The sequence below is a fragment of the Chaetodon auriga genome, chromosome 1, assembly GCF_051107435.1.
Source record: "Chaetodon auriga isolate fChaAug3 chromosome 1, fChaAug3.hap1, whole genome shotgun sequence".
Lineage (NCBI taxonomy): Eukaryota > Metazoa > Chordata > Actinopteri > Chaetodontiformes > Chaetodontidae > Chaetodon > Chaetodon auriga.
Window position 1 is genome coordinate 21325441 of NC_135074.1, and position 143692 is coordinate 21469132.

Sequence of the window (143692 nt, forward strand, 5' to 3'; positions counted from 1 at the left end):
GGGCACAAACATGCCCTTTCAGATTAATAAAGTTCTGTCTATTCTTAGTAGGCCTTTTTCACAGAAAATATTTTAACATGTCACAACACTGTAGGAAAAGCACAGATTGAAGTTAATGATCCCATTTAGCTTCTCCTGTTTCAAGGTCCTGGTATTGTGGATGCTGGATCACTGTCACACTGTCATGGCTTTTCTGGGACAGTTGAGTAAACTGAGCCACTGTTTGTGTTATTATTAACAACTGTTTTCCGACTATGACAAAAAAAAAAAAAAAAAAAAAATGTCTGTGTCTATAAAAAGGCCTATTTCATATTTGGAGTAGCTCCAGGATTGGATATCATCACTACAGTTCATCTCTGTTAAATCCACAGTGTTAGATAAGACGTATGATGCTGTAAATGTAATATAAGTAGGTCTACTATTTTCCCTGGAAGTCTTACACATATCAAAACACAGAGTACACCATTTGAGCAGCTTGGGTTACTGCCACCCTGCAGGAGCACAGAGGTCAAATGACAGAGGATCCGACCTATTCAGTACACCAACAGCCAAAGTGGGTCAGTGCCAAACGTAGGATTATATACAGTATCACTGACCCCTAAGAAATCGATGTGTGTTTGACTGCATTACAGAGATATTTAACTTGATATATGTGTCATCTGTCAGACTACACAACAAAAACTGCTCCAAGTAATCTGTGAATAATCTGTGCAATAATCTGTGCAATCCAACCTGTACATAACAGTCTGTAAATATTATTTATAATTTCTTAAGATGACATTTTTTTTTTTATTCCACTCTTTTGTACATACTTATTGTTTTTAATTTGCATGCACTTGTTACACTAGTCTATCTGCTTCATTGGTGCTGCTGTAAACTGGAATTTCCCCTTGCGGGACTAATAAAGGAATATTGAATTGAATTGAATTGAATTACTGTCTCCTCATGTAATTTTCTTTGGCCACGGAGCAACACTGACCTGACGCTACTACAAAACACCATTGTTAAAGCTGCATGAGTCACAAGAATGATCTACCATCAGATAAAACCTAAATATTCCCAATTCATGAATAGAAATTGTCAAGAAATAGAGAGGCCATCACTGTTGTCCTGAAGGGCCCCACTAGAGTACACTGCAGTTTTTATATATGACTTCATTATTGTAGGCTGTGTTAGCGAACATAAAGATGATGGAGACTGAAACATACAGGCAATTTACTCATCCTTATGCATCCTGTCAATTTACCAACTTACAGAAAATAAGCCAGTCCCACGTTGGTTAGGATACAGTGCCTGGTGCATCAGCGCAAGTCAGCAGAGATAAGATGGTATGTTTTGACTGAATATTGTGGAAGTCAGGGGAGGAAGCTAAGAGAGACAGATTTTTGCATTGTCTGCTTCAGAACATCAGCTAAAAAAAAACTATAATAACCTCGAACTGAACCCTAAAAACTCAACAGTGCATCTTTAAATAAATAGAGACTTTGTTACAGTGGTGAATTGTAATACTGTTACTTGCTTGGTACCAGAAACCCAGATAGTTTTGAAACAAACAATACCAGGACAAACTATCTATCTATCTATCTATCTATCTATCTATCTATCTATCTATCTATCTATCAATATACAGTAGATATAGATATGTGGAGGTATAAGATGTAGGTGGTGTAAGCCACACCATCCTCATAGTAATTTTCTCTGTGGTATAAATAGAAACCATAGATCAGTTGAAATGGAGAAAATGGGGTTTATTATTAAACACAACAAGCCACAGGATGTATCTGGAGTTGATAGAAATCAGGCAGTGGTGTGGACAATAAATTACAGACCTTACAACAGCAGTGGGCTGTAGAGCCCCCCCGTGTTTTCCAGCTGTCCCCACACATCCACAACTCAATTATCGATCATAATCTCCACACACTGAGTTACAGGGATCAATGAACACACATGCTACTGATTGAAAGCAGAGGCTACAGTCTCTGTCAGGGGAGGATGGTTTTGTTGTAGCCATCACAGGGAAATTCGAGATTAGAAATTGGAGATTTTATCAGTGTTGTAAAGTAACTAAGTACATTTACTCAAGTACTGTACTATACTTATGTACAATTTTGAGGTATGTGCATTTTACATGAATATTCCGTCTTTAAACAGGAACTCAGTAACACTTCACACAACTGTTGTCCATAAACACAGTTAGTTTGAATGATGGTTGCATTCTGTTTTTATTTATGTTTCAGTCAGCTTCCCAACTTTTTTGGACTTTTACTTCTAGTGGAGTATTTTTGCCATTCACATTAGCGCCTTTATTTAAGTAAAGCATCAGAATACGTTTCTTAAACATCTCTCAAACAAAAGCAGCTCTCAGATGAGTCAGTCAATAAAATATTTTAATCTATTCTTCCAAATATACAAGTCCACAACAAGCATTTTAGGATCCACTTTAGGAGGATTGCTCCCATTGTTTGGTCCCCAGGTGGTCAACACCCCATATCCCCACCTCACCCCTAGTGGAGCACCCAAGGTCCACTTGTACAGTAAGTTCCCTTAATTAACTGCCCAACCACCAGGTGGTGCATCTGACAGGAGTTCACAGCAGCCAAGAAGAAAAAACTCATTATATCATCACAGCAATTACATTTTATCTTCTGCCTCAGAATTATCTGCTTTTTTAAGCTGTTTTGCACTTGCAGCTATAAGCACAGACTAAAGGGGCCTCAGCAGTCCCTCTTGACTTGAAGACAGGTGCCATGTCTACCTGTAGTCCCCCCTTTTTCATTCAAACAGTGAAACCTGTTTACTTACCTTTTCATTTACTTTCCCACAGCCTGAAATGTTTAAAGCGAGTTTGAAGGAGCTGGAGAATGAATAATATTGGTCACCACTTTCAGGTACACCGTCACCATAATGATGAATAACGTAAAATGGCTTAAATGTACAAACATGTGATGATCAACAGTCTTAACCCATGATATGGTCTTCAGGGACCTTGTGTGGACTCGTGTTTTTAACATTTAAGAAGTCTAAGCAATCTTAAAGTTCTCATATTTTCAAAAATAGACCGGCTAACTGCGGCTGTAACAGGCGGACACAGCAGACTGAGATGTGAAGATAACAAAAAAACCATGATTAATATCCGCACTGAGTCATCCTTGTCTGACTTGAGCAATACATAAAGAAAGAGGAACTTGTTTGGTGGGATAGGGTCTTGAAGCCTTATATGGACGAATGTGCGTGTTTGAGTGTGTATGGTTTGGGAATAAAGATGAACTCAAATATTATTCAACAGATTGAGACAACAGATTAGGTCTCCTATTGAAGAGCTGTACTCTAATGTGTCACATAAAATGAACAGACAAAAGTACCTTTCCACCGTGAATGGCTTTGTGTGTGTGTGCTTGTGTGTCTCTGTGTGTGCGTGCGCATGTGCCTTGTGATTCACCCTTGTCTAATAATACCCACAGCCTGGTCTGATAGTTGAATCTTGTGGAGTCCAGAGAAAATGAGGAATCAGGAATAAGAAGTGAGAGGGCTGGATGTCCCCTCGCATGCATGTCAAGCGACCGTTCCATGTCATTGTGAAACACACGATGGCCACTGAAACCTCTGCTGACTATCAGCCAGGAAACATGGGCCTTCTCTGTGGACTGTCCACCCACAGAACTGAAATTTTCGGTGTAATATTCTGTTGTTTTTGCAGATTTCAGAGGCACCATGTGTGAAACAGAAGGCATTTTGTTACTAAGCCACTTGCGGATCCAGTTCGTAAGCTGGGCCCCACGTTTGGAGGCTGATACAACCCGGTAGATGTCTACTGGAATACTTGTCAGGCTCAGTGATGATGTTACGGCTGTTGAAACCTCACAACCGGGCAGTGCACAATTGTATTGCACATCAAAGTGGCAATGTTATCAATCTGCTGGTAATCTGTGGCTCATGATGGCATGAACCCTGCCACAGTGTCAGTAATAAGTCATCTGACACAAATAAATTACATTTGCATTAATTTCTGCACTGCAGTTTTACTGTTTTAATCGTTATCTGGCCAAGATGAATGTGCATGTGCAGACCTTTAAACATAGGTAAGGTATATGTATAGTTGTGAGCTATGTTGCCTTTAAAAACTCTTTGTATTGTGTATTATGTATGAACAAATACTTCAGCAGCTTCAGAAACAGAAATTTAGCTTAAAAACTGTATTTGCAGGTTGTAACTCTGTACCTTCTGCAGATGGGAGGTGGTTTTCGTTTAATGTGAGCCGGTCTGGATCCTCTTCAATGTGGTAGCAGCTGCTTTGTTTTTCAAATTAGTTCCTCTCACTCATTCAATGGGGATGAATAAAAATGAATGAATGAATTATGCTAGCATTGTATTTCAAACACTCCTGCTCACAAAAAAAAAAAAAAAAACAACCCACAGGCAAATCCATGCCCCGTTTCATGAAAGTAGGCCTGCAAACACGTGCTGAAATATTGTTTTATGGTCTGACCCTGTGCTTTTTCGAAACGTAGTCGCTAAATTACAGCAAGCCGTCTGTGCCTTCTTTTGAAATGAATGAGGTAAAGGGGAAGCATCTATTTCTTTGTAGCTGATAGAGATAAACAAGTGCATGTTGAATTTAAAGTGTAGCCAAACTTCTAACATCTCTTACATGTTGACATGCGACCTGGATCGCTGTAAACTGTGAATATATTTATATATAATGTTTTATATGAATTTAAACTCCTTCCAGAAAACTTGAAAACAAAAGAAACGGGTCAAAAATAGATTCTTAGCGGACATGCAGCGTTAGCACAAACTGGCCACTTTCATTGTGTCATTGCGTCTTGGTAATTAATGTACAGCAAATTTGAAACTGAAAACAAGGTCAGTCGGTGTAATGGAGGCCACAGGCTTTACACTCAACATGTCAAGAAGTGACCAAGTGAACTCATCAGCATCAGGAGTTTATGCTGGACACACACACTCTTAAAAACTTGTTCGGTAGGAAGAGTTTGTCACCTTCTTGTTTTCATAAGGAAGAAGAAGAAGGAGAAGAAGAAGAAGGAGAAGAAGAACAAGCCTTATGGTACCAACCTAAATTGGCAGAATTAAGGAAGTTTTTAGTTCCCCTGCTAATTCAGAGATATATAGAAAGCCTGCATTTTTCAACCACCTTTGGCAATTTGCTTCCAGTAGTTCAACAACTCCCCTGTGGACACCTTCACAGCTGGCTGATGGATGTTGTGCAGAGGCCGACGGTAAGACGTCTGTGGGAGACTGTGGGCGTATCCTGACTTTTCCTTACACGAGCACGCTGATACGATGGTGATTTACTGTTACTTTGTATACTGTAGGTCACAATGTTGAGTTTATGAGTTGATAACTTTGTTAAACAGCATTTTACCGGAAGTATTTACTTATAATTTTCGAAGTGTTTTTAACTTAATTATGTTTTTTTTTAAGAATTAATACGAGATCTAAGTGATTTCAGCTTCTTACTACACGCCTGCTTTAGTCAAACATAAATATAAATGCATTCAGTCACTTAATTTTATGTTATATTATCTTCAGTGACAGATGGGATTTTAAACACTTGACATTTTGTCATGTGGAGGGCTGGAGCATCTTGTATTAACTCACAATGCACAAATCACCAAGAGATGTATGGAGCTTGTTTCAGTTATTTAAGAGTTGCTATTCATGTATTCATTTTGATAAAAACCTATGAATTATTATGCTGTCTTGCATGATTTACTGTTTTTTGTTGTACACAATTACCAAAGTAAGTTATAGAATTTTAAGAATAGTATAGGCTGTGAGGGGGACTTTTTTTTCTTTTTTGGGTAAAACTTTTTTTTGTTTCAACTGAATTACTCAACTAGCTGAGACGAAATGGTGAGCGAAGACGATTATGAAATCTTCATACTGCCACAGGAGTTACAGAGTGTGGACATCAAGCTGCAGTCATTCTGGTCAAACTGATGTTCTGCAGAGGAGGAGTGCAACACTTCCTGTTGCGACGCACCCTGTATCCTGTTTTCCACAGTCAGTGGTCATGCGTGTCATTCCCCCTCTGTGAGGCTGTGTGGGCACAATCTTGTGACCCTGTGCTGTGAATCTTCTGAGGGTGAGTAGAGGGAGAGTCTGAAAAACTCTGAATGTCAGCAAAAAAAAAAAAAAAAAAAAAAAAAAAAAAAGTGTAACAGTACACTAAATGTATCCAGGTCTGTTGGGAAATGAACAGGGCTCTAGTTTAGCTCGCTAAAGGTTGTTAATGAGTCAGGTTACAGTACATGAAAGATGTATTTCCTGATATAATCCCTCTGATCTGAAGTGTTAAACTGTAGCAGCACCAGCAACATTACCATTTGATAACTAGCAGACCGTGCTTCCTTCAGAATATTTGGAGCCTCTTAAAATAAGCGCATACAAAGATAGTAATGAGAACACTGACACCCCAACACAACAGCCTGCAGGCGCCAAACTGTGTGGCCGAGTATTAAGAGGTGCTAAAGTAACCATTTGTGTGCTCGTGTGAGCTGTGCCCATCACAGATCTGTATCTCGTGACTGCAGTCAGACTGAAAACTGTGAAGTGCTCAGTTACACCCTGTGACGGGACAAAGCACTCGAAAACAAATATAGGAATGCTCACAACTTTATTTTACGCACTATATCTCATTGTCTTTATAGAGTGAGAATGAACACCTGTGTGTTGGTTTGTTATTAGTTTGTGCTGGTTAGCTTATCTTAGCACAAGGACTGGAAACAGCCTGGTTCTGTTCAAATGTCACCAAAATTTGCATACCAGAACCTCCAAAGTCATATCTTGTCTTGCACCTTCTTCTCTGCTTGTGCTATTGTTACACTGCATTATGCAGTAACTGACACTTGTTATCGCAGTTGCCGCTGTTCAACAAAACTTACATGCCTACTGAGAGTAAATGTAAAGTATTATTGGCAAAATGTAGTTAACTTAACAAGAGCACTCAATGCAGAAAAATGGCCATTGCTGATTACTGATGCTTTAATGTGTAATGGGCATTGCGCTATTGTAGTCAATTGAAGCAGAGCTAATTTAAAGTATTTCATATATTTGTTTAGGTAGTTTAATTTATAACAATGCACCATTTTATTACAAGCGCATCATATGTGTTGCATGTAAGAATCTTAATTTGCAAACAAATCTGTAACTACAGCTGAACACTAAATGTGGTGGATTAAAAGGACCAGTCTGTCCTCCCTCTGAATTGTTGTGGAGAAGTGTACAAAGGCATCAAAGGAAATTCCAAAGTCAAGTACAAGTACCCCAACATTGTAGTAAATGAGTAATTGTACTTCATGTTAAAATTACATCCGTCAGCTGTGAACTGCTGAGGGTGAATAAACAACAGAGCTGATGTGAATCAACACATCTCTGACTCAGACTAAACTAAAGCTGGACTTTGTGTGAGTGTCACATGCTCTGCAGGACTATTGCATTGGAGTAAACTATATTTTACAAGTGCTCATGTTATTGTGCCCAGCCCTATATTATGAATACATGTGGGTAATTTAGCTGGATATTTGCATGGTTGTAGGAAAAAATTAAATCTGAAAATCCATCACTGGTGCTTATAAACTCCCAGGCCACTTTACTGGATACAACTATGAAATTTAATGCAATCCAACAGATCTAACACAACATAAGAACTGCATTATGATGATGTGTCATTAGAAATACATCTCATTATAAAGCAAAGCAGTCAAGTTCAACACTACTGCAATCTGCAACTGCAATATTAAACATATAGTCAAATTAAGACTTTTCCGACACTGTCAATTAAAACTGATCATTATCATCATTGTAAAGGTAAACTTCATGTCCGAGCTGTTTTATTGGATTGCATAAGGTTTTACACGTGAACCTAATCAAGTGGTCACTGTGCATTTCCGTTGCTCCAAAGTCACTGTGAGCCATAACAGGGATATAGTCACTGTAAAATCACACGCACATGACATATGGAAACACTCTGGAAAAACAATGCAGGCCATGTGATCTGTCAGGGTGTTTACGGCCTTTTTATGATGTTGCAATGTGCCTGCCAAACGTGAAAAAGAAGGGCCAGAGGCTTAAATAAACACACCCTGGCTTTAAGAAGAATTAAAAAACCAGACTTGTAGTTGATTTATATTCCAACATTTCATTTCTGAGGTTTGAGGAAATGAGTTTGGTGTAATAAAGCCAAAAGTGTTATCTGCTTTCCTGTGTTTACTCTAATTCCAAAATCTCTGTCTTCAACAACAATGTCAGTTTTGTTTTTTAACTGCCATTTATGTTAAGTGTATACACAGCTATGCTTTGCATTGTGCACGAACATTAACGCTCTTCAATGACGTCTCTTTATCTTCTTTTTGTAAGATCCAGCACAAAATTCAAACATTTGGCTGCTTCTTCCTCCAGAGGATGGCACACAGAGTTTTAGCTACAGCGCCTGGACCCGGAATGGAGACGGGATCTTGTTAAAGGACATTTCAGCAGGCCACACTGCATACTGTAGGAGAAAGGGCTGCACAGAGACTAAGCACTATGATTGAAGAACAGTGGTCTAAACCACTGTCTCGTAATGTTGCACACAAGTCAAAGTAAAAAATGCACCAGCAAGACAACCAGCCCCTACAGGCTTCTGGATCATCCTGGTCATATGACACGCAAATGGATTCATCTAAAGGCAGCCTTCAAGGAACTGAATCTGAAAGACAAGCTCCCAGTTCCTCATTTGATAATATGTCACTTCTGGTGTGCAGGCATTGTCTGCTGCATGTACTTCATCTGCCAGGCCACAAGGAAGACAAACCGACTGAGACGAGAACAGTTCTGCGTGTAAAAAGAGACTTCATGGCACCACAAAAGTCCTCAAAAGGCATCACAGAAACAAAGCAGAGGACCAAACGTTTTTTAAAAGCGTTAATGTACAGCGCGGAGTTGATATGGTACCTATCACAACACAATATTTGCAGATGTTCAAACATCATAAATAAAGAAGAAAACAAGTGAGCAACAGCGTGTGGGATTTTTTTTGTGTCTTTCAGTTGAACATTTACTCAAATACTGTTCTTCAGTACAGTTTTGAGGTGTTCGTACTTAACATGAATGTTTCCATTTTATGTCTCTTTATACTTGTTGTTCTACAAAATATCATCCACAAATAAATTGTAATGCATTTATGAAGATATCCAGAAGTTTATGACGTAATTAAAATGAGCTCCACCTTCAGAAGGTGCAACATGTCAGTGATCAAAACATCAATGCCTCAATAATTATAATCCAATAAAATAATGAATAATATTCTGAAGTGAGTACCTTTACTTTTAGTACTTGAAGTATGTTTTGATGCTAATACTTCTGAATGCAGGACGAAGTTTAGAGTGTTTTCACAGTATGGTATTACTTCTTTTCCTTAGGTATTCTCTGAAAATGATGACTTTTATTACCAATTGATGATCAGTTGATGTTAGCAAAACTTTGTTTACTTGTAAATACTCTACATCAACTAACACCTTGTTATTAAATTATCAGCCTTGACTTTGTGTTATACTGTGAGTTGAATTTTACTCAGTCGAACATCAGCAGAGACACCAAACGCATCTTAAACAGGTGCTTTTTGGTCATTTCATTGCTCAAAATTAACAAAATATCACCACAAAAAACTGAAAAAAAAACACACATTATCTTTTGGCTTTGCTGAAAATAGTTGTGATGGAAATAGTGCCTGGCTCGCTGCAGCGCACTCTGTGTATTAATACCTTTGGAAAATGCTACTGTATATGTCATCAGTTTTGCTCAGCCAGCTGTGATTAAGACGGGGCTGGTCGTGGCTGGCCACAGTCTGCGTGGTTTTAACAGCTCCCCAAACTGAGGCTCAAACGCACACAACCCTCCATCAGTTAACAATGAAAACAGGGTGTCAGACTGACCCCTGAAATGACAACAGACATGCAGATAGATTGGTCTAAACATCCCATTTTACAGTTTAGTGAAAGCATGTAGAACAAATGCTGGTAAATCTACTCACAGCACAGCTATTGCATGTCTGTGAATCACTATCTGCTGCAGCTTTATCACAAGTCTTCCTGTGGGATTAAAGTGCCTGGCACTTTTGCATCGAGTATGAAAGCAGCATTTTAAAGAGGATTTGACCATGTTTTTAGTGCTTAGCTGAGATCTCAGCACCCAGAGGAATAAACACAGTGATCATGGTTAGAAACATAACCTCAGTATTTTGATATTACAGAAAGTCATATTTTCAGCCCATTGTCTTATCACAAGGCTGCAGTCTTCCTCTGAAACAGGCAGTGCTAACAATATACACTCAGATTTGAGCTACGCTGTTTTTACAGAGGAGATAGCAACTAACTATTCAAGCGTTATCTTATCTCGCATCTGGGAAATATGCTGCATCTTCAGTTGTTACAGTTGCCATATGTTCAGAAACTGGCAACCAACATATTTAGCATGCTCGACTTTTATTTTGCCCTGGTGCCTTGTGAACATACAGTACACCAAATAATGGACCACAGTGCCTTGCATAACAAAACATTAGTGAAGCAAACAAACAGACTTATTTCACAGCAGGTGGATTCACCCCCCCACCCCCACCCCCACCCCCTACCCCCCCACCCCCCCAGGAGTTGCTCTAACAGTATCTCCTCTGTGATAATCAGAATCTCCATTTGCACAAGTGTGGTCACAAATACACAGATACTATATCTTCATCTTATCTCCCAGCTGTCTGTGTGTGTGTGTGTGTGTGTGTGTGTGTGTGTGTGTGTGTGTGTGTGTGTGTGCATGTTTGTGTGTTGACATTTTCCCTCAACAAACTTCTGTTTACATCACCAAACAACATGTTTTAGTCATTTTCTCACAGTGTACACTTTCAGTCCGTCAGTTTCAGATCTGCAGAACCGGACGCTCAGTTGTTTACAAAGTGGCACTTACACTTCACAAACAGTGTCCTTTACAGCTAAAAATAAACAACCACTGTCACAGTGAGACCTGTCTTTATTGCACATCTTTCAGATGAATGTGAAAGCATGTTGAAAGTTAGTGCAAAGTCTTTGTGTGCTTAAACATGCATGGTAAAAAAAAAAAAAAAAAAAAAAAAAAGCTTACTATTAAAGCTATTTTGATTTTCATTTTCTGATTACTGGTTGTGAAGCACAACATATTATACATTAAATCAACATAGTGTGTTATAAGAATAGTAGCGAATTTGACACCACTTAATATGAAACCACCTAATTTATCCTTTGTAAGTCTTACACAAACATTAAATAAATGGTTGATAAGACACTGTAATGAAGACGTACATGCATATGTGTTTATTATAATATACAGAATGTATTGACAATTATAACTTCCTTTAATGAAGACATGCATATTGTCATTCATTATCCTAATAAACCAGCTCTGCAAAAGTACATTAATACATACTACTGTACCACTACATTGTGTAATAAACTGTTCATTATATGTTCATAATGCTCCCATTATGACCTGTGTGGCAACAAACACATTTTCCACTTGATGACTCTACTGCTAATGAGCCCAAAGCTGATCACAGTTTAAAAGAAAAAATATTTTAAAGTCACAGGAAATGAATAAAACCCACTTGTTGTTCAGCAGTTCATTGCACCCTGTGTTTATCACATTATCTGGGGTGAGAAACTGACAGTGAGGAAAACCCTTCATGATGATTGGCTGCTAAGAGGAGGGGACAGTATATAGACCCTGACAAAATGTGGAGTTTCATGGTCTCCCCTGACAAATCATCAATGGCCAGGAACCTGTAGCAGACACACTCTATTGCTCCCACCCACAGACATTTTACAGAAGTCAAAAGTTCCTTTTTCATTTTACAGCCAAACAGCGGGCCTTCTTTATTCCATTTTATTTGACACAGCTGGAGGCCTCCAGGAGTAGCTAACTTCATAAGAGTGTGCTATAGAATAAGAGAGAGGGAGACATTTTTTGGTTTTCGTTGAGTGAGAGGAAATTTTGAAACATTGTGCAATGGTGCCGCAAAAGTTTTGAAAGGTTGTGAGAGGGTTTTGCCAGCAAAGCATCTGAGAGCCGCTCCGTTGGAGAAGAGGTCTCCATGTTGCATCCATACAGAATGGAGAGCTACCTCATCCCGCCTGTAAGTACCATTTATTTTATCATCATTTTGTCTCTCAGGAGGCTCTCCGGCACCTGAAGCCTGAAAAAAGCGCCTTGAGCAGTTTGTCCCTAGTGCAGCATTGAACAGGAAGACATTTAATAGTGAAGAGGATGGACGACATGTATTATTTCAATTTAGACGACTTAATGTGAGTTCGACTTCACTTTGAATGCAGGACACAAACTGTAAGAGTCTTTTATACTACGGGAAACATGAAAATGAAACTCAAGAGTTCTTGGGAGTTTCAGAACAGCAGTGGCAAGAAAAAAAAGTCATTATTATAACACAAATATGACTAATGCCTCGCCTGTTTTCTAAACTTAAATCTAATTAAAGACAATGTGAGCATTTTATTAGAGACGGGTGACTTTAATCACTTCCTTTCAAGGATTAGATACGCTATGATATAAAGTATGTTGCCTGCATCATATTCACCATCCAGTCCATCTCATGACATTTTGTGGCTGAAACTGTTTTTATTTCCTCTCGCAGCACTCAGAAGAAATGTACGATCCTGAGATCTACAGACATCAAATTACAGAATATTATAATCCGTATGTCTTAGACACAGATATCCAGACAGGTGAGTTTTACTTCAGCATCGTTATTTGTCTTACGTGTCACCACTTCTTCTATCAAACTACAGCTTACATTTTCAAATGTTTAAATTAAAAAAACATTTTAAAATGCATTTAAAAAAATATGGCTAAATGTTAAAGACATGAGCTAAATCCCCTGACATGAATCATCTTTGCTTCTCGATTAAATTCTCAATTAAAAGCAAATAGTGCCCTTTTTAACAGTCATTTTATTCTTCAGATTAATCACCATGACCTGATGTGGTGACACTGACTTTTCTGGTGTGTTGTACATAAAAAACCTGCAGTGTGTGCAGCTGGAGCGCACCACATTAGGGTGTATGGAACACAGGAAACAGATGCCATTTCTTTCGGCTGCTACAACTACAGACATAGAACAACTTTCGCCCCATGGGGCTTTGTTGATACATGAGAGGTGCTTTACTTTCTCTTGTAATCAACTGTTTTGAATATTGCACCAAAACAATCTAAATAGGGGGGGAAATACTTGACCTTATAACTCCCTGAGAAAGCTTCAGCTGCCGTTGTGATAAAAATATCCAAGGTCTAACTGTCTAACTAATGTCTGTGTCTGACATCCTTAAAAGATAAAAAAAAAATAAACCAGCATATTTATTGATATATGAAAGTTTAACAGTGAATGTGTGACTTTATTATCCAGTTTGATTTAGAGTACAGTCTGCATGTGAAATCACTCCTACGCCTCTCCTCTGTTTGCATGGTTACACTTCTAATAATGTAAAACTTGAACTTGAGAGAGGATTTCTTAAATTATTTTGTACATGCTGAAAAAAGAAATAGTCAAGGACAGCGTGAGAGAAAGCACGAATTCAAAGTCAACGGCTGTGGCGACACTGCAGAGTGTGGCAACAAACAGGAAAGAGCTTCATGCTGAATTCTCTATTATTCTCCTCATTTCACCCGGTTTATGCAAACTCAAGCACTATGAGTAAGCAGCTCGCTGTCAAGTCCGGTGCGTTTGACTTCGTAGTTTTGGGCGAATTTTCATAGACGCACAGGCTTTTTTGCACGAGTCATCGCTCGCCGTTTAAACGTGTGTTCCTACTGTTTGAAATCACATGAAAGGCTTTTGTATGAAGCCGTGTGTTCCAGTTAACGTTCATTTGTTTTTGTGACCATAAGACACAACTGAAAGCTGTGGCCATTGTGCTGTTTCTCACCTGCTCTATTTAGATCACTGGGACTACCACCCTCATCCTCACGTACACCCCGTAGAGTTCGAAAACCTCCAAGAGGTCAACTTCACGGAGCTGCAGAGTGTGCAGGCTCTGCACCCGCCGGGCCTCATACGACACGAGGCCATTCGATATGACGCAGAAAACCTGATCGATCCAAATCTCGGGGCACATCCACATGTGTTACAGCAGCCAGTAAGTCCTTCTGCCCGCCAATAGAAAATGAACAGGCATACGGTACATCAGCACACGCGCACATGAGTGCATGCACACAGCAAACATATGTATTCAAATATAAATGTAAAGCTAATTAAAACTCAGACAAAATTGAGAAAAGTCTGTTATGTGTTAAGTTACTGGTGATGGTGTCATGTACTGTATTATTAGTCAGGGGCTTCAGTGTAATGACTGTGATCACTCATTGTTGAAGCGATGACAGTAATGATGACTGAAGTGAAGCTTTCCTGAGCATTGTACTAATTCTACTAATGCTGCCAGACTCTCAGTGTTGTTGGTGCTAATGTAGTAGGAATATAATTCCAGGGAACAGACAGCTGTGGGTCGATGGAGACACAGACGCTTTATGACCTACACCCGCTGATCTTGGTCCAGTCTCCAATAACGCCTCGAAATCCCCAAATATCCCTCTAGCTCACTCCTGACGTCTCCAAACTCAACATAATTCACAGTTTGGTTGAGAATCAGAGAGGACATTAAGGGAGTTGGAGGCCTTTTATGGTCCTGTGACAAAAATCAGGAAGTGATTCTTTGAGCTATAAGAAAAGCTTTAATTTTAGATCTTTTCTCTTTTTTTTTTTAAATTTCAGTAACATTTTCTTTGAACAGCGGCTCTGAAGGGTCTGACACTTCAGGGTCTGCTTCACCCCTCCAGTTGTGAACCAGTGAACTAGAACAGAGATATCTGGTTTTGGACGACATTGAAGTAGAGTGTGTCAAACCAAGTCCCTTCACTTCCAGTTACTTTAAGCAGATACAGCATATGTGGTCAAATATCAGACATAAAGTATTATGCTTGATATTAACAAACATAATACTTTATTTGTTCCCATTGAATAACTTTAAATCTTTGGCGATACTAGCAAACCTTTGTGGTCATTCCAAAATAAGTGTTGCTCTTTCCAGGGGATAGATCTTAGTTTATTGTTTTTCACCTGGAAATAAAAAATGAAATTGTCAACCAAAGTTGCATTTAATTTCATGTTCTGCTCAGTATCCAGCACAACTAACAGAACCTCAATTGTAGTGGGAATGTTGTTGTGAAAGATGCATCAGATTAAAATACATGAAATGCACTCATAGATGAATGGGATACCGACAAAACTGCAACTTCATATGGGAGAGATCAGTTCACAGATATACACACTAACACACATACTCAACCACCAACTGACTGAAACACCATAAAACATTTCATTTCAGCTACACAACTACTTGTATCCCTGACAAAGAACCAAAGAAAAACCATGCATGCTTTTAGGTCACATGATGGTTTTCACTAACTCACAAGTGATATTTCCCCTCTGAAAAAAGGCCTGCCACTCTTATAATGGCAGAATGTATTTGTATGCGAAAAGAAAAGGTGTTGATGCATCGACTGAAACGTGGTATGAGAATACTATGTGAAAAACCACTGTTCACACATGGAATTCACAAGACGGTTTCCATCACTGGCTGTTTTTTGTAAAGGATGTAAAGCGTTGCCCACCGAGGCATACAGTAATAGCAGCATCCACACATCACAGCTCATGCAGAGAGAGATGTGACCTTACTCTTTCACTTACAGTCAGAAGAATTCAGTCAGTAGTATGTGTCTGATTTCTCGTGCAGTTTAATACACCAGTGGCATCACAATCCCTCTGCAGTTTGAAATACTCCTAAAATACTTAACGTGTGTGTGTGTGTGTGTGTGTGTGTGTGTGTGTGTGTGTGTGATCAAATAATCAAATTGATCTGATCAAATTTGCTGTATGTAAAATATTAAACTAAAAAATAGCAAATACAGCTGATAAATAAATGTAGTGAAGTAATGAAGGACAAGTATGAAACAGCTTAAAATCAAATTACTCAGGTACTTCAAAATTGTACTTGAGTACAGTATTTGTACAGTATTTACCTTCCATCACAATATCATTGCCTCTGAAGCTCAATTGAAGCATCCACCATGACAGGTGCATGTGTTACAGCCAAACAGTTTGCTTCATTTTCCCAAAAGATCACCAAATATCCAAACATCCTGATGGATTCCATAAAATAATGCTTTATTTTATTTTATTTTAGTGTTAAAAAAAAGTGAAAAAACACCTAAGAGCTCACAAACAAACACAAATGACATATGCAACTTTCTCACACAGGATGGAAACGTCTTTTTGCTAAAACCTTGGAGTAACACGTCACCTTTAATGTGAGCAGCAAGTTAAATTGCTGCAAATGTTCTGACTGAAGACTAATTAACTTTGCCTCCTGCGTTGTAGGTAGCCTTCTTCCCTCGGCCCACATATCCAACGCACATGTCCCAGCGCAGCTCTGATGATGAGGAGCATGGAGGACGAAGTCCCCCGCTGGAGGTGTCTGATGAGGAGTGTCTGAGAGATCGAATTCCTTATGTCACACCTGGAGATCTGGGTAAGGATTCAGGCTATGTGTGCGCTGCAGTTCTCTACAGTGAGCAGTTAACACGGATACTTTAAGACACACCAACTGTGCTGGCCACGTGAAGACTGTCAGTCATCCAGGCCATGGTATATCTAGAAGTGTTAAGTCACTGGACTAGTTTTAGATTCTTGAAGCTCAAGATGTGGGCAGTTGCTTTGGCAGTGAATTGTCTGTGAAGCAGTACAGTGAGTTGCCGTAAGTGGTTTCCACTCAGCATGGAAGAATGAGAGCTGCTTTAAATGTCCATTTCTGGAAAACGTGCCAGTGTTTTCTTCCTCACCGGGATGGTTGAGGCTTGACATTGAGTCATGTCAGCTTTGTGTTCTGCTGACAATTTAAGATACACTTTTAGGATGGGTTAGTTGCACAACTACACTGCTAGTCATGCATCTTCAGCGGAAGTGTCACAAAAAGCCAAAGTGGTTGTCTGTTATAAACTACAGTCCTCGTTCTCCAGGCTGCATTTTTGGATTGTGGAAATAATCCAGCAGGTGTACGAGGAGAGTGGCAGACTATCCCCGGCGGCTCCCTTCTGAGCCTTCTGATGAGGTGCTCCCTTATCAGAGATCTGTGGACTGATCTTTTGGTCTGCCCTGTCTGCTTTCATTAACTTAATTTCTTCTGCATAATTGTCGCACTCAGCACGTTGTTTGTGGAACAGCTGTTCTGTCCAACACAGCAGGCCTGTGTCAGTGGACTTGCAGATAACTGCAGTGTGCTGGCTTAACAAACACCCTCTCCACCAAATCTTCAGTGAGATATTTAGGTTATTTAAGGTTAACGAACAGCCATCAGCACGTTAAAATAAAACACTAGTAGCTAATGATCATCTCGGAGTCCGTGCCTGTACCAGCTCCCATTTCGATCCAAACACACACACACCTCACACACAGTACATGAGCATGTTTGACAATGAAACTAAGTATTTCTTTGTGTTTTCAGTATTAACGCTTTCACCAGCAGCTACATGTTGAATATTGAGTAAAACACAGGTCACACAAGGTCGGGTGGCCTGCAGCTTAGACAGAGTGTTTTACCTGAGTTGTCAACCTTTGACTGATCAATTCACAGCTGAGTTGACATGAAAACTATCATGAAGTTCAGTGACCATCCAGTGAGTTCTGGAGTTGGTTTAAAAATATCTGGGACACATTGTCTTTATAATATCCTGTAACTCTGTAAATAACTCCATGTGTATGCAACGCCCATCTAAAACAATCAGGCTAATGAGGAGAAGATTGTGTGTTGTCTGTGCGGTGCCATTCATTTCATTTTTGATGCTCAGCCACTGAGTCTGATCAGTTCTGCTGTATTGAGCCATTTGTAAAGTGATGTGAGAAACACATAGACCACAAACATATCTAAATCTCAAAGTCTTACTATTTCGCAAACAATTAATCTTTCATGTACTTGGTTTATCACTTAGCACCATGACAATGTAGAAAACACAAAAAAAACATGACTCATGGATTGTTACATCTGCCAGTATTTCTAAGAATTGCAGTGAGGTTTTTTCTTGTAGTCATTGCGCTGTCCTGTGAAGTTACTTCCTGCTTTTTTGTTACTAATTTGCCTGAACTCTCTTATATAGAGAGCTGATATGGGTGAAACTAGCAAAAAAAAAAAATGCTTTAACCCACCTCATTTAGCGTAAATAAATGAAATAAATTTGGCTTTAAGCTGGTTTGAATTTGATGGTATCATGAGGTGCATATCAATTTAAAATTAGTAATGCTGTCTTTTCCAAATCTTTCCAAAAGGCAATAAAAAGAAGATTCGTTTGTACCAGTTCCTGTTGGACCTTTTAAGAAACGGCGACATGAAGGACAGTATCTGGTGGGTGGACAGAGACAAAGGAACATTCCAGTTTTCTTCCAAACACAAGGAGGCTCTCGCACATCGCTGGGGGATCCAGAAGGGAAACCGCAAAAAAATGACCTATCAGAAGATGGCACGTGCGTTGCGCAACTATGGCAAAACTGGAGAGGTGAAAAAGATAAAGAAGAAGCTGACATACCAGTTCAGTGATGAGGTGCTGGGGAAGAGTCATCTGGAGAGAAAATCATATGTGTAGGCAGGAGGGATGAAATGTCAAGATTTACTCATGACAGGTGTTAATAGTGGAGGTGTAGTTTCTGGTGTTAGATGCTTAATCAACCTTGCTCATCTGGTAAATAGCATTTTGTGAATAGTCCCATTTCTGTTGTACAGTGGGATCAATCCTTTGATGATACTAGCTAATGCAGCATAAAGGCACGAAACAAGAGACAACATCCCTGAAGACTCTTTCTGTATAGCACGACATGTTGGGGACCACTTAGTGGCATCCAAAGTAAGGAAGAAACAGCAAAGAAAGCTCAGTTAGGCTTGTCTGTCTGGATGTCCGGAGAGTAAAGTACTTCAAAGTAGCAGAAGCAGTTATGAAAATGTGTAACCTGTTGTTTGTGAATGGATACTCAGGTTTGGAAAAGCACCAGAGGTGTCTCCTGATTGTGAATTTTGTCCCTTGTAGTGGCCTCATTTGCCCTGAAAGATGTAAACCTGCCCTCTCAACCCTGCCAACAACCAGGCGGGGGCAGCAAGCTGCCTTGTATGCAGCAATTCCAGCACAGTGGCCAAAGTTGGAACTGCAAGTCATGTGATGGCAGTGTTCAGAGTGTTAACAATCATACCGAACAGAAAATACCAACAGCATTAAAACTGAGGCAACTTCTCTGAGCATCACACAACTATTATCACACTTTAAACCACTGGGTCAAACATACTTCAGCCAAGACAGCCTGATATATATAATCTATTTCCCTATAACGCAATACAATTCAACAGTATCACAAACTGCACGAACACGTCAAAACCAACAACTTCATGAACGTGTGATTTATTGCAGGACTGTTGTATTAGACTGCATTCGTTTTAGCTGGCTGTATCCACTAAATTGGCCGCTGGCCACACAAATGCCTGAACATTATAGGTTAGTAAATAGGAAGCATAAGAAGCTTCTTAGCAGACAGGCTGTGCTGGGTGAGCGACTTTCATTGAATTGAATGCGACATCCTTTTGATTATCTCATCCAAAGTTTGATGTACACGACAAGCTCAGCATTTTACAAATTAAATCAGGACACTGGCTTTCAAATCTGGATATACATTCACAAATCTTTGTTCACATTTCCTGATCTTGGTAGATTATGCATTTTATGTTTTTATTTGATGTTAAAAAATCATTTTGGGAAGGAAACATTTTGACATTACTGGGATGAGAAGGCTGATACCACTTGAACTATGGCCAACAGGGCGTTAGCTTAGCTTAGCATTAAGAGTGGAAGCCGGGGGAAACAGCAAACCTGGCTCTTTCCAAATGTAGCAGAAATTATTAAAGTATTCCAGCACCTCTGAAGCTCATTGATAAACATATTAAATCTCTTTTGTTCAATCTGTACAAAAACCTAAACAGCAGTTTTCTGGGGAGTTATTTTCTGGACTATTTCTGGTCAAGGAGCAGTGATTTCCTGGAGTTGTGTCATCACTGTGAGGTTTCCAGTATACCAGCAGACACTGATTGAAACTCCTTCACTTTATAGACACGAGAGTGGCAGCAGTCTTCTCATCTCACTCCTGGTATGAGAGTAAATAACCACAACATGTCAAACTATTCCTTTAATGACTAATTGATAGTGTACAGTCACAAGGTGAAAGTGGAAAGAGAGAAGGGGATGTTGCAGCTACATGGCATGCATCTTAGACTCTGGGTCACTCAGACATCCAGTATGCATTTTTAAACCTGGCTGCACACACATATCAGTGCATATTTTATCTGGAAATGTCTGTTTACACATTTTCAATGTTAAAGTTCTTACTTCACGACATGTAACCACTATTTGTTCATGGAGAGTTTATGGTTTGAGACTTCACAGTCGGCCCAGGCCTTCACCATCCTACTGTGTTTGACTCTCTCTTTCTCTCTCTGGACATGCTTTAGTTCTCTTTTAACTATGTGTAATGGTACTATACTGTATGTACATATCAACATTGCAATTTAATATTTAAAATGACATGACAAGAAGTGTTTTGTACGAATACACGAAAGTCTGCATGTTATGATTAAGAATTGCTTGTAAAAAAATAAATTGTCCTTGAATGTATGTGATCAGATCAGAGGTAAAACATGAAGAAGAAGAAGAAATTAACACTGTATAAAGCTGTACAGTATTTTAGGCTTTTTAGTTCTCTCACCTTTTATTGCAGCTATAAAGATAACTGGTGACTATGAGGAACTATGAAATATCACCCACTTCTTACATATATCTGCCTTTGTATCCTGACACGCTGCAGGCGCCTGCTCTCGACTCATAGAGGGTGTAAGCAAAGCCCAAAATGACACATCTGGAATTTTCAAGTTAACAGTCTGTACAAGTATGCAGTACAGTTGAGTATCCAGCTGTTTTCTCTGCATTGAACATTGTAGTTTCTTCAATGGTTTTATTACAAATTATCCCAAATTTTGTGTAATGATCAGCTTTTTAACAAACTGTGTAAGTTTTCAGACACATGCATATGAAATTCTCATCAACTTCACTACTAAAACACCTGTTTTTTAAAAGAAAAGTGCAAAGTAAATGACTTGACTATGTTTATTAGGGCTACAACATTTCAAAAGCACCTTCACAGATGGGATTCAGTTCAATAAAATAACACTAAAATTTAAAATAAAATAAAATAATGATAAATGACATAATACAAAACAAAACAAAAAAAACTGTAATACAAATAAGTAGTAACTTGCTAAAATGTAATGTGCAGTGTGTAAATATATAAATACTACAGCACCTGGTGTCCCAAGAGCCAACAGCTCCCCTCAATGGTCAAGCTGTAATTGATACCCATAACTAACAGGTGAGAATGTATAAAGAAATAACCTTGAATAGAATCTAAAGCTGTACAATAAAATGCAATACAACACAACAGACTTATCCAGAGCCAGATATTAAGTCTCACACTGGGCACAAAACTATCACAGCATGTACATAAAAGCATTACATGGTGTGTACAAGCACACTTTGTCATCAGATTGTGGTAGTTAGTGTTGATGTTATTCACTTAAATCCATCAAAAGGCAGAAACAGAGGAGTTCTGAAAATGTAGAAAACTGCTATGTCAGAAACACACATGCAGTTTCAGAGGTACACATCAGTAAAGATATCACATCTATGCATAAGGCTGCAGGTTTGGAGAGATTGGACATGACACGCTGTAGAAACAACACACAAACTGTCCAATGACACTGTTTTCTGAACCTGAGCTGAATCATGCTTCTTTCTTTTCACTGGTCATTGCTGTGGTCAACGAAAACCACTTCTCACAACCTGATGACTGGTCCAGATGGTGACTGCAGGGTCAACTGGTACAGAGCGTACGTTGTCCATATTAGGATCTTAAAGAAAAAATGGTCAAAGACATAAAGGCTGAGGCTGGATTCTGCAAAAAGTACAGAAAACAGTAGAGAAAAATATAATGTAGTATAGTATAGTACAGCTGTATATTATTGTAATGTATAGACAGCATAAAACAGTGAGTGCAGTGTAATATAGTATAGTAGATAATGTAGATTAGTACAGCAAAATGTAGTATAGTACAGTATAGTATAATATATTATAATGTATAGCATAAAACAGTGAAGTACAGTATAGTTTAATATAGTGTAGTATAGATCAGTATGGCAAAACATAGTATAGCATGGTACAGTATAAAATAGAGCAGTAAAACAGTATAGTATAGAATAATATAGTGAGCATAGTACAATATAGCATAGTGTAGTACAGAAAAATACAGAAGAAGAAGAAGAGTGCCTGGAGCTTTTATGGTAGGTGCCTTGCTCACGGGCACTTGAGCACTTCCACTAAAGTGAGCTGGCACCTCTCCAGCTACCCGTCAACCTCCATAAAAACTTGTCCATGCTGGACTCAAACCGGGCCACACTCCAGACCCCAGCCTAAGTCCTTATGGAGGGAACTGCTGCCAAATAGTATAGTAATAGTATAGTAGATTGTATTGCAAGTACCACCTTTAAATAGTTACCATGCATACCAATCCAGACATGGGTCATGGGGTATCAAGCACATACATATACATTCAGACAGCAGTTACTGACATACTTTAGTATTGTAGTGTAGCACAGTATAGCACAACACAATAAAATAAAGTACGGAATAGTACAGCTAAATATAACAAAATTTAGTATTGCACAGTAACAGTACAGTACAGCAAAACAGAATATAATATAGTGTAATATAGGGTAGAGTGGGTACAGTCAACTATGTTAGGGATTTTGCCTGACTAGAAAAAAGAAAAGGACAAAGGGATTCCATAAAACAAAAACAAAGACACAAGTCAAGGCATAGGCAGAAACATTCACCATAATTAACCTGGACTCCAGGGGGTCTGCGGCTGTGGTGGGATTCCTTTAAGAGCTTGTCCATGAAGGGAAGAGGCACTCATCCCTGACAACAGATAAAACAAAACTGCGGATCTCTTACTCTCAACCATCCTCTTGTCTGCAGCCTTAGATTTACAGGGTGACAGGGTGCAGCACAGATGTGGGAGAGCAAACAGACTTTTTTTTTGGATTCAAAGTTCTAAATTTAACCCGACATCCTTTCCCCTCCCTCTCAAAGCCTGTCAGTCAGCTGAGGTGCTGGAGGCAAGGATGGTTGAAATATAGCCCGAGGACAGACGTGACCGGGGGTGGGCAGGGGGCCGGGTTGCTGCTGGGATGAGATGAGCTTTGAGGAGGAGTGAGAGGGGGTGGGTGTTTTTTGGACATTGTGTCAGGCCTGGAAAAAAATGGCAGGAGAGGTGGGATGGTTCATGGGGGGGGGGGGGGGGGGGGGCACCACTATTAAAGACATGGGGGCTGAGATAGACAGCAGACTGTTTAGGAAGAGTGACTCACGTTGTGGAGGAGAGGAGATCATTCAGGATGCCAGAACCAGTCAAAAAAGCAGGTAAGTGCTCATTCAGCTGCTTTTGAAAATACACATGAAGCTGCACGTTGTCTAAAAAACTCTACTTTTCGATGTTAGCATAATCCTGCTGTCAGACCACGTCTGTGAAAAAGCCCCCAGTACATAGGTCCTGTTACTTTAACTGCACTCATTACTGTGCTGTCAACATGCTGCGACTGATATCTGATGAAGTGCGTTTTACTTCCTTTGCCCAATCTTTCTTGAACAGAAACTGTGATATTACAATATATGTGAGAAAATATTCAACTGTGTTGGGTCACACCACTCTTAAGCAACTACGAACCACAACCAAACCACCCACTTGAGAGCTGTTTTTCATGATACGTAGTGATATACCGTCTTAACTGTTTGCAGAATAATGTCAGAATAATTACATCTGACATCAAAAAATGTAAGTTTTTATAATTTTATCATGATTTCTTTCTTTATTTATTTATTTATTTTGGTTTAATTGTGTTACTACATCAAGTTCTTTAAGTCACAATTTTGAACAAAATTAAAAAAAAAAAAAAAAAAACTTGCTATATACATGATGAAAAAGTACTTCATACAAACCAGGCATGAAAACCTACAACAGAATATATATACACCAACTGAATTGGAAGAAAAATAAAATAGAAATGTATGGAAATCTAAAATGTCCCATATCTGCACATGGTCTTGAATGCAGCTTAAAATAAAGTTACACAATGCAGTAGATTCGGTGAAGGTGATAAGGTGGCGCAAGTTGCTCAGTGATGTGATGTCCCAAATGATGCCAAAATCCCAACATGCTACGTGCAATTATCCACCCTTAACCTAAAGTGTTTTCCAGTGGTGCGATAGTATTATAATCCCCTTTGGCCTCGTCAGGAAGTCTGTTAGAGGTCACGTGGTCCAGGTGGAAACATCGTCTGATGTGACATCGACACTGTCACATTTCCAGCATCCCTGCATTCACAAAATGCACCGCTGATCCAAAAATGCCGAGCAGGATTCCAACTCGACAAATGACTGTCCACAGTTTTTTTTTTTCCTCTCTTTGGTGGGAATGGATTGTTGTTTGTGGAGTGAGAAGCCCGACATATCAGATGACTCAGTGCAGCCCAAATGGCCAGCTTGTGCGAGCCAAGACTTTTAGTGTCACTTGTTCAGGACAATAACAGTTACGAGTCTGTAGCATTACTATCAATTAATATCAACAGCCTGCAATCAACACCATGGTTTTCAGTGTACTGCAATAAAAACATGGTTCGCTTTGTCAATTTGGAGGTAAGAAATAAGTATATTAAAGCATCTTTATTAATGTTCTTACAATAACAATATATCAAATGACAAAGTGAAAACGTGACGGTGTGAATGGGGTCGCTTGTAGTGATGGACCAACAGAGAATTATCACCTGAATCTGCAGCTTTTCTCAGCTTTACAGAGCTTTATAGCGAGTTTTAGCTAATTGTTTAGCATTCGACTGCAACATCAGCACCAACTAGCAGACAGAAGCAGTCAGGTGAACATGTAGCCTCAGGAGAGCAAAAACAGAGAGTAAATTTGGAATTTAGCAGGTAAAAAGAAACACGGCTGAATGTTTAAATAAGCACCTGTTTGCTTAAAACAAGCAACTAGTATGAATGAATAATAGAATTAAATAGTAAATAAAAACTAATCTTCTCTTAGAGGTTAGAAGAGTCCTTTTACTTTAAATGTGGTAAAGACGTGAAAAGTAAGACAGCGTGAACGACAACATGACAAGAGTGAACCCAGGCCGCAGACAGACTGAGGGCACATCGTTCTCTCTGTGCGTCCAGAGCCACCAAAATAGAGTCCAGTTAATCCCTCAACTATGATACCTGCGCCCCTGTTGCAGCTGAGCCCTGCCAGCCTCATTTATTACGCCAGTACATATGCATCCTATATTTAAACCATCTTGCAACACGTTGGGTTTTTTTGTTCTGGGTGGTTCTGTAATGCTATGCTGAACCGTTCAAGACTTAAACTGGGAAATAATAAGCATCTGAATTATGTGTACATACATGTCGTGATTCCAGACACCTGGTGCTCCTGTGAAACACATGTCTGCTCTCAGGGCTGTCAGTTACAATCACTATTTTTAGGTCCTTTTTTAAAGATGACAAGTGTTCAGAACCACATTGCTGTGCACACTTTATAACTTTTCAAAGGAAGAAGAAGCAGGACAGGCAGCAGCTGCCGTTTTATACAAGAAGTGTAAAATGTTTTCAGACTGACAGTAGCAACATGCATCGATTGATTTTTTATTTTTTTTTTCCATTTAGGACAATGTCTGTTATTGATATGTTATAGTTGTTATAGTCTGTATAGATAGATTTGTAATTTTGTGCAGATCCAGATGTGTCTATGATCACCTGTTGTGTTCATTTTCGTCAGACTTTTGTCCAGTTTTACCACAATCAAAATCAAGCTAATGTTTTGATTGAATGCTGATGCTCCCTCACTCGAGTATTGTTTACATTTACTGTCTCTTGTCTCCAAACCTGTATGCTTCAAAATGATTAGAAGTTTATGAGTACAGTGTAAGTTTATAAGTACAAAAGCTACATAAGAGAAAAACAAGACTACACAAATGTGACGACTTATAAAACCAGATGTTTGTGCTTGAAGTGCAAAAGGCAAATTCTCTGGTTTTCAGTTAGCCCCACCCAGTGTGCTGCAGACTGTACAACACTGTACTTACTCAACACGAGCTCAGCTCAGCTCATGAGCCTTCTGCCTCCATCTCTCCCTCCTTTTCTCTTTCTCTGCAAGTTGTAACAGTATATGTGTGGTTCCCTCTTCTTCAATGAAGTTCCAAGAAAACCAAAACACTACAAACAGTATTTTGTGTCTGTTATTTCATTCAGCAACACTTAAGGTGCAAAGAGTAAACCCACTGTTACCCATTGTTTGTTTTTTCATCAGCTCCACTCATCAAGACAATTATAGCACCTGTGTTTTCCCCTTAAGATGATCTGACTGCACCTTACACCCTCTAACTGACACTTCAAAGGCTTACTTTTTATTTTGAACCCATCCTCCCTCTTCAGTTTCAGCATTTGCCAAGAAGCCAAAGACTCAGGAAGCAGAAGAGGGGTCCTCTGTGGTCTTTGAAGCAGAGACAGAGAAGCCTGATGCTAAAGTGAAATGGCAGTGCAACTCAAAGGACATTGCCAATGGCAACAAATACTTGATCACAGCTGACGGAAACAAGCACTCCCTCGCTATAAAAGCTATTACCAAGGAAGATGCCAATGTCTATGCAGTGATCGCGGGGGGGTCAAAGGTCAAGTTTGAGCTGAAGGTCGTATCAAAGCCAGGTGGGAGACTTTGATGCTGCAGCTGTGTGTTTGAGGTCTCTGCTCGCTCACCTGCGGCCTGCGTAGTCCACACGGCATAATGGAGCACTCAGTGCAGAAAAGCATTGTGGCTTTAAATACGATGCACTGCATGCACTTGATGTTTCTGCACAAGAACTCACTTTCTGCACCGTCCGACAGCTGGTCAACAACAAATGTCTGAGACAGCTTTGTGCGGTCTATCCTTAAGAGGTGGTTGCTCTGAAAGGTGGAGTGAGTCATTCTGGAAAAAGACTGTTGATATTCTGAATTTAAAATTCAGCGAATTTCTCTGTAGCCTGCTGGCTGTCCATTCTTTGTGTGCCCTGAAAAGAAATCCGGCTTTTGTACACAGCCCTGGCTCCAGGGAGGTAGAGGAGGGGAGATGGGGGAGTGGAAGGGACGGTAAGTCTGACATAGTGAAGGTGAGATGGCAATATGAATGTTTTTTCTCCTGAATGACTCACTGCACCTTCAAAGAAATATTTTGACATTATGGGAAACAAGCTTATTGCCAGTGCTGCTGAGAGTTAGTTTACACAGCTGGCTTAGCGAAGCTTTCTTCAGCATAAAGACTGAGAGCAGGTAGCCTGGTTCTGTCCAAAGGTAACAAATTCACCCAACAGCACCTCTAAAGCTCAAAAATTAGCACATTATATCTCGAAGTGTAAAACAGTGTCTCGTCGTGGACCAGCGGAGACTCGTCCAGGAAATAGTCCCACACAAAATGCATGGGGTTGGATACCGCGTGTGACTCAGCATTGCTGGCAACTTGCCCCAGAGGCCAAAGGGATTTTCCCCATAGACCACCATTATGACCGGTATCATTATCATAACAGGTTGCCATATTTTCATACCCCCAAACCATGGCGCCTGTTTACCCCACGTTCATGCATGTACACATTCACATGTACACTTACACATGCGCCATGGACATTTTCATGAGGTTTTAATTATTTCAGTGCTTACTTGAACGCAGCCCCTGATAGGTGCATTTTGTTACCTTTGGACACAGCCAGGCTGGCTGTTTCCCCGTGTTTCCAGTCTTTCTGCTAAGTTAAGCTAACTGTGTCCTGGCTGTAGTTTCATACTTACCATATGGACATGAGAGTTGTGTCTTCTTTTCTCATGTAACTGTCAGCAAGCAAGTGAAAAAAGCAGATTTACCAAATGTCAAACTGTTTCTTTAAGGGTGTGGATATTTGAGATCACTGGCTCAATCACAGTCATTGTGTCAAGCATTCACTCAAATCTCCAGAGCACTGCGCTGTATGCTGGAATGACTGCGTGCTAAGTGTGTCACGGAGCAACATTTGTGCCATTAGTCTGTCAGTGTGACCCGCCGAGGTCGTTTGTTTGAGTTTGATAAGGTGGAAACAAATCTCGAACAAAGGCAGCACACTAATGGGCCCAGTCTGCTACAAGAGACTGTCTGTGGCTCATATCATAGCCACCTTTACGCCGTCTGCACGCCGACCTTGACCCTCACACCAGCACATTATTTCCTCATGAGTAACCACCACTTGACTGGCGCTCAGGATAGTCATGAGAGGCAGCTGATAACACATGGAAAATCAGTCAGCCATTTGAAGAAGATAAGACATGAAAAATAATTGGGTGCCAAAGAATATTTTCACTCTGCCAAAGCAGTGTTTAAAAGAGTGGAAAATTCATAAAAAAAAAAGGCATTGCAAACGTCTGAATTTTAGAGATTATGTGTCCTGGTACACAAAATATTCCTGTGTTAAGTCCTTCTCACTTAAAACAAAGAGAAAGACAAACCTTTTACCGACTTTGTACAGATTTTTAAACACATTTTCCAGACACATATGAATGAAGTTTGGCAGATTGGTCACCAGACTGGTTTTCTGGAGTGGATTACTGTTTAATAGGGGTGGACTGTGTGGACTCAGTGTTTTTCACTGTATCTCTGTGGTGACGATAAAACAGAAGCTCCGGTCGAGGCCCCAGCTGATGGACCCGCAGAGTCCAGCGTGGAACCAGAACAGGCTCCAGCAGCACCCGCAGAGGACCAGTCCACTGCCCCAGCACAAGATGCTCCTCCAGCCGAGGGTGAGTTACTCATTCATTCATTCATTCATCTGACGCTTTTCCTGAACATGTCAAAAACATCCCAGTCTGTTTAAAATGCCACATAAATATACATTATGGAACATTCAAGTTTAATTAGTTACATTTATATCTCATAGTTTATATTGGACACAAATGGACACAGCACCATGTGTTTGCTTGGTTTCCTTTTAAATTTCTTTTGCTTCTTATATAATAAGTGTCCCATAAACCCATGTGGTCTGGGAACTTTTGAGTGTATGATGCTTAAATAAAACTATTTAAACGTGCCACCTGTGACTACTTTCATTCATCACCAATAACAAATCAATTGAAATTCAGTAGTTTGAAATATTCGACTTTGCCTGAGCTCTGCAGACTTTTATTGACCTGCTTGAAAACTGAAAAACCCACATATTTTTATTACATGTGGTGATCAATTTAAGCATTTGAGGGTTCAAAAGGTCAAAGGATTTTTATACTCTCATCTGTTCCCAAAGTGTCTCGAATGAAACAAAAACATGAGTGGTAAATATCTTAAAATGCGCCTGAATACAGATGAATCCTCTGTAGCTCCAAGCTCATCATATGCTAGTTTCAACATCAGTCTACCAAATTGAAGGCGGTCTTCTGGATTTCTAACATGCTTTTGAATTCCGATCTCTCTTCACGTTACGGCACTCTGATCCTGTTGGGTTTTCAGATGGACAGCCTCCAGACACCAGACAGGACCTGACTGGACTCTTCACAGAGAAACCCCAGAGTGGAGAGGTCACTGTAGGTGAGTGGCTCCAAATACAGGCTTTCTGCTAAGATATGGGGAAAATATGTGTGAACTGGCCCTCAGAGAGTGTTGCAGGATTAGTGGTGGATGTCTCATTTGGTGAAATGAAGTGTTCAAAACTAATTGTTATATTTTTCCAGTTAAAACACTGAGCTATAGGCCAGGTATTGGGAACTATGATGAATGAAATAATCAATGGAAGTTTGGGGAAATAATATGAGGCAGTTAGAAGTTACACTTTTAATATAAAAACTACCATTTTTACAAATTTTTGATATATTTATGTTTTTATATGTTTACTGACAATTATGTACATTCTAGATCTGATATTCATATGCAGAGATATATAACAGGACTCAATGTATAAAATCTGCACTAAATATGCTCTTAATTTGTAGAATCTGATAACAGAAAAAGGGAAATAACAACACAACGTCAAAGCTGCATTGGATGTGAGAGTCTGAAGGATAACGTGTTTAACCAAACGACTCTTCTTTTGCGTAGGTGAAAATATCACATTTGTGGCTAAAGTCAACGCTGAATCATTGCTGAAGAAACCCACCATCAAATGGTTCAAAGGGAAGTGGATGGACCTCGCCAGCAAGTCTGGAAAACATCTGCAGCTGAAGGAATCGTATGATCGCAACACCAAGGTAGACTAAAGCTGCAGACACCAGAAGAGGAGCAGACGTTAGCATTGCTAATAGACATGAGCAGAAAACAAAAACACCATATTTTCATTCATTCACTGCACGTCATGTATTTTTATTAGAATTAGTTAAAAACTGCAACATGTGACACTTTACTTTGAGGCCACAAACAAGACTTTTGCAGGTCTTACCCTTCTCACCCTCAGTTTTGCAAACTCTTGCCTCAGTCACTCATCCTGATAACGCCATGAACCACAGACACGCTACCTCAGAGGTGATGTTACAGGGAGACTGGAAGACATGTTGTCCATACAGATTTCAGAATTTCAGACCAAAATGGTGAGAGAAGCCTTTACAGGGGAAGAAAGCAGAGGAAAACAGTGGCACGCACACACACACACACACACACACACACACACACACACACACACACTCCATAAGATGAAGTGTATTTATAGCAAGGTTTCGAATGGAACATGTTCATCCCACTGTGTTGTGGACCTCTTCTCACATCGCTGCTCATGCATGTGGTTGCAGGTCTATACGTTTGAGATGCACATCATCGCAGCCAAACCTAACTTTGCCGGCGGTTACAGGTGTGAGGTTTCCTCCAGGGACAAGTTTGACAGCTGTAATTTTGACCTGACTGTACATGGTGAGTGTGCCCACTGTTGGACGACTGGTGTGTTTGTTGCAATCACTGATGTTGTTTCTCACATGATCTCAGTCTCTAATGAGATTCTCTTGTATCACAATGACTTTGGCTCTACATTTCAGAGTCTCGTGCTGTGGAAGGTTTTGACATAAGAGCAGCTTTTAGGCGCACGTAAGTTTTTATAAGACTTTTTTATAAGACATAAAATGCCTTTCGCCCCTTTGACATTGATTATTGATTAGCTTCCTTTTCTCCATGTAAGTTTTTCCCTTGAGGGTTTGACTGCTGGTCCCCTGAAGTATTTCACTGATAGTGATTTAAAATCTAAAATTCAACCTGTTTTTCTTTTCCTTACAGGGTTTAAGCAAAACTTTATATGTTTGATATTTAAATCCCCAATCATTTACATACAAAATTCACTTTCAATTAATAATTCAGTTTAATGTATTATCAGTTATCTGCTATTCTGCTTTAAATTTATAGTAAAACAATGTTTAAAAGACAAAAATGGTTCATATTTACTCATTTTATTACAAAGAGAAATTCCAGCTTGGAATCAGATTATCTGAGTGCAATATTGTTCAGACGACTGAGCATCAAAAGTTTAACATCGTAACTGTTTTTTATAATGAAAAACATCACAAAATCATCAAAAACTGACACAATTACACATCTCCATGATTAGGAACTATGAATTTACATGAAACACATATGAAAAGAATACTTTCGTTTGCTCCATTTTTCTTAAAAACCTTCAGCCATTTAATAAGTCTTAAGAAATAAGAAATTACCTGTATTGTACTATTCACTGCCATACTCAATGAATGGGTTTGCTCCAGGTCAGATATATTTAAGTCACATTTTATGCACCGTCCAGTGTGCTTTACTGTGCATTTAGATGTATACTGTATGAACAACATACTGACAGGAAAACAAAGAGGAATTCAAGATCATGCAGAGGTTAAAGGGCTCAAGAGGTTTTGCAGTCATTAGTGTCCAAATGAGCTGGAGTACTGAAAACTTGCCTCCTTCTGGACGTCCATAGCCCTACTGAATAGTACCAAACACACATAAGCATAAGTTTATGCATAAAGTCAATGAGGAGGCTTCTTGTCATACCTATGTAACACTTGGTTGGATTTTGCATTAATTAATATGTTGGCTAATCAGGATTTAAGACATTAAAAAGAGAAAAGAAACTGCACTGACACAGTTACCAAACTTAGAGGAATATTACCATGTTTCGTGTAATGAGTAACTGTGGAAATGCTAACCTATCAGGAGTGAAGCCAGTAAGAAGAGAAGTGGACCACAAACAAGGTAGTAAAGGGGTTTGTTGCAACAATGGAGGCTCGTATTCAAACTCTGAGTCATCTGATTGTTAAGAACAGAGAAATCAGGACCAGGATCGGAGGCTCTTTCTCTCTCCTGACGCCTGTTTCCTCTCTGCCTTCAAGTCAAACAGAACCAGTGTTGTGGATGGTGCAGCCTCCAATCTGCTGAATTTTGAGAGAGCGACCTAGAACAAAGACCACGAGAGAGCTAATCGGACTCAAATTCAAAATCCTGGGTGTAGTCGCCAACTGTAGTAGTTGTCATTGTGTTAACCTTTGACTCAGACAGATCTTGATACGCTGGTTATTGAACTATTAAGTAACATGCGCTTGTTGCAGCCATCAGCTCTCTCTGATCTACTCCTGGGTCTCAATCAAAACAGCAGAGCCAGCTGCACAAACAGCTACCCGGTAGAGTGAGCTTTGATGGTGGTTTGATAGTGCTGAAAGTTCAGGATGTGCTAAGACACACAGGCTTTTCAGTTGTCGAGCTCTTCCACAGGGTTGCTACATAGAGGAAGCGCCGCTATGGTGTGTTGTAACTTCACCACATAAACCAGAGACTCAGCTTCTAATCCTGCTGTCGGATCAGAGGCAGGAGACAAGCACACAGTCAAATCTATGCCCTTGTCTTTATCTTTCATCCCACTGATTAGAGTCGAACAGCCCCTGGAGTGACCGTCATTTTCTTTTAACCTTGAGTGTTGTATTGTTCTTGCTTTGGATGACTGCTGCTGCTCATGGTTCTAAAGGAATAGTTCAGCATTTTGGGAAGTACGCTTATTCGCTGTCTTTCCGAGCTGAGAGGCTGGGGCCCACCTGGTAGCTCATCAGGCTGAGACCTTACTGCAGCGGCCTGGGTTTGATCCCAACCTGGGACCCTTTGCTGCATGTCAGCCCCTCTCTGTTTCTTCCCCATCTTTGTACTATCAAAATAAAGGCAAAACCCCCCAAAAAAGTATCTTAGCATGGAAGACTGAGACCACTGTGTGTTATGTATGGTACTGGAAGCAGGCATAAGTGGCTAGCAGAGTGCCCCGGTAGCCTATTGGTTAAGGTGCATCCCACAGATCTGCACATCTTTGGTTTTATTCCTGCCGAGGATCTTTGGTGCATTTCATAACTCTCTCTCTCTCTCTCTCTCTTAAAATATTCATCTCATATATTAGGTATGGTCTGACTATTTATTTCAAATGTGATTTAATATGTTAAGTTGAGGTGCTGGTAGGCAGATCTTTTAACTTTGGAGACAGCCAGGCTAGCTGTTTCACCCTGCTTCCGGTCTTTATGCTAATCCAAGCTACTGGACTACCAGCTCTGGTGCCACAGTTAGTGAACAGACATTACGGTGGTATAAATAAATAAGCGCATTTCCCAAAATGTCAAACTGTTCCTTTAAACATGGCAACACCTGTCTCCCCAGCAAAACATCTGCCTGTACATTCACTTTTATTTTCTCTATCACTCCATTAAAGGACCAGTGTGTGAGGTTTAAGGAGATCTTTCAGCAGAAATGGAATATATTATTCATGAGTGTGTTTTCATTAGTGTTCAATCATCTGAGAAAAAGAATCGTTGTGTTTTTGTTACCTTCATATCTACAGAGGGAGCGGGGCCTCCTCCACAGAGTCAGCCATGTTGCACCACAATATTTCTACAGTAGCCCATAACAGACAGACAGGTGATGGGTATTCAGATGCCACTAAATCTGACACACTGATCCTTTGAATGCACTCATTTTCTTTCTTGCCCTTTCCTGTCTTAAAGATTGATACTGTCCAATACAGTTTGTCTGTTTTAATCCTAATATTATTATTTGGATATGTGTCTTGTACAGTATAAATCAGTTTCCTTTTACACTTGCATATTGGAGCAATAGTAAATAGGACTATGTAAAAGGCTAAGAATCTGGATTTGTTTTATTTAAAACAAACCATGTCTGTGAAGTATTAACATTTATCATTTCTTTGGAGAAAACCTGCGCTATTGATGTTGATGTTTTGCTGCTGCTGGCTAATATTTCTGCAGTAGTACAGATGGAAAAGAAGACTCGGGAGAGCTGGACTTCAGTACCTTATTAAAGAAGAGGTAAGCAGTTATAAAATACTGACAGTCAATTGTACACTTGAGATGTTGAATTTGTCACTTTTTCTAATCTAACTCTGTCTCACTCTCATTTTTTCCGGATCATCCTGTATCTTCAGAGAGTAAGCTGTTTCTGCCTTTGAAAACCAAAAGTTGGAATGATCCCCAAATAACAACAAATAACTTACCTGCATGCAAACACTGTAAGCCTGAACATTAACTCAGAATGCATAATGCATACGATAAGTTAGGGTGACATTATGTGTTCATCATTGGTGTCCTTTTGAATTTGCAAAAGCTGATTTTATTTCTCAGCCAGTGAAAATACAATGTACTCTCATTTGAAATATATGCACATGCAGCCATTTAAGTCCTGTTTCGCACCATATGGGGCCCTGAAAATCTAGTTGCCTTATCTCATCTCACTTTCATAATGATGCTCATCAAATTCTAGATTAATTCTGTTGTGATTGTGTTTTCTGTCTTGACGATCCTCTCACTTAAACTAGAATAACTCCAACAGTAGCACTTCTTCAATGCCCATCAGGTATAGAGTTTCTACAGCTTTTTTCTCCCCTTTACGAATGTGATGGTTTTCTCTTTCCTTACTCAAAAGTCACCTTCCCAACACATCAAAAATCACTTCTGTGTATCACACACCATTACCAGATACTTATTGTCCCCCATGCACAATGAACTTGACACCATGTCAAACCCCATACAAAGAAGTATGTTAACATGTGGTTTTAACTGTCCTGATGTTATTTAGGCCTAATTTGTGCAGGCACTGATTTACCACTAGCATAATTGTGAGACAATTTGAGGGGAAATTAGGGGGTTACAATCCCCTTTGTTAGCAAAATGACCAAAATGCATCCCCCTTGTTACCCCGCCACACAAAATCACTGACTGGGCATAACATTCAATTTGTTTTAAAGGCCTATTTCTAATATGCTGATTGTGTTGCTTTTGAAATGGTGTGTTTTTAACGTGTCTGATTTGTCTTGCCATATTTGCCTCTTGGGCTCTTCCTCTGAATGAGCAGCAGTTTCTTAAAATCCTCCAATCGGTAAGAAACTGCTGACATGCTGTGTGGGTGTTGTTGTGCATGCATCTTCATCTGTCAGCATTCAGTCATTCAAAGCCATGTATTTGTTTATTTAGCAACTGTTGTTTAATAATGAGTCCATAAAATGATAATACAAAGACATACATTGTTTGCTAATCTATATAATAAATTGCACAGTAGAAATGTAATCATATGTGTACATAAATCAGTCAATAGTTTCACGGTATGTTGTACAAAATATTAATAAAATTGCTACATTTATTTACGCACAATAAATACTTTTATTCCACTACTGATAAGCAAATTTTAAAAAGATCTGCAGTGATGCACAGATCTTGGACTCAAATGCAGACAACTGCAAACAAAGCAGGTAAAGCTACTGACACATGGCTGCTCAGAAAAGCTGCCAGGTGATTGGCTGAGGTTGAAAAGTTACTGAGGGCACCTAGTGGCCAGGTGTGATAAAAACTCAGAAAGAGAGGGGAGGAAGAGAAGTCCAGTCACTATATTGTGTTTTGGTTTTCTTTAAGTTGACATTCTAAGTTTATTAATATATTATTATTATTATTATTATTATTAGTAGTAGTAGTAGTAGTAGTAGTAGTAGTAGTAGTACAACTCTTGTTTTTCTCAATATTTTAGGGAGAAATGTTGTTAAATTTGTTAACAAGATGGTCCTTTAGATATACATGAACATTATATTGTCCCTTTGGATAATTATAGTCTACATTATCAAAATTTTATATGTTAAAAATTAGTAAACAATGTATTAAATTGACTAATCATCAGTTGCTTGTTAGTTATTCATTAATAGTTAATTAATGGTGAATTAAAGAAGTAATCTGTTAATGAAATATTACCAAACAAAAACCCTTGTCACAGCCTACATCTTTGCAAACTCTGTGTTAAGCGACTGGTTTTAACACCTTCCTCCGGTCATTCATGTGTATTAGAGCCGTGCAGACGAGCTCAGATCCTGACGTGGACGTGTGGGAGATTCTCCGCAATGCTCCTGCTTCAGAATATCAGAAGATTGCTTTTCAGTATGGCATTACCGACCTGAGAGGCATGCTCAAGAGACTGAAGAAGATGAAGAAAGAAGAGAAGAAAAGTGAAGGTCTGTCCAGAGTTTATAAAAGATGATTCAGACAAGATGTAAAGTATAGACCGAAGTGTAACTGAATACTGTATGTGTCACTTCTCTGAAACTTAGCTTTCCTCAAGAAGTTGGATCCCGCCTACCAAGTGACAAAGGGACATAAAATAAAACTGGCCGTTGAGGTCGCCAATCCAGATGTCGAGGTGAAATGGCTGAAGAACGGGCAAGAATTTCATCCAACTGGAAGGTTAGAATTTAGAGATGAGATGGAAACTATTCACTTCAGCTCTATAAAACATGCTGTGCCTGTACATCATGGAGCATTCAACAGTAGCAGTCGCTCATTTTTCCTCTTTTCTTTTTCCTCTGCCTTCATCAATACATGGATGATACCTTCTTCTTCTGTCACACCACTAGCAAGTAAGCGTCCAAGAGCGAATAAAATGATTGTTAAAGCTATTTTGCATTTTACAAAATAGCATGAGCTCTTTAGCTAACACGTGCCATTTCACCTTGATGTTTTCAACAAAACTTGCATCTCTAAAAAATCCTCCTGGCCTTTGTTAAGGTACATCTTCGAGAGTGTCGGCAACATGCGCTACCTCACCATCAACCACTGCTCCCTGGCAGATGATGCAGCATACTGCTGTGTGGTGGGAGAGGAGAAATGCACCACTGAGCTCTTTGTTAAAGGTATTTAAAGCTTAAAGGAACTTTACAACACAACAAATCCAGAAAATAGAAATCTACAAGAGTTGCAGTCCAGCCTCTCATGCTTGTCTGTTCTCTTGCAGAGCCTCCCGTCCTGATTGTGAAGAATCTGGAGGATCAGATGGTCATGAAGGGTGAGCGGGTGGAGTTAGAGTGTGAGGTCTCAGAGGAAGGAGCCAACGTTAAATGGTTAGATATTCTTCTTTGCACTCACAAATCAACTGTCTGTGTTAGGACTTAAATTTTCATGCTGCAGCTGCATAAATCCTAAAGGTAAAACTCAAAAAAGAAGCATCATCTGGAACTAACCGTACAGCTCAGCATAACTAAACACACCCCGTAAAGTTTCAGCTGTTCAAGTGTTGTTAAGACTAAAAATAAAATCAGATATGAAATTAATGAGCCATAGTTGGATTGATAAAGGGATGTTTCTGGGTTAACAGTCACTAAATCAAATCAAAACAAGTATAATTAAGCCTTACTTTGGATTCAAAGCAGATTTTCAGTCACTCTTCGGCAGTGTTCATTGCTCAGACACCCAGCAGATGGCATTTGAGTTTGTCATGTCCACAGGCAGAGCACTGTCTCTGTGACGGACTGAAGTATCGCCGCAAGCCGTAAATTATCACCTCAACGAAAAGGTCACATCGGCACTTTAGTACGTCCCATGTGACCTTTATGTGAAGGAAGAAGTTGCTGCAAATGCATGAGGGCTTTGGTTTAGTCCAAAATTATATTCTTGGAACAGAAGCCAAAGATCAATATGTGAGGTAAAAAGTCAAATGATTAATGGTGAAACTGAGATAAACTTAACATTACAGAAGGTTAGAAGTGTCGACAAAAACCGCTTCACAGCGTCAGTGCTAAATCTAACGTACTAACCTTTATAAACAAGTAAACCGCTTCTCCAGAGTATTAAAATGATCTTTCTAGTCAGTGCACGGGTGTTGACATTTTTCAGCAGTTTATGTTAAAGGTTAAGCTCTAAGCTCCATTCGCAGGTTTCAGTTGAATCTCATTATCTTCATGCAACGAGGGTAGCTAGCTTAGCTGTCATCGCAAGATCTAAATGCAGATTTTCTGTCTTGTAAAAACAAGTCATGTACCATATGAGTGGGAGATCGTAACAATGTGCTGCTGAAAGCTCCAAAAATAGTAAGAAGACCTTTGAGCTCACATTCAGTTTATCATATGGTGATTTTGATATTTACTGAATTATTAAACAAAATCCTCCACTGTGAACTGAGCCATCCTTCACGAGGATATGATATTTTTATACTCCTTTTGTATATAATCTGCGTTTCTGTGCAGGGAGAAGGACGGCGTGGAATTGGCCAGAGACGAGTCTTTCAAGTATCGCTTCAAGAAAGACGGCTGCAAACACGTCCTGATCATCAACGAGGCCACGAAGGAAGACTGCGGCCACTACAAGGTTAAAACGAATGGCGGCGAGTCTGTGGCTGAACTCCTGGTGCAGGGTGAGTGTCAGTCATGCCGAGTACAGTGTGAACCACTTCTGTCAGTGATGAACACTCCAAGTGCACATTCTCATACCCTACCAATAGTCGTGTGGCCTTGCCACTCCAGGCATGCTGTCTATCTTTGGGATATAGTGCCTCTTGCCATTGCCCACATCATTCTGCCAAGGTTACTGCAGCGACGTAAGTCCACATGCAAGCTAAAGTTAGAAGATGTGGACCATATTTCACCTGAAGGACACAGGTCTGCACAAGTGACCCAGTTTGCCTCTCTGCTCTTTGTTTGCCCTGTCTTTGTTTTCCGTGTTGTTGTTTTTCTTGTGCTGATTTATTGTGTGTTTGTTCCTCTTTCTCATTCAACAGCTGGTCTGTCATCATGTGTAATAAAAAGCAAAATGAAGGCTGACTTTTCAGAAGTTTATACCAAAAAAAAAAAAAAAAAAAAAAAACAACCCACCAGACGTTATATTGACATTTAAAATCAATGACTTTGTGTGCAGTTTCCAGCTTGAGTCGGCCCAGGAAGATTTCAATGTACCACTCAACTATTATCTGATTATGGACACTATTTTCCCAAGTTTTTGGGTCCAAGTGACTAAAATTTTCCCAGTATTTAGTGAGAGGGCTTCAGCCGGCAGCCACAAAACTAGCTGCAATGCTTCCAGGCGTTTACGCACCATCAATGTATGTACACTAAGTGTTTGTTTTTTTAACCACTGACAGGCTCAGGTGGACATGGAAATGATCCCCGTAGAGACAAACCTGTTTGTTAAAGAGTAAGATCCCTTTTGTTTAACCAGAATCAGCTGCTAAATCGCTCTCAAACTCAACAGAAACAAAATAAAACTCACCAAAACCTTCTTGGTTCATCTTTCACTGATCCAACAATCATCACCAACTCAGGATTCGCTGAAATAAAAACTCTTCAACGAATCAGGAGAGGAGTGAGAGCGAGGGCGGACATCAGAAGAACAGCAAACGTGTTCACATCTAACTCAAATCTTTATTTTCTATGAAGGGCAAGTTGTGGTTTACAAGTACGTTTTATTACTACATGACAGCCTGATGATGCTGATGAAATATCTGCTGGGCCTCTCAGAAGTCTGAGTCTTTGTAAATCAGTCGGATTTCAATATCTTTTTCAATAACATGATGATTTAAGCCATGACGTGTTCTGCAGGTGAAGCCTTTAGGTACATAAATATGCTCAGAAGTCTTAATTTCAATCCACAGGTGATCTAGAAATGATGGATGGGGACGATTCAAACTCATCCGCACATGGACGTAGGCAAAACATAAACCCCAGCTAGTTTCACCCTCCTGTACTCTACCACCCAGTAACCATTTCATCTTCAGTATTCATCAAGAAGCAAAACAAACTTTCAATCACACATGACCGCCATAAACGTTTAGAATTTGACCTTTTCTGTGTTTTCTTCTAGAAGCTATCATTTAGTCCTGCCAGCATATTGAATATATATACTCTCACTTTTGCATATATATATTCATGTGTATGTGTGATACGTGTGTGTGTGTGTCCCAGGGGTTGTTGTGTGTAGATTTAAAGCTGATCTTTGTTCGGCTCTCCGTCCAGTTAAGTTTATCTGGCCTGTTAATCGAACGCAGAGCCTGCCAAAATGACCAGCTGCCATTGCTCAGCAGGGATCAACACCTCAGTCCACAGCAGAACTCCCCATTATAATGCCATTCCCACCTTATGTGTCCTCCCCAGCAGCGAGCTGACGTGAAACTCCTGTAACCTTTACAAGGAGCGTGGTGTGAGTTATCTCGTCCAGATAACAATTTCTTTGGGATAACTTTAATAACTCCCAAGTATATTATTTCTTGTGATAAACAGCCTGAGGCTCCTGCATCTGGTCCTCATATCTTCCCACTTTATTTCCCACCATAAATCCAATTAGTTAATCCCCTTGTGTTTGTTGCTAAGATACAACACACAAAGGCTGCACAAAGATAATGAACACCTCACGCTCAAACATATTATTACCATATTATCCTCACATACAATAGCTGCATCTAATTTGTTTATCACATTATCCCCACACATCATCATCTTATTGCATCTTATTCCGCCAACCTCATCCGGTAGCACCTCCTCTGGAGTCTGAAGGTCTCGAGAGTCTCCGTTATCTGCTCTCTGAGGCTGTGTTTTTTTCAACTGTGCAGAGAAAGAACTGGAGGTCTACCAGAGCATCGCAGACCTCACAGTGAAGGCCAAGGATCAGGCGGTTTTTAAGTGTGAGGTGTCGGATGAGAACGTGAGGGGAACCTGGTACAAGAACGGCGCAGAAGTCAAGCCTGACGCCAGAATAAATATCACTCATATTGGCAGGTGAGACCGCTTTGACGTGTTAAATATGCTGCATACATCCACCATGACGCCAGAACTAAAAATTCTGACCTTTTTAGGATCCACAAGTTGACCATTGATGATGTCAAACCAGAAGATGAGGGAGACTACACTTTTGTGCCAGATGGCCACGCTTTCAACCTTTCCGCTAAACTCAATTTCTTAGGTAATATTGAGGATTTTACTTTTTAAACTACAAAATTAACATCATCTGTTGCCTCACAAGATAAATTTTACTCAATTTCTCACTCTCTTTTTTACTTGTATTTCTAGAGGTTAAGATCGATTACGTGCCACGCCAAGGTACCACAAACTTACTTTCTTGCAGAGTGTCAGACATAAGTAGCTGATATACAAGAGTCTGTTCATTTTAACCATTTCTCTCACTTTCTAAGATCCTCCTAAGATTCACCTGGACTGTATGGGTCGCACTGCCGAGTCCACCATCGTGGTGGTGGCTGGCAACAAACTGCGTCTGGATGTCCCTATCACTGGAGACCCTGCTCCCACAGTGATCTGGACCAAAGGAGAGAAGGTAAAAAAGACGAATAGACTCGCGTTATTGCTCAGCTTCATAAGCATCATCTGACATCCACCATCTGTCCAGAGCACAGTAGGTAAGGTCTGAAACCTGAGGCTCATTCATGATAAAAAAAAAATATATACTTGCTAGCCCTACTAATGCTGTAAAATTCAGACAAATGATGGCATATTTAAAAAAATATGTAGTAGAGTTCAAATATAATACAAGCACTCTTATCAACTAATGATTTTGAGCCTAAAATTAACTCTTAAGGTCAGCTCTGTAGCCACACTGATGTAGTGATAACTAATGCTTTCCTCCCTGATAATAGACCTGGCTGGGATACGGAGATGTTTTAACTGAGCGGAATAAGCTACTTACAGCTTAATTCAGTGACGCCTCCCTTTAGTTGAGGAGAAAGAGAGGTCGCGTGGCCTCTCTGTTCTCTTCGGCTTTTACCGCTTTGCTCTGCTCAAATGTAGGCTAGTTCTGTAAAACCCAACGGAGAGGACACAGGAGGGCCGACATGCTCTTGGACCATGAAGGACGGGGAAGTAAGTGTGCACGTCCCTTATGAATACATGCCTGCTTGTCGTATTCTGACTCTGCAATCCAAGTCAGTACGTTTACATTTCACCCAATGTAAACTTGCAAGTGTGTTACCGATTGAGTTGAGAAGAGAATGCACGCAGCCATCAAAACACAAAAGAATTGATCTTGCAGCTACTTGACTGAAGAGGTTGTGTGTTATTATTGATTTACAACCGTGGAGAAAGAAAAGGCTGCAGCAGAAACAACAGACAAACGCATAAAAGCAGCTTCTCCTGTGACTATCGCTGTACGTGGGAGTTCTGCTTTCATGGCTCAGTTTGTAAAGCATGAACTGCATGTGCTGTTCCTCAGTATCTGTCCATGTTAATAAGGTAAGAGCATGTTTTAAGCCTTCCTACAGACAGACACAGGTCAGAGGAAACTGGGCAGTAAGTATATTTCTGTATGGCAACTTTATGAAGTGACTCAAAGCGATAGGATGATATTCTGAAGCTGTGCTGAATTTTACATTTTGGGATGGTGAAAACAAACATGTCAGTGTCTGTAGAGGAAAAATCAAAGGCTCTTGGAGAAGACTGCCTCTTTTTCTATTGCATCACTCTTTCATTTCTTACTGTCAGATTCAATAAAAGACACATCTGTTACTAATGAGTGAACCTCGTTAAGATTTTTTCATTTGAAAACCATGGTAGGTATTTTGTTTGTCCCTCGAATGCTCAAGGTTTCTCTGTCCTTTTGAGAAACTCTGTGCCATTTCAGGCGCTGTCCAGCGCTGGTCCTGCATTTGCATGGTGGCATTTACAGTGTTCAAATCGACATGTGAGGTTAGCTTTCAAGAGCATGATTTGCCCAAATACTTCAGGAAGCTGTGCTGGAAAGTGTTTATCAGCTCTCTGAGAGTGGCATGATGTTAAATGTCAGTTTAGAGTGAGAGGAGACTCACTGAAAAGATGCTTCACTCAGGCTCTGGTTCACATTGCGTAGGTTGTCACAGAGGGAGACGGCCGGGTCCATGTGGAAACCACCAAAGGACACTGTGTCTTCACCATTGAGGGGGCCGAGAGGCAGGATGAGGGAATCTACTCTGTTGTGGTTCGAAACCCTGCTGGGGAGGACACAGCTGATATCAACGTGAAAGTTGTCGGTAAGACAGAGCTCTCCCTTTAATTTTAATGACAGCAGTCGCTTTTCATTAACGCCGCCGTGCAGACAGAAGCGTCAACGCTGCCAATCACCACACACACAGGCAAAGCAGCAGGCAAAGAAGTATGAACGCTTCATGTAGCAACAAATGTTTGATGTCAAATGGATTTGATTTCTTCCAAAAATCATAACAGTGAGTAATGTGTTCCTCCAGATGTTCCAGATCCTCCTCAGGCTGTAAAAATCCTCAGCGTGGGAGAGGACTCCTGTGTAGTCCAGTGGGAGCCTCCTCTGTTTGATGGAGGAAAGCCAATTATTGGTAAAAAATAAAAATAAAAATAAAAATAAAACATGAAAAAAGGAAATTTCTTCTTTACATCCCCTTTTACTGTCCTGACAAGCCTGGTTGATCATCATTAATTCTCAGGCTATGTGCTGGAGAGAAAGAAGAAGAAGAGTTACCGGTGGATGAGGCTGAACTTTGACCCTTATCCTGAAACAACCTACGAAGCCAAGCGGATGATTGAAGGAGTGGCTTACGAGATGCGCGTCTATGCTGTGAACGGCATCGGCATGTCTCGTCACAGTCCGGCCTCGCAGCCTTTCGTGCCAGTCGGTGAGTATTTATCAACAAGTTTAAACCAGTTCTTGTCCCACTTGCCCCATTCAGTTAATCATTTTCCGACATTTTCCCCACCCCGTGATCATGTGGTGGGTGACAGCGATGATGTCTGCCTTTGGTGACTCTGGGGTCATGTCACGCCTGTTTGTCGGTCTAAGGTTTCACTCAGGTGACGTGCCTGGTTGACTTGTGGTCATGACAGGACGGGGACATGTCTGCTGTAGGTTTGTTGTAATGCAAGAAGTCTGTGGATTGTCTGTGGAGCAAAAATACCAGTTGCACATACAGTACATGATCCACAGGTCATTTCTGAGTAATGTCAGTCATGAGGGTGTGTGCATGTTGCACCACCACATGATACACATAGATTACCACTGTATAGTTCAGATATTGAGCACCAGGTAATGAGGAAATAGCACACCAGAGTCATAATATGTTCATTGACTAGCGGCTGTTGCTTAAGTGGGACAGATTTGGAGTCTGGGGCTCCTCCTGTTACTATGTCAAAGTGTCCTTGAGTTTTTTTATTCTGTGCATTCTTCCTCCTACATTACCCACAATGCAACACAACCGCTGACAGTTCTGTTGGAGATTCAGGTGTGCTATGCTCGTAGCAGCTAAAGTAGCCTCAAACAGAGTGTTTGTCTGAGAGGTGATCAAATTCTGAATGAAAATGACATATAACTAATCAAATCTTAAAGTAGAGTAAAGCAATTTTGTGGAATGAATTAAGTCTCCTATAGGCTGATGAAGACAAACTCAGAGATCATACTGAAGGAATTCTACAGTTAGTGGGTCGTTTCATCATGATAAATCAAATCTGATCAACCCACAGAGTCACGATGAAGCTAATTAACTGGTTCTCAATATTTAGAAAAATACTTAAAATTTGAAGCCAAGTTTTCAAGGTCTGTAAGTCCTTTTGAGTGAGGAGTTTTTGCCCCCCGTTGATCTCTCAGTACTTAAGAAAGTAAGAATTGTCTTTCCTGTTTATGATGCTCTTTTGGAAATTCCTTGTGTAAATCGTTACTTTATATACGTCAAGGAAAATATGCCATACAATAACACCTGGACATGCAAAAAATAAAAAAAAATTGACCAAAATAAACAAAATAATCTGCCAACAGAGCAGGAAATGTCATTTATCTTCAAAGTAGTGAAGCCAGAGTAAAAACATAAGTAGATTTTTGTGGATAGAGAGAAAAACTGACTTCCATCGAGCAGTTTTGTGCTTGTCACTGGAAATGCCAGTTTCAAGCATTAAAATCTCAGTAAGAAGTTATAATATCTTATCAAGATAATAAGTTAATTAAGGGATTAACCTTGTCAGACAAAAAACAAGTATATATTGTCTTGATTTAAGATATTTCATCTTACTTAGATCTCATTTTTTGTAGTGTGGACATAGAAATTGTGAAGGCGAAAAGCAGTAAGACGCTTGATGATCATACTGAAGTGCCATCTTGTTTCGCTTCCTGCCTTATGAATTGCTGAACAAATCTGAGATATGTAATATGTAAAGCACTATCTCATTCTCCACTTGTTGATTTAAGAGGGAACATGACTGTATCCAGATGGCCAATCGCTTGTAAGACAGCTGATTGGGAAACTATCCATGGCATCCCCCTCTATAAATAATGGCTTGGAAGCTCTCGGCTCTGCTGGGACCAGCTGCTTAACACAGAGGGCTTCACGCTACCGTGGAGGCTGCTGCAGAGGAAGCATTGTTGTCACTACTGCAAAGACAATAGTAAGGAGGGACTGTATATGTGAGCCAGGGAGAATAAGAGTGTAGGTTAGAGCGAGGCATTTGGCAGAAGAGGCAGACACATGCAACCAGCAGCTGAAATCAGCAGCTACACACTGAGGAACAATGAAAAAAACCAAACTTCCAAAGACAGCTGAGAAGAAGCCAGTGCGAGAAGAGAAGCCCGTGGAACCAGCACAAGATGCTCCACCGGAGGCACCAGCAGAAGTGGAAGCCAGCAAGCCTGACACAGGGGCGCCTCCGCCTCCTGAGGCGGAACAGGCACCAGAAGCCAGTAGTGAACCACCAGCAGAGGCAGCCCCCAGCGGGGAAGAGGGAGCTCCAGCTGAGAATGAGACACCACCAGCAGAGGGTGTCCCCCCATCAGAAAGTGGTCCCGCGGCAGAGGAGACCCCTGTGGAGCCTGTTCCTGCAGCTGAACCAGAGCCAGTGCCGGAACCTGTTGGTAGTAGACGTCATTCATTTTGAGATGCTGGATTCTCCATCAGGTTTTAGAAACAGAAATGAACCTTCACTGTGTTTACACACGAAGGACATTAATGGAAAAATTGGCTGCATATTCCAGAGCCTCATTTTTCAGTGCTTTATGTGTGAAAGTGTTAAGGACGGTTTAGTAATCATGCTGCAGATGTTGCGAGTGAAAGAAAATCTCTAGTTGCTTTACAAACTGAGATGTTTTGCTCTCTCCTGAGCTGCCTCTTAAACGCACCCTGCTGCTGTGACTTTCTACACTCAGGAAAACCCTTGACCTCTGACAGGTGTTCCCATCATCTGCTTGCTCTATATACTTAGCCTGTGTCCTGTGACACGGTTTCCTGACTTTAGTGATGACAAGGTCACAACTAAAATTCAACACCTGTCAGTCTGTCCTCAACTTGTCATCAAGTTGTTGCATCAACATAAAAATATATGGTTGACTAAATATTACCTCGGAAGGACGATGAGATGTTGGCAGGAGTATGTACTGTTCATGGCAAACATGGGTCTGTTAGAGAGTCCAAGTGTTATTCAGTCTTAATCCATCAGATAACTGGCCGCAGCTTCCAGCGTACTCTACTCGTTCGGAGCCAAGCTGCACAGATGGCTCCACTACTGAAACAAAAATGTATGAATCTGTTGGTGGAGGTCACTGCTCCAGATGTGCCTTAACTTAACAGTGCAGCCGTCTGAGCAGCTAACTGGCTTGAATCTACTGTGTTTGCTTTCTCTTAATGGACATTTAGTGATCTACCACCACCATTGATCTAAATTGGCAGCCAATTACACATCTTTTCTCCCCCTCCATAATTCCTCCTGACCTCTTACAGTTCTATGACAGACAGAAGCGAGCTTGTAAATGAGAGTGGAGGCCTTAAATTCCAATGCTGAACACTGTAATAACAATACGGCGCCATCGTTTGCAGAGTCTTTAAGTCTCTGCTGCTAATATTTGTTGTGACATTGGCTGTTTGCTTTTGGCACTTCTGTGGCGAAAGCAATTTGTGGGAAGTAGCTGATGAACTGAAGTCTTTTAATGCGAACTGAAATCATGTCATTTCATCCCTGCGGGACAGAAAGTACAGCAGGCACTTCAGCCCAGCTGTGACCTCCAGGTCAGTCAGACAGCTCATCTTTCTGGGATGACAAAAGAAGGCTTTCTACACGCTGATAGAATGTTCTGATAACTGACAACACAACCGCACATATTTAACATGGCCACGATCAAGCAGTCTGCTGTTCAGTTACATACAGCATATACTCATTTGCATAACTCTTGACTGGTTTCTTGGATGGTTAACATGTTTTTTAACATGTAGCCAGTCTTATTTAATAACACACACACACACACACACCACATCAGCCACATTCCCCTTTAATTGGCTGAAGGATCTTACAAATCAAGTTACTTGCTGCCTTGGTGGCCTCGTTAACTGGCCTTGATAGCATTTCTATTTGCCATAGGTGAGAAATAACTTGTGCATCCATGTGCATGTTCATCCTGCTTATTCCACTTTAAATACAACTTGTTTGAGTTTACATCATTGTGTACTGATGAAACAGTGGTCTGGTCCTCATTAGCAACAAGCAGAGGATAAATTTTGTTTGTAAATTATACTGTAAAAACAGATCCCAGGACTGACTGACTCTTAATCTCCATCAGTAAATACTGACCTGGAGCAGACTGCTCTCCGGTGCGTTGCAGCTTTTAAAAGGCAAAGAACTTTAAAGGCCAATAATACTTGAAAGTCTCATCCCATTTAATTTAATTGAATCTTTTAATTTTGGCCTTTGTTGGAGATGTTTGTGATTGTTTTCTGTTTGTATGTACTTGTGTGTCTGCATTTTGTTTTATTTCCGTTCTCTTTCTTCAGCTGTTCAGTGAGTCTTCATGTTACGGTGGTGCATGAAGACACTGTATGTATGACATGAAACCTGCACCCTATGCTGTTAAAAAGCTTTGTGAGGCTTTTCATTAGTTGACATAATTTGTTAATTGCTGATCAGGTTTGTCCACTTGTCCATCACTTAATCGTAAATTTATTTGAGTAATGCTTTAACTGACTTACAGAGCCCATTTGTCTGTCCTCTGCCTCACTCTCAGCCCCCACAAGTGAGCCCATCGGACTGTCTGTTGAAGACATCAGTGACACTTCCATCTCGCTGAAGTGGCGTCCGCCTGAGAGGATCGGCTCAGCTGAACTCGAGGGTTATGGGGTTGAGTACTGCAAGGAGGGCAGTAAGTGCTGAAGCAACCTGACTGCATGCTTTTGATAAGGAAGTTTTTTTTATAGCATGTATAATCAAAGTTTAAATACTCTAATCAGTTAATCGCATTGAAGTACAGCAGCGGATGTCTCCAAATTTCCCAACAGCTCACACAGGACAGATTACCAAAAGCTATTCTCAGGTGGGAGAGGGATGAGAAAATCTCTACCCAGGTAGCTGAATTGTTAAAGTGCACACCTGGCTTTCAACTATTTTCAATGTAAACTCCAGTATTAGACACTCAGGGCCAGGTGGCGTAGTAAAAAGACCAAAAGGTCCACATAGGGAGTAGGTCGGAGTGGATGGATAAAACACAGGACAATGACCCAAGAGGCCAGAGTTGGTGTCCCAGTTTAAACCAAAAGTCAGCAGTGACTTTTGTGAGTGGGTTAGGGTTAGTGAGTTTTGCCTAAACTTAACCAAACTGCGACCACAAAGCACAAATCTTAAAAAGATCTCCAACAGTAGTTCATCAAAAAGAGCCCAAAGTACGCATGTCTGCCACACCTGAAAAAGAAAAAAACAAACAAACAAACAAAAAACCACTATGATTAATTTCACAATGTGATATTTTTAACTGGTCAATTTGTTATATTTTGGCAGGATTTGGACTCAATAACAGACACGCAGACAGGGAGCAAGGGCAAAAGAGGAATTTATTGAATGGATAATGAAAGGAGACTCCAGGCATGCAGGAAACTACTAGCTGGGGAATCCTGGGAATAGCTGCTGAGGCACGAAGTACTGAGGTGAAGAGCAGTTCAGGGATACGCTGTAGACGCACAGGTGAAACAAGGTGGTGATGGTTGTGGACTGGAGACTGAAGGCAGGTGGTGGCAAGAGGCTGCAGCTGGAGACTGGGGCAGGAGCACCCACTGAGCAAAAAGGAAAAGGACACAGGAGATCAGGCAGTGGTAATCAACACCAGAGATACAAAAATAAATACATAACTTATACACACTAGTAAATGGCCAACTATACCAACGAGTCCTCTGCAGCCCTCAGTCTTTATGCTGTGCTTGATTGTGATGAGTCCCAGCTGTGTTGGAGCCAGCTCCCAAGACACCTGGAGAACCACGCCCACCCGCTGCCAAAAAAGGACACGCAACAAACAAAGCCCCACGCCTCTCCACAGTACACAAGAAAACCACCACACAATTTGAGTTGTTTTACTACATGATGTAAGAAACAAGCAAAGAAAACCGTTTAAACAAAAGCTGGAGCACAAAAATGAGTTTCAGAATGAATCTGAAGCTGCAAAGGCGATCAGCTGTGAACAGTCGGGGCCAAACAAATACAAGAAGTATGAAAGTTCAGTGTTTTCATGCTTCTTTCACCAGTTAGTCAGCTGTAAATGAATACCTGAGCCATCTTTCTTGTACTCTCTCCAGGGATGCCTCCAGGCCTTCGGCACGATGATTATATGATGACATTAAGCTTTGTAATGACTGGAATTATCTACTTCAGAGGCCTTAACTCGTAGTTATACCTGGATTTTATTTGCTGTCATGAGCTGTGGTTTCTCTCCACAACACACACCGAACATCTGATGATATGCTGACAAAATAGAGGCTCAGACGAACTTTTGTCTGTATTTATTGTAACAATCAGGTGAATCGTGTCATTTTAATTTGCTGTGTGTTCTCTGGTGGCAGCGGACGAATGGATACCAGCCATTGAGGGTCTGACTGAGAGGACATCATTGACCGTCAAAGGTCTCACCACCGGAGAAAAGCTACAGTTCCGGGTGCGAGCCTTCAACATGGCAGGACCCAGTGCTCCCGCCACTCTGGCTCAGCCTGTCACCATCAGAGAGATAATGCGTGAGTGTTTGTCGATTTGATCCTTTGAAGACTCTCTGCTCTGGGTTTTAATGAGACATGCTGCTCGGCACATCTCATAGAGACTCGTATTTCTCCTCATTTAAACTCGTTGATTTTTCACTCCCCGTCATTTCTCTGGTTTTGCTTTTCTGTACACAGAACGCCCTAAAATTTGGCTACCCAGAAATCTCCGCCAGAGACTCATCAGGAAAGTTGGAGACACCGTCAACATTGTGATTCCATTCCAGGTGCAGTGCACATGAGACAAAATCAATTAGACTCCTTCTTGAAATCATCAACACATCAAGATGCTTACTTATGTTTTTATACAGTATAAACAGGGGGGTTTAGGGGGTGAGGCTCAAGGCAGGTGGTGGCAGAGATGCTGGAGCTATAGATCAGGCAGGAGAACTCACACTAAGCAGCAGAAACAATCTGGCAGCGAGTCCTCTGCAGTCCTCAGTCTTTATGCTGTGCTTGATTGTGATGAGTCCCAGCTGTGTTAGAGCCACAGCCACAGCCCAGGCCACCTAGAAAACCACACCCACCCTCTGCCAAAAAGGGAAACACAGGAACCAAAGCCCCACACCTCTCCACAGTACACAAGAAAATACCAGAATATCCCAAACCACCACATAAACACTGGACTGAAACATGAACAATGCACAAAGATTCAGTTACTCTTCACATGACTTTGGTCTGTCATATGCAGAAAAAAGGATGAAATCAGATTAACAGCAAATATGATTCTTTTTTTCTGCTATTTGGTGCTCGATTTATTGCAAATTTTATCCATAAATGTATGAACTGAAATTATGCAGGTGTGAACAGAATATTTTGGTGCATATCTTTCTTCAGGTGTTGCTTAAGTGCAACTGGAAGATGTCTTGTTGTATTTTTGATGTTTGACTTCAAAACCATCAAAAGAAGGTAGTAAGTTTGTCTTTTTAAAATGACAGTATGTGACACAGTGACTGAGAGGCTAGGTCTGTAGGTGCTGCCAGAGGAAAGGCTGTGCTTTTACCTAGCATACTAACATGCTAACATAATCATGCATTCCTTTATGTTAGCATGTCTGCATTCCAATACCCATAACTGCCACACTATGCCAGAAAAAGATTTAGTATGTCCCAATAAGTGGTATATCAAATGCAGCACACCAAAAATACCAGTATGAACGCCAACCTGCGTCTATTCTGACCCACAATCCTCTGCACAGTGGAAGATACGTCACATCGACTGAGCCTCTGAGAACAGGATTCATGCAAAGTCTTGGCCCCCATCAGTGAATATTGTTAACAACTTTTCTGGTCACGCAGGGTAAGCCCAGGCCAAAGGTGACATGGAGCAAAGACGGGGAGCCTCTAAACCCCAAATTTGCTAGCGTGAGGAACAGTGAAGTGGATACGATTCTCTTCATCCGCAAGACAGAGAGAGATCACTCAGGGAAGTATGATCTCCAGGTCGAGATTGAGAACGTGGAAGACACAGCAAGTGTCACACTGCAGGTTGTTGGTAAGCAGGAGCACATGGACAGGAATTAACACAGTCTCTGGCATTCATGCTAGTAACATCCTATCATAGAGCAGTTTTGCCATCATGTTTCTCCTCTGTAGATCTCCCAGGACCCCCTCAGGCTCTGAAGATCATGGATGTCTGGGGCTTCAATGTGGCACTCGAGTGGAAGCCGCCGAAGGACAACGGTAACTGTGAAATAACTGGTTACAACATCCAGAAAGCTGACAAGAAGACCATGGTGAGACTCTACACCCTTGGGGCCTAGCAACAAAGCTCACATCTATTTTTATGTTACATCTAAATGAAGCTGAAAACAAGCTTTTTATGTGGCGGCAGGCAATTAGGATCCAAATACAATCGCTCAACAGCAATTACCCAGAAGTAAATCGTCTTGGACCCAGTCTGAAAATAGTGGTTTTAAAACCTTCCTGAGCCAAATGTAGATAAATACAAGACCAGAAGACAGTTCAAACACTGGTGTTGGTATTAGCAAATAATGATCAGCTGCAGTTGAAAACAGTAACAACAATTTACATTTTTTCCTGCAATTGACGCACTCTGTGTTACCACAAAAAGCAGATTTTATTCCGGTCATGATTATGAGGCGCCGCGTGATCGTAGCTGGTGTCTGGCCCACTTTGATTCAGTTGGAAATTAGACATACAAGACACTGCCCGTCCCAGTCAAACTGAAAGTATTTTGGACATGGCCTTACTCAAGTCAGGACTGAATGGACTCCTGAGGTCTTCTCAGAGGACAGCAGTGGTCTCCATGTCCTTATAACTCACAGCTCCTTGTTCACTGACGTTTAGTCCGTGCCAACATGAATGAGTGTGTTGCTGCATGTGGGAGGACGAATGCTGCATGGACACTTTCAGCCTCCCTTGTGACACATACATGCTGTAGTCAGCCGATGTTGTGCACACAGTCTCCTCTGTGGGCCAGAAGTGATGCATTAAGGACCGAGCCGTTGGCAAGTGCTGTAACTGGCACCATCCTCCACCCCGAGCTGCCAGGAACAATGTCGGCCAGGAATGTCCTATCTGATCCTTCTAGCCTTGACCTGCTCCGGACTGTTTGCACAGTGACGCAGGGCCATTGTTCTCCTGCCGAGCTCGGCTGATGGCTCAAGTTTCCCTGTAGTCATTATTAGATCAAATTAATTTCATCTCTTTATAGCAAGCTCGGTGATGCTGGTTATCATGTTACCAATAACAACTTACTGTGTACCTGTTAGATGTCAGAGACGACGGCTGATAAATATAAAAGGACAGAGGGCGCATGTTGTTTAAATCTACCCATATCCTATTTCATTCTTGTAGCTAAATTAATCAATTTAAACTAAGGGCACAACTCCTTTAGTTTCAAGTAGATTATGAGGGTATTTTGAAATCAAATCAGTGATATCTCTAGATCGTTATCATCAGGTGTTGGTAAACATAATTTGTCTAAGTGAACAAATGTCAATTTTTGTGGACTGAAATTGCTAAATAAGGAAATCTGATGAGATTAACTTTTTCCTGCCTTCATATTATTACTAATTAGTTTTTTTATATTATGCTTTAGACATTAAAACACAAGCTCCTTCAATACAAGTAAAGTACACATTGTGAGGTGAGGGGTTTTGCCACTGTGAGCTTCCAGAGCAGTTTCAGTGGATCCATGATCCACAACAAATCATGTCGTGACCTCCTGCCCTGTATGGAAGCATCTGCTTTCACTCTCATTTATTCACAGTTTTCTTTCATTTGTCGCCGACAGTGTACTGATTGGAAAAACTGAGTGTGAAACATTTGTGTGTGATTGGTGTGAAGGAGTGGTTCACAGTCTACGAACAGTACAGGCGAACCAACTGCGTCGTGTCTGACCTCATCATGGGCAACGAGTACTTCTTCCGAGTCTTTGCCATCAACCTGGTGGGCCTCAGCCAGGAGCCCTGCACCAGCAAAGATGCCGCTTATATCCAGAAAACTGGTGGGCTCCAACTGCACTTACATATTTAGTTCATAGCAGCAGTGGTTCTGATTTTGTGACGCACAAGTATAAATATTCTAATCTGCGTAGTTGTCATAAATGCAGACGGGCAGAACTGAAGAAAACTGTCTCCTCAGGTATCGTCTACAAGCCGCCCTCCCACAAGGAGCACGACTTCTCAGAGGCGCCCAAGTTCACGCATCCTTTAGTGAACCGCTCCATCATAGCAGGATACAACGCCACCCTCAGCTGCTCAGTCAGGGGCATACCAAAGGTCAGAAAATGAAAATGTGCAAAGAATATTCAGAATGCTGCTTTAGCAATAGCTGTAACTTTTACTGTAATGAGAACATGGAGAAACTCAAGGTCTGCTTTCTAGCTTTTTTCAGAGCTTTCAACCATATAACAATAGCTGTTATGATTCCATTTACAGCACATTTAGGACTTTTCACCTGTGTTGGCTTAAAAGTCAAGAATGAAACCTTTTGAATAGCAAAAGAATCCAAACTCCACTTACTATTTTTTTCTGGAGTTTCCAACCATACAGCTGAGAGCCAAAAATGCACTTTCATGCACATTCAAAAGTAGAATAACTGAGTAAAATACAAGCATCACTATAACCCCCTGACACACACACACAAACACTCACACACCTGTCCGCCTCTTCATGCAGACATTTGGAGATTCATAGCAAGTAATAAACACCCTGTCCTCAGTGAAATAGTATCCACCACATAAATCCAGTGTTTATTCTGTCGTAATGGACCAGCACAAATTGTGCAATCATGTCAGTATTACAGATTGTGTAGAATATCACCTGACATACTGTGTCTTGTTAGCCCAAAGTGACCTGGTACAAAAACAAGATGGACATCTCAAATGAAGCCAAGTACCGGATGCTCAGTAAGCAAGGTGTTCTGACGCTGGAGATCCGTAAGCCCTGTCTGTTCGATGGGGGGGTGTACACGTGCAAAGCAGTCAACGCCAGCGGAGAAGACACAGTGGAGTGTAAACTGGAGGTTCGCCGTAAGTATCCTGCTGGGTGACAACTAATTCAGACTCCATCCTTTCTCTGGTATCCACCATTTTCTCCTCTTTCTCATCCGTCATGAACAGTAAGCACAAACATGAAAACATATCATCATGAGGTCCAGCTCACAACCTTAGCAACGTTAGCATGTATTTAAGAATACATTCTGAAGGTTCAGATGGATCTTAAAGCCACGATCCATCTCCTCTCAGTGAGGATCTCTCTCCTTCTTTTAACTCTCACCCTTTCCTGACAACGTTTTGTTCTGTCATGTCTCAAACCAACACGTGAGCCTGAGGAAAGAGCCAACCCCGCCCACACTGATAAATGCTTTAGCAGGATTTGTCAAATCATCTTCGCTTAGAGACAGTTATCTGATGTAGAAACTAACTGCTTGTTTACTTCCTCCACATTAAGCTAAATGTGCTTTTATTGCTGTCGAGTAAAATGTCAAGTCTTTGAAGTAAAAGTTTTAATGACATCACCTGCCGGTGAAATTTGTATCAGAGTTGAAGTTGGTCTTCTTCCTCTTCTTCTTGGCCTTGCCCTATGTTTGCTAGATGTAAATAGGTTTGCTAACATGTCACATCATAGAAGAAGATAATACATCTGTATTGTGTTCAGATCTTATTATTGCTGCCCCCAAGTGGACAAATATTTAAGTTTAAGTAAGAATTACTTTTAAACTAAATAAAAAACACAAATACTGATACGGTGCAGAACAATTAAACGCGGTTAGCACTTGGTTTTGAAAAGGCCTCTGTGTGCTGACTTATGTTCCTGGCTTGCAGCTCAAATTGCTAAAGAAGAAAAGAAGTGAGAAGTTCGAGCTGCTGACTGAAGAGGAGGTTGAATTGTCTCCAGCGACGCCTGCATGAAACTCTTAACCTGCATCACAAACTGTGTTTAGTCCACATCCTTCTTTTGTTTTTGCACCACTTTCCTCTTCTGCAGTCATCTTGCATCTCGTCATCTTCACTGTCAATGTTAGTACCATGTGTACCACTGGATTTGCTGTTCATTAATAGGGCAGTTTTAGTATTTATGTAAGTAATAATTCAGGGTTTGTCACTCTGTTCTACACTCATTTCCAAGAATAGAGATGAAAGGATGACAGAGTCCAGTAAATGTGGATAATAGTCCAAGAAAGTAGCAATACTGAAGATTTGTCATCTTGTTTCTGACTTACTACAGCTGATAGAAGGGAATGGATTAGACAGTAGTGTTTGGATGAGTTTGTGTGCACACAAAGGTCAATATAAATCCTTCAAAAACACAAGAGTGAGTGATTTCATTCAGTAATATAGTCAAGTCATTAACAGTAATAGAGCACTGGTGGAGACTAATTCCTGAAACTGCCATAATGACAGCTACAGCAGTCGTGGTATTCATAAAGCATCAGAAGCACGGCACTGATACTCAGGAGTCTAGTGGAATGCACAAGAGTTGTCGGGGGCTTAGTTTTATTGTAACAAAGCCCCTCTAAAGCCAGAGGTGTGAGGCATGTTCCTAATGTGCCCGCCACAGAGGGATGTGTGTGAAGGGCTGGAATAGCTGAGATGTCCTTTTACCACCGAGGACAAGCGTCAGTGAAGTGGAACACATGGTGGGGTTCGTCGAGCGGGAGCTGCTCTAACATCACTCAACGGCTATTCCTTTGATGCCTTGAATGTAAATATTTCCTGTGCCCTCTCAACATACAGCTGCAGAAGATCCAGCGAGCCTCGTACATGTCACTGGGCCACTGTTAACACACATGACGAATGTCTGACAGCACCTCCGTTTTTGCCAGGTGTTTTGACATGGGGTTTCACCAAAGTCCACAAATTATAATGAAACGGCCATGTGGTTCAAAGCTAAACAGGACATATCAAATTTCATGTGTGTTTCTTTGTAAAATCTCAGGGGTTATTTTTCGCTCATCACCAAGTACCCACTACTCGAGTGACGGGCGCCAGCGGTGGTGTTTGCATGGGTATCTCCAACTGAAAATAGATGAAATCTGCAGTTCTGTGAGTAGTGGTGGAGGAATTAAAAGTAGCAATACCACAATGTGTAAATACTCTGTTACAAGTGAAAGTTAAAAATAGTCATTACGCAGAGTTTCAGAGCACTATATATTACTGGAGATTTCGTGTACACAGTGTACTATCCACCACTCAGCATGCTAACATGCTCACAATGACAATGCTAATGTTTCCCAGGTATGATGTTTATCATGTTCACTATATTCATTTAGCGTGTTAGCCTGCTAACATTTACACTGAAGAGGAAATACAGCTGAGGCTGATGGGGAGGCCATTAGGTTTGTAGGTATTTCATCATAAACCAAAGTGTTGATTGAAGTGAAATTCTGGCCTGATGATGGTGCTACATGGTGGTTCTTCAAGTTCTACAGGTCATCCTGAGGGGACATGAGCATGTGTGCCAAATTCTATAGCAACACATTCAATAGTTGAGATATTTCACTAAAAACCATAAATGTGAACTTCATGGTGGCGCTAGAAGCACCAAAAATCAATCAACGCAGCTACTTCAAACTGGCACCGTTAGCAGGGCAGGAGTGAGACGACAACAACTTCTAACAAGGTATAAAAAACGATCAGATATACCATAAGACAAAATATCTGATGAAGACGACGGTGACAGTAGTATTTTAAACTGAACACAAAGTTGAATGAAAAAGCTTGTGTTCCTCCAATTTTATTCATTCACAATTTATAGAATTAATTCTCTACTGGAACAGAATAAAACACATTGGGGGAGATCTCACATGAAAAACTACAAATAAGATTTAATTTGAACTGAAATTAAGTGAGATTCTTTTTATAATCTGTATAATTCTGCATGTTTGCATCTATGAAAGATAAAACAAAAAAAAAAAAAATTCATAGTTTATAGTTTGGTTAAAAAACAAAAATCACAGTATACAGTACATAGATTCCTCCCACAATCTGCACTTATCTGAAATGATGATGTACAGCCACGTGTGTCAACATGAGAAGGCAAACAAAGAATAACAACAATGAAAACAGACGTTTCTTTAACAAAGCACTGCTGGTAGCCACTACAGTCGAGGAGGTAGCTTCCTTAGTTAGCATCCCATTTTTTGATTACTTGTTTTCTTTTCAAATAATTTACATACAAATACAAAAAAAAAAAAAAAAAAACTACTAAAAAGATTTGTACATTTTCACCAGATGGGACATCAGACATCTCAAACAATCAACGGACATTTTGGTTGGTACAAGATCAGACACACCCGGTCGAGACAATGCCCACATGAAAACAGAAAACCCAACAAGATTCAAATGAAATGATGCGTTATAAGGACTCGAGGATGTCTTGTTGGAGGAAGAAAACGCTTCCCTAAATTGCCTAAATTCCTGAGCACTCACATGATGTGCACTTGTGGATACATGCTCCAAGGGTGTATCCACCTTAATGTGTACAGTCATGCTCCGGCACACCAAACATCAGTCAATCCCTCGTCACACACAGTCTCACTCAGGTCAGCTCTCAGGGTGAAAACAGATCCACGTTAATGTACTTTACGATAATGCTCTGGGTTACACGGACTGATGTGAGCTTACGGTAAGTGTCTGAGTCACTCGCTGATAAATTAATTGTACTGAAAAGACAATGGAAGCAGTGAATTAGCTTAAAGATAATTCCTCTTATTTTCAACACAGGCTCTCCTTTCATACGTTTAGCGCCATCATGCCCATTTATTCTGGTCAGACGTTTGCCAAATTACTTCCCTGTAGAGCTCCAAAAACCCTGACAGGTACACGGACTGCCCACGTGCACGCATGAAAAATACACAATCCCTTAAAAGCAAAATGACACTGCAGATACTTGTCTTTAAGTATCTGTGGGTGAATAATGATCACCACGTTTCAATTACAATGGTCCATTTCATACTCTCTGGCAGCGCTGATACACTTTCTTGTTGACTCAGCTGGCTGCCTGTCTTGTGCTGCGTTCACATCGTGTTGGAAGAAGTGGAAGAGTGGGATTACATTCACGTGTTTAACTTGGACGGTATTCATGTGTTTAACTTGTTGCTCACAAGCTAAATTATGTTTAATGATAAGTTTTAAATCAACCAGAAACGCACGTCAGCCATCAGTCTTCTCATGAGCTCGACTACTGTGAGTGCGGCTGATTTGGATTTTTCTGATTTCCTGATTGATGCTTGCTGGTCGCCAATCGTTAGCATTGTAATTCTAATTACAGTTATTATCCATCCCAGTTATTGTCTTAGCACTCAACACCTCATATCTTGTTTGTTTAGATTTTCAGTTTTTGAATATATTAAACAGGCTTGTTGTTTCATTCTATATGCTAATCTAAGGTACACAGCTGCTTGCTGCAGCTCCATATTTAGCATACAGATATGTGATAAGAGGTACTTACAATGTCACCTTATTGTCAGCAAGACAGCAAATTTCTGAAAATGTTGAATTATTCCTTTAATATTTGAACTTTTAAATGTGTATGGGTAAAAGAAGGTCTTATTTAGACGTTAGTGTACTAAAAAGGAAATGTCTGCATTTTTGTGGTGTCTCTAGGCTAATGGACAAATAGAATATGTAGCTCTGCAGTTGAGGAATAAAAGATTTGATCCAAATCAAACAGCATGATGGCACCAACTCAGAAAACAAGTCCCAGATTTTCAAATAACCGGAATTATTCTTCAAACTAATGAAAATATTGACCTAAACCAGTATGTGTGCAGACATCTTTTTTTTTAATAATTAAACAGAGAGGTGCTTTTATTTTGGTGAACGCTTGGGTTATATTGTATCATTCAAAGGCCACCGTTCATACACCTGAAATCATCTCCACCCACATGCTCCTGCTGCTCAAACAATAAATAACGTTTCACCGCCACCAAGCATAGCTGTTGCTAAAACAGTGATATCTGCTACTTTTATCACATTCTTAGTCTTAGTAACTTAAAGCAAAGACGAGTTTATTATTGACTGGCATTTGCTTATACCATTCTCACACTGACAGATCAGGATCACAGGCAGGTAGGGCAGAAGTTATTGCTGACGTTACATTATTCCCCTCTGGTGGCTGAAGACCACCCGAAAGTTACATTCACACAGGAAAGTCTAGGATGATTATTATATTTGCTACATTTATGTAAAAAAAAAAAAAAAAAAAAAATCAAAAGTATAAAATCAACAGCTGGTGTGGAGAAGCTTTAAAAATGACAAGATGTATGACAATTAAAAATGAAAAAGCTTATGAGTACAGGTGTAACAGAGAAACCACAAAATGCTTTGACACGTACATTGAGGCTCGCAACATCATGATATCCGATCGAAAGCGAGAGGCAGGCACTGGTGGCAAGACTTTCCTTTGCATGAGCCTTTGTCGACTAGTTTGTAGCACGATGTGCTCAGTTCAGCTCTCTTGGAAATGGTCTCTGAGTTCAAAAAGCAACACCAAGTTCCCTTTAAATGATCGGCTGCATCTTTGTTTACACAGTAATTACAAACATAAGTGCTTGCTGAATAGTCTTTTAGCAGGGCAGTTGGCACATTTCGTCGTTTGATATAAAAATGTTTACATACGGTTGTAGCGTCTAAATTCACATGACAGAGATCTGTGCACACAGACGTACTGGCGCTCTGAAGCGTCCTTAGTCCTTGACTCGAGGTATGTTGTATGAGTAGTGTACCAGAGGAAGGCCTCTGCTCTGACAGAAGCAGGCTCTGCCACAGGCCTGAACCTGGTCCGAGCTGTCCGACACAAACGAGTCCCCCTCGTCTGCGTACTCGGACTGGGCGGAGGGCGTGCCGCTGTCTGCCCAAAACCCTTCGGCACGCTGGCACACCGCAGCTCCCGCCAGGAGGGTGGGACAGCTGTGAGACTTCACCAAGTGTCTACAGACTGTGGAGGATGAGGGAGAAGAGCAGGTCCTGGCATGCAGTGCTGCCTCGCACTGCTCGCACACAACTGTCTCTCCACAAAGCTGTGAGTACACCCCACAGTCAAAGCCCAGGTGGGTGGAGGAGCTGCCGTCTGTGAGGTCCGACCCGCCGCCGCCACCGTCATCTCCGTGACTTTCGCCGTTTGCCTTCACCTCCCTGCTCAGACCTCCGCGGCCGCGCAGTCTCAGCCAGTCCTCTCTGAAGGCCGGGCTGAAGAACACATACAGCACTGGGTTCAGGCACGCAGGCAGAGGGAAGAAAATGAGGGTGACGGACTTGGCGATCTCCGGGCCACCGGCCGTAGAACCGGTCAAGAGCGGGGCAAAGGAGAAAGCTGCCACGGGGCAAAAGAAGATGCAGTTGGTGAAGATGAGCCAGGCTACGTGTCGCAAAGCACCCGTCTGCTCTGGATCTGCCAGCTCCACCCTGCCCAGGTGGCAGTACAGCTGGGTGTACACAGCTGCAGTGAACAGGTAAGCCAGCGCGTTGAGCAGCACCAGAACGACGGTGACACTCAGAGCTGGACTCTCACCACCAGCGAAGGGCAGGCAGAGAGGAGAGGTGGACTGGTCGCTGGAGGTCAGGAGAGGCAGGCAGGCTCCAGCTGCAGCCAGCAGCCCCAGCAGCCCCGCGGCCAGGCTGAAGCGCCGATCTCCTCTCCAGCATCCGCGATGGCTGCCGCCGTTCCTCCTGGGCGACATCATGACCTTCCCGAGAATCGTCCGCACGGCCACGCTGCGCTCCACGGCCGCCAGTGAGAGTAAAAAGACGGCCCACTCCGACGAGAAGACGGCCAGAGCTCCTGTGATCTGACAGCCGGGCCCCATCTCCCACCACACACCGAACTCGGCAAAGGAGCCCCAGGTAGCAACGTCGAGCACGGTCAGCACGCCGACATACAGGCCCGTGAGCAGGTTGGCCAGGGCCAGCAGCCCCATCAGCAGCCTGGCCGGGGAGAGAGCCGGGGAGAGGGAGTGGGAATGGCCTGCCGCTCGGTGCGTGGGGGAGAAGGTGGCCACCAGCACCAGGCTGTTAAACACCAGCGACACCAGGCAGATGAACCAGACTGTCAGACGAATCATCCAGTTCCCCAGCAGGTGCTCACAAGGCTTGAAGGCTCCTGAGGACAGAACCAATGTGGTTTTTCAAAAGTCAAAACTTTAGCGATTTAGTTTGATTTAGTTTAGATCGGTAAAAGTAAACGCGCAGACAAATAACGAGAGATGTGAAAAGCTGTGTAATGCTTACCTGGTGAGGGAGAGCAATGCATAATCATTGAGATTCGCTCCACATCCTCGGCCCCTGAAATAAAAGATTTCTTGTGAAAACTCAGACAGTAGCTCTGCCAAAACTAACAGCCAGGTGTATACAGAAGGAAGTACATTAAGACCTGCTTGTTTGACTTTCTTGTTTCTGCTGTGTAACCATCAACGAAAGCTGACGTTAATTATTACAGACTTAGCTGTCCTAGAAAATAAGCACAAGATCTTACAGAGCCTGAAATTCATGTTCTGTTACTCTGCCACGCTCTTAAACTGAAATATTATTTAAATACAACGAACTAAACACACTCTTTCTTGCTTCCTTCAGCTTCATATTTTTCATGGCAAGGAAAGTGGGAAATGTAACATAATGTTGTAACTGTTCCCTGATGCACACAGAAACACATCTGCACGGCACAGTGTGTGAACAGTTAAAAATGAAGCTTGCAGGCTAATGCCAGAGTGAGTTCAATAATTAACCATTACATCTAACATCCACATCTGATATCTGGCGGTCTGGAGATAAAGAATACTCTTAGTGTGCTCATGTAGCAGCTCATGTACAAATTCTGTTGCTATTTTAAATGCTTTTACATAAATAAACCCCCCCCAAAAAAGTTTTGCCAACATGTCAACTGTTCCAGGGAAAAGGCTCTGACTGCTAAATTCCCACCTGTAGATTTCTTCTCATCACTTTCCTCAGAAGAACTCGTCATTGAGTCACATCCAACAAATGCACAGCACTGGTAGGCGTAAGGGACAGAGATGGACCTACAAACAAACAATGTTCATTTAGAGAGGCCGCGAACATCCGGCTGAGGTTCTGTGTTGATGATAATGCAGATGGTCCAGAATGTTAACACCATATTGGGGCGAGTATAAATAATGTGTTTGTCTGCAAATATTTGGCCCTAATATTTGGATGTTTCCATAGTGTGTCTACAATTGTGGAGAAAACAGATTCAGCTGGCTTTCTCGTTAAACGCACGAGAGGAGGCGGAGTTTGTTTCCGTTCCCCTGTCAGTCTGTCACACACATGTAATCACAACAGATGGAGACACAGAAAGGGAGACGCACTGCACACTTTGTTCTCTGCAGGATTAGTCCAATTTATTTCATTTAAACCAAATGCTTGGTTTGAGTTTTCTACATCCCTGTTTTGGACTTCCTGTCTTCTTTGTGTGTTTTAGATGCAAGAATACTGCACACTCAGATATTATGATCATGAAAAAACTTGCTGGGCAAGAATCTCCCTGTGAAAAATATAGATATGTGCAAGCCTGATTCCAAAAATGTTGGAATAAACCAGTACCAGACAGGTCCCTCTTTAGAAAAGTATTAATTCCTCTCAGGGACCTTATGTTGCAATGCAGACCCTCCCTTCTATAACTCAATGTTGATGGCCAGAAGATCAATCCTTAGAAATTAGCCATAATATTTCTTTCTTTCTGAAACCAATTCATTAGAAGATGTTTGAAAAGAATCCTTTAAAAAGTCTGCGACTGGAACCAAACCTGGGACGATGTGAATGCCAGGAGACCACCCGTCTTCTATCCTCAACACTTCATGAAAAAAAAAAAAAAAAAAAACTAGACAGCAGACCACAGCTGCTCTTCCTCACCTGAGTTTGGGCAGGTTTTTTGCAGTCAGCACGTTTTTCATCTGCGGATTTCCTGAGAGCTTCAACTGACTGAGTGCGCTCAGTCCAGTCGTTGGAATCACAGTCAGAGAGTTCATACTCAGATCTCTGCAAACAATGATTACACACAAGCAGTTTAACGCCGTGCAACACAGACAGCCAAACCACATGATGACATGTAACCGGAATTCCGCACTCATTACGATGAAAGGTGGTAAAATAACACACGGGTCATACTCACAGGTTGGTGAGTGTGGTGAGGGTGAGGAAAGCGTCTCTGTGGATGACTCGGATTTCATTTCTACTCAGGTCTCTGTGTAAAAATCACAACGAGATGAACTCACAATCAAGGATTAAAACAAGTATTTATACAACATCCAGTGTGTGTGACAGAGTGGACTTACAGTAAACGGAGAGCAGAGAGACCTTGGAAAGTGTCCCTGTCAATTTGTTGAATATGGTTGTGCTGGAAGCTTCTGTATTGAAAACAAGGATTGAATAGATTATAAAAACAAATAGTTACCTTTAATATTATTATTAGTAGAAGTAGTCATATTATGTTGACATTATTATTTTATTACATCATAATCTTTTAATCTGTTATGTTTTACCATCCTTGTCTGAAATAATTGATAAACTGTCTTTTGCATGTTCAACACTCACATCTCCTGCAGTCGGACACAGCCCTGCAGGGCTGGCAGCTCTCTGATCTCATTGTAGGACAGATCTCTGATGGAGGAAGACAAAGAGAAACAATGAGACAGCTGGTAAGATCTGTAATGAAACTACAACTGGTCCATAAACAATTTCCATGTACCTCTGTATATACACACTTCAAAAATGCGACATTTTCAGCATGAATGGGAATCCAAATTCTGTCTATAACGGTGTTAAAATCATAGTTTACCCATCAGGCTATACTTGGACAACTAAGTCTAAGTTCCTAATAGTCTTTAATCTTCAGCAGGTGCATTATGTGTTGATATGTGTTACTGCAGGTGACAGGAAAGGAAAAATCTCTTACAGCGTCCGAAGCAACTTGAGATCCTCACAAAGATCAGAGGGGATGGATGATATCTTCGTTCCTGACAGAGTCCTAAAAATAAAGAACCGAATCTGTTACTTCTGAGACACACAAAAGCAAAAAAAGGAACAGATGCTGCATCCAAGTTCACTCACAGACTCTCAAGGTTATTAGTCCACGTAAGGATGGGGAAGTCCTGCATCATGCTGGCCCCTCGCAACATCCTGAAACACACATGGTGAGAACAAAGTCATCAAAGCATGGCTTGGTGTGGGTGTAACAATCGCTTTCTAAAACACATTTAAAGAGCTTTTTCGTCAGGAGCCGCGCCTGACAGCGGGGCTTACAGGGAGTGCAGGTCAGACAGATTCTGGAAAGCCGACGCGCCCACGAAGGACAGAGGGTTGTCATAAAGATGTCTGGAGGGCAGAGAGAGCAGAGGGGGAGAGTTCAAAGCTAAATCATTTACTATGCGAGAATGGCACCATCTTCTGGACATTCATCTACTGAGGCCTCACGCTTGTATCCTGTATCAGCTCGTACTGTATGTGTGCTTCTCAGACAGCAGGCGCACACTACAAATGTGAGTTATTATCATGCTTAGTCTGTTTCTACGCAGTGTCAGTGAATCAGAGGGGGAGTTTGACCTTACATGGTTCGCAGCAGGGGGTTGTTATGGAAGGCCCCTTCAGGTATGGAAGCAATATCGTTGCTGTGAAAACCTCTGCAGGAAGAAGGTCAAGAGAGCGTAAAGACACCGCTCGATGTGAAAACTGAAATACGAGTATGTGAAGTTGACATGTGCAAAACCTCAAAATATGAACATGAAAAGTAATGACACAAATCCTTTAAATAAGTAATGTGCTGATCAGGAAAACCAGGAGGTAAGACATGTGACTTTAAGCCTTCAAAATAAAAGCACATGTTGAAAAATGTTGCAAATGATTGTAGCTTATTTATTTCTATTTAATCACTGTATCTGCTAGATAAGACAAATAAATAATGATTTAAAAACATAATTACTATTACAGGATGCGTGTCCTTTTTATACCTGACATGTTTGTACGTGAATCAAACTTTTAAGCCACTCAGCATTTGCATTTTAACAATTCACTGAGACTCATTAAAATGAGGGCAGGATACAACTGTGTTGCTACTTTGCATGAGTGCTCTAGTTTTCCTCTTATTTAGTTAACAGCCACTTTGACAAGTATTTGTCTTTTCTGAATCACGTCAAAAAGACGATGCAGAGTGTCCATGCTGTGATAATAACCGGCTCCTCGCTTTAGGAGAAACAGGACGATATACTCACAGTTCCTTGAGTTTGGGCAGGGCCTCAATTGCTCTGGGAAAAACCATCAGGTTATTGAAGTTAAGATCTCTAGGATGAGACAGATAGAGAGGCAGGAAGTCAGCTGTGTCGCTTGCGTTTGGACAGAACAAATCCAACCCCCCTATGCCCACTAAGTAATAACTTGGATTACCTGTATTGTTGAAACCCTAATAACAAAATATATGGCATGCTAACAGTGCTCAGTGACTCTTTTCTTTAGCAGCAATAACCAATGAACATCTGACCAGTACAAAAACAGCATAAATACATAATCCTCATAACCGATCCGGCTGTTCTATGGAAATCAGAGCCCACTTCAAAAAACATCCCATTGCAACCTGTTAATATGCTGAATCTTATTCCTGACCCTTGCAAGCAAGCCACAGAGCTAGTGCTGCAGATAGAGATGTTTTTTTTAATTATAAATTGGTCAGTCTATAAAACGCTCCAAGAGCCCACTCTTACACGGCTGTTTGACTGAAGGTGCAACACCAGAAGACATTCAATTGGTAGAATAACAGAAGCGATGGTGGAAAAGGCAAATGTTTCTATGTTTTCTGTCCATCGACCCCTTGATGAATGGTTATTGTTGCAGCACAAGCAAACAGCAAATTCAATCATATAGTGTCCAGGTTAGGTTAAAGGAACACTTCTCAGGTGCTGCTGCTAGTGTAAATCTGCGTTTTAACTTCAGTATTTTGTTCATATTCATATTTTTCCAAACCCTTCTGTCACAGCTGCTCGACCTCCTCCCTGCACAGATTTAATACAAAACACAGCAGAAGAGTAAAGGCTATAAAACACCAGTGTAAAACATGACAGAAAAGCTACAATGCAGGACTGCATCGCTGCACTGTGCTGCGTTGGATATGCTAACATACCAACAGATGCTTCATTCAAAATCTATCAGATTGGTATTTAGAACCAAAATAAAAAGTGTCAGGGCAGCCCTGGTCTGCTGTTTAAGTCTGTTTGTTGTACAGTAGCTGTGTGCCATTAGGTAAGGCTGTCACTAAGAGATTTTTCATGGCTCTATGGCAGGAGGAAGTGAACAGTGGGAGGGCAGATTTGATAAGCATCATGTACTTTGCTCTATTTATCCTAGGGCAATTAAAGGAGGAAGTGGACACAATGATGACTGGAGCAGAGGTGGGTGGGGGAGCTGTTAGCACACACAAACAGGCGTATGTGGGCACACACGGGCACGCGCACGCGCACGCGCACGCGCACGCGCACACACACACACACACACATCAACTATTATATGACTGTGCACTTACAGTGTCTCCAGGTTCATGAGTCCAGCAAAACAGTTGTCTCCTATCTCCTTAATTCTGTTGTTGTGAAGATGCCTGGAAAAGCAAAAAGCCGCTTTACACACGCCTGCGAAGCTTTCCCGCCGTAAAATAATCTTTCACTCATCCATTCTTGTTTTGCAGCTTTTGTTAAATGTTCCATAGATAATCTTTGAATGACAGAGAGTGACGTGAGAATCAGGTGTCGGTGCTGTATGTGTATATCCAGAAGGCTTTCCTCGCCTAATAGATTCAAGGTCTATTCTTCCTGTTTATCCTGACGTGTTTATACTAACCCTGCAGCAAGACCAGTCAGTGTGTGTGTGTGTGTGTGTGTGTGTGTGTGTGTGTGTGTGTGTGCATGTGCTTGAGTGTGTGTGTGAATGTATAACGGCAGCAGTTGAAAAAAAATGTATGTTTGGAACAGTCCCTCTGATGCGTAATGCACCGCATATTTGTAGAAGTTCCTCTTGTGGAAGGTTTTAGCATTTCCCACCATGCATAAAACAACGAGATAATCTTGATTTTACATTAATGCTGCGAGTCGAGCAACTTTTTCAAAGTGTCGTTAACATTCAAATTCAAACCCCAATGGCACATTTCGCTGCAAAAGTGCTCGCATGCAAAAACACAGCAGGGCATGAGTAGCAAGCCGTTTTGTTGACTTATTAACTGTAAGCTGTGGAAACAAATACAACAGTATGTTTGTGTTTGGAATCCGATTTGCAGTCGCTCGGAGGATACGTTCAGAGCTCGAGCGGAGCACAAGGAGAGGTGCTTTGCATTAATTTGTGGTGACAGAATAATGCAGATGATCTGTGAACGGTGAAATAAGAATTTCAGCTCCTTTAACTCAGAGGGGAGCTCCTGCAGTACGGGCGGATTTTACTAACTGGATGACCTGCACAGTCAGGTAGATGCAAGATTTTTAAGTTATTCAATTGGAAATTAACCCCAAAAATCCCTAAACATTACCTCACATAAAATAAAATAAAAAAAATCCATCCCCTCAATACACGCCATGAATGAAAGAAACTCTTACTGTGCAGTCACACTGCAGAGAATTTGCATGTGTTCGCTTTCAACGTGAGAAATGTCCTCATCTACTTAACACCCAGTGACTTTCACTTCTCCAGCTTCTCCCTCAGGTCATTTTAGCAAACATGAGAACGTTCTCCGTCAGTGTGTCTGGTTAATTGAGGCTTTAAAAAAGCACACCAGCAGGTTGTTCCTGCTGAGTTATTTAGTGTAAAGGTCTACGCAGACGATATGCAAAGTTCTCCTGGGTGCTGTGGGCAAGTTCACTTTAAGGACTCTGAAACTGTTCGTTACTGCTTTTAAGAGACATCCCACCAGAAGCACTGATAGATCAAATACCGTGATATGTAACTGTCAAATAATGACTGATGGTTTCATGACGTGGCTGCTTACACATTTAAAGACATTGTGCTTCTGGATATTTTTTTTAGTTTTGTTTAGTGGTGACATGAAATGACAATACTTTTTAACTCAGGTTGTTACTGACTATCTGTATATTACTAGTAGTACACCTGAAGAGATCCGTGCATACAGCTGATGCCTATGGTCTTTTTTATCCTCCCTGCACACTGAGGCAAAGGCCCGACTGGACAGAAACATCAGTGAGACAGGTATAAACATTTGCACTTCAGCACTGTAGTGCAGATATTCATTCTAAACCACAATTAGAACAGTAGCTTAATATAACTTACAGCACAACAAGACTGGTGAGGTTTGCAAAGGCGTTGTCTGGTATGTACGAGATGCGGTTCAGTGCCAACGTCAGAGCCTGAAGGTTCGCCTGGTGTTTGAGGGAACCGATGGGGATCTCTGTAAGGTTGTTATCATCCAACCAGAGGTGGCGCAACTGCTGGAGGCCTTCAAAACTGTCATCTGGAACTGTGGTAATATGGTTCGCATCCAGGCGACTGCAGAACAGAGGAACAAGAAAAAAGCATGGGTCCATTAAATTATCATGATTATGATTAATTTGATCTTTCCATTCATTTTATTGCCACTTTTCTAGGCCATGGTGGATCTAGAGTGAGCCAAACAGCAAACAGCCTCGACCAGAAAGTTCCTCTTCCAGCTCCAAATCCAGAGAAAAGGTCAATTTAGTTTATGCTGGGTTTTGCTTTTGTTCTCTACACAATTACTTAAAAAGCAGGTAAGTGCACACTAAGCTCTAATTTTTTCAACATTATTTCAATGTTTTGTCTTCTTCAAGGCACTGAAAGGTCTTGGGGATTTGTTAATGCAAAGACCAGCACGTAACTTTGATGCACATTCATTGGACAACTCATTCTAACTCCCAATCAGCGACACTGTATATCACCAAAAAAAGGCACGAGTGGTGCTCACACCTTAAATGGTTCCACTCGGTGCAGAAGGGACAACTCAGTTTAAGAATCCTGCTCGACTGCAAACTCTCGAGGACTCATTTGATTCTTTGGCCATTAGTTACATCTTGTGACTGTTAGTGAAGCTTTGAAAAAAAGACTGGTAAAAATTGAACGACATTACTGTGGCTCCACTCCCTGTTGCAAGCACTCTAGACTACAATGGCTGCATTATTGCAACCACTGCAATGGTCTAACTCAAGCCTTACTTTTTTTACTCTCACTTCTGAGAAACACTGAGATACCTGAAATTGTCCACTTAGGCCAACTTGTCATTCTTCAACTGAACACAGCACATTGTATAACGAATTACCCCGAGGAGGATGACATAAATGTTTATTTGGCTACCATGGTAAATATGATATATTGACCTATTCTAAGTGGTGACTTCACAGAACTTACATAACATGCTGTGGATATTCTCCCCATTGACCCTGCAAACTGATGAAATTCTGATCAGAAGCCAATAGCTCCTTGGTTAAAAAAAAAAAAAAGAAATATTCTTTATTTAAGCGGGATTATGAATGCAAAAGTGCTCTTTTCATCATCAGCACGCTGTTTTCTCCTGTTGTCCTCCCTCACTGAGTGTCTCGCCCTCCCTCAAAATTCCTCAAGTGTCTGGGCTGGAAGAAAAACAGTCTTGATTGACATTTAGCTCTCTAAGGCTTTATACAAACCTAGTCCTGGCTCTGCCAAAGCATATTACTTCAGCTACAGACCTATAAACCCTCACAGAGAAAAGACATCTGTTAAATAGAAAGAAGAGAGGCAGGAAAAAAGAAGAGGGGAAGCAAGGGACAAGGGGAGGGATATAGAGGGGTGATAATAGCTGAAAGCTTGATTTTCAGCACGTTTCTCCAGCTGGATCCATTCCTCCATTAGTCCTTGTCAAACTCAAAGGCACAGTGGTGGAGGGTGTTGGCATAAATAGAGCCATGTCCCTATTACGGTCTCAATGAAGCTGACATTCAGCAGTTGCAGAAAAACAATGCTAGGACTGAGGGCGAATGGAGTAGGAAATTGCGAGAGGGCTGACAGTTACGAGTAAACACATGGAAACACACAAGCTCCTGGAAAACCCACCAATACAAAGTAAAAAAGAGAAAAGTTAGTTACAGATCTGCTGAATAAGACTGACCTACATTTGCACACGGCTGCTAGGCTTGCAGCACAACAAACACTGCAGCAGGAGTAAAGTATGTGATATGAATGGGACCGCCCCTAAATGACATCAACAGCGTCTTGAGTAAATAATGGAGATTTCAACTGTTATTCTCAACTTGGACGAACAGTAAAGCCTTAACTTTCATCGTAATGCCATCTTAGAGCAGTGTAACCTTTGAAATAGTGTACCGTAACTGACGGCTGCAGTCACATATCAAACAGGGAAATTCAAATTATCTTGATGAACGTCAGCTATCTGCCTGAATTTGATCTGTAAAGCTGAAGCAATATGATGCTCAAGATGAAGAGGACTCCAGGAACAGCATTGAAAGATGAGGAGAGTTTGTATGAATGCTGAAGTTTGACAACCTGTAACTGTAACACGATGTATCTTGGTGTTTCTATGGTGAACCTTTATTTGAAATAACATGTGGCACAAATGCATATTTCTGTTTACAACATTCAGAATCTTAGTTTAGCATCCTGTTGCTCACACTCACACTCTGTAGGCGTGAGCAGGCATCATCCTGTGGGTACTGGCCAGAACACCGTTATGACATACACAAGAATTCACACAGAAATCAACACTAAATGCTGGAAAATAAAATACAATCATATTTAGAATAACATTGCTGTCTTTAATGTTTCAATATTTTATTTGGACCACTGGCCCCATGATACCAACTAGCTTGGCCTATGCGAATCACTCCATCAGCCGAAGCCACGACGCCACTTAGCTGTAACTTAGCTACACTGCACAGGTCTGTGGTTGGTTGCTTCGTAATATTAACTGATAAAGAAAATTGTAAACAGCAAACTAGTCAATTTACCAGCCAGATTAGCCCTGGGAACCTCATCTGTGCAATTCATCTGTGTTAGCAATCAAGCTAATTTTAGCTAACATTAGCCAGCTAAAACCACAATTTAACAATACATTACTTTGCAGTAATGTGACTTTGGACATAGTGTTGGACCTGCTGTAGTGGATGCCGTTTGTTTTTTGATATTAGTGAAATGTTAGATAGTGCTGCAAACTGTCTGCGCTGTAGGGGAGCAGAGGTGACACACTAGGATGTATAAAGTCACATTTTGGTTTTTAGCAAAAAAAAATGTCCTGAATCCTTTACATAGAAATCAGTCCACGTGCTGTTATAGCACATTAAGAAAGTTGGGAAGGTCTCATTTTGTAAGTTCCGTTACAAAGCAATTAATAAATTAAAATTACTTCACATATTGCATATTTAAGTATTGGACAAATTAAATGGAAATCCAATCCAGACATTTTACTCAAAACGACAAAAGTGACCCGCATGGTGGTGGCATCTCTGGTAACTATGAATGTCTGTCCAAAATTTCATGGCAATCATCCAGTAGCTGTTTAGATATTTCAGTCTGGACCAAAATGGTGGACCAACTGACTGACATAGCAAGTAGAACACTGTCACCCTCAGCACAAGTATTACAACAACAGCCAGGCAGAATCAGGGCAGTCCAAGCCCGAGCACTGATCTCAGTTCCACACAAACTTTTCATGCCTCCTGCTGGTCATTCACTCTGAGAAATAAGTGGCCATTGACCTCAAACTAAACTTCATTGTTACATAGAGACTCATTTTTTGCATAAATTTGTTTGGCAAATCTTCAGCACCAAACGCTGAGATCTTTCCATACATTAGCAGATAAACTGTTCTGCAGTTCTCCTCTCGTTGTTGCTTTCTGTATTTTGTCTTGGTGAGTAGCTGTCTAGAATGTGGTTGTTAGTTTGGCGCAAACACTATGAATTCCACATTGGATAGGAGGCTGTGTAAATACACCGCAGTGCTTTCTCTGACAACAGTGCTGATGAGTGCAGCGAATCTTCCTGTCCAGGAATTCAGGACAGAAAAGCTTTTCTTATTAACTGCAACTTCTGGAGGAAACAGGGGCCATTCATAAAACTCACAAACAGGCTGGTGTGACATTACGGCTTGAGACTGTCAAAGTACAGAGATTTCTTACTTGTAAAAATGAATGACTGCTTTTTGCAGCAGCAGCAGCAGCAGCGCATTTTGATCATTTACATGTTGCATCAGCAATTCAGAAGAAACATTTTTCAGCCCCCAGATGATGCTGTAGTTCCTGTCGTCCACATTTGGCAGTTTAGAACCAAGTAAAACAACATTAATCCAACAAACCCTCTGACCAGTACAATGACAAATAATCATTACGGTCTCTGCTGCAGTAGTAGTGAGTGTTTCCACTACACACCAACGTGTGTATGTATGGCAGACGACTTACAGGGACTGGAGAGAGTGGAGGTTCTTCAGGGCTGCACTGGGCACGGTCTTCAGCTGGTTATTCTGGAGCATCCTGAAGGTAAAATAACAAAATAATGATTTCAATTCAAAACTTTCTCTTCTACCGTGAATCTGAAAGAATGTGCATCCACAAATACATTCAAGACTAACTCCATGTGTTCGTGAGCTTTCTGAGGGTCTCATCTGTGTCTTGTTGTTAATGGGGGTCCACACTGGTCATGGTTATTCCCTTTGGAAGAGACAATGGTTTCACAGAGTTTTTCTGATTATCTTGTCTGTGTTTCACAGTGTGGTTAATTGTGGGCATATAAAATTGTGTAGACTTAAATAGTTATAGCAGCATGCAAAATTAATAGTGTAAAGCAACACTGGCTGGAAGGAAGACAAAATTATTAGCTCAAAAAAAAATAAATAAATAAAAATGGTGGTCTTGGATGGTTACAGTATTTGTGAAAACGGACTGAAATCTGACGGGTTTGTTTGAGCTACATGCAGTCAAAATAATTCAATTTGTCTTCACTTGTGTAATTACAAGCAACAATGTGAATAAATCACTTGATATGATCAGTCCTAGTGTTTGTGTTTTCAGTTCTGTTACCAAGACCTCATCTGTAGATCAACAGGACTTTGAACTTTTGGCTCAGTGCAGAATCAACAGGGAAGCGCTTTGTGTGGCGCTCAATGCATTCGAGTTTGTGCAAGCACACTAGGGTGTGCTGCCCAGTGGGAATTATGCAGAACTAATTTTTACACAGGGCTTGTATGCAAAGCTCTGTTAGGGTTTTTCACAGTCACAGATGAGGAAGGGATGAAAAAGTGCATTTCATCTAGTAGATGTAAATTCTGTGAGTATGTTTACAATAACTGACAGCAGCACAATGTTACCACCAACTGCAATATTTATTCTTTCCCTCGGTGTGTGGAAAACTTCATGCTGTCACAGCCTTAAGTGTGTGTGTGTGTGTGTGTGTGTGTGTGTGTGTGTGTAGATGGTGGCGGTGGTGGCAGGGAGGGTGTATGCTTACAGGACTTTGAGCTGATGGAGTCCAGACAGGGCTTCAGGGTGGATGAATGACAGGTCATTCCCCGCAAGTCGTCTGTGGTGAGAGAGAGTCAAACTTATATTTTGGAAATTTCTCAAATGTTTCAAAGTTCCAGGGGACATTTCTGTAAAAGAAGCACACGCTGTAAAAGAAGGCAGAGTATATTTTTATTTCTGAGTTAAGTGATGCATAGTGTTGAGAACGTCTTCACACCCAGCCCCTCGGTAGATTAGGTTCCAGCTCTGATGCTGAACACGGGGCCTGGGGTGTCAAAGACATGAGTCTGTGCCATGGCCTGTTGTCACTTCGTCTGTCACCCACAGGAGATTAGAACTGTTCCTGGATATCCCCTCCTTAGATCCCTTTCTGAGCCTCTCAACCATCACTGCTCAATGCTCCCTGTAGAGAGAGTGAAAACCTAATTCACCCCTCAGGGGCTGATACAAGCTGTACTGCCTTGTAACATTTATCACCGGGCAGCTGTTTCAGTCCCTGCATGAATTACTTGAGGTTGAGGGGACGCCTCCCTTTCCTGTCGGGAACAGGAAGTATATAGGAAATAGGGGTGTAAATAAGCATGGGACAGGCTGACTGGGAGACACAGCCTAAGTGTAATATCTGGCCTGAGAGATTAGCAGCAGATTTATCACTCTGCAACGTGAGTCTGGCCAGGCTGAATTCCCTGCAATGAGAGCAGCTGGGTGTGAGCCTGAGAATCAAGGCTCACTGTGTTACAAGTCCATATAGCCTTCATGTAAACTCAAAACTGGTCTTTTGTTTGTATGCCATAAATTTAAAGGCGGTTGACAGGTGTGAATAGCTGTGAGTCCCTGATGAGAATTAGCTGCTGCATAGGTATGTACTGCATTCGCCCCTCAAACAAAACATATGCAGCCCCCCTGACGAAAGCTTTCCCAAGTTTCTCCATTTATGCTATGGAAAACATCATGTGCCATTATCCACCACCACTCATGGCAGCGGTGCATCAGAGACAAGTTGCACCATCATGTCTTTGAAGAGGAAGGACTGAAACCTGTTACTGTAAGTGTTGTCTTATGGGTTCTTCATAGCCTTTAATGTTGCTGGGCTGCTGAGATCTGTCTGCAGTTTATTTGCTGAGTTATTCAGCCAGACATGTGATTAGTATGCAAAGCTTAACCCACAGGATTGTGCTTTGCTATCAAAAGGTGGGTTTCCATCCACCTGTTTTTATGTGCATTTTAAATTCGCACATAAGAAAAGCTGAGGGCAAACAGAGAAAAAAAAAAAAAAACACTTCTTGGCTGAGGTGGAAGAGTTGGTGTATCAATAAAAGCAAAAGGTAACAAAGTGCAATGGAAACAGACTCAGTGAATTAATCACGACTTACATGACGCATCTGACTTGAACGCCCACTGAAGCGTTCGCTCCACCGAGGAGATGAAAAATGGCAGCAAATGAAAACATCAGATCTGCGTGGAGTGATGAGGAGGCTGTAACCTTCCTCAAACTACTATATGAAACAAACATAAATGTCACGAACCGTCATGTTTTCCACATTGTTTCTCACTGTTTATGGTTGAACTGCTGCTCTTCTAGCTCTGTCATCTTCTTCTTCTGTAGTGGCTTAACCATCAGCTGTATATTTCAGTGAACCAGCTCCTAATATTCATATTCAACAGTCGTGGATGCCGCTACATTTGAATGGAGACCTGGCTTCAGACTAAACAAATTCCAATACATCTCTATGGTCTACCTTTGAAATGGAATGACACAGTCAACTGAAACAGCCTCACAGAAGATGGCAAGCTCCAGAAGGGTCTTAAGAAGTCTTAAAAATGCTTGAAGCATTTGAATAAAATCTTTCTGTGCTTCTAAATTGAAATCTTCCAAGAGCTTGACAGGAGAGCATGTGAGTACGACTTACCATCCTGTATCTCTATTCATGCTAAAAACAAAATTATTCCAAGGCGTCCATAAACAGTAGACAAACTGCTTTGAACCCACATTAAATGAGCTGTCACACCGGGATGTGAACGCTCACCGGCTTCATAAAAAAGGCCGTCAGCTCAGCTTGACTTGACTTTAAGACAAACCCAGTGAACAGCTTCCAAAGCTGAATTCCACAATTCACAACACCATCCAATCAACCTATCAATAAGAACATTTGTGTCTCTACTGAGCCACAATTTGTCAAGAGGGTGTCTCGCAACAGCGTTTTGAGAATAGACTTTAATTCCAGGACCATAATCTGCACTTACAGTCATTACTCTTGTACAAGTTGTCACGCGTACGGAGGCCTACACATTCAGCGTGTAAAAAGACTCTTGTCTGTGGTTGTTGAGTCATTCTTGTTCATTTCCAGCACGGACTGACCCATGTGGCTAACTCAATATGGCTTTACTCCTTGGAAACTCACACAAACCCGAACCTGCAGTCACTGACACGAGCCGCTAACCACCACATGCAAACATGGTTTGACAAATCAGTCAGATATCCTTCAGGTTTCACAACATAAAGAGCTTCTCCTCCCCGTGCGTCTTTCAGCAAATTCAGTACATGTCCCCCCAGGCTTCAACGAGGACAGAAGAATGTGCTAAATCTCATTGGGGAAAGGCTAAATCCTCTCCTTGTGCAACACCACTCCCACAGGCCTACCTTTGTCAATAGCAAATTCACAAAGAGCCCTGCAGTGCACTCTGACAGCAGGAAAGGGCCACAAACACGCTTTGCTAAGTTTACCACCAAAAATATTTTGCTGTAACAATATCAGCAAAACCCAAACAAGCACCCCTCCCCCACTACATGCTCCCACATGCACAACACACACCTTTTTTTTTTTTTTTTTTTTTTTTAACCACTGTTGGTATATGTAGCTGTGATGATCAGCCCTTGACTCCATTTTCTTTGCTCATGCTGCCAGTGAAAATGTTCACATCAAAATCTCAATAATCATGATATCATCATCAACAGAGCTGTGAGGTGGGAGGAGATGTTCGAGGTGCCCATTGCTCCAGAAGTAAAAGTCCCGTTCATTTGTCCCACAGACAAAGTTGCGTGGGTTACGGTTGGAGCCATTCTGAGGCTTAGATCAGTATGAAACTCTCTCAACACTACGAAAAACTGTGCAACAAATGAAAACATCTTGTTCTTTGATAAAGAAGATTAAAGTAAAGACTGCGGAGTGGAAGTCAACTACGGCTCCCAAGCTGCATTTGAGCAGGAAGCGTCCAATCACCAAACTTAAAATTCTGTTAAGGGCTAACATAGGTGCAAGCTACAAATTAGAAAAACTGAAGTTTAAATCAGTTTTCTTTTGGATTCTGGATTCATTTTGATCACATCAGCAGCTCCGGCCTTCTGTTTTACGCTTAACTGCAATGACAAAGACTAGATTTGCCATGAGACTCTTGGATATTGTAGTATTTGGAGCCATCTGCTGTAACAGACTGAGAGACAAACGTGATTTCTCAGAAACTAAACTATGTTACCTAACACTGACTGACAACTGAAAACTTTAAATTGGGATACCCACAGAACCAGCGGTTCCTCCCACTTCTTCACTGTATAATAATCGTTATTACTCATTATGTTCATTATAGTGTTGAGAACAGTTAAACCAATCAATGAGTCCAAATTCTGCTAGAACCCTCCCTCACAACGCATTTAAAAACACACGGGGGGGTCAATGACTGCAAGAGGTGTGGCTTCATGGCTATGTAATGTGTGATGGGGGTTAGAGGACATCTGTATTAACATCATACGTCACCAAGAAAAAAAAAAACATGAGTGTAGAGTTCCTGTTCAGTTCAACATACTTCAACAACACTACAAAAGGACGTCATGCACCTCCGTACTTCAATACAGTTGTTACATTCCTGTTATCAAGGGAAAAGATAAATTACACTGATATGCATTTTATGGCACATCATTCAGCCGAATTCATACCGATTAAAAACAGCGAGAAAGGACAACAATCTTTATTTAAAGCGCAAATTTCATGGAAGGAATAACATAAAAAAACAGACAAGAACATAGAGTTGCAATAAACTGAAACTCAAAAAACAACAACAAAAACATGACTAATATAACAAGAAATTATTATAATCACTTTAAACCATTCTGTCAACAAACTGCAACACACAGACACGAGAAGACTGATGCAGGTGCCATGACAGTATTTCACTTCAGATATATAGAGTGCCTATCAGTCGCAGGCTATTTCCAAGAATATAAACAAACTACAAAGAAGACTGAGAATGCCTGTCATCACCTCTGCTCAGCTTTGTGGCGCCTTTGGCAAGAAAGAAAGAGAGCGGAGGAGATTGCGTGACTACGAAGGAGGGAATATTCCTCCCTCGTCTCGGCTCCTGTCCTGCAGGAGGACGGCCCGCTGCCTTTTCTCTCCCTGATCTCTTCCTCTGTCAGCTCCTTCTCTCCCTGTCTCTGCCCTCCGGGCTCATGCTCTGGTTCGCTGACACTGCTGCAGCCCTAGAGCCAAAAAGTCATCCGCCAGAGTTCACAGGGACAAGCCTGCAGATTTGTTCCCCAAAAAAAAAGGTTAAACAAACACAAGTATGAACTATGGGCACATGTCAATCAAGATCTTCCAGACCCCAGCGAGAGTCCATCCATAGAGACGAGCTAAGACAAGAAAGAAGCAGCAGCGAGACTGGGTGGGTTTTTCAGCCCTGTTGCTGTGGAAACCATTGTTTTGCCCTCTTCCTTCCTGCCTTGCATTCCTCCACACAATGCGATGAAAAGTAAATTGCCTGTCGACAAAGCAGATTGGAGTGGAGTACGGAAAAGAAGCGGACGAAGACCCGGCCGGCTGAAAGACGCACGAGAGCTGAGAAAACGTGCCCGCGAGAGGCCGAGTGGAGCTGCAACCGCTGGAAAATGTTCGCTCGCTGGTCATTTTGTTTTCTCAGGGCTGCACGTTACCTGATATCAGGTAGACAGATTCTTATCTGTGACTCCCTGCAGCACCGAGCCAGACGGCGCACTATTTAAAGAGCGAAGAAATAACATTCAGCAAAGCCACAGAGCAGAAATGTGCTGTTGCCACCCCGATAATCCTTTAAAAGCAAAACTCCACACAGGATGTCACATGACTGTAGCTTCAATATGTCATCCCACCTCACCTTTTTGATCGAGCCTCACTGCTGCTTTTACAGTGAACAGTGGGCGATTCGTAACCTCACGTAACGCTGCCCTTATCTTCTTCAGCTGAGAAGAAGGGCATGTTGTGCACCTATACTGTGTGCTTTGCAGTACAAACTCAAACATCCAGGTGCGTATCCTAAAGCCCGGCCCTCATGTCAACATTGTACAGAGTAAATACATCATTAACGAGGGAAAGAGGGAGCATGTACTCACAGTTCCTCCAGATAGGGGAAGTTCTTGAATACATATGCTGGAAGCTCAGTGATGTTGTTCATGCTCAGGTCACTGTGGAGACAAAAACCAGTTAGAAACACTGATCGAAACCTTTCAATCCGAATTTATTCACCATGCCTGGATAAGGAGACTCTGTCACAGGATACTTAGGACAGCTAGAATGATGTGTTTCATATATTTTCATTAAAAAAAAACATTTTAAAACATGCAAACTTGTGTAGTTTTCAAACTGTTTCCAGCAACAGCTCACTTGTAAGACTGATTTTTACTCATGATTCTCACTCATTCTCTTTCTTATTCTCTGACTGTTTTGCTAATCTTTGCTTGAAACATTTATCTAAATGCTTTTTATTTCCTTGCCTTTTGTTACCGTGAAGCCCTTTTTAACCCTGATTTGGAAGTGTTAGTGTGAAGACAGACAGATTTTCTCTGATTTAGAACAATCTGTGTATGAAGCCTTATTTCATCAAATACACCGCAGAAACCAAATCAAATTAAGATATTAGCTGTTCTATATAATGCCCCCGTTGTTTATCTGGACCCTGAGTCTGAAATGAAGTTTGAATTGAATTAACGTGATGAGCTTTTTAACTGTACCAGTAAACTACATATACAAACAGGTAAGACAGTTGCATCACCCATCCCTTGTGACAGTTTTATGTCTTTTGACTGTGCCTGCATGAGTATAAACTCAACAAAAAAGCCTTGAAAAAGCCCTTCTCTCTAGCCCCAGGGATCTCCATTTCTCAAACCAACTTCAAGTAACGATAGGCATGTAGCAGCTTGAAAAATATGCACACAGGACTTGATTTGCTTCCCCACCACAGCTAATACAAGTATATGTGTTTACATCTTCATACTGATAATTAAAAAAAAAAAAAACACACTGATAGGTATATGCTTGCTACTGAAAACGTGTTAACTTCAGGAAGGCCGTGCCGTGTTTTCAACAGGCTGTGGAAAAAAAAAAGGGACTGCCACAGCAAGAGAGGGGACAAAATGCTGTCTTAGGTCTACAGAGGAGACGTATACAATCTAATCTTGATTAGGAATCCACGAACCTGCTTCAAAGAAACCCCCCCCCCCCCCCCCCCCGACGGCACATGTAAAGAGACGGCACATATCAAGGCTGAAAAAACATCCGGGATTCACAAATGAAGCAACCCGCTGCCCCCCTCCCACCCTCCTCTTTCACTCTCCAACTGGCCATCTTGAATTTCACTGCCAGATCTCTCTAGGACCTTGTGTGTGGGCCCCTGAATCCTACAAGGATCATATTGCCCTTCCTCTGCAGTCCCAACTATACACACACACACACACACACACACACAGAGGCACAGAAGCCTTAAAAGGCGGGCCCTGACAGAACCCTCATCATCCCTGCGACCTATGTCCCATCTCCACTTACCTGGTTATCCAATTACCATATAGACTGTGCAGCTACAACAACACTTCCATCAACATCCACCCACTCCTTATCTTTTTTTTTTTTTTTATTTTCCCTACCCTGACATCTTTGGTGGTGTTCTGCAACCACTGCTGCAGATCTGCCACCACTGGTGGTCAGATGGATACATCCCTAACCACATTTTAAACCGTCTTTGACTAAATCTCCCGCAGACTGTTGACTGGTCTGAACCACATGCAGGGCTGGGGAGTGCAGGAGGCCCGCGAGGCTCTATCACACTTCCTCCCTCCCTCTGTGTCTGGCTGCTTTACTCATCAAGGTTCTGGCCCGTCCCTGCTAAGACAGATTGAGGGGGACACTAAAAATGCAGCTGTGATAAATGGTGACAAGCCTAAACGCTTCTACAAACAGGTATCAGTAAATTTCTATCCCATGTGCCACTTGGCTTCACTTTAGCAGAGAGGAAGCAGAGAACCTGACAAAAGTAGCAGACATGCTTTGAGAAAAGGAAAATATGACAGCTCAGGTGAAGTATGAACATGTTCTAACAGTCAAAGTATAAACCCTTTAAATATACAGTCTGAATTTGTGGTTAGTTAACACAGAAATAATACACGTGATATATTTTTTAAGCACTAGCACACACACACACAAACATTTAAAGACTGTGTATGATGTAATGAATTGAAATGCTGATTTTAAATACTCTTATCAACATAAATATTGCTCAATATCCCAACCCCTGTCCCCCTCTCCGTTGTTATGTATTAAGGTTGCAGAGGCTGAAGAATTTTTATGCAGGAATAAATAATGCAGTCCTAATTTGCATTGCTATTCACAGTTCTAATGTACTGTATGTACGCAATGGTACGAGGCCTCGTTTTGTCTATAAAAAGCGTCATTACTGAAAGATCACAACTTTATCAATCCCAAAGGCCTTAAGTCAAACGTGACATCTTCAAAATGGCTTGTTTTGTCAGGCCAGCAGTCTAAAGCCCAAAGTTAATCAGTTTACTATCACACATGATGAAGAACAGCAGCAAATTCTCACAACTGAGAGGCTGAAACTAGAGAACGATTTGAACTTTTGAAAATGACTCCATCAAAACAGATTTCTGTCGACGGGCAGGCTGACCTGCTTATATTATCCTGCACTCTGGTTAAAATCTAAGTTTTAATTCACCTGTTGGATTATGGTGTCAGATTGGCTCAGATGTCGTCCAAAATCACGCGTACACATTATTCATCCACCCACCACCCACCTGATTTAAAGACCCACACCCATATGGACATTTCAGTCCACCTCTGGATACACTACCTTTTAAACTGTGTGTGTAGTTTTGGTCTCTATGCGCACAGTAATGTCACTGCAGCAAATAACATGAGCCGCAAAACAGAAAACTGTAAACTTACAGGTTTGCTCTGTGCTGTCAGGTGCAACAGAATTACACTTTTAGCCTCTGGGAGCTTCATCAGGAGAGCGGCTCTTTTGTTCCAAACAATTTAACTGTTTGAGCCTGGACTGCGTGCGAGTGACCTGTGCATGTGCAGAAGAAAGCTGATCCTGACCGATCCCGTTGGTGCGTCGGTGAGGTCACGCCGCTGTGCCTCGCACGCTAATTAGCACAGCATCTCTCCTAATGGGGAGATGTAATTTCTGAGACTGTTGAAGGTAGTCTAATTAATATTTTCCTCTTCAATGATGTATTATCTCCTCCACCCGCAACTCATGCACCATTAATCTGAATATTTTTGTTTTCACGACACCACCAGCCCGATCTGCAGCTGCGATCACTGCCTGGTGGATCTGTACTTATTATCTTAGATATATGGTCAATGTGCTCAGAATGAATGAGATGAACAGTTCATACACTGAGCCTTATGAATCTGATGCCAAAATCAACTAAACATATTTCTGCTTTTGAGCATACAGAGGTTTTAGTCATGAATCTACAGAAGTTATGCATCTGAACTTTTGTGTTTCTGCCCTTCTACAATGCATGTACGTTAATCTCTGCACATCTGTTACATCTGTGAAACTTACTACAACCTCACATAAAATTATAGATTTCTTTGTTTGTAACCGGCAGACAATAAACTCCAGATTGTTCCTGAAACATTCTCAAGACGCCGTCAACCCCACAGTCCTGACCTGTGGTCCCTTCAGTTTATTGGATAACATTTTAATAGAAGACATGACCGCATTACCTTCCACTAAAGACAAGCGCACACTGCAACTGTCCACAGAACATAAACACAGAAGCGAGGCACAGATCTGCAGCCGGTTGCACCTACTGTTTGTAAGTTAGAATTTGCTCTGGTCATAGCATGTTTACTAAGTACAGATTCATGAGTCACTAAATAATCACCCAAATTAGCTCATACAAAGAGCTCAGCTGCTTCTAAATATTTACACCGAATAACTAATGGGTGTAAACGTTTTTCAGCCGATTAAATGTCTGACAAAAAGTGCTTGTTGGGAAACTGTGTGCAACAATTCCAAAAGCACAATGGAAAAAGTAGGTTAGACTCTTACTAGAACTAATCACCTGACCAAACCATGCAACAAAGAAAGGAAATATCTGAGGTTGTAGCCAAGATGTCAGAAACTCCAGTGACATGATTGGAGAGGTCACGGGCTCCTGCGGGAGCCAACGACAGTCAGCGCAGCACGCCACAAATCAAGCCTGTGTGGCAGAGTGGACAAAATAAACACACACAGACGCTTTGAGGAACGAAGCCACGGTCTGATTAAACTAAAATCCAACATTTCTGTCATAATGCAGGACAGTGCCTGACACAGCTCCTACACTCAGCCGTCTAACACCATCCCTCACTGCATTGTATAAATGTTGCTAAAAAGTTGTACAATCAATCATTGTTTCAGTTTTCTTTTTTCATGCAAAACAATAGGACGTGAAAACGTTGAATGGGTGTTACGTGACGGAAAAAAAAGCAGCAACTGAGGGCACTTTTGCCACATGGCAAACCTAATGATGACTTCCCATCCTTCAAAAAAACTGCAGTGTTTGTTGTATTCATGAATATTCTGCAGGCTTAGATGACCTGCTTTTCCTGCAAGTTGTGTCCTTCAAGATAAAATCTCCCCTCACCACTGCCTTTTCTCAGGATGTGGAAGTGACTGACCTGTGTTTTCTCACAGTGTTCAGGTGTGTGAGAAACACCTTAAATTAACATAGAAAAAATAACAGTTCTGACTACCTGATGGGCAGTCCCAGGTATTTAACCTCTGTGGTCCTTATCAAGGTCACAGATGCAAACCTCATTTAATGTAAATGCATGTGTTACAATGACACATGCAAGAAACACTTGCAGTTAGACACATGGCGAGGTCTGTTTCACCAAAGTGAACTGCCAACAGAGCACCAAGCAGCAGACCTGCCGCTGTGCTTATCTACAGTATAAACCTTGCACATCGATGGTGGTTAAACTGTTGACGAGAACAATGCGCTATGTGTTGTGTTATGTGATTTTCTTGAACCCCAGCCAGCCAATCAGTAAAAAGTCAGAAAAAAAATGTCATTTACAAGACAGGCCATGGCACTTTGAGCTTCCTGGACAGATCTAGAGATCTGGTTGCTCAGGCTGATCACTCGGTCGGTCATAAGGTTCAAGTGTTTTCTGGTCAGATGTGGGGAGCAGCTCTAGAGTCTGCTCATGGGGAATTAAAAATATATATATTTTTATCTCACTTTTACTCAGTGTCTCAAGATGCAATGCTCCTGTGAAAGCCATTATTATCGCGTTGAAAACAATGACTCGTTCGAGCCACAGAAAATCAATTGGGAACTTTGCTATTAATCATTGGGGTGATTTTTAAGGAAAAAAAGTCAAAATTCTCTATCTGTATCTTTTCAATGTGAGAGCTTAATGCTCTTCTCTGTGTTGTATCGTCATAAATTTAGTATCTTTTGGTTTTTGGCTGGTTGTCATCCAAACTGAAATTGAAGATGCCGCTTTCCTGGGAATGGATGACATTTTACAAACAATTAATCTGGAACATAGCCGACAACACTGGATATTTAAAAAGAACTGCTATTTGCAGCCCTTGATTTTTCACGGAAATGTCTTACAGTCAGGAATGAAGGTTTGCAAACACAAAGCAGATTTATTTTCAGGCAATGACATTTAAAATGAACCGGAAAAGGGTTATTTTTTCATGATCGTGATCTCCTTTGTTGAACAGGCGACTCTCACATTGATCCGTTTTACACTCCGTCTACATCGGACGAACTTCAGCTTTCAGTTTTCTGTCTGATGGAACAGACGCATCGATTTTAACTAATACAGCTGCCCACACTGGCCTGTGGAACAGCTTTCATTTCACGTGTGTCTGCAAGCTGAAATGTGTGTTTAACTTCAACTCAGGAATAGAAGTTCAACACTGCGTGCTGGCCTGTGAGCTCTGTCAGATGCCTCAGAGTGCACAGCAATACTGCAGGTGAATGGATCCAGTGTAAACTGACAGCTGCTGCTGCTGGGCTGCGTTCACTGCACAGCCAATGGTGTTAAAGGACAGATCTAAAAATTCTGTGGTCGAATAACTTAATATTGAGTCTGTACTAATAAAGAAACACAGCTCCAACTATACGGTAAACACTGATCGAGAGTGAAATCCAGCCTTTAATTATTTCCCTGCTTTCTGAAATGTATCAAAAAAAAGGCTTCATCATTACCTAATGCTGAACAAGGAGGAAGAGCCTCACACAGATATCTACATTTAATTAAGTGGAAGTTGCATTTACATACAATACTTTTAACGGTACTAGCAATGATTTTGCATATTCGTAGTAGAATTTGCATATCTTGGAATGCAAATTACACATTCACTTCCTTTGTTTTTCCTTTAACTTTATTAACTTTATCTCTTTATGAAACAAGTGAAACCTGATCGCCAGAGGTGGCAGAGCTTCCCCTTGTCTCCTCAGCAACTGAAACTTTTTTTTGTAAACTGCATTACCAAGATGAAGACCTTTTCTAATCTCCATTTTATTTCTGCCTAAGTCTTCTTTTACCCTGGAAAAACTGTCTTGAAAATGTGTACATGAGTAATCAGGCACTAATTCACAACTCTCCTCATCTGTACTACACACAAGAAAACTGTGCCACCCTTGACAAACAGTGCATCACTCCATCATTAGTGCAGTGCATCATAATTTCCTCAAAACATACAATCAAGGATGTTCACAATGTGTAACACAATTGAACGAATGCTGCAGCACAGTGTAACAGATAATGTGACACATACTAAATATGTACACAATTTGCTAATGACATTTAAAAGCTATCATTATTACGGCACATTAACAACACAAACAAAGAGGTTCTGCACAGTTATTTTGTGGATGAACGGTGGGATGTAAAATGTCATGTTCCAACTTCGAGGGTCTTTATTGACGCGTTCAGATTTTCTTGATCTTGTCATTTTTCCTTTACATTTGCACTTCTATCACGGGTTATTGGGCTAGATAGCTGTTTTTTTTTTTTTTTTTATTTCATTTTACGTCTGTTTTCATTGTGTTTTGTGTATGATCAGCAGTCTGCAAACGGTGCTTTTATTTTGAAAATTGACCAGATTCTCCATGCTGTCCCTGTGGCTGACTTCCTGCCATCTCGATCTGCTCTGTGGAGCCTGACGCAGCTTCCGTCATAAATAGACTAAGTACAAATTATCTGTGGAGCAGAGCGGAGAACCACTTCTGAAACTCAACGCAGCGCTTCCAGTGGAATCACAAGCATCGTCTGTAATGGCCGCAATCAGCTCTGGCAGCCGCGTTTCTGGAACACGATGTAGCCGAGTAAGCAGGTTACGTTCGTCATAGCCCACCTGAATATATCACAACTGCCTCGGATCACCTATAGACTTGTGATCAGAAGTCCTTAATATGCTCTCCATATGGCAAACATTACATATGAAGATTATCTGCCATGTTTCAAATTCACTTCCAAGCATCTGGCCATCATTTTGAAAACTCCTCCATCCTCTTAAGTTATCTTGAACACTCTCCCAATTGTCTGTCCTCGGCATCCCAGAAGACATCACAGTCTTACCCTCTGAGCAATCAGTCACTCTTAAAAGTAAACTAAGATTTTGCTGACAAATACTACACAAATCATTCAAGTCAAACATCAAAAACTTTAAATTTCTACCAAACTCCGCTTGGGGTAATATTTAACTTAAGAATACTGAGCACAAGATATAGAAAACCTGCAATCATTAGCAGTTAGAAGCTGCCCGATGGGGGGAAGGTAATAGGTGTATAAGTGGAGGACAGGGTTGGGGTCTCAGAGAGGGGGAGAGAGCATTAATATTCTCCCATCCGCAAGTCATCCTGTTTGGGAGTGGGAACCACTGACTGGCTCCTTTCACCTCTGCTGACCAAGAACAAAAGTATCATTCAGTTAAAAATGGATTCAGAGCACCAGTGGTGAGGCCGGCAAGCTCTACCAGCAGAGTGCAAGACCCCTGACGCCACCCCTCCTTTTTCCCTTAGTCTCAACCTTGTTCACACTATGAAAGGACCTAACACAGCTGAGATGCGGGCTGCAATAACCCCTTCTTGCTCCCTGAAAATACACAAAAGTTCATGCAGACACTTATCCGGTGGCAGGTAAACTACATACCTTGAAAAGGAGTGTTTACTTTGTTACTGGCTGAGGGGCCTACCTCTCATCTCTCATCTGCTTTTCTGTTAGAGGGCTGTTTCCATTACAGATGCCAAAACTCAAGCCCCTGTGGGCTGTAGGTAAGAGTCCACTCCAACGCTGTCATATGATTTATTGTAAAATGTGTAGTCCTTTTGTTTTCTTCTCAAGAAAAGGTACAAATCAGCAGTAGATACACAACAACAGAGTAACTAGCCCAAAACACTCAACCTTGTATGAGGAATTTTCCTGACCTTTGGGCATTGTTATGCTTACAAAACAACTCCCTTGAATCTGTTACTGCTATTACGTGTATCTATACATACGTGTGTGTGTCTTTCAGTTTACTGACTGCATTAGATTTTTCCTCTGTATCTCTATTCAACCATGCTGATACTGAAGATATGATAACTGCAAGCAAATTTGAACAAGTTCAGTTCAGATATTCTAATGTCGAAACACTTGTAGATGAGATTTTTCCTTTACACACCAGCAGACCATTGTGGGTGCATTAGCCCTGAAAGAAGGAGCCCTTGCAGCTGCAATATGTCTCACTAATCCATCATGATCCCTAACCCCAGTGCTCCACATACAAAAGACGGAGGGAGTGGGAGAGGACAACTTAAGTTCAAGAGACCAGGAGAACAAATGAGAGTAGGACAGAGAGAGGGACAAACAACCTTTCACACACTTTTAGGAGTCTGAAGTGAATATGTTTGGCAGTTCAGTGCTTAAAACCTGCCACAGAGCATTTCGATAACTGACTGCAAGACAAGAAGATAGCACAATCTCGAAAACAACATATTGTTTTCCATTTTGGCACAGAATAGCAAAGCTGAGTGGCAGTCGCGGCTATGATATCATTTTGAGAAAACATTGTTTCATGTTGTGATTGAAATGCCAGACTGCCCATAATAAATTGGCGTACTTTTTCCCAGAGAGGTATGCTGGGAGCTGCAGCTGTATGCGGTAGGCCTAGTGTGACATGTCTTGACAGCATGGTATATGAATGCACTTCCTGCGTTTACCTGACTGCTTTCTTAATAACGGTGGTTTCTAGAGGCACAGTATAGATTCTGGTGTAGCAAGGCTTGGGCCACCATGCTTGAAAGGCGGCAAATCAGCACCCAGGTTTGCACAAACCTTTACACTTTCAGGCAATGTGACAGCAAAGCAGTTTCTTTTCTTAACCAAATAACACGTTTTGAATAGGTGACTGAATATTTAAACTGAAAGTCTTCCATTACTCTTTTGAGGGGCCACACTAATTACAAAAAGCCACAACAAGTGGCTGTTTTAAATGCTGTTGCCAAGGTGGTTGCTTTAGTTTATGATTAACCCAGAGGTTGTGAAACAAACTGAGGAGTTTCTCCATGGGTCAATCATCCACTGTATCTCCGCCACTCCATAAAACATCTAACTTACCCGGTGCCCATTTGCTCCAGTTATGAGAAAAATTAGAGGCCCTGCTTGAAGCCGTAGTTAAGTTAGACTTGTGGTGAGAATGTGTTAATGGCACAAGCGTGACTTCTAATTATTTTGTACTACACATACTGCACTGGGGACAAGGCACTGCTGGCTACAATCCATGCAGCATTACTCACCAAATCGGGCTGTATTTGTGACCTCAGCACTTACATTACCTTGTGATTCGGTCACACAGCATTTCCATCCCAAACCTTAGGGGGGAAATCTAAATGTTATGATTCCGCCTGTTATCCAGCAGCATGTTGCGTACTCAGAAGGTACTTTTGTGCTCCCTGATACATCTTCTGTTTGCCCGTAAAAGTAAAATGTTTGTCAAGGGCCAACCCAATGTTTAAACCCAATATTTCCACAGACTGCTCTGCCGCAGCTTACGCAGGACACTTTAAGTTCCATTAGAGAAGAAATGCAGAGCATAGAGGCTAAAACTGAGGAAATACTGGATTTAAACAGCCCCAGACAAACATTTTATCGTTCCTAACAACAAGTAAACATCTTTGAGATCACAAAATTACGTCTGGAGACGCAACCTGCTGCAGGAACCAGGTAAATAACAGCACTTTGAGGGAACATGTGGACTGCTGAGGTCACAAATAGGAAAAAAACCCTCATCAACAGTTTCTAGAACTGAAACATTTCTGATAACTGATAACTCATTTAGTCTTTAATCAAGTCAAACTGCTCAACACTCGCGGGCTGACAGTCAAATGTGAGGTTTGCTGCATTTCCATGTTTTACATAACTGTAAATTGAATATCTTGACTGTTGGTTGGAGAAAACAAGCAACGTGTCGATATCACCTTGGTTCTGGAAACTTCTAATGGGCATGTATCACTTTTGGGCGTTTGATATCATAAATGTGACAACTGACAATCATCTTTATTATCAATCAATCTGCTGATTATTTCCTCAAACAATTCTTCAGTCTGAAAACCACCAAAAAAAAGTAGAGAAAAAGTCCATGATAATGCTGTAATATTCAAACCAACCCCCCAAAAAATACTGTTAACTGTGGTATATGACAAAGAAAAGAATCAAATCTGCACATTTGAGATGCTGGACCAGAAGAATGTCACCTAAAAAAATGACATGAAATCTATTAAAACAGCTGCTGGTTAGTTTCCTGCAGATCGATCACTGACTACTGAGTTGTTTCAACTCCAAAATGATTGATCGATCAGTCTTAAGAACAACTTATAATGTATATAACGATTAGCTGCAGCCTTTTAATGCTGTTTCAGGAAAGGATTGAACTTTTTGGCTGTAGAAAGTCACTGACAAGTTGTCAAGCTTCAGCTGTGTGTAGTTTAACTGAACTCTGCAAAGACCTAGAGACTTCTGACACATTAAACAAAGACTAGAAACCCTCACCCTGCACAAACTCTCCCTAACATCTTCATTAGGACATTTCCCTCCGGCGAGCCATGTGTGGAAAGTTCACCCCGTGATGTTCAATGTCCCTGATTCACTTGGGATGTAAACACAACAAACATGCCATCCTCAGGCCTTCACAGTGAGGCGTTTCGAAGCGCTCAGGCGTGTTTTGAGGTTGTATTTCTCTGTGGATGTTGGTTTGAACTTACAGGTAGTAGGTGAAAGCACTGAGCCCGGTTGGGACGGTGGTCAGCCCTCTCCCGGAGCAGTCTGCACCCCCATCTTCATCGCAGCTGCATGAGGGCGAACAAACGGCCGTCGACTGCCCTTGACCGGTGGCACCGGGACGAAGGAAACACCACAAACATATCCAAAACAAATCCACACGCATTTTTCTCCTCGTCGGTTCAGGTGAAAGCGAATTTTCAAAAATCAAAAAAAAGAGCGAAGGGGGGGCCTTTTGTTGTGTGGTTCAATCTATTCCGGACGTCGACTTCTCATGTGGTCGGTCGGTTGAGGCATGAAGAGATGAAGCCTAACCGACGCTTTTCAAAACAAAACCGAACGTCCGAACACTTCATACATTCACGAGCCCGACCGCGAACATCCACGTTAACGGTTCGCGAGTGTTAAAAAGCAAACGCCGTCTTCGAAGACGAGCGCTTTACCTCGCTGTGAAACATTTTTCCACCCCCCTGCGTGTCGTATTAGTCCATGAAAATAAAGTCGCAGGGCTGGCGACAGGAGCGGTAGCGTACCTTGCGTTTTTTGCGTTTTCGTTGTCCCATTAAATAACCGCAAAAAACGAGCGGCGCCTGTTGTCGCGACGCTAAGCGGCTGATCTGGGGACAGCCAAATGTTCACTTGAACGTACCGGACAGGCTTTTGCCGTGCTGGTTTGTCTCCTAACAGGAGAACACCGTCAGTTTTCAGCCATTCCTCACGTTCCCCTCCTCTGCTCCTGACATCAACAGCATGCTTGTAGCTCGGCAGGCACCCTACCGGACAACCTGCAGCACTGGGCCCGGCCTGTGCAACAGTGAAACCTGCACCACAACGTCAGAGGCTGCCCACCACTGCACACCCCGCGGCTCCGAGGTGCGTTCAAAGACAGGTAAAACGGCCCGCACGTCACACAAGGTCCAGTGTGGCCAATGAGCAGTGCTGTCACTGCAAAACAACAACATTTCAAGAGCCAAGTTTGCAGTTTTCCACTGGTTTTTGTATTCATTACGGTGGTAGCAAAAGTGCTCAAATCTTTTACTGAAGTAACGTCAAAAGTATTATTACCACAGGGTGGAAATACCAGTGGTGGGATGTAACTATGCACACTTCCTCAAGCACCGAAGTACAATTTCGCACTTTATTTGAGTAGTTCCAACTTATTCTACTTATATTCCATTACATTTTGGAAGACATTATCGTACCCCATTACATTTCTTTGATAACAATCAGCTTAAAAATGTTATATATTAGTTATTTATTAGTTATATATGTCATTCTGCATAATGAGTATTTTTTACTTTTAGTACTTTGTATATCTTTCAATGAAGTACATTTTTGAATGTATGACTGAGTATCTCTCAATGGTGGAACAAGTACTCAGATTTTCACTTAAGTAAAAGTAGCAATACCGCAGTGTGAAAATACTCTGTCATACTCTATGTCCAGCATTTGAAATCTGACTTGAGTAAAAGTACAAAAGTATTAGCATCAAAATAAACTTTACTCAAGTCAAATACAAGCACCCCAAAATTGCAAAGTACTTGAGTACTGCACATGGTTACTCTCCACAACTCTGCATCTGCTGCTGTACATTTCAGAGGCCCAATTAGATTTCTTGTTTTGGTTTTGTCTTGTTTTTCTTTGAATTGTAAATTTCAACCCTCATACACATGGTCGGATAAACTGTTAGGGGTTAATGGGTCAAATATTTGCTGTTGGGCTCCTTTTGACCCTCTCTCCCTCCCTTTGTGTACTGCTTTGCTTGAAGAATAGTAACGAGGCCCAATGCAAGCTTTCAGTGTGTCAATTAGTTTGACACAATTTGAGTAAGCATAACTTTATTTAGGAAAATGTATCACGTGAGCACAATATTAAATAAAATAAAGTATTAAAACTATGCCCTTGGCAAAGTGCCCTTCGTTACATTACATTTTATCTACAGTTACAATTAGGTATCCAACATAATTAACATTTTGCTTTAATGGTACAAATTCCTAAACAAATTAGCAGTTAATTAAGTGACCATGGCACAGCATGAACCTGAGGCTGTTGCAGCGTCTGGTGTTCTGGAACCTTGGGGCATTTGCCCACTTTGCCCATTGGTAAGCCAGCCTTGCTCATAAAGGTTTTCATACTGTTTCAGCAATTTTTGATAACAATCATTAGTGCAGACATAATCAGATTCTAGAGGTAAAATTGCAACGTATTCAGTATATATCCTAGTTTTTAACTCAGTATTTGGCCCGGTTTAATTTGGTATTCATCCTGCTTTTTGTCACTATTTAGCCTGGTCTTTAGCCTGGTTTATACTTGGTATCTAACTCAGTATTAAGCCTCATTTGACTCAGTACTTAGCGTGGTATTTAACACAGCATTTAGCCTGATTTGATGTATAGTATAAGCAGCAAAATGGACCCAAGTTTCAAAAACTGAAAGTAAAATTTATTGATAGATCAACATGTAATAAGCAGCATTTAAGTGCTAGAATTAATGCATTAAAATGCATTCAGAAGATTAATGTGTGTCACACTAAGTATGCTTGGTTATCCAGGTATCCGTACATGCCGTGTCAAAGCGGATGCAATCACAAGCAATTATGACTGCCTAATATTGACAAGTTAAAAAGGTGTTTTCAAAATGCAGGTGATGAAGGGTAATTTAGTTGAAGAATGCAGGACTGGCAGCAGACTTCCTGCCTCAAGGGGATTTCATATTGTTGTTTTTAGGGTTACCCATTACCTCCTGTCTGTTTTAACCCACAATGCACAGGAAAGCACAATAATGAAGAGCTGAATGGACCAACAGTTACCATCAAAGACCTTTGAGCAAGAAGACACTGAACCGCCAAGAGCTCATGCTGAACTGTTCAGCTGACTGAGGCAGGTCTAAGCTGTTCCCTGATGTGTTTTGCATTCAGACAGGGGGGTCAACTCACCATAACTTTGTTGTAAAGAACAAATACACTTGAGCTGACCTATTGAATGTGGAAAAACCAGGTTACAGACTCCAATTAAGCATTTAAAACAATAAACACATTTAGATACAAACAAATACAAACATAAATATCTGCACCATCCAAAATCTAAAATGACACAGTCGAGGAAGTTGAGAGGAATCTTTGCTGTTTTTACATCATGAACTTTCTTGCAAATGATTTGTAGATCCAGACAGCTGAAAGCTTCACATGTAGAATCAAAAGGCCTATACATCTACCCACCACCTACATCTCTATATTCACTCCATGCTATGAACATCATCATATATTATACTTAATTTCTATCAATGATCTTGCCCCTGACTTTGTATATTTTTTTCAAACATGTATAAACTGTTCTTCTTAACACACCGCTTGCAAATTCACTCTTACAACTGCTGACACTCAGAGCATCTCCACCCTTCACATTATGAGATAACCAGTGATGCATGGGGGAAAGGGCAGTCAACCGGACAAGGCACAAGGTGCACAGGGTGTGGTGACAATGTTTGGTATTCCTGTTGCCAGAGGCACACGGCGCACCTGCAGCACATACAGAAACTGGGATTGGATTACAAGCAACACATTATCAGTGGGGTGGTTTGCAGCATGCCATCAATCATGGACAGTCAAATCAGCCCCGCTCATTCACTTTAAAAGTACTGTTTGCACTTCGACACGCACCTCAGAGAAGCTCCTTCCAGGAATGAACTAATGTCTTGAGCAGAAGATGTCGAGTTAGATTCAGATTTCTGAAAATATTACAAGCTAATTCAGTGACATCATTACAGGCGAACACTGGTGAAATAATGCTGTTGTACGGCAAATAACATTTCTCACAGCAATTTGCATCCAGGTACATTGTAACTGCACACAGCCCCTCACGTCGCTTTGCACACTGCTGTGCTGTTATCCAGGTGATTCTTTAATGTTGTAATTACTTCCTTGCTGGCTAATGTTTTTCATTAATTCAAGTTCACTTAATGAAAACAAGGCTGAAGTCATCCCAGTCATCTCTATCATCAGTCTCATTTTACTGTGTGTACGAAGACAAACAAGCGTATTTTCCTCTAAAATGTCTTTAAGAGATAAACAGTGAGTCATGAGGATAGAAAGTAATAACTTAAATTAACATTGAAAACAAAGTCCTTGTTCTGTAAATGACAGCAGTCTGTATGTCATTTTCTTTTGGCATTGAAAAAAAAGTCCAAATTATAACTGTAGGACAACTTATGATGCTTGTGATCTATTTGAGTGAGACACGAGGCAAAAGGTCAAAACACAATCATCATCCACCAGACCGAAGCTGAAGACAACCTTCAGTACAAGTGCCGTCTGGAGTACCACATGCTGTAAATGACTGGAACGAACCTATGCACAAGTTCTCAAGTGAGAACCATCTTGTTGAAACCGTTCCCTGAAACATCCAAAAGGATCAGCAGTGAGGTCTGGCATCATTACTGTGACTAAAACCATGTCTGTGTCTATTGGCGTGAATAAAAACGTGCACTGAGGGGCAGTGTTTCTTTAAATGATCTCATTGAAAGCCAACACTACCCCCTTGTATTCATTTTTAAATTTATGTCGTTTTTTATGAAAGAGAATAAGTCATGTAGTCCTGAGAGTAAAGTAAAAAACACAAAAAACAATATGAGAAAGCCTCCACAACATCTTTTGGTCAAGAATGACTCTGAGATGAGCGTTATTTAATTATGGTATTTTCCCAAGTTCCTAAAGCTTTTCAAGTATTTAAATGGACAAACACACTCTTCAACAACATGACATATATTAGACATACATGAGAAAGGTGTATGGGTCTGAGGAAGTGTTTGAGTTTGTCTTTGAGGCAAATGTGCCAACAAGCACTAATCAAGGTCCACTATCATTTAATACGTACCCCCTGTGGAATTTCATATGATCGTGTGTGATGTCTCACCACGCAGATATTAAGCCACATTAATTGTTATAATAGCTTCTTTCTTAACACGGTTGTGGGTGTAGCAGAATTCTTATGAAGAGAAACACTACCCCACAGTGGCTAGATTTTCTCAGTGCTCCAAACTATTTTCATTCACAGTCAGTGGTCATGAATTTTGGCCCCCAGGAGCATTACAAAGTGGTGATACAGAAACTGAGCGCATGATGCGTTCAGGGGAAGGGAAACTGTATGATAACACGCTCTGCGTGACAGAGGATTGAGGCACAGGGTGGAAGAATTCAGACGTGATTCCAGAGTTTCATTATTGGACCATGTGTAACAAATGTCATCTGTGTTGTCGGAAAGGCTCAGGTCTGTCTTTGTAAAGGAACAGAAGAGATAAGAGAAAAAAGAGAACGAGAAGGAAAAGAATGAATTATTTTAACAGCGCAAATTCAAAATAAACATTAAAAAGACTAAAACAGTGAAACATCTACAGTAAATTAACAAAGTAACTAAGTACATTTACTGAAATACTGTACAATTTTGAGGTACCTGTTGCTAACTTGATTATATCAATGTTATGTACTCCTCTACATTTCATGTGCTTTTTACTCCACTGCACTTACTTGACATCTTCAGTCATTAGTTTGGAGGAACTGCTATAGATTTCTCTATCCAGCAGTATATTACCTCCACCTCAATCAATAGCTGTATATTAATAATAAGTCACATGACTTTGTGTAAGAGGTGACAAATCCACAGTTATCATCCGACTGGGCTCTAAAGGTAGATTTAGCTCCTTTCAGCTCATTGTTTAGCTGTTCGACTCCCAACGTCACAGTTTTGGTTCAGTCAAGCAAGCTCAGTAACTGCTGGATGTGTAAATAGACCTGTTTGCTCACACACTCACTGCCCCCCAAGGAGCTTATCAAAAACAGTTATATTGCAGGTTTGAGGCATGTTCTGGTTTCAATTTCATTTGTTAAAATGGAGGCGCATCTGTTCTGTGAGAAGCATGAGTGACAGAAGCAAAAAAGTCTCTTGATACGCTTCAAAAAACACGACCACTGACCTACAGACTCTGACAGTGTAAAGCCACACAAGCTGAGTCTGGATACAGGTGATAAACTTTGATCTAGGTGATAACGTGGCCTTTGCTTTTGCGCCACCTTCAGGCCCAGGTTTACACTTTCGGCCCCTCTCATGGTAAGAATCTTATAGCAAGGCTGTCTCTATAATGCTAATGGTCACAGTTACAGGAACATAGGAACATGAAGGAACACTTGAATACACATTATGCAGCATACACATCTAATTCCCTGTAATTGCTTTAATATGAGCGTCACAGAATTCTTTCATACGGCTCTAATTTCCTGTTCATGAAGAACACAACCTTGGGCCTATCTTCATCTGCCGAGGTTGAGTTGGACTTCTTTGTCCTCTCATCGTACGAGATCCGTAGCTCCACTCTGTGCTGTGAAAAATGTCAGTGATTGTCACTTTTTGCTGTCTCTCTGCCGGGCTGTGCTCCGATGCTCAATAAGAAAGGCAAGCCCTGAGGGACAATTTGATGCTGAGGCTAGAACAGTTATTAGCAAGTAAGGGATAGAGTGACCGTAACGCCAGATGACGCTATCTGTCTGTCCTCAGAGGAGTGTCAGTGGTCACAAAGATCACCTTCTTCTGGAACAGCTTCGGATGTCTGATGTTCGTCATTCCCAGACTATAATAAAGCTCCTTTTGTCTGATGACCATGGCTGACACAAATAAGGAGCATCTCAGGCAAAAAGGATCATAGAAACAGAGCGGGCTGTGAAGTGAACTAATGAAAATAGTCTTCATTGCCGTTTCAAGGTAATGAAGCACTTGTCATTTGTTCAGACAGTATTATATAAATACACCCTGGGACATTGCTGTGTTTTTGAATCTGTGAAAGGGGGCTTTGAGGGCATACACAGCTGCAGCCATTCACGTCTCAATGTGCTGTTGTTACTCATGAGTGTCATTTACACAAATTTTATATGGCCTAACCTAGAGCCACTACATTTACTATAAACCTGTGGTTATGGAACTAAATAGAAACTGGATCGGGTTGTACTGACTCAGATAGATGAGGCTTGCGGATATGGTGACCTAGAAATGTTAACTATTAAGGCCTACAGCTAACATTCTCATATTAAAGGTTACTCATGGATATAATTCCTCAGCAGCAATGGAGGACAAATTGCTCTAAAGAAGCGTCTAAGTCTTAAGGCCTAAAGCTACCAGTCTCATTAAAAGTTACTCATGGATATAATGCCTTACCAGCAAAAGAGGGCAAACTGTTCCAGGTTTTTTAATCAAACAATGGTTGTTATAAGTTAATGAAGACACTCTCATATATTAGTGCATATGTTTCAGTTGTCTTTTTCTTTTTCGCTGAAAGGCTCTCGGCGAAGGAACATTGTAGCACAAATGTTCAGTAAGTTAAGACTTTTTATCCGCAAATTACCCTTTAAAATCTGGCAGAATGCATGTCCGGTAATTGCATTCTTGCATGACCAGCCTATGTGGCCCTGTCATTCATCCTTTCTGCCTGTATAAATGGTCATTGTGATACTGTTCCCTCAAGCTATATTCTAGTATACGAGCATGCTAGCATCAGTACAGTGCTCACTGTTGTTTCTCACCAGTTGGTGACATAAGACTGACATGAAGTATCCTCTCAGATAACAAGATGTGCCTTCATCAGACTGACTTCTGTCAATGTTCAGAGCTGACAACACAATCCATGATGGAGCTTACTGTCCGTATTGTGACCCTAAATGTATTCTAATTTTCTTAATGTGAGAGAGGTGAAAAATCATTAAAATGATGGAACATCCATGCATGCATGTTGGATGAACCCATGCAATGCAATATGATGATAAAAGGTGTACAAATAATAAAATAATCTGTCTTTTATGACAATTAATAATAGGGCAGCAGATAATGGTTCATTTCATTCTCGACTGATCAATTCATCTATTTTGTTTATAAACTGTCAGAGAAGTGGCCATCAGAACAGTAAAAGACACCCAAATATTAAATTTGCTGTCATAAAAGACTAAGAAAACCTGCAAATGTTCACATTTGAGCTGTCTGAACAAGTCATTTTGGGGAATTTTTTCTTAAAAAAAGGACTTAAACAGTTGGTTATCAATAGTCCTCTCTGTCGATCATCTAATCAATGAATCCATTAATTGTTTCAGCTGTCGTTAATAATTTATGGCTCATTGCTGTTTCAGTCGTCAGTTTCAGCATCAGTTATCTAAAATAAATCAGATTAGGCACATTCCCTGGAAATGAAATATTTACTGGCTGTAATCAGAAGAAAATATTCATAGTGTACAACAAGAAAAACACCCAGTTGATGATGAATTAAATGTGGACCTTTTTAGCCACAAAGAGCAACCCAGTGTGAAATTCTGCCCAAACAGTCCCAAAACATAATAATTGAAAACCACAGCGACAAGAGAAACATGGAAACACATATTAGCCCGTGTGTGTCCTGTAGCTCCAGGCTGTCTTTTGAAAGCATGCTGTCAGATTAATTTTCAACCTCTCAATCTGAAAGTCCTGCTGATGGCGAGGTTTGGCTTATCCTGCCTGTTCATTGTGGGGCTACATTTGCAATTGATGGAGCACCAGAAAACCATGCTGCTTTCCCTTTGTATGCCCACAAAGTCTACTGGGTGTAGACAATGAAAAGAAACAGTGGTGTAATTTGAACAGTGCAGTGCGTAGGAGGTGGGGAATGAAAATCAGTTAAAAGGTTGCAAGTTTGTTGCATGTTTGGGCTAAAATTATTGACAAAGCAAATGCCAGCTTAGTCAGTTGTTTATTATTGATGGATGGAATTAATTGAAGCAAAAGCTGTCTAATAAACTGGTCAAATGTCATTCTTTCTGAAGCTGACGTTTTGGAGCATCTCTTCGTTCTTCCTCAGGAGTTCGCGTCAGTAAGATTCATACTGTGTAAATTTAAATACCACTTATAAGATTTTTGGAGGTTTATAATTTCATTAATGTTGCGGTCACATGTGAGGTTGCAGTGTGTAGATACAGTGTGTGCTATAGACTGTGTTAAACTAAACAGTCAGACATCCCTGAGAAAGTGTGGAGCGGATAGTGAAAACCAAAAACCCATTTTTATCCTCTGATGAGATTTGGTGACTAAAACTTAAAACACATGGAGTTTTCTTGTAAACAGATTTACTGTATATTTACATTTAGTGTTATTCACCAAAAAGCATTTTGGGTAACCTTGAAGCCTAACAAACGTGTCAAATGCATTTTCTTTCTTCTAAATCATTTACAAAGACAGTTTCTAAAATATTTTAAGTCATGCCTTGTTTATACTTCATCCATGTTTTCTGTTTTGCAGTCATCTTTTTTTCTGCCTTTGTTGGTGCATTGCTACGTTTTTTGGCGCGTCACTGTTGATCAGAGGAATAGCGCCAAACCAGCAATGGAAAACTGGATTGTGTTGCCACATGCTCATGCATACACATGCAAAAATGGGGCATGCATGCATGGCTCAAAAATGATTTGCCTCTGACCTGTAAATGGCACAATTATTGTTCATCCTGGTGGTGAAATCAGTTGCAGTGTTGACAGATTTCTGCATTATGACACATTTGAGCAGTAAAATTCCACCTCTCAGAGCCTCACCTGACCTACTGCAAGTGCACTTTAATTCACTTGGTGGACAGATCTGACTGTCGCTCTGCGATGTCCCTGACATGCATTGCATAAGACAACTCCTTCTTGTTTCTCAAATCACCCTATTTCCTTTTTTGTCCTTGCAGAGTTAACCCACTCCCTAGTGAGAGAAAACAAACGATTTTCTATTAGTTCTCAAGATTCAAACGGTGAGTGTGACTCACCGTTGGCTTATACAACACAAACCTTCATAGTTCTCTAAGCTCTGCGCTCCTATCCTCTCCTTCTGTCACTCCTCTCATTCTGTCTTTCTCTCTCCATTTTCTTCACCATCGTGCAAAGTCTCAAGGGTAGACTGAATGTCCTCTTCCATTTGGCTGCTATTTCAGTCTCCATGTCAACAAGATATGAGTCACCACACCCTCCAAAAATGTGGACACAATCACTAAAACATGTTACTATTAATACAGCAATCAACCAATTCACGTCCCGCTCACACATTACTGTGCGTCAGTCATGTTCAGTTTGAACAGCTGGCCTAATGATGTGGAGAGGAATAAACATACACCAACATTTGAACAAAGCATCGCACTGTAAGCATTTTCTTGTAAAGGAGCTGTTTAAAGATTCTGACTCCTCTGAGCCTATTTTTACATGCTGCTGTTAAAGCACTTTCAGCAAACAAAATATAGGATCACAGTGTGTGTGTGTGTGTGTGTGTGTGCGTGTGTGTGTGTGTGTGTGTGTGTGTGTGTGTGAATTCCTGGTAGAATAAATAAATGTATAGATTGCGTATACATTACGCATACTGCATTTGGTTTTTGATCTTCCTTCTTTCTATCTTTCTATCTATCTATCTGTCTGTCTGTCTGTCTAAAATGCTGCTGAATTCTGTTGAAAGAGGTAATACAGTCCAGCCAAATTCAATTTAGTATAATTAAGAGCATTAACATTTGTTTGAAGTGGCTAATTTGATATTATTCCTTAGCTAATAAGCAGCCCGTCACTGTATAATAATACATCTGCAGACTGAAATCGAGCTCGGAATCTCACTTAATTTGCTAATTGCTCTAATTATGCACAGTGTGTCAGCTTCGCTTGGCCACGTAATGCAATTTAACCTTTATGATAAATACATTATGTTAACAATGGCTCAGCAGTTATCCCTGTCACCTTACAGAAAGAAGGTTCTGGGTTCAGTTATGCCAGCAGGCTAAAAAACACTGAGAGACTTCAGCTCATTCAAAACACTGCAGCTCGCCTATTACCCAGAACCAAGAGGAGGTAGTACATTAGTCCAGTTTCAGCTGCTCTGCACAGGCTTCCTGGCTTCCTTTAACATTTGAAATTGATTCCAGGGTCCTCCTCCTTGAATAAAAAGCTCTTAATGGACTAAGACCTGGCTAAATTGCTAACTCCCTTATTCACTGTTTGCCTTCAAGAACACTGCGATCACCTGCTGCTGGTTTATGGGAGATTCTCAGCAACATCCATAAGAAACACTACTTAAGATATCAAGGAGGTCAGCTCGCCATATATTTTTTAAAGAAAGCTAAAATCGTGTCTTTTCACTTTAGCTTTAAACTAGCTCTGACTTTCCTGAAACAGGCCTCATACTTTTGTCCTTTGCATCACATGTGTGCACTGCTGTGCGTCATTGAAATTGTTGTATTATACTTGATTTTACGCTTTCTATGTACTCAATTTTTAACTTTATTTTATTGCATTCATTCCATTGTTTTATCTTCCAGCTTATGTTATGCACTGCCTCTATTTTCCATGACCATAAAGTCATTATCCCTTGCTGTGGTGCATTTTCCAGGCCAGTTTGATGAATATCCATGCAGACACTTGAAGACAGGGTAAAAAAAAAACAAAAGGAAGAGAGACCAGAGACACTCTTTACAATGCCACCACAGGGAGAGTGGGAGTGTAAGTCCATCTATATACCACCCGATCAAGAAAGACAGAGAAAGATGTCTGTCTGACACCTACTCACTACCGCTTCCAGACATTGGTGGACTATCACAAAGCAGAGGTGCACTTCCAAGCTACAGTGACACCAGAGCAGCAGACAAGATTTAATGTGAACAAGAACACTGAAAAAAGTAATTCAGCACTCATTCCTGTGAATCACAAACCCAAAAATATGAGTAGGCAAGCCAGAGAAATCTACCTCTACCCTTAATTCCCAGTAAGTCACTCAAACAATGTGAAGACCGCATTGACACACATGAATTAAATAATGTCACAGCTCTGTCGTTTTTCAAGCTGTTTTTCAAGAGTCGAGTTCTGAAGTTGAAGCTTCGGAAAGTTGCACACCGCCGCTTATTTACTTAAAATCGGTGATGTTCGTCGTTTTGAACTCAGGACAGGCCGTTTATGAGAATCAGATACGGTTGAGGGGTCAAAAAGTGAAGCATTGTGTGCTGCACTTTTGCCATCAATCATCAGTTCGGTTCAGGGAAAGTTTTGGACAATAAGTGAGACTTTTTTTTTTGTTAGCGCCAATCATATGCCAACTGCTCTCTTCTTCGACTGTCCTCCCTCGACTCCTGTCTATCTCTACAGTTAAAAATGAATAACTGTGCCTTGGTGACAAGACAGAAGGAAAGTCAGAAGCGGGGAGGGTGCAGCTCGCATGGTAAAACACCAGTACTATACATCAGCAGCATGTTCTTTATCCTTTAAATGAAACCAAATGCAAATATATTAAATAATTCTTTATGTGTGAGAGCAGGACACCCAAGCAAGTGCTACGGATTGGAAACACTGGCATGTATACCTATTGATAAGTTTGAGAATGACAGTTTTATATGGTTTGTCTATTGTGAGCTTCAACTTGTATTTTGTTTGCCACATGCAAACTGGTACCACTTTACTATTCTCTGCTAGGTATCATTGTCTCTATTCTACTACATTGATTTGGAGTGCATACAAACAAATAACATCACTGGAAGCCATTACAGTAATACAATGGATATAAATATGCAGTTTAAATATAAACACTCCAGTCCATCAGGAGATACCATACCAGTCTATAGGAGCCAAAGTTTATAGCCTTAAGTATAGCTGATAGTATTTCCAGCCTACCACTCTTGTGCAAAACTAATTAATAATTTCTCAGCCAATGTCCTCCATGAGAGACATCAGAGGGTTGAATCACGTCACTGGATCTCTCTTGCGCACACATTTCTGCCAGCACAGTTAAGCAAGGCTTTCCCAAAGACCTCGAGGCGCTTGTGTGTTTGATGAGATGCTGTTAATAAAGGAATCATGAAGCAAAGAAATGCAGAGGAACTGAAAGGGAATAACTGTGTGTGAGCCTTGTAAAATAAGATGTGATGAGGCAAACATTGTGTTGTTTTTGCAACGCTGTGGCATATATTCCACATAGTAGCTTAATCAACTGCACATGTAAAATAAGAGAGAGCTTTACATGCTTTAGCCAGTCGTGTTTCGTAACTCCAGCTGTTCACCACAAGAAGGACTGCTCCTCAGTTTTCTTCCTCCACAAGATTGCTGGAAGTTGCCTCTCACAACTGATGGCGTGCGTCATGCAACACAAATGCATACACTCACAACATATACACACACATGTACAAGGTTATATGGAATTAGTGTTTATTTCTCTGCACTAGTTTTGGACCTAATAATCTCATATTGGCAAAACCTCTCAAAGACAATTATTTACCTTAAATACACACACACACACACACACACACACACACACAAACAAATAAACAAAACAATATGCAGTATGCACAAAGTCATGTCTTAAAATTAGTTAGTGCAACATGACTAATCAACCAATAATAACTCCTATACTTTTGGGAGTAGCAGAAACAAGCTGAACAAACATATTATGATCTTTTAAGCTGATACGGCAAACTTAGCAAATAGTTGCTTATTTTACACGTCCAGCAGTCACAGGGTAACATTATAATCTACTTGGTGGCGCGTTTCAGACCACCTGGAAATGCCTGTCCAATATTCACTCCCCTTGTAGCTCTAATTTGGTCTCCTCCGACTCCTGAGGGAAATATCTGCCTCTTTAGCTGCTAAATGCTTCACTGTGTTAACCAGCTAGTTACTAGCTGTGTCTGTTTGCATGTTTGGTGCTGAGCAGGTGGCATATAATGAGTTTATAGAGGGTTTTTGTTAAAAACGCTGCCTCCTGTGACCAAAAACGATGCTATCAGAGCAACAAGCCAACTAAAACAGTAAGGTTGTGGGCTAGACAGAGAAAGAATTAGGTGAAAGATGTTAAAGCTGAGAAGAACTATAGTCCAGTCTTCCCTTTTACATTGAAGTAGTATTGCGATCCACTGTTAATATGGGAATATTGATTATTGCCCCTTTAAATTGCTTGTTGACATCTTGCTGCATGGAACAGCAATCAGTCAGGCCTCTGTGCAGCTTGTAAGTGATGATGCATGAGCCCTTTTTATGTGGATTAATGAGAGAATAAAACATTTTTTTCTTTGCTATAAAATTGAAACGGCAAAGCTTACAGCAGATTGCTGCACCAAAGAATGATCCCCACATGAGCCACTGAGGAAGAGTTGATAGTGATTATGTCTGCCTCTGTGCCAGGAACAAACCCTAAGACACAATCTGCTACACTATGCTTCTTGATCCTTGTTTCTGTTATCCTGTGCAGCTCCAACTATTGAGGTTTTTATTGCTACTAGTATTTTTGATTTATTTTTTAAGACTTTATCCAAATTAACTGGATTGAATTAACTAGTATTGAAATATAAAAAGCTTAAGTTCCCACTTGGCTGACATTACGAGAACAAATAGTGAGGAGTGGAAAGATAAAAATCTCAGCACAACAACAGATGTAACAAGTTCCCGTGTCCCTAGAACAGGCATCATCAATAGGCAGGCTGGTGAGCTAGATCTGGCCTGCTAAGGTTTTTTTCTTACCCAAGCTTTACAGGATTTATTTAGGTCCTTGAAAAGTGGAGAGTAGCTGTTCACACAAGCCCCAGTAAAATATTCATACAAATTAAGTCATAACAGTCACTTAAAGAAGATGGAAATTAAAATAATGACTAATGACATCAATCATATGGCCTGATCATGTTTAACTTGTGCTTTCTCTGAGCTTCATGTGCTTGCTTTCCAACATATGATGATTTCATCCAATCACTATATAACTTATTTTGCACTTTTTGTCAAAGCAACAAGCCCAAACTTGCAAATATGTGGGATAATTTAGTGAGCTGGATCATAAGGGTGAACCTACATATACGCACAAAATTTCAGATACAACAGATAATTTTGTAGAGATGTGATGAAAAATGTTCTGCTTTGACAGAGATTTTGGCAGTGAGATACCGCAGCAAGCCAGAGGTCTGCCTTTTGATGGCATGGATCACAGATTGTGCCTTTAAGTAAGTCTTAAGATGTTTTATAAAACTCACAGGAAATTGGTGAAAAATGCCATTGACGTTTTTAAAAGAAAACGAAAGCTATCATGATGTGAACAGTTAGATTTGATGTGCTGCAGAGGATCATTGGAATGAACTGCAAACTAAAGGTAGTGTAAGTGAAGACTGCATTATTATTACTGAATCATCAGGAGTGTTTTAGTGAGCAAGCTGCTCCTGGATGCTCCCACAAAGCACAACCTTGCTCACTGCATGTCTGCTCTGGACACACAACTCTCTCCGCCCTCGAATGAAGAAAAGTGTAGAAGATGTTCAAAAACCACGCTGATGCCGAGTAAATATGACAAACGTCTGTGACAGCTTGGTGAGTTAATTGACACCACTGTACGAGCAACCCATCAGAACACTGATACTTCCAGTTAAGTGACAGAATGTGTTGTTTTTTTCAGCATATGGCTGATAGCATCAGATATGCAGAGATAGCAGCTTATTTGTGATGTTCCACTTAAGGCCCTGCACACCATGTCTGCATGGGTTCTGTCCAGGCGCTCAGATTTCCTCCCACAGTCAGAAGACATGCAGACAATGAGAATGGGAAAAGCTCAATTGTTTGTAGGTGTGAATTCGAATCCCACATCAAAACCTAGAAGCTGCGACGTTCATGACCAACTTGGTTAGGACGGACTTTGACATATTGAACAACATAGAACACTGGTGGTTCTGCTGTTAATGGAGACTTGTTATAGTAGGGCTAAATATGTGAAGTTATAGATAAAGGTCATAGTTTCACTGACATCAAAATGGTAACTGAATTGTGTGAAGAAAAAAGAGAAATGTCACACACTGGTTTTATGCTCAGATGTTTTCATATTTCTCCATTTTTATCATTTTTTTGCGTGTTTGAACCACTGACAGACACTGACTGTGACAGTGTGTGTGTGACGATCTAAATCTTTTTCTACTCATTGTTCAGGATTGAGGACCAATATTAAAGTAATTTTCATGAAAACAACTTTGAAGCAATGGTACTCCTCACTGTAAATTAAGTACATTATCTGCATGTACTGCAGCTGATTTTTTATCCACCAATCCACAACCCAGCTGTCACCAGTGTAATGCCAGTTACTCTTACTATAAACTCAATAGTTAGTGCAACCAGTTCTCCACCTGTGGTTTTCTGTCTATAGCAGTCATAGATATGGACTCTGCTGTTGCATCAGTTGAAGACTACCCGATTCTGACTCTGGACATGCACCTGAAAGACCTTGGATGCCTGCCTGATGCTACGAGTCCCTGGCTTTGCCTCATCAATAACTGCTTCATGACCTCTGGGACCTATGGCTCCGCTTCTGTCCCTTGTGGCCAGGTGACATTTGTTAGGCCTCTGCAAAGACATAAATATGACAGTACTGGACTGTTGCTATGTGAGCCAAACTGGTCTAAATCCTTCTCTCACTCTTAGCTATCTTGATCCTGCTGCAGAATAAGATGCACACGGGCGTACGTGCCCACACAACCTGAATACTTTTCATATACTTGCCTGTTGAGTTTAGCTGCTCGCCCTCTAAACGCTGCTCTCAGCAGTCTACTTTGAAAATGCACACGAAAACAGCAAATGACATGAGAATATATATGAAGAATATGGAGGCTAACATTTCCCCACTTTCTGTTTCACAAAACATAATCAAACACAAACTCACCACTAAGAGGGAGCAATGTTTGTCTGAACAAACACAGAGAGAAAAGACATGTTAGTGTCAGGAAAGGAATTCTGTGCTTTTTGCAGATATGATACAGAAAATATCAGGTGATTTAAGTGTTGGACTTTGGTAGGTAAAACAATTTCTACACAGATATTTGGGATTCATTTACTTTCTGCTATTTCTGTACAAACTGTCCAACTGTTCACAGATCTCTGCTCTTCATCGGTATAATTTTGGTGGTTTCACTCTTACGGAGATGGTGAGGAGCTCAGACATGATCGAGGATCTTGGAATCAACCTGCTGCTTCTTCACATTGAGAAGAGCCACTTGAGGTGATTCTGGCTTCTGATTGGGTGGCCTCCTGGACACTTCCCTGCATCCAACTTGGAGGAAATCCTGAAGGGATTACAGGTCCATCTGGCCTGGGAATGCCTCTTGATTCCCCGGAAAGAACTGGAAGACTTGACTGTGGACACAGACGTCTGGACTACCTTGTTTAGCCTGCAGCCTCCACAAACTCTGTAAGCTCCAACTACTGAATGGATGGACGGTCATCGGCAAATATGCACCTTGATGCAGATCAATGGAAAAAGGCAGTAATGTTTTCATTAATTTATTGGGGACATATTCATGATCATTGTGAATGTGCATCATTAGCTCAAGCACCCACATATTTGCAGATTAAAACAGATTAAAGGAGAGATTTGTTTCAAGTGTGTCTTAAAACAATACTCAGCTGCAAAGAGACAAAATCCACAGTCCTCATTCTGAGTGAAAATATGTTCTTCTCTTTATGTTACAACCCTGCACTCCAGCTCAGCGAGGAAACACTGTCCAGGGAAACACAAAAAGGAAATTTGGCACTAAAAAGACTATAACTTCGGAAGATACCCACTTTATTTGTCAAACTCAGACTTCTGCACTGTCATATTATCTTTAGCTGGACTTCGGAACATATTTTTACACAGACTACCGAAGTGGATTTTGCAGAGTATTGTACAGTATCTCTCGTTGGCCAGAATGGACAATCATTCAGTGCACATATGGCCACGCAAGTACTGGTTTTTAACAGACCTGTGCACCAAAAACGTGAACCTGTCCTCTAAACAGAGTAAAGTTTCAGAGATTGAATCTAGTACAAATGAAAGTGTGTGAATCTATTTACCAACACCTTTCATCCCATCACATATAATAAGTTAAGTATTTCAGCTCCTGTTATGGAATAATAAACGCCTGACTGAGCTCACTGCTGGTATGGATTGTTTGAAGGCAGCATTGTGGAGATGAACTTTGACTTCACGAGGTGAGAAGAGCTGCCCAGACACACCTGTTCAGCTTCGCCTTCTGCTCCTCTGAAGGACACATCTTTGTGGGTTGCCGCCTTCAACGTATCAAGCTTTTGAAAAGGGATGCACCTGTGTTAGTACACTGCACACAAAAAAAGCATTTTAACAAGTCAATTTCAATGACAGATCATCGCAATCTTATTTTTTTAGCATAATAAAAAAAAGTAAAAACATCTGCCAAGCGGAGAGATGTTTTTCTAGAATCAAGGCTTATTCTTTCCACTTGGTCTTCTTTCAAGATATTGACATTCACTTCTGTTATATTCCTGGAACAAGGAAATAGCAGTTCACAAGTCCTCTGCCTGCTATACAAGGAAATGAGTGGTGTTGTATAATAATATGTTCTTGTTTTATGAATGTCTTGAAAGCTGAACCTGAGATGAAATAACTTATTAAAGACGGATGTTTTCGCAGTGATATAGTTATGTTTAAATGACATGTTACAGAATAATCAACATCACTCCATCTCCTAATGGTCAGACATCTTCCATCCCTCTTCCTCGTGTAAACTGAACCTTTTCTCTCACCCTCATTTCTTGGTAACATCATTCAACACCTAAGCTTATGCGTCATCCTCTTTTTCTTTGAAAGTCAGCTCACAGGCAGTCCATGTCATGATGACATTTCATACCCACCTTGAAGACATAATTAATTAGAATTCACATATTTTCACACTGTTTTCACACCCTCATATGTCAGTGACATTTGATTGATGAAAAATCCTCGCGTGTATGCCATTCAGCTTGAAGTTTCTTACAGAAACCAGACAGATTTCATATGATTCATATCAATTTACACACATCTGCTACATTCTGGAGCCTGTGAACGCCACGGCTGCGTGGATGGAGATAGAGAATAAACCATTCTGGCAACTTTAAAATGAGTGAGAGCTGCCTTAGAGGTCTGGTTCATAATAAGTGCAAGAAATCTTACAGTCACCTATGGGGGTGGAGGTAAGGTGGCCACCAGGAAGTTCTCAGAAAAAGAGATGTGTAGCTGAGTATGAAACAGGCTTTCACCTGTACTGGGAACAACAGAACAAGGGAGCTTTTGCCCTCGTAATGATTCTGCCTTTAATCAAACATATTTCAGCCCCATGTTCAGTCACAAAGACTCAATTCAGACAAAAATTGTAGTCTCATAATTGCATCAATCAATCGATTACAGAAACCTGAATTCTTTTACATCAGTGGAAAGACTGGAAAACAGTCTGCTTTTATAAACAAGTGTTGAGAAGAAGACACGTCCAAAATGTTTCAGCTTGAGAAGAAAACGTACGTATCACAGTTAAAGGAATAGTTCAACATTTTGGCAAATACTGCATTCACCTTCTTGCTGAGCGTTAGATGAGAGGATGGAAACGATGTTTGTATGCTAAACATGAAGGTAAATCCAACAGCCGATTAGCATAGTTTAGCATTAAGGCAGGAAACGGGGAAACAGCTAGCATGGTTCTCTCCAAATGTAACAAAATCCACCTCTAAATCTCACTAATTAACTCTTCACATCTTGTTTGTTTAATCTGTACACAAACCTGGACTCTTGTCAGCAAACACCATCACAGGAAGTCACTACACCCGCCCAGTTACAACATGTAACTTCCAGTAAACAGAGATATAATTTGTCGGTACAATTAGAGGTGCTGTTATGCAGATTCGTTAAGCTTTGGACAGAGCCAGGCGAAATGTTTGCCCCCATTTCCAGTCTTAATGCGAAGCTAAGATACTCATCTCCTGGCTTCCGCTCCATATTCCATATGAGATAAGCCCAAAGCTTGGGACTCCCACCTGGCTCTGAAATATCCACATGAGAGACAAGCTGGTGGTGTAAATTGGGCGTACAGTTTTTTTTGTTTTGTTTTTTGTTATGGACAAATGACCTTCAGTAATTACACTGAAACTCAACAGACCTTTCTCACAGCACACATTTTGACTTGTTGTAGCAGGAAAAGCTCAGGTGAAAGAAATGTTGTGAACAATGGCTCAGTTCCATCAAGTGTTCCAGTAAACCCCAACAGTGTGACAGCATGAACGATGCCAGGACCCTGGAACTGAGGCAGCTAAGTGGAATTCAGTTGTTTTTAAAGTTTGTTCGATAGTTCTTAAGTCAGACCGTAGCATCTGAACGGTTTACTTCGACTGTTTACCGGAGCATCATATTATGATCACACCTTTAATAGAGACATGCAGCGAACATCGTTTTCTTCCACAAATTAAACACAATTTACATTTAATTGGTTCATGAATTAAACAAGCACAGGTGGTACTAATAGCATTAGCAATGGCTCTCTTCTATTCAAGTGTCCCAGAGCGGCATGACAGTGAGCCAGCATGAAGCAGCTAAATGGAATTCAGCCATTGCAAAATTTTATTTACGCCAGTGTTTTTCCTGCCTTCCATGAAAAAGGCTTGCTATGTTCTTATTGGCCCACAATCCCTTGACATGGTCAAATGTTTAAATAAGAGGCAAACACAAACATTAACATTAAGCATTGTTTTGTTGTCAATGTACAGATCAACAAATGACACTTCAGACTGAAATATAGAAATAAGCTTTTATAAACTAAACAGCTGAAGGATGTCTTCTGGCATATTTGGTGTCTTTGGCTCAACAGCGGGAACAGCTTCAGTGTTATGAATGAAAATACCACACTGTCTAAACTGTGGTGTGTCATACCCAAACAATGTCACTAGATGCCTCTGGCAGTGAAAATACAGTCAACTATAAAATGGGTCCATAATTAACATTAGATTTACTGTAATGTTTGAAAATATAGACCTGAGGCCACGGACTAAACACAGGCATGGAAAGCTCTCCTGTCATTATGGTATTTGTTGGGATATGGAAGGAATGCTACGAGTCTGGCTCATCAATCAGGTTGATAGGAGGTATATATATGTGTCCAGCATGGTTATGAAACATTTCCAACAACATTTACCTTCGTGTTATCCTGACCAACTGGAACTGCTTTGATAACACTCAGCAAACATGAGGGCAGGTCCCAGCCAGACGCCTGATTAAGGAAAGGCATCCTTGGACTCGAGTGTGATCTATGTATGGAACAAATCTGCACATTTCAAGGGGAAGTCGTCATCCTGATGTTAACATGTCATAGAGGACACCTAATGAGGTGTTTCAGAGGTCCTTTTGCATTCCAACAATTCTTAAGCTGTATGACTACTGGAGAAAAAAAAATCCTATTGCCAAATTCAGTGTTATCCACCATGGTATCCCTCCTTCCTTGTCTTCCTTTCTGCTTGTGTTTTCTCTCTGTCCCTGCCTTCCTCCTCCCCTCAGTGTTATTCTCACCTCCAGCTCCCAAAACTGCAGCCTGGCTGACTCATCACTGGCCTTGCCATTAGGCTCCTGCCAACACTTACTGATTAAATCATAAAGGAAGAGAAAGATGAGGGTTATTGAACATACTGGGCCCTATGCATGTGTCAGTGATAAATAAAGAGAATACAGTAAACAGGGTGATAAAGCCTGCACAGGCAGCAGTCAACAGTATATTTAAAGCGTATTTGAAAAGTTAAATTCTCTCATGTCTGGCTCATATATAACATGAAAAATAGATGTATACAGAGTGGACAGTGGAGTGCAAATTCTGAGAGTGTGGAGTTACAGCAGTGTTATTTTAACAGTGAAATGATAAATTCCACACTTAAAGCTGCAGTAATCAGTTAGTGGCCACTAGAGGGCAGAAGAACTCCAAAACAAGCTGAAGGACACCGCCCTAAAATATTACCACCTTATAAAGTTGGCAAACATGGCTGGCATGTATTGCCTAATTACACATCGACCAGCCACTGAGCAACATTATCATTCCAGTGGAGTCGGTTTCTGGAAATAAGTCCTCCAAATTTAGTGACAAAATACGTTTCCTGATCTGGTACCACTGTCATTTGTCTGTGTCTTCCAGGCTGTTAGAAATCACTGTTGAAAAATGAAGCAGTTTCATGACGGTTAAAGAGGCTATTATCAATATTTTTAGAATAATGCATCAAGTGACAGTGTGTAATGATAGTAGTGATGAACCTTTGGAGAATTATCACCCGACTCTGCAGCTCCAGAGCTTTGCAGACGGTTTCAGCTCCTTGTTTATCTGTCCGGCCTACAACTGTACTGCTCTGGCTCAGCCTGACCGTTCTTGGAGCGCCATTTTCAGCCACAACAGGCAGCCATTTTTGATGAATAATCTCTGAAGACTCACTATACAATAACTGCACAGCAGCCAATAGCAGGCAGACACAGAAAGTGATTAGCTGGTGAACACAGTGAAGCTTTAAGCAGCTTAACAGTCAGATATTTTTCTCAGGAGTTGGTAGAGACCAAAAACAGAGCTAAAAGAGATTCAATGTAAGTCACAAAAATGCAATCTATGTTTTTAGCTTAAAGTCAAGAGGTGATAAAATTACGCAGGATACCTTTAATATCTGCTGACATTTCAGAATAACATCAACTTAAGCATTTCATAAGCACAAGTATATTTAATATAGAGTTATTGAGCATTGTGAAAACACTGTAATGTAAACAGAGGGTGTGTCTCACATGTGGGGCACAAACAGCAGTAGTGCTATGATGCTGGGAACACCTCTGGCTTTTCACATCTTTGTATCTTGGTTATGAGCTGAGTAACATAAACAACAGTCCCAAAATAGCAACTCACAGACATATTTCCAGGTCTTTTTGGAACATTGATTCAACTAACCGCTCTTTATCTATATAATCTGCCAAACATGTTGCTGCAGGGTGCATTTACCTTTTCAGTAAATAAATCTCTTCATGACATCAGAATCCCTGTCATATTCAGAAACTGTTTACAATCCATTTGTCGCCCCTCTTTACCTTTTGCATCGGCCTATCCATTTCATTATAAGGTGTGTGCAGTAAACTAATCCTGTAGTTCGACGATGGAGAGTGAGTGCTGCTCCCTGTAATAAGGCAGGGGAGATGAGTCATCAGCAGAAGTGAGGCTTGGAAATAAGGAATGTGGAGACTGTGGCCTCTGGCTGAGATGAAAACCTTTGGTTCTGAGAAACAGGCACACTCCTGCACAACTAAGGTGACCCACAAAGATCGCTGGATCCCTTGTTGTATCAGTGAGCCTCTACTCGGTTACCATAAATCGATATTGTTATAATTCCTCCAAGCTCCAACAGAGTGATTCACTTTACTAATAAAAAAAGCTGCCAACATTTCAACCCCTATAATATTTTGAACACAGTCTTGGATTTTGTTAAATTAACACAGGAATACTGAAATTCACAGTACACTTTATGGACTCTCATTGCTTTAAATCCAGCATGATCACATTTTTCACTGTTCATCCATATGCCCAGTATATTGCTTAATCATAGGTTTGCAAAAATATTGCTAACAACACTACTTTCAGCAGAGCTTCCAGCGGGGTGATGACATATACCTGGAGATATATTAGAAAATATGTGACTGCAACCAAGAACATGGACAACATTTACCGAGGCATAATATGTCTAAGCAGCTCCTCCATCCCAAGATCATTTGAGAAAGACCGCATTGTAATAGAACTGTGAATATATCTTTTGCAGCATTTTTATTTATTCTCAGAAGTTTCTCTACATAATGTCCTTAAAGCTGGTTTCTCTTTTATTCATTTATTTACAGATTTATTTAATCATTTATGTGTTTCTCAATTTTTCTTGACTTAAAAATGCTGCATTTCAAAAATAAATATTGCCTCAAAGGCTACTTTTTGTAACTTTAAATTATAAAATACAAAATGCACTTCAGGTCTTCCTATTTCATTGGAAACATGTACTGCAGATATGGCTTCTGTGTCATCAGTGGAGGCTAAACAGCACTGTTTGCAGCTCACTGAACATATGGTTGGACAGTGAAGAAGCGGATTATGCAGAAGGGTTTGTTTGGAAAGTTTTTGTGAACATTTTGATTTTTCCCGCTGTAAATATTTATCATCACTGCAGTTTGTTTTTAACAGAACTCAGGCTGATTACAGCCTCTGTTCTCCATCAATGATGAAACTACAACATTTTTACAGCCTACTTTCAAGTCTACAAGAAATGTGTGTCATCGTAAGGTTGGACAACTTAATTGTTTAGAATAGCACATATTCTACTTACATTTGTGGCCACACAAACAAACTTTTTAAGAAAAACAAACCAAACAAACTTGAGATTAAAAAAAGTCAAAGTATAAAATGGCTTGTTTGAATATAATCTGGGTGCTCATTTTCCCCTGGGAACCAAGGGAAGTTAGGACATTTTTCAAGTCAGTTATCACTGTTTTCATAATAAAAATGTCATGTTATATTTCACAGAAGAGACATTGTGTTCACACTGCGTCGTCAGGGCTGCGTCCTCTTTTTACCTGCGTTCCTTCAAAATAGTGAAACAGCGCCCCTCTGGTTTGTAACGGATTGTAAACGTCAGCCGGGCTGTGTGGTGGAAAGAGGTACTGCACCCCAGTAGAGTCAGTCATGTCCAGTCTTCTCAAGGGAAGCCAGGTCATTTCGATATCCCTTAATTAAAAGACACCAATGAGTTGCATCCCCGTGTCATGCTGCTGTGTGGCAAACACACAGTCACAGTTTGTCCTCTCACTAGACTAATTACAGAAAAATTAACTTAGCAACATATTTCTAATGAAGCAACCATGAGTATTAGCTAGCAAGTTCACCAGAGTTGCTAATGTGATGTTAGTTTTCATCATTGTGCTCCTGTCTGTGGAACTATTGGTGGAAAATGACTGAGAATGGCCATCATCTTCAAAACATGGTGAGTCAAACACACTGCGCTTCTGTCACTGCTCTCTGGTCACTTTTCTGAGGGTGAATGGACTGCTGAGGCTGTGTGTGTGTTTACTGTGTGCAGCTGTTTATGTTATGGAGGTAACAGGTTGTGTTTGGTCACCTTACTGACAGTTTCTGGCTGTGTGTGATGTGACTGTTATGAATGCAGGTCTGGTAGCAGCCTGTTTGTATCTTGTACCATGCAGTGACGTGCAGTGAGGTTGATGACTGGTGAGGCACTGACTCCTCTTGAGTCAGACGTAAAAATATATGAACCCAAAATAGAAGCTTGTATTTCAATTTTGACCTTGAAACATTTAGTTGTTTTAAAGCTTTTAACTATGCTTTAATCAATTCCACACTGTTCAACAATACGATAGCAAGAAAAACAAAAAAAACTATTTAAGGTCAAATTCAATTTTTTGTTTGTTTTCTTTAATTAAAATTGAACACCCACCATCGCCCTCTGCGTAGGAGAGCACGCAGTGACATGCATTGCACCGATGGAGCTCAGCACTGCCACCTATCAGTGCGGCACGGTACTTTCTGCCTCACCCAGAGTATTTTCACCGCGCATTCCTGGCCGATATAAAGAGACAGCAATTGGCACGCGCCAACTGCCCGCGTCAGTCAGTGTGTGAGGCACAGCGCCGTCAGAAGTGAGGCACAGCTCATCGTTGCTTCACCTCATCCTTCTCCCACGTATTTGAACAGGAAATGCGTAAATTTAGCGATTTTGACCATAGTAATGTTGAAATCATACAGAAAACAAATTTATAGAACAGTCATGAGCTTAAGTCCAAATTTCCTCCTCTTAATGAATTTATAAACCACAGCAAGTTTTTTTTTAAATTATATTTTTACAGGTGAGGCACTGCCTCCCCTGACTGCACGTCACTGGTACCATGTATGATGTGTAAATAGCCTTAAATAGCCATGAATGAGTCATCCGTTGAACTCATGTCCCCCTTTTTGTCACAGTACATGTTGCAGTACTGTCTTGAATGTATTTTGTGATAAGAGATAAGAGAAACATATCCAGAAGACGCTGAGCTGATGAACATGCTCCATAAGTACATACCATCACCATAAAGCCTGCTGTGATGCTCACGCTCGTGATTACTTCAAGCAGGACTTCCCTTTTCCTTAAAGTGGTATTATAATGGTTCCAGTCTAACGTTAGAGGGTTATATTACTGGTTCGTCGTTCGTGTAGTTATTTGAGCTCATGTTATCAGATGAGGTGGCTTGATATGATCTCCTCTTGATACAGAAATTCAAATTTTGTCCCGTTATTACTCTTCTTGTCATGTTACTTTATTGTCAATGACAAAATATTTAAGGAAGCCGCTGGGGCTTTCTCTGTGATCATCGCGTGAGAGAAGGGAAATGGGCCTACAGATTGCTGCATTTACATGCACAAATTAGCTCAACAGCAATTTACCAAACCGTATTAAATGTCTTATCACAGATGTTCTCTGATGGATACTCTGTGGCTGAGCGTCCCTGTTGCAATCAAACCTGTACCTGGAAAAATGAAATATTTCTGTCCATTAGTGGTGTTTTCTCCCACATGTTCCACCCATAAAATGAGATTTGAGATATGAGTACAAGCTACTGTTATCCTACAGAATGTGACTCAGGACACTTTTCATACAGGAGAAGGAAAGCAGTCGTAATAGAAGCAGAAAACACAAAAAACAAAAACTTATTTTTGAGATTCAAATGAACTAAAATTGTCTTGGGAGCGATATTTTGCATGAAAGACAAAAAACAAATGTAATTAGTTCTGGAGCAAGCAAGACATCTTAATCTCATAATCCATACACATTTTATATCATCTTATCTTAAAAGGTGTTCCAGGTGTTGATCCAAAAACTGAGCGACTGAGCTGAATTATATTTTATTATATAATTACATTTACGAACCCAAAATCAAAGCAAAGGGATCACTTCTTTTTCTCACAAGGAACCAGGTGTATTTACAGAATTTATTAGCTTAAAATTGAGTTTTTCACAACTGTTTTTTGGGCCAGGGGCCTCAATTGGGTCAAGGCGCTCGCTGACAAAAGAAAATTTGCACTTACATCAAGTCAAACAATTGATGATACATTATTGGGCAGAGACATACCAGTTCCCTGACAAAAGTCACTCCATTGACTCCCTCAATGGAGTGACGTCAGTGTCTAAACAGCTCTGGGCTCTGTCACGCAGGGACGTCGGCGAGCTCCACAACCAGTCTGGCAAATCTAAATAGAAGTGAGTTGTTTCTTTTTGCGCATCATGCTGGAAGAATGCATAGCATGAGTGGGATTTTGACAAATGGACACGGTTCAAGTCATGTGTAAGTCATTTATAAGAAGGTGAAATGATAAATGACGAGAAGCCGGGGGTTTGCCCTCCAACCTTCCAACATGATGCTTCACTATTAAGTTAATGTAATAAAGGTTTACTATGAGGATAGAAGGGCTGGTGAGTCATAGGTCAGCAGTGGGTGTAAGGTGAGAACATCGGAAAGCCTCAGGCGTTTAGGGAGATAATGAAGGCTTGTGCATCTCCCAAGTGCCCAACATTAAGAGTTATTACTTCCTCTCCTGCTGTAGCTACGAGCACTGTGTTTCATTCACAGCCTCCACGTTGCAAGGGCTCTAATCACATACGCAAAGACACGCATGTACACACACATGCACATGTGCACGTATACACGCAACTTGCTAGAACTGCCTTAAGTGCTTACTTTTGTCTAATTGGAGAACAGGATTATAATTTGTGCCATTACTTCACTAAATTGATAACATCTCACCTCAAAGCTATTCCCAAATACAGCTCACAAATATACCCTTTAAATTTTACACATTTCTCACGAGGCCAAAGCATCCCTTCAGCCTGGTCATCCTCAGCTACAACCAAACTGCATTCTTCTTGTGATGGAAATAGGACAGTGTCAACAAACCTTTGACAAAAAGATCTGAAGCAACCTTCAGTCCAAGCAGGGTTTATACAGCCACATACGCCATTACTCTGCTGCCACTTGCATCCAAAGTGCTCTTTGCAATCAGGTGGTCCTCTAAAAAGCAGCGCTCACTGTTCATTTTATTCAGAAAACTGTGTGCTTGGTTGGTTATTGTTGCAAAATATCTAAAAAGAAATTTGCTTAAGGTTGCTTCTCTCCTCCCTGAAAGCTCTTTCTGAAATCTCTTTCTACAGTGTTTTTTTTTGCACAACTGCTCTTTAAGATTTTAGCAGTGTTTTGTATGTTTTTTTTTTTTTATATCATGTGAATAGCAGGTCATGGCTCTTATAGGAGGAAATAAAGTGTAAACATTAGAATTTCAAAGTTGTCTTAATTCAGGCATGTGGATTAGCATGTTTCTTCTAAACTGTACATGTTTGTTTGTGCATTGTTGCTGTCAGCTTGATTGATTCACAGTTTGGATTTTCAAAGTACTGCTTGGTGGATGTAATATTAAGTCGACATATTAAATGTTATGTTTAGAATTAATTGGTTGGAACGGATAAAACAAGATGCAGAAAATTAGGAATAGCAGACAAAAACACCACAGGAAGTCAGTGCAGCCTTCACAAAGGACTCGTGGGTATGAATCTGAGGGGAGGAATGTTTCAAGTCTCACAGGCCACAAGCTGTTGCACCAGGATGTTTTGAAGCTGTGGGACGAGCATAAAGTATGAGGAGGGATGTGCGTAAACCTGCCGTTCATTCAGTCCTGCTCGTGAAAGAAGTCATCGGAAAAACTTAACAAGACTTACTGAAACCAGTCTGCCTTTCTGCTTTATTGAAGTCGGTTAAATATTTTACTGAAGACGCTCCGCTGTGATGCATCCCTTGACCCAGCTGATGTATTTATGTAAGACTCATTCAGAAATGTTTCTCACCACTAAAGTATGTAAACTGTCGTTTGGCAGCCAGCTTTGACTCCTTCTTTGACAGCGGTTCCTGACAAATTTCAATATTTACATTTTTCTGTGGCATCAGAATGCAGCAGACTTAACAAAAGAAGGATGAATATAGAGCAGAGCTCTTGCTTTGTTCTTCAAAAGGAAACAGTTCCTCATCCTCCAAATATCTGAAGTGCTATCACTTGAAGTCCCTCCATGGAATCTGAAGCACTTACAGGCTCTGTCTTGTAACTGTCAAAATGCTAAGTGTTGAGGGTCAGTATCGTTTTACACATTTGGTGTACCTGTTCTGCCGGCACTTATTCTGTTTTGTGAAGTTACTGTGGGGCTACAATTTAGCATTAGTTGAATATTTTATTCACTGTTTGTTTAGTGCAAGCCCAATTCCAAAAAAGCTTGGACACAGTGTAAAATGTAGTCATTCACAAATGAACTGTGTTTACCATCAACACTTTTGTGAAGTGTTCCTGACCCCTTTTGTAGTAATATCCTTTAAACAATCATGTATTCACAAAGGATGCCCGTTTCATTGCTAAATTTAGGCTTTTGCAAAATTCCTGGACTCAATTATAGACAGAACAAGGGTACAAAAAGAAAATTTATTTAACAAGCCTCTTAAACTAAAGGCGAACCCTTGATGAGCTAAACAGGAAAACACAACTGGGGGGTGGAGGCAGAGCGGGACACCAGACGTGGCTGGTAGGCGCTGAAAGAAAGAAAACACCAGGGGAAGTCCAAAAGCCAAAAAACAAAACAAAATCCAACATAAGCACAGTCCTGGTGAATTAGGCTAGATGAACTATTTTAAGATTGTCCAATAGATACTCACACAGAAAAAACACTTGACACAGAAGGGATCAGGATGAACTGGCAGCCAGAGGTAAAGTAAGGCAGACTTATAAACTGCTGGTCTGATGAGCCTGATGCGCAGCAGGTGTGCAGGTGATTAGACAGGAGCCAGCAGAGAGTGGAGGAGACCACGCCCAGACACAGACAGACAAATAACATGAAGGGAAAGGGAGAAGGGAGAACACTAGGGACAGACAGGTGAGCAGATCCTCACATTCATCCCCAGTCATGATCCTATCACCTGTTACCAATGAACCTACCTGTTTACTAATGAAGCTAATGAAGTACAACATTAAATATATTGTCTTTGTACTGTTTTCAAATAAAATATATGTCAAAAAGGATTAGCAAGCTATCTCATTCTATTTTATGTATGTTCTACGGAGCCTTCTGACTGTTCTGGAATCAGGGTTGTGCATAAAAGACACATGGTACCTGCACAGGTGTTTTCAGTTATTTACAAGCTGAAGGAAAAGACAGTGAGGTTTAGTTGTCTGCATTTAAGTCTGCATCATTTCATCACACAAATCAGGCCAATTATTCAATAACAACATTTATGTGTGAAATAAGTGAGACCAGCATTTGACATCATACAGTCTGCTGTCATTTGATTATTTTAAATTCTTATTTCTGTGAGTATCATCCATCAAAGCTGAAGTTGAAAGTGAGAGTCATGTAAAACTGGAGGCATATCTGTTCAGTTCATCAGTTGTCGAGGTTTGTTTTTCCTTTTTTCCATTTTCATATGTTTAGTATGTGTTCCTGTTACACAGAGCTTCATGCTCTGTGGGTCAGTGGCAGTAGTGCCTAAAGTCCTGATCACACTGGTTGTTGCTTACAAGATTGAAGGTGCGACCAAAAAAAACAGGCGGCAGACCGAGAGAAGCATTCGATCCGAGGCTGAGGATCACCTCCTCGTGCTGTGGCGAGGTTTGAGGTGATCTCTGCAGATGTCTTGCAGCGGGAACCCTCAGAGGACCCGACAGGACAGCAGTGATGAAATGAGGTGTAGATATAACGTCTGACGCAGTCAAGCAGCATTGTTGGATGAGAAATGTTAAATAAACTTCCTGTGGCCTTTGCAGACATATTCACACCACTGTGACTGTCATGTGCACTGAGGTAAAAATGGAGAATAGAGTGAGCTCTCATATATAAGCTGGTATTCAAATAATGGGCAAGTCTCACATAATAGACGGAGCAAATAAAGGCTCCAGCTGGTTTCTTCTTCGCTGTATTGCTGTTTTTGATATTAAGTTAGTTAGTTTCAGTCATTGTAGATTTTGGGCTAAAGTAGAACGCCTGAAGTGACTCTCGCTCTACTGATTGAATTATGGTGAATTTATCAGGACAACAGCTAAACATGGAGGGAGTTTGACTTTGCATTGACTTAAATTTAAAGACTGTTTAAAGCTGTGTGCTTTTTACGATACAGTATGCTCCACAGCAGCGGCCAGAGCTCCAGTTCATGAAAAGGATGGATGAAATGAATTTACATTTAATTTAAAATCTTTATCTATGTGTCTTCCATCAAACATAGGTGTCTTTAAAATGTGGATGAACAAAAACCTCTAAAGCAGAAAGTGCAGAATTGAAAATCCATTGCAAAAAATGATTTTGCAAATCCATTTGAAAATACATTATTTAAGGATTCGCAATTTCATTTCTAAGACAAAGACAAATTCAAAAGACAAACAAGAATTTTGAATCTGCCCTTTTAGCAATAATTAATCAATTTAATTTAATTTAACCACAGCTAAAAAAGATTGTAATGATCCAACTGGCGCATTTCAGCCTCCATAGCAAGACCAAATTTTCATCTCATGAAAGAAAATTCTGATATATTTAATTCGATTTAAAAATTAGATTTTGAATGTGCATGTCTGTTTGTCCTTATGTGACATGAATCACAGCCTTCATCGATTGCTTAAATCAGTCTGGTCAGTTTTCCAGGGACTATCTACAGTTTTATCGTGCGTTTATGTGTATATGAACACTATCGTATTTCCTCAAGTAGTTCCTAATTATTGGTCCACAGTCATTCATCCAGTTGTTGACGCTATTTGTTTTCGGCTGAGTGGTAATAAAAAGTCAGTCTGTTAATGTGCCCTCCTACCATTCTAGACTATGACTCATATCTAAGCCTCACTGCAGAGAGTTATATGTGATGTGAATACTTATCAAGGCAACAATCCGAAACTCGTTTCTACACTTCAGCCTGGTGCTAACATATCCATCTTTTATGAGTAAATCGGTGGGACAGGAGCATGTTAATGTTTGCGTTTGATATGTAAATAACAACTCTGCATGATGCTGCATCACACCATGACAACAGAAAGACGCAGATATGCAGTTTGAGGATGCGCAAAAGTATTTGATGTGTTTTTCTTGAATTGCTCTCTTATTATTATCCGTGTGGAGTTTACTTTTATCGGTTCAGAAAGAGAACGGTCTTGGAATTGTGAATCCCCACTTTATAGGATCAATAATATAAGATGCAATGTTACATATTCATCCTGTGTGTTTACTGAGAAGCATTTTCATATTTTTATTTTTCGAGCCTGGAAGTTGCTCTGTTATTGAGTGTGTTTTGAGAAGGGGGTGGGGCGGGGGGCTGGGGGCTGGGGGTGGGGGGGGTGCTAGCTGACCAACTGAAATAACTGTTGTTTGACGTCATGACTTTATTTTTAGAAGGTAATATATGGGTGTGGAAGTGCCTTTTCATGTTAGAATCAAAATACAAACACAACATACACACACTGATGCACCCATGTGCACACGGGCAGATAATCATGTGTGCGTGCATGCGTGTGTCTGTGCTTGTGTGTGTGTGTGCGTGCGCGTTTAGTCAGATGAAGCTTTTCTGCTAATACCAGGAAAATGCATATTCACACCTGCTGATGAGCTATATTTATTTGCACATGTACTGGTACGCAGTGACTCAGAGGGGTTACTATGTTCGTGTGCGTGGGCCATATAGAAACACATAACCAGCTAAAGTGGAAGCAGGGTCTGTGTGTCTCGATGTGCATATGTATGTCCATCCTTTATCTGATCGACTTCACACTCGGGCCCCGTATTGCTGAGGACCCAAGTGTTGAGTGCAAGCTCTTGAGATCTACAGAACGTATTTATCAGTCATGAATTACTACTGTCAGAGGCACACACTGCGCAGTCTATTGATAAGGGACCCCTGTTAACTGTTACGCTGCTGAACAGCCTGCTGGGTAAAGCTCGCTCGCTGTGGCTCGCTACAGTACATTCAAAAAAAGATGAAGAGAGCAGAGATGTTACACTGTAGCAAACAGGAATGTCCGATCAGGTTTTTTTTTTGCCACTGATACTGATTGCCGATGGTCTATGGGCCATATCGGCCATACACAGCTGAAGAACTATGTGTACAAGAGAACCTACGGTGGCCTGAAAGCTTGAGAAAAACATGAAAGGCGTTCTCAAGAGCCAGTGCTTGGTTTGTCCACTCTAACCTGCTGTAGAAACATGGTGGACTCCCTCTACAGATAGAAAGAGCTCGTTCTAAGGTCACGAAAACACAACGATTCTTATTTTCAGGCGATTATACAGTAGTGAAAACACACTCATGGATATTCAATCATCCTGCCCATAGATCTCCCTAAATCCCACACACTGGGCCATCAAGTTGAATGCTATTTTGGGTTGAAATGCCCTTCCCTTATTGTGTCCTGACATCACTTAAGTTTGAGAATGAGCGCTTTTGTACATCCATCCTTCACTGAAGCCATAAAAAAAGCTTTTGCAAACGATTTGTATACTTCATGTCATGGCAGGTGTGTCGCTCAGGACGCAAGGAAGTACAGGACCGAGTGTGAAACTGTTCGGATTAGCGATTCTCGAGAAAGCTTCCTCAAGCAGCAATTGGCTCGATCCGAACAGACATGCTTTGAACGGGTGAAGCACCAGTAAGACTTAAACCCTGGACACATTTTGCATCAGACATGGAAAAACTTAAGATACGTTTTTGTCTCTCACCTGTAATGTCCTCACAGTGGGTGAGGGTATTAACTGGGATTATCCTGTTGACTGCTGGTTTGTCACTGACATCTCTCTGAGCACACATGGACATGTGCAATCCAACATGCTGAAAAAGGTAATAACCTCAAATACGTGTGCAGCAACACATGCTAAAAAAAGTATTTGGTGAAAGGAATGGTTCAAAGGAAACACGTAGGGCAGACTGCACATTTTACAGACTGAATCACAGAGTATTAATACATGTAAAGACAATGTACTTAGTAATACACAGACAGAAGGGGCTGCATATGGACCCACTATTCTTTTTCTATGCCATTTGAAATGTGCCTGAAGCACCAAGTATTGAAAGCATTGCTCAGATTTTTAGTCTTATTGGCTTCGTTCACACTGCAAGCCCTGGAGCTCAATTCAGATTTACTGCTCGAATCTGATTGTTTTGTTTGGCTGTTCACATTATTCTTTAAATGTGGCCAATATCAGATTTCAGTGTGTCCTGATCTGACACACGTGCACAAAAGAACAACAATGCTACATCACATGCAGCACACTGTATTGCAGGAGTGGACATGGAGGCCACTGAAGTCGGTGTTTATGGTTTCATTCATGAGTTGTCGTGCAGCGGAAGCCATGAATTCAGGAGCAGGTACTGATAAAGACGAGGAAGAGGAGAAAAAAGCCTTTTTTTTGTTTGTTTTTGTTAATTATGGCCTTTTATGGAGCAATGGCTGATACTTCTGTGTAGAGGTGTGTGTGGATGCAGAGTTGACATCAGGAGTGGAGGGGTCATGATGTGAATTCATATGAAAGTGGCCATAATCAGAGTTAAGAAGACCAGGTTCCATGTGATTTGTGCTGTTCACACTGAATGGTAAATGGACTGTATTTATATTGCGCTTTTCTAGTCCGTTGAGCACTCAAAATGCTTTACAACACAAGTCTGCATTCACCCACCTAGGCCACATTATGACACACTCATGGCACATTTGGGGTTCAGTATCTTGCCCAAGGATGCTTGGACACGTGGCCAGGACCACAGACCTTCTGATAAGTGGACGACCGCTCTGCCACCGAACAACAGTTCTGAGTCACATATGAGCCAAAACACTGAATGTGGGCCACCTGTGCCTGTAGTGTGAACGCAGCCTTTTACTCATTCTGTGGTAGTTTAAGACTCGCATCCTAACACTGTCGGGTTTAGACCGCTTAGACCTTTATTCAGGCAATACTTTCATATATTTATCATTATTCTTGCTTGATTCTAAAGTTTATTTATTTTTTAGTGACTCTAGGTAGCTGAGCTTAAAGCTTGAATGTTCAGGATCAGTTTCAGATCAGATTAGATTTAATATGATACATTTCTCTTTGGTTTTCATTTGGTTTTTATTGCTCAATTAAGCTGTAAATTATATTTTGATAAATTAAAGCCTCCTGAAGGGACAAACTCAGTTTTTAACTGTTTTAACTGTCACATTTTGTGATCTTAGACACACAAAAACAGTACCTCAATTGAAAAGAGTGACATTTATGATTTACTAATTTCTGAATTTAATGAAGTTAGTTTGATCTGTGATGAGGAATTGTAGAATTTATAACACAAGGACACCAACAACAGGTGAATCATGTCTCTTGTTGGTGACACATCGTTCGACACTGAGGAAAAAGCCGTAAGGTTTTAACATTCACGTGATAAACATACGCTTCAAATTTGAAAGCAGTAAATCGTTGTTCTGTCTTCAGGTTTTCTCCTGTTTGAACTGAACTGAAACCATTGATTACATCATGCATGGAGAACAACAGGCAGACTTTCATAGTAATGATGAAAAAGAATCTTCTCTCTTCTTCTGCTGGTTTTTGTAACCTGTGCAAAGATTTTTTTATTCAATAAAGCAATTCATTTTAAATTTTAATCCATTTATTGAAACTAAATAATTGAATCCTGAGCCCGTATGTGAGGTGATATACAGAGATGATGAATTGTTGTATTTTTTTAATTATATTTTACAGGAAGGGTTTTTGTGTCCTTTATGAAGGTCCAGCACTGCCAGTATGAATCAAATCAATGTATTTTCCATTTGTGTTTTGAATGCCTTACAATAACATTTAAACTCAAAATTTCACCTTTACCTTTCACCTCACAGCCTTCACCCTAAATTCTGTCATTTTTAAAATGATTTCTAGTTGAAATCTATTTTCCACTTTGAAATCCACAAATCCTTTTGGTTCCTTGATTGAATCCAAGATTTCAACATTTTTTATAAGGCGCAAAACAAGTCAAATTTAGAGACTCACCTGAGATCTATCATCACATTTCAGTCAGTTACATTTTTGATCTGGTTCTAAATTAATAATATACCCAAAGTCGTGAAACTAACAAATCTTTCTTTGAATCCTCTTTTTTTATTTGGTCAAAGACAGAACTGTAACTTGGCTAATGTAGTTTGTATGCACGCTACAAGGCTTGTCTGTCTTTGTGTGTTTTTTGAGGTCCACAGTCTTCTCTGGTCCAACAGTCTCACTGATCCTGTCACGTTAATTTCAGGAGTAAGAATGTCCCAGATACTCAGTCATCGTATGTCATGTTGCTCATTTCATAGCTGCAAGTTGTGACTATTGATTAGGTTCCACTAAAAACTTGTGTGTACCATCCCCACAATGCCAACACAATATGACTGCAGATTTCAGATCTTTTAGCTTGAATTAAGTTATTCATCATATTTGCGCCTCTCAAATGTGAAAAACTAGAGCTGAATAGATTCAGTGAGGGATTGAAAGGGATTAGATTAGTTCAGATTCAATAAGACGCCTGCATGCAGAGAAAATGTTGTCATGCCTCTGCTGTTGGCTATATGGTTGTAATTTGAAAAATATATCATTTTTACCATTTTTTGTACCAATAAATTACTGTGCAAAACATATTAAACTGCTACTAGTTAACTCATTGGTGAAACTGACCAAACCATTAACAAAGCTATGCTAAATATTTAAAAACTGCCTTTTATCTGAACACAAGTGCAGTGATAAACTTCTACAGCAGGTGTCCTGATCCAGAAAGTTACTAAAACACTCACCATATATACAGTCCGTTATACACTGACAACATGTTTTTATTATTTCAAACGTATTACTTTCAATCATGTGTTTGTTCCTTTCAAATTGACAGCGTTGAATGCTGAAAATTTGTTGAGGCTGCACGGCCTGTCAAAGCCACTACATGTTGTGGTTTCACTCAAAAACACCAAATTCCTCCCCTGACATTTGAGGGATGAAAGAAATCTTAAAATAAAGCTTCAATAAAGGAAAGGAAGTGGTAAAACTGAATGAATGTGGGTCTGTGTATGCATGTGCATCTGTGTGAGATTTCCAGTGAGAACACCAGACAACGTTTCAGTCAGTAGGGGGAGAAAACACTTCATCCCACTCTCGGTGTCAGAGCTCTTGGTCTTCTCTCTCTCTCTGCCTCCTGAGTTTCCCTCCCCCACTGTAGGCAACACCATGAGTCAGAGAATGGCACATTGACATGAGTGGCATGGCCAGCCTCACACAGAGACAAAGATACAGCCTGGACTTTGTTTCACTGTCCAGATTTGGTGAATATATGTTCTTCTTGAGTCGTCTAAGATTGAGCAAACTTTCAAAACACACCGTAACTCAAAAACAGATTTATAGTTTTCGAGTACAACATGGAAGCTGCTACAGTCTACGATCAGAGCCTTGGGGGAGTTGGTCAAGGGCACAAAATTGAAAGATTTGAAAGACAGGTGAGTGATGTTCGTTATGATTCCTCCAGTCAGGTCTGAGAATCGAACCGGCATCCAGAGCTTACACCTTATATATTCTCTCCGCCCTCTCTGTGCACCTGTCATGAATTAAGAAGTTGTCACATTACGTAGATTATTGATTAACATTGAAGTTGATCTGTAAATATCTCCTGTCATGAGTGGAATTGCGGTGGATTTGTCCGATAGATTCAGCAGCACAGAGATATAAATCAAAGGCATGGCTGAGTCGAAAGGTGAGTATCTCCCGAAAGATGTTCCTTCATTTGCTGTTGTGGTGATGGTGGTGGAGAGCGCTGTCTAACACGTCGGTCCAGAGTCTCCCAAAGGTGTTCAGTCAGGTTGAGATGTGTTGATTGTGAGGTCCTTAGAATATGACCAATCAGCATGTTTCATTGTAGGATAAAGGTGATCAAGGTATTGATTTGCAGTGACCCCTCCCAAGCCTGATTTCTGCTTCTGCGTTCAGTTGCGAACTCTACACCCCAGCCTGATGTACACCTCCCTAGAAACAGCTGTAATTGAGTCGCATTGCACCAGTTTGTAGCTAGCTGTCACGGCCTGTTGGCTTCCACGTGAAGCAACAACTTGAATGGTCATTGCCAGTCTCTGAGTAATGTCCATAGGCACACATACAGACATACACTGGTGCAAGATGAACCGAAATCATCAAATCCATCTGCCAACATCCAAAAATATCTTGTCAGTTGACAGCATCTCCTTCTCGTCTTCTCTCTCTGCATTTTGGTAATTTAAGTAACTGTTGTTCCAAATTTATTAGCTTCGACTCCAACGTGATTCGCTCACTTTCAGTCACGAAGTACACAAAGAACTCAACACAGCCATCTGGGGCGACGTAGACCACTTGCATAGACTACGGCGTAGTCTCTGAGTAGATTCAATGGAGAAGTATGAATTCATCTAAAGGGGACAAATTGACCCAAACCACACCAGCAAAATGCCCCTAACTGTTAGAGCTGTTAGGGGTGAGGCCTTCAGGCCTGTACCGCTCTCTTGGTGTATGCCACGCATGCACTCTCACACTTGTTGGGAATATGAAGAAGGATGACTCATCTGACCACATCTCTGTAGACCAGTGCGGCTGGTTTTCACGCCCCTGATCTCTCACATATGCATTAATCTCTGTAATGAGAGGTTTATGTACTGCGACCCTACAATAAGATCCCCCCCTGTGTAATTGTTGATGGACTGTTCTCGCCAGTCTGATCATGTTCTGCATTGACATTCTCAGTCACCTGAGGAAGAATTGTTCCCTGGTTTTCCTTACGTGTCGCTCTAATGCTCGAGCATCACAGTCATCAAATGTGTGCTGTCCACAACATTTTGCTCTGTTTACTGATATCTTTCCCGGTTTAGTCAGTGGTCCTGTTGAAACACCAACCAGTTGAGCAGTCTTTGTGACTGGAGCTCCTGCCATCTATACCCCAACAATGAACCCTCTTTCAAAGTCACTTAGATCTTTTCCTCTTGTCATTTTATACAAAATCAGAATCAAATGCACCTGCTCAGCATTTTAATACACACTGCAGATCATGATTGGGCGTTAGTTGTTGTACCTTGCGATGCACCTGTGTGGAAGCATCTGCATTGGTTATGTTTCTCCACTTATTTATTCAGGTTTTTCATTTGTCGTCTGTCTGAATTTGTAATGCTGGCATCAAAAATATTTTGGGAGTCACAAACAGGACACATGCAAATAGCTAAATGTGCTACGAATTAGTCAAAAGTTGCTTAAAGTCCAACAATAGTCAGAGGACTCAGATGGTACTAATTTCTCATCCCAACATCCCATTTAATGACGTGGTGGTTGCGTTCATTTAGTACTTCACACATTCACTCAGCTCTTTCTGTCTTGGAGCGCTGGACATTTTGTGCTTTGTATTGCCTTTAACGCTGGAGGCATCTGTTTGAGTCTTGTTTTGTCTTTCTTTGATTCAGCTTGGAGGTGACAGTGATGTTGCTCTTTTTTTAAACCGAGCTTACTATCAGATTCTGACCATAATAAAAGCATGATCTTAACCCCCAGAAAGAGCATCCAAAAGTGTCTTGGGAGGTGCAAAGGGCAAAGGCGAGGATGCAGCAACTGGCAAAGTCAGAGTGTAGGTCAGGTTAGGTCAGCAGCAGGCCAGCGTTCTGACCAAAGGCGGCCAGAAGGGGAAACAGAGGACACGTTTGGCAAGTTGATGAAGTCAACATTCATATTGTTGTTGGAAAAGTCTAATACAACATCGCTGAAACCTTGATTTCTCTGAGCATTGCTTTACCAGCTTTTTTTAAATACCTGTGAGACTGGCCCAAATGATGAAGAGTGAAGACATAGAAGATGTTTGTAGCACTTATTAAAGCTGTATAAACACAATAGAAATGTGTTTATTTGCTTTCTTGGCAAGATTTAGATGAGAAGAACAATACAACTGTTTATACGGTCAATATAAAGTTACATCTAGCAGCTGGTTAGCTTAGCTTAGCATAAGGCTTGGAAACACGGGGAAACAGGGAACAAAGTCACTGCACCCAGCCAAGAAGTAGTCCAGCACATAACCCAGATAAAACCTCAATATGTTGTTTTTACACTCTGGGTTTTGTAAGGATAAACAAACATGGCATGAGGCTTTAATTAGTGAGCTTTACAGATACTGACAGGCAGGTTTTGCTTTTCGAACAGAGCCAGGCTAGCTATGTCCCTCTGTTTCCAGTCTTTATGCTAAACTAAGCTAACCGAAAGGTAGCAGTAGCTTGTTATTTACGGTACAGAGAGTGGTTCTGATCTCCTCCTCTCAAGAGGAAAACAAATGCCATGAGCATTTTCCCCAAAATGTCAGACAATCACTAGCGGCCAGCAGAACAACATAAGAACACTTTATCAGAGTTTCTGGCAATCTGACATATGGGGTCCTGCAGTCAGGTGATAATTCTCTGTGGATTTATCAATAAGAGGCAACCAATTTCACAATACACGTAGTCATTTGATCTATTGTAAAAAAAAATCCAAAAATAAAAAAATACTGATTAGTGCAGCTTTAAGAACGTTTTGACACAACAGTCCAAGCTTGTGTAACCTGCCTCCCTGTAACAAGTTGTCCATCTGAGAGTTCATTTCCAGGACAACAGGACGAAACACAAACATTTTCCTCATGAAGAACTGATGTTGATGCTTTTTACCCTCTTTTTCATTTTTTAGTAGTATAGAGATTTGTGAAGTGTGTGCTGCATTTTTCTAATTATATTGTTATGCTGAGCATGCTTGTTCTAATTGGTTATTTAGTTCAGTGTTTCCCGACCTGGAGAATGCTCCATAAATCTTGAGGGGGTTATGAGATGGTTGAAAGAATAGTACAGCAAAAAAAATAATTTCTACTATGTGAAATGTTTTGTCTTCCTTTTTTCTGTCTTTTGCCTTATTAATTACCAGATAATTGTATCTCATAGAATAAAATCAGTCTTTGGTTGAGCTGCTCATAACCTAGAAACATGTCCAAACTGATGAGGGGTCGTATGAGGACATGACTGTGCTTTAAGAGGTCACAAGCCAAAAAGGCTGGGAACCAGTGGTTCAGCTGATCAGAGTGATGATGTGTTAATGTTACAATATGAGTTCTTTAGGAGTGATTTCAGTGAGCTGTCTTCAGTTTTTTTTTTGTTTTTTTACTTCATTTGTTTTGTTTTTCTAAACATACCTTTGTAAAGCATAATTCAGCTGCAGTCATGCTGATGGGCTGCAGTAAACCCAGGTTCATGTCAGTGAACCAGAACCAGGCTCAAATCTGAAAATATAACAAAAATGTGAATATTCTTAGATAGTATGCACAGCTATATATAAAATACAAATGAGGAAGTTGCCATGCCAGAGCATGATAGATGGGATAAATACAATGCCTGGGTGCGTCTTACAACCAATCAGAAAGCAAGGGCAGACAAGTAGGGAAAAAAAAGTGAGTCACGATTTCTATGCCTGCCGTCGCCATATATTAGGGAGCGCATCCTAAATAACATAGAGGCTATAAATAGAAAAATGTGTGAATGGCATCACACACAAACACACGCACAACACAGACATGATGTGCATTTTAATTGTCTCACCGTTTGAAGTAACTCAAAGTGAATATGTGATTTGTCAATTGATTCTTTTTCTCCCAGGCTATGAATAAAATGCTTTAATTATTGATGTACTGACGTCAGATGTCCGCTTGAATGTTGTATGTGGTGCAGACCTCTTTCTCCGGGCAAGCTACTCCCCCCACCCCGCTCTCAACCCAGCAGCACCCCCCTCCGCCGCCACCACCCCTCCCCAGCAGACACCCTCATGCTCCCCCTAGCTGAGCACGCTCTACCTGGCATGAATGGAACTCGAACATGTTGCAGGCAGCTTGCAGACAGGCGTCGACCAATTGGAAGGTGTTTAATGCACAAATTAAGTCTGTTTCTCTGTGTTTGCCACCCCTCCCCTCCATCTACTGCAATCCTCCCCACCAGAGGCTTGTGTGTGCCATGCCACCGGAGCACTGCTCCCCTGTTGAGCAACTGGTATCTCTAGTAAATTTCATTTCCAAAGAGCTGTGCATGTGCAGAAACATGGAGCATAGCTCTTATATTCAGTTCTGTAAACATGTTGTGAAAGTTATTGTTTCTCAGTTTTTCACAGAAAATTTGACAAGTCAGATTCTGACAGTTGTTGATTTTATCAAGATTAAAATATCTATTTCAGAGTTTGTTCTCCTCTATGTGCATGTGCTTGTCTATTTTTTTTTTTTCTTTTTAAGGGGAGAATACAAGCAGTAAGTTAAATAAATCAAATACTGAAATTCGAGTTTGTTTAGTTGGTAAATTTCAGTAAAATCAACTACATGTCGACCCTGACAGGCAGACTGCGATCAAAACTGATTTTTAATTTTGGTTCATGTGGACATGTACATTAAAAAATACACAACAGGAGTAAGGCTGCGACGAATGATGGTTTAGTATATAGCTAGTAGCTGATTATTTTCTCGATTAATCAATGAATCAGTTTGTCAATACGCCAGTCACAAGCTCCCAGAGCCCAAGATGATGTGTTCAAATGTTGTCTTTTGTTTAACCAACAATACAAAACACAAACATGTTTGATTTCACATAATATATAAGAAGCACTGTCCAGTAAAGGCAGCAGGTGCAAACAACAAGCTGGAATGTTTGCTTGATGAAAAATGACTGACGAGATTATCAAAATAGTTGTCGAATAACTTTCTGTTGAACGACTAATTGATTGATCGACTCTACTGCGACCAGAAATCTGTCTACGTTCAAGGTTGATAGTGAAATGCAATGAAAGTAACCACCCAACACTACTGTTTCAAAATGGAGAATTTTATTTGTTCTCACTTTTGTCATAAATCAGATACCTTAGATTAAAATGCGTGTTGTGAGAGAGGTGAAATGATCAGAGATGTTAATGATGGTGACAATAAAAGTCAGTAATCCTTGTTTTGATTATCTGTCTATCCTAATTTTACTTTAAATACGACCAATTGGTGCTGGCTGGCTGTCCGGAGAGGCCCTGGGGTGAGTTAAGTGATGAAGGTTTAAGGTTTGTGTCTGTGCGGTTGCTCAAAATTATTGAAAGTGTTGTTCTGCTTGTGATGGGTGAATCATCGCAGCTCAGATCTGCCAGCCCCAATCCATCACTAACAGTATATCCTGCATTAATGAGCTCCTTATCAGCATAAACCTACACTGCTGAGATGCAGAGGCATTTGCTCTCTTAACCTGTACATGGTTAGGTCTGGAAGATATTAGAGGATGTTGGTCTGTTGCGCTGTTCTTTGTCTAACTACCAGTGTCGAGCAAAGGTGTGACTCACTGCGCTTACACCACCAAACTGTGCTATTGTTTGTACATTATCGATACAAAACTATCGTTTTCACAGCGTCAAACTGTCTGAAAAATCCTTTTTCACCTAACACCTACCGACAAACCTTGGGACAAATCTTGTACGTTACCTTTTTTTTTTTTTCTTTCTTTTTTTTCAGTATCCCTCTTCAGCTACATACAAAAAGACAGAAAGCTTTCACCATCATTAGACATGAAACATTTCATGCTTGATGAGTACCCACCCTAAAGTGTGGAGCGAGACAAAGACAGACAGGCATAGCTAGAACCGGCGTATGCCATGGATGTGAAGAGATCCTCTTGAGGAGGCGGAGGGATGGAGGGAGGCAGAGGCACATTGAAGCAGATGCAGAGAAATGTGAGAGGGTGTCAGTGAGACTGGTGATGACGCGCTCATGGCTGCGGAGAGCTGGCGAGGCCGCGGCCCTGGCTCTGACTCACCTCATCCCCACGGGGCCTCCTGGTTGACGTCACTCAGCGTGCGCTGTGGCATTTCTCTGCTTCAACTTCTTTGTGAGCAGCAGCCACACTTGAGCCTTTCTCACATCTGAGAGACTCTGTGCATTTGTCTATGTGTACAGTATCTATCTATCTATCTATCTATCTATCTATCTATCTATCTATCTATCTATCTATCTATCTATCACAGCTTTGTCTGCTGTGTAGTTCTTTGTCAAAGTACCAGTGTTGAGCAGAGGTGTGACTCACTGTGCTTCAACCAAAAAACATTCTGTACGTTATCAACACAATGTTCATGTACGTATGGGAAGAATTTCTGTAAGGACAAACCTCCGAACACTGACTGCATAGCTCACCTCTCTGAAAGCACAAAGCTCTGTCCACAGTTAGGTGAGGAGGGTGGAAATATAACTACTAACAATATTCATCAAGATTTTTTCTCTTTTTACACACCTCAGGAAGTTAGTTAAAAATGCAGTATATTGGCAATCCATGAAAAAGAAAGCAGTTTTTCAACTCAAGTTTTTCGTACTATGCAGGGCATTTTTATCCCTAATGGTGTGGACAAATGGCATAGTTGTTCAGAACCTTCACCTTCTGCAATCACCACAGTTGAACAGTACATTATTTGCAAATACAAATATGCTTTCACGAACAGAAGTGCACCAAAGAAACATACAACTGGCCGATCTCCGCCATGACCTGAGAACTGACATTTTTGACGGTACAGATGGTTCCTTATGCTTTTATTCGGTGTAAATTGGCAGAGCAAGTGAAAAACCACAAGAGTTCCTACATGAGGGGTGGCTGCTGAAAGGAGCACACATTGTTCTGTTCTGCTCACACCTCTCAGATGTACATGAAGTCCTGTTGGCAGGTAAATCACTAAGGTGAGTCGAGAGCAGTAGGTGGAATGGTGCATTGCTCCAGCAAGTTATTAACGTGGCCTTTATTTCTGATGGCCTTAACGAGGCATAAATCCTGCAGTTGAAGAGAAAAGCTGTGTGCAGAGGCAAGAGGTGCTGGGGTAACATCCAAATTTTAAACTGTTTTCAGCGTCAATATGCTTTAGGGCAGTGTTTGTGTCTTTTTTTGTTTGCTTTGTTTTTTGTTTTGTTTTTTTATACATTTGGAACATCCATGATTAAGAGGTGGCATGTTTGTGAGGAGTCTGGGCTTCAGGGAAAACAAGAGGCAAACAATCCATTGCTGTTATTATAACAAGTGTGAAACTCTATCTGTAACTTCTCATTTAATCTTGCACAATTCAAATAACAATGTGTCTGAACATGAATCTCTCCCAAAACAAAAAACCACTTGTGAAAATCTGCTCTGCACACTGATACAGTTTAAAGAACACCACCATTGATTTCAGCTCATTTCAGGGTTGGCCACTATGTTAAATGCGACATTATGTGTGGTTAATGATATGAAGGACACAGTCATCTGCATATAAACACTGACAGAGCTGTGTACCAAGACTCAGCCACCTGCACCTTGTAACAAGACTGAAGCAGACAAGTATTAGAGCATTTTCCTGGCATCTGTGCTGACATGTTATACATGTTTGTTTGTATACCAAAGCATCAATTATCCTTAACAAGAGCATATTCTTCTTTCATAAATTCTTATGAGCATTAAGTCACAGATGTTAATACAAAAATGCGGCACTACTAATGCCAGCTCATGAAAACTAAAACAGTTGAAAACTGTTGAAATCCATTTTTACAACAAAAACAATCTGTATATCTCATACCAATAAGGCAAATGGGAAAAATGCTTTGTTAATATTTTTATTTGAGTTTGAACATATAAAATATGAACATTAACACAGAAAAAAGCAATGTTTAACCTCCAAATCATTTGTTTGTGTTTCACTTGCCTCTCTATAAAAGGGTTCAATAAATTAACAGATTTAACAATAATACCCCAAAAAAATATCATAATGATTAATAAATATTGATGTAAACAAGCTTACTTAAATATAAATAACTGTGAAAAGTGCATTTTAATATGACCGATGTTTTTTAGTTATATTCTGGGCAACACAATTTTGCTCGTGGGTATGCAGAGCCATATTAAACGAGGCAGCATGAAGCCAAGATCTCATTGATGTGTCTGGCATGTAACTGACATGAATAGTGCAATGAGCTGTTCTCTTCTGCTGCTGCCCAGAAGCAAAAGCCCTGAGCAACACTGACCAAGAGGAGGATGCACCACATCCCACCCAGCCTTGCAGCTGAGAAGGAAGTGAGGGTGGGGGTGAGGGGGGTGGAAAGCTAGCCAATACAACACTGGCCTCAGTGTAAAGCAGTGGAGGACACACACCCACAGGTCTATTCCTAGTGCCGCGCAACCATCCAAAGGAGCCCAAAAGTGCGTCACCTGTCAAGAATTAGCCAGTACACCCCAACTGACACATGCTAGTCTGACACATCCTCTCACATCCACACATTGTTTCTTGTTGCTAAGCACAGACCCGGAGAGACATGGAGCCAGCTGTATCAACAATATGTCTGTACAAAATCCATGAATACATCATTTCCCCCCACATAAACCAGTATCTATAAAAGAGGAATTTGTGGTGAGAATGTGTGTACCTCATGCAAACTTCAGACACAGGTTTCTAGAGATAGCTGCGGGTGATGAGGAGGAGATTAGATATGAGGTGAGAGATCTAACCTTCGAGTGAAACATGGTTTGATTGGGTCTTTTGTCAATTTCACTGATTGTGTTATTATTTTCTTCACAGCGTTCTGTAAAATGTCATTCAAAGGCACATTTAGAAACTTCATTTAAAATTATCTTCGAGTGATCTTTTCACTTACATTTGAGCTATTTCATCCTGAATTGTGAGGCAATTTGTAAAGTCTGTTTTAATATGAGCTCTAGAAATTGTAATGCTTCAGATGCACGATGATGGTTTACAGCAGTGTTGTGCATGTTTTTGATAAACTGTGAACTGAATGAAGTTTGCAACTAATAAATCATTAACTACAATGAGAGTTACCAATGCTGTGTTTTATGGTATTGATAGTGCATCCGGCAATTCAGATGCAACTGTGAATACAAAATTTGAAGGAGTATTATGAACACATCAGTTTAGATTCCAGTGGAAAACATCTCACATTTTGCTGGGTCTGAAAAAACGTCAGCCACATCAACATTCAAACAACACATCAAGTTGAAGTCGCAGCGTTTTTAAAGGACTGGTGACCCTTATTTCCCAGCAACGACTAACTGCTGTAACTTAATAGACTACATTTTTTGAAATGTCCTGCCTTTGAATGTCATTTAGAGAAAAAGAAAAAAAATCTAAACACAAACAGCAGAAATGACCGTGACCGTGTTCATTTTTTGGGACTGTGAACTTATCTTAAAAATCAAAATGGTGAACTATGAACACAAATTAGTTGTTTTTAATCTGTGTGAATGGACCTTTGACCGAGCTCTTGTCAAGTGTGGACTTGCACAACACTGGTTTACAGGTACATGAGATTAATTAGCAGTACGGGCACTACAAATAGCCGTGCATAATTGTTGATCCTAACAACAACTGTGCAACTGATGTAACAGAATCAGTGTTGTGTTTTTCTCATTTCCCTAATGAGCAGTGGAGCGAGCACAAGCATCTACAAAAATTAGGTGTCTGCATGTGCGTCCAACATCACCGTGTTTCCACCGCCTCCTGCTTATCTCGATGAACCCACTCCTAATAATTTTCTTGAAATTTAGTTAAACTTTGCGATGTATGTGGACGAAAACCCAGCTAATATGTTGGTGGTGTGGGCAGTATACCCACTATAGCAAGTCTCACAAGCTCCCTGTTTACGGGGAGCTGCAGCAGGATTAGGATGCCACTGCTCCCAAGAGACACAACACAAATGTTGCAGGAACAGGATATATTTACTCTAATGCAAGCAGAGGAGGGTCGTCCGCATCATAATCACAGGATGAACGCAGGATGAAATTTCATATATATAATAATAAGAGAGGCTGTTATTGGGCGAAACTTGCAAGCAAATGTATCATCTTTCAGTAAACCGCATGCACCTGAATGTGATCAATATGCTGTTTTGTATATTGTGTTTAGATGGTTTAATTCTGTTAACAATAATACTATCACTGCAGCTCTGAGGTCTGACACTCACACATCTAGTTTGTATCTATGACCACAGAAAACTGTATTAGCTTAACAGGGAAGCAGGGGAAACAATCCATATTTCATTCAGTCGTAGTCTAGCCTTGTACTTAAGGTTGGGACTGTTTTGCTTTTAACTTTTAAATGATTAGTGAATCTTTGTAAAAGCATCTGCAGGAGCAGATCAAAGGCTGAACATGGCCATCCTGCAGGAGTGTGCACTGTTCTGTCAGACAGCCTGATGGCCCCAATGTGTAACCTGTAGCATTGAGCACACATGGCTAGCATTACTGTTAGCTTAGCTGCTGTTGTTTATACACAGGAAAGGAGTAATGTTCATTGCCATTTACCAGAATTTCAGTTTTGACCCACTTCAGCTGTGGAAAGATGGAAGGCATTCAGTCTTTATTGCAGTGAGACAGCTTTGATTTTCAAAGAAAATAGAAATGGGTGTCATCAGTATAAGTAGACGTTGAGCATTTAGAAAAGATAGTGTGACAAAGGAGGAGCAGATGCACTCTGAGTGAAATCAGATAACATGTTGGCCCATGCTGGACTACACAAAACAAACAGGCGTTTAGGAGAAGGATATAATTATTTCAATTTGTCAATTTTTTTGTCCCCTTCAACTATTTTTAACAGTTGCTTGGCAACCACTTTTATGAATGCCTTAAAGATGCACAAAACAAAATCCGTGAAGGTGGTGTGACTTCAAAACAGCCAGGGAGACATACAAAAGTATTTTAGCCATGTTGATGTTGTGACGAATGACTCAAAGGGTTTGATTAAACTTTTGACTTTGCAGCAGACATGCAAACATTGTTGAATGCTCCTGGCCGATCCTCAGGTCCTGGACCATGCAGTTCATTTGTAACGAAAAGACCCAGAAAACTGACTCTTAAGCTAACACAGTCGTATGAGACCTGCAGAATGTTTGCTTTTATTTAAAACACGAGCAGCAGTGTTTTCTACCTAAATTGAAGTCAAGCCTCAGAATGAATCAATAATGCTGTAGTCCAGACATAGACTGGAAAATAAATAGGAGGAGGGAGCAACTGTGACATCACCCATTCTTCTGTGGACTGCTGTTTTGAAGCCTCGCGTTTGGCATTATGGCTGTCAGCATCTTTAGTGTTTTGGAGCCAAAAGTGATCATATTTGGATGAGGGTGGAGCTGGGTTACTTACTGTGATACTGAGGAGACTTGTGATTGGACTTCTTTTTGAAGTTGCCCCCTGCTGGCCATGAGAAGGAATGCAGGTTTAAGGTACTTCGTAAATCGTTAGACTTAAAGTTATGCATAATTATGAGCATGGCTGCTTTGAGTGACAGCTAGCTGCTAGGTTTCAGCAGCCAGGCTTCATTCAGCCCACTTCAGCTCCACCCAAGCTCCACCTCTTCGCCCGTTTTGGAGCTAGCTGGGAATTTGATGGAGTCAGGCACAGCAACAGCTGGAGCCACCATCACTGAGCTTCACAGTGGCTCTTCAGTAACCTGTAGGTGACATCATGGAAACTACGTCCATGTTTTGCACAGTGTGTGGCTTAAGTCTAACCAAATATGAACCATAATGCTGTCACATCATAAAACAGATACAAACAAATCTTGACTAGTAATGTGAAATGAACTTTAACGCTAATGTTAATAAATGACTTGTAATATTGAATATTGTGCTTCAATATCTGAGCAGCCACTTGAGTGACTGCTGATGCTCAAATGTCCTGAAAAAGGGGAACAGAGCTAAAACAGCACTACTACAGACATATTTGCAACACTGTGAGTTGCTCAGCCAGAAAATGCCCAAAAAGACAAAATAGATCACAGTTCCTGATGTTCAGTGTGTTCACAAGGTCCTCTGTTTACACCATCACAGCAAAATCCTCAAGCCAACAGGACTCACACTAAGCTAAAAATAAGAAAAGACAAGGCAGGTATCCATTTAAGACTGGAGTGAAGGCGTCCTGTGTTATCGAGTAATTTACACACACACACACACACACACACACACACACACACACATAAACTATCATTTTAACCCCAGGGTGACTGTTCGGCATGTGACCTCCGTTTCACTGTCATTCTACAGAGTGGTGCTTCTGTAAGAGCCAAATGGACAACTGCTGAGAATATTGCAGGCTTGTACCCAGACAGGCAATTTTCCCTACGGTGGGATAATGGCAGTAAGTGGGGGGGTGGAGAGATTTAGTCATATACTGTACACCTACTTGGAAGGTGGTGATTTTATTCTGCTGCCACCATCCAATCTATCGCCTCATTGGTGTTGATTACAGGCAGCTCCTGGTTTCTAGGTTTTGCCATCTCACCTCCTACAACCTGATTTGAAGGTAGTTGTTTTTTTTTTTCTTTCAGTGTAATTTTATCTCTCTTTCATTTTGCTATTTTTACCACCATATAGGAAAAATGACAGTTATTTTCCTGGTAAAGCATTCGCAGAAATGAAACACATTTTGATGTGGCTTGAAGTAGATTTAGGAGAGCACAAAGTAAGATACAGATCATCAACATCCATTTTCTACACAAATGTTCTTATCTTGTGGCCTGGCAAATTTTCGTTATCTCTTGCTATGTTAAAAAAGCATTTACATACCAAAATCCATCTATTTTCCCTTCTTATAAAACATCAATTTTTTTAATGACTTTTCCGGCATTATGGGGTGTCAACATAGAAATTTGTCTGTGAATATTTCCACATGGGTCACGTTAGAGAGATTTTCATCAGCAATGCTGGTTGTTTAACAATGGAGACAACTCCCATGATCCCAAGCTACTTCATCAAACTACATCTTTTGTTTTCATTGTGTGGATTGAGAGACCCATGGTGGCAGAAATTGCATACTGTGCATTTAGCTGTGGCGTGGAAACGCATTAATTAGCATATTGTTTTCCCGGTTGCTTATTCACACTTGGCTGAGAGCCACACACAGCGCAAGCCAGACCACATCTGAATATGAATGTGACCACACCCAGACGTCATCCAGCCGATCCAACTGCAGCGTCTATTGCGTATTACACCTTGTACGTACAGTATTTTTCTTGTCAAAATAAGATATCCAGATACTGATTGCATGCTAATAGCTGGTGTAAATGGGGCCATAAGTGTCTCCATTCAAACGAAGCTTACCCCTCCCATCATACAATACTACATTAGGCTATGTTAGCTTGTGGGTTGTAGAATTTAATGGCGGCGTATCATCGGTGATGAGCGCATGAATGTCATTTGATAAAAACTTTTAGCATTTTCAAAAGAGTGTGTTTGCAACCTAATTTATTAATTTCTCCCGCAGGCTCAGCTTCTGGAACTAACAGCATGGTTAGGGAAGCTGTGGGTGGAGACAAACGGTCCTTTACAACACCATCCTCGCTGAGTCACATCCACTTTTTAATGATCAAATCAAATCTGTGAATTATACCCTGCCCGCATATTAGGTTTCATTGTCTTTCTATCGTCTAAGATGTGAGGAGTAAAATGGATTATACTTTCATTTGTTCGTTCACTTAAGGGACTCCCTCTTGTCCTGGAGGGTGGCTGTAGCTGGCCTTCGTACATAGCCAGACAGAGATGACCATGTGCAAAAATGCAGTTGGCTGATATAGAAGGCAAGAAAGCCGGTTGTGTGTCTCCTTCAGCTTGAGACTCTCGAGTATGTGAGCTGACATCAGGTCACCCTGTGCACCACCTGACGCAGCAAGTGGTTCTCTGATGATGGGTCGGACATAACGAAGAGGCTGCCGTCAGCTTAAGCTCCAGGAAACACTAAACGGCTTCGATTTATTTCTGGCAGCTTAAAGGTGATGAATTTGGGTTAACTCTAAAGAGGTGTGATTAATGTTTTCAATGTCATATTTTAATCCCTTGAACTAAGTTTCACATTGAAAGTCAGCAAAATGCAGCTGTAGCCCCTGGCTGTGCACTCGTGCTATTATCCAACATGGCTGTCTTCTTTCACAGTTGGATCTCCTTCCCTTGAGACCTGCAGACCCTGCGTCAATCACAAAAATTATTCAGATAGCTTTGACCTCAGTGTTTTTCAGTGAGAAATCTTTTTATAGCAGGCGGAGCAGCAGAGATGGGCGGGCAGTGAGAGTAGGAGGGAGGGAGTAAAGATGTGGACAGACGGAGCTTTCTGTGGCTGCCTCAGTTTGTTCTCCAACACTGTGAAACTCATACATTCTTCAGTCTGTCAGAGGGGGAGCCACAGGCTGACGCATGTCTCTCTCCTCTCACAGAGAGCTAATGGTCACAGCGCCTGGCTCACTTCTCTCCGCCAGAAATGGAGAAATAACGAAAAGCGACAGTCAGAGTTAGATGAATATCCAGAGGTAGTGCGTCGTCATTCATTTTTTGGGAAGCACAGATTGAGTTGCCGCTTCACGCTGTAGCCCACAGAACATTTTTCTTCTTTCTTTTCAAATTGACAAATTGTTTTGTCTCATCTTTGCATCTTTCAGGTTTTTTTTTGTTTTTGTTTTGTTTTGTTTTACATGCTGCTGCTCTTCAAAATGCATAATTTACCTCCACAAATCAATTGTTTTTGAAAAGCACTTCCAGAATATTCTGAAACCTCAGAGCGCCACATGCAATAATCCAAATGACACAGATTGAAGTCTTATGTGAGTCCAATCTTGTCTCCTGCAACTCGTTCACGCGCAGCTGTTTTGCATTAGATTAATACTGCAGCTCCTGATTATTTTCATTATCGATTGATCTGCAGATGTCAAAAAATAGTGAAAAAAATGCCCGTTGCAACTTCTAAGAGTCCAAGGTCTTCAAATGTTGTGATTGAAAGGAAAGCAGCAAATCCTCTCTCACAAGATTGTTGGCCTTTTTTTTTCTTCCTATTTTGCTTAAAAAAATTATTAT

At 40.9% G+C, this 143692-nt stretch overlaps 3 protein-coding genes and 1 long non-coding RNA gene across 5 annotated transcripts; 3 read left to right on the forward strand and 1 right to left on the reverse strand.

The window, feature by feature from the left end:
- The first annotated feature begins 5150 nt into the window (after positions 1–5150).
- LOC143320207 (uncharacterized) lies at positions 5151–9016 on the forward strand. Its single transcript, XR_013077132.1, has 3 exons — positions 5151–5237; positions 5862–6106; positions 8380–9016. It is a non-coding gene; the product is annotated as an uncharacterized LOC143320207 (long non-coding RNA).
- A 2764-nt stretch (positions 9017–11780) lies between these two features.
- spi1b (Spi-1 proto-oncogene b) lies at positions 11781–20790 on the forward strand. The gene is made up of 5 exons (XM_076729572.1): positions 11781–12157; positions 12671–12761; positions 13972–14168; positions 16466–16616; positions 18407–20790. Exons 1-5 carry the CDS (start codon positions 12116–12118, stop codon positions 18718–18720), a joined length of 795 nt encoding a protein of 264 aa, XP_076585687.1. The 5' UTR covers positions 11781–12115; the 3' UTR covers positions 18721–20790.
- A 2831-nt stretch (positions 20791–23621) lies between these two features.
- Positions 23622–56043, forward strand: mybpc3 (myosin binding protein C3). The gene is made up of 31 exons (XM_076736698.1): positions 23622–23646; positions 26707–26976; positions 28945–29067; positions 29768–29845; positions 30353–30501; positions 31036–31153; positions 31276–31324; positions 34516–34575; positions 35615–35641; positions 36595–36758; positions 36855–36987; positions 37158–37160; positions 37309–37433; positions 37535–37640; positions 38763–38929; positions 41117–41282; positions 41360–41466; positions 41574–41603; positions 41696–41835; positions 43360–43519; positions 43733–43837; positions 43946–44134; positions 48490–48624; positions 50309–50476; positions 50636–50724; positions 51796–51991; positions 52093–52232; positions 53809–53968; positions 54106–54242; positions 54808–54994; positions 55790–56043. Exons 1-31 carry the CDS (start codon positions 23622–23624, stop codon positions 55816–55818), a joined length of 3735 nt encoding a protein of 1244 aa, XP_076592813.1. The 3' UTR covers positions 55819–56043.
- A 2072-nt stretch (positions 56044–58115) lies between these two features.
- Positions 58116–91789, reverse strand: lgr4 (leucine-rich repeat containing G protein-coupled receptor 4). 2 transcript variants are annotated; one of them, XM_076729593.1, is made up of 18 exons: positions 90941–91789; positions 79778–79849; positions 74402–74473; positions 73357–73428; positions 69230–69445; positions 67485–67556; positions 66184–66252; positions 65524–65595; positions 65219–65290; positions 65027–65095; positions 64872–64943; positions 64511–64576; positions 64252–64323; positions 64089–64160; positions 63830–63955; positions 62918–62979; positions 62195–62248; positions 58116–62066 (listed from the first exon to the last, which is right to left on the reverse strand). In XM_076729593.1, exons 1-18 carry the CDS (start codon positions 91120–91122, stop codon positions 60655–60657), a joined length of 2904 nt encoding a protein of 967 aa, XP_076585708.1. In that variant the 5' UTR covers positions 91123–91789; the 3' UTR covers positions 58116–60654. The 2 variants fall into 2 exon arrangements, with proteins under 2 accessions (XP_076585708.1, XP_076585699.1); XM_076729584.1 differs by having other exon boundaries at positions 62882–62979.
- Between the last annotated feature and the right edge of the window lie 51903 nt (positions 91790–143692).

Coding starts and splice junctions, on each gene's coding strand:
- mybpc3 (XM_076736698.1), top strand. CDS start 23,622: ATGCCAGAACCAGTCAAAAAAGCAG. Junction 26,977..28,944: donor GAAGGTCGTATCAAAGCCAG/GTGGGAGACTTT, acceptor ACGATAAAACAG/AAGCTCCGGTCGAGGCCCCA. Junction 34,576..35,614: donor AGTACCTTATTAAAGAAGAG/GTAAGCAGTTAT, acceptor CCTCTGAATGAG/CAGCAGTTTCTTAAAATCCT.
- spi1b (XM_076729572.1), top strand. CDS start 12,116: ATGTTGCATCCATACAGAATGGAGAGCTACCTCATCCCGCCT. Junction 12,762..13,971: donor AGACACAGATATCCAGACAG/GTGAGTTTTACT, acceptor TGCTCTATTTAG/ATCACTGGGACTACCACCCT. Junction 16,617..18,406: donor TGTCACACCTGGAGATCTGG/GTAAGGATTCAG, acceptor TCTTTCCAAAAG/GCAATAAAAAGAAGATTCGT.
- lgr4 (XM_076729584.1), bottom strand. CDS start 91,122: ATGCGTGTGGATTTGTTTTGGATATGTTTGTGGTGTTTCCTTCGTCCC. Junction 63,956..64,088: donor CTCACCACACTCACCAACCT/GTGAGTATGACC, acceptor CATTGTTTGCAG/AGATCTGAGTATGAACTCTC. Junction 62,067..62,194: donor GCATTGCTCTCCCTCACCAG/GTAAGCATTACA, acceptor TTCTGTCCTCAG/GAGCCTTCAAGCCTTGTGAG.